At 40.8% G+C, this 141575-nt stretch overlaps 9 protein-coding genes and 1 long non-coding RNA gene across 18 annotated transcripts; 5 read left to right on the top strand and 5 right to left on the bottom strand.

The window, feature by feature from the left end:
* Positions 1-5940: 5940 nt before the first annotated feature.
* nkx3-2 (NK3 homeobox 2) lies at positions 5941-9309 on the bottom strand. The gene is made up of 2 exons (XM_084085731.1): positions 8654-9309; positions 5941-7258 (listed from the first exon to the last, which is right to left on the bottom strand). Exons 1-2 carry the CDS (start codon positions 9054-9056, stop codon positions 6816-6818), a joined length of 846 nt encoding a protein of 281 aa, XP_083941857.1. The 5' UTR covers positions 9057-9309; the 3' UTR covers positions 5941-6815.
* Positions 9310-19951: 10642 nt separating this feature from the next.
* On the bottom strand, positions 19952-36937 carry bod1l1 (biorientation of chromosomes in cell division 1-like 1). 6 transcript variants are annotated; one of them, XM_084042156.1, is made up of 26 exons: positions 36694-36937; positions 35467-35591; positions 35048-35238; positions 34384-34881; positions 33820-33969; positions 33393-33550; positions 32865-32961; positions 32597-32714; positions 32048-32111; positions 30066-31926; positions 29892-29962; positions 29468-29579; positions 29157-29261; positions 29024-29067; positions 28220-28307; positions 27881-27945; positions 27652-27733; positions 26965-27023; positions 25981-26044; positions 25763-25809; positions 25361-25589; positions 24228-24304; positions 23761-23869; positions 23342-23441; positions 21899-21961; positions 19952-21230 (listed from the first exon to the last, which is right to left on the bottom strand). In XM_084042156.1, the coding sequence occupies exons 1-26, from the start codon at positions 36808-36810 to the stop codon at positions 21107-21109; spliced, it is 4818 nt and encodes a 1605-aa protein (XP_083898282.1). In that variant the 5' UTR covers positions 36811-36937; the 3' UTR covers positions 19952-21106. The 6 variants fall into 6 exon arrangements, with proteins under 6 accessions (XP_083898282.1, XP_083898281.1, XP_083898283.1 ...); XM_084042155.1 differs by having other exon boundaries at positions 29157-29268; positions 29469-29579; XM_084042157.1 differs by having other exon boundaries at positions 25361-25571; positions 29157-29268; positions 29469-29579.
* Positions 36938-39599: 2662 nt separating this feature from the next.
* On the bottom strand, positions 39600-44517 carry LOC311033806 (aurora kinase B-like). The gene is made up of 9 exons (XM_084041474.1): positions 44396-44517; positions 43539-43583; positions 43022-43088; positions 42856-42901; positions 41392-41580; positions 40613-40751; positions 40378-40526; positions 40081-40255; positions 39600-39972 (listed from the first exon to the last, which is right to left on the bottom strand). Exons 1-9 carry the CDS (start codon positions 44402-44404, stop codon positions 39799-39801), a joined length of 993 nt encoding a protein of 330 aa, XP_083897600.1. The 5' UTR covers positions 44405-44517; the 3' UTR covers positions 39600-39798.
* An 871-nt stretch (positions 44518-45388) lies between these two features.
* On the bottom strand, positions 45389-55303 carry LOC311033807 (aurora kinase B-like). The gene is made up of 8 exons (XM_084041475.1): positions 55171-55303; positions 54167-54233; positions 54025-54064; positions 51067-51255; positions 50523-50661; positions 50074-50222; positions 49254-49428; positions 45389-46940 (listed from the first exon to the last, which is right to left on the bottom strand). The coding sequence occupies exons 1-8, from the start codon at positions 55177-55179 to the stop codon at positions 46767-46769; spliced, it is 942 nt and encodes a 313-aa protein (XP_083897601.1). The 5' UTR covers positions 55180-55303; the 3' UTR covers positions 45389-46766.
* Positions 55304-55659: 356 nt separating this feature from the next.
* Positions 55660-64470, top strand: dnajc4 (DnaJ (Hsp40) homolog, subfamily C, member 4). Of its 2 annotated transcripts, XM_084041143.1 has the most exons (9): positions 55660-55998; positions 57405-57494; positions 57705-57858; positions 59434-59524; positions 60361-60530; positions 62263-62445; positions 62557-62643; positions 62964-63079; positions 63242-64470. In XM_084041143.1, the coding sequence occupies exons 3-8, from the start codon at positions 57752-57754 to the stop codon at positions 63061-63063; spliced, it is 738 nt and encodes a 245-aa protein (XP_083897269.1). In that variant the 5' UTR covers positions 55660-55998; positions 57405-57494; positions 57705-57751; the 3' UTR covers positions 63064-63079; positions 63242-64470. The 2 variants fall into 2 exon arrangements, with proteins under 2 accessions (XP_083897269.1, XP_083897268.1); XM_084041142.1 differs by having other exon boundaries at positions 62964-64470.
* A 2949-nt stretch (positions 64471-67419) lies between these two features.
* vegfba (vascular endothelial growth factor Ba) lies at positions 67420-82197 on the top strand. The gene is made up of 8 exons (XM_084085580.1): positions 67420-68499; positions 73742-73793; positions 74369-74565; positions 75005-75078; positions 75264-75299; positions 78318-78401; positions 79923-80129; positions 81179-82197. Exons 1-8 carry the CDS (start codon positions 68422-68424, stop codon positions 81198-81200), a joined length of 750 nt encoding a protein of 249 aa, XP_083941706.1. The 5' UTR covers positions 67420-68421; the 3' UTR covers positions 81201-82197.
* Positions 82198-90735: 8538 nt separating this feature from the next.
* On the top strand, positions 90736-100889 carry stx5a (syntaxin 5A). Of its 3 annotated transcripts, none has more exons than XM_084041483.1 (12): positions 90736-90842; positions 94486-94709; positions 95071-95141; positions 95515-95570; positions 95685-95755; positions 95882-95998; positions 96665-96721; positions 96856-96937; positions 97322-97402; positions 97543-97646; positions 98662-98783; positions 99355-100889. In XM_084041483.1, exons 2-12 carry the CDS (start codon positions 94647-94649, stop codon positions 99512-99514), a joined length of 984 nt encoding a protein of 327 aa, XP_083897609.1. In that variant the 5' UTR covers positions 90736-90842; positions 94486-94646; the 3' UTR covers positions 99515-100889. The 3 variants fall into 3 exon arrangements, with proteins under 3 accessions (XP_083897609.1, XP_083897608.1, XP_083897610.1); XM_084041482.1 differs by having other exon boundaries at positions 90752-90836; XM_084041484.1 differs by lacking the exon at positions 97322-97402 and having other exon boundaries at positions 90752-90836.
* A 3479-nt stretch (positions 100890-104368) lies between these two features.
* On the top strand, positions 104369-105976 carry LOC311065541 (NEDD8-activating enzyme E1 regulatory subunit-like; the record flags this gene model as incomplete). Its single annotated transcript, XM_084085931.1, has 1 exon — positions 104369-105976. One exon carries the CDS (start codon positions 104369-104371, stop codon positions 105974-105976), a length of 1608 nt encoding a protein of 535 aa, XP_083942057.1.
* A 3753-nt stretch (positions 105977-109729) lies between these two features.
* Positions 109730-110789, top strand: LOC311033734. Its single transcript, XR_014599536.1, has 2 exons — positions 109730-110708; positions 110755-110789. It is a non-coding gene; the product is annotated as an uncharacterized lncRNA (long non-coding RNA).
* On the bottom strand, positions 110702-123665 carry pcdh12 (protocadherin 12). The gene is made up of 5 exons (XM_084041348.1): positions 123639-123665; positions 120161-123092; positions 118109-118200; positions 115530-115681; positions 110702-111377 (listed from the first exon to the last, which is right to left on the bottom strand). The coding sequence occupies exons 2-5, from the start codon at positions 123047-123049 to the stop codon at positions 110953-110955; spliced, it is 3558 nt and encodes a 1185-aa protein (XP_083897474.1). The 5' UTR covers positions 123050-123092; positions 123639-123665; the 3' UTR covers positions 110702-110952.
* Positions 123666-141575: the final 17910 nt, after the last annotated feature.

Here is a 141575-nt window from a genome sequence, read left to right as displayed (position 1 = left end):
TATATCCCTGTATTCAATGCTTGAAATTTTATTTGAGCTTGAATGTTTTCAAAGAAGTTCCATCACAGCCTTCATCTTTCACACTCCTTTTATTGCGAATGAAAGAGCACGTTGCTGAAGCTACATGGGGGATGAAGAAGAATTTGCACCTGGAGCACTTTGAAGCAGGTGGCAGTGACTGTCAGGTCAGTATAGTCCAACATACTCATGGGGGTGTGTGTGTGTGTGTGTGTGTGTGTGTGTGTGTGTGTGTGTGTGTGTGTGTGTGTGTGTGTGTGTGTGTGTGTGTGTGTGTGTGTGTGTGTGTGTGTGTGTGTGTGTGTGTGTGTGTGCGTGCGTGCGTGCGTGCGTGCGTGCGTGCGTGCGTGTGTGAGAGAGAGACAACTTCCCAAGGAGTTACTCCAAACGAATTTAAAGGCTTTACGGTAATTCTTAGAAGCTTACAAGCTCACAATCCCTTCTTGTTCGGAATATTTGATAATTTGACCTAATGATGGATATTGATGCCACAAAGCGGAGAAACCTTATAGGTAGGCCTACTGATATGTTTTTACGTCTTTCTGATTTTGAATGCCTTGATGCCTTGTCAAAATGTTTCTTAAAGGTTAGAAGAATCAAGCATTATTACGGATTAATCAATTATCACACAAAACGTTGTTTTTTTGTTTTTGTTTTTTACAATTGAATGGAAATGACTTAAACATTTCTCCACTATCTGTGAAATGACTTGCCCCTATACTTTAGTAGTATAGCCTATACAGTTCTAGTATACATAGTTCATGAATATCTATCCTTGGCCAATATAATAGCCTAACAAATGATGTATTGTATTGGCTTGTTGCTATTGAACCAATCGCCATCATATTTGCAATATAATCAATTAAACAACCTAAACCATTTTAATGAAAACCCAACCTGTGGTAGGGCTTTTGATTGATTTCACAATCAATGACATACAATCTTTTTTTTTTAAACAATATATTTATTTGGCTGACATACAATCTTTTGATTGATTTCACAATTAATGACGTACAATCATGGGCTCATTGATGTGCATTGGTCAAATAGCACCTAATTCTTAGTGAAAGCCAATTATATCATTTATTATTATATTATTATTATTATTATTATTATCATTATTATTTTATTGAGTATAAACCAATTAATTTAATAAGAGCAGCCTATTTGTTTTCATTTATCTCATATGGTCATTAGACCAATAGGTAGGATATTTAAATTGTCAATCGTCCAAACATTAAAAACAGACTGATTGAATAGCCCACGATGCAATTTCCAAGTTGTACTGTATGTAGATAGGCCAATATGGAGTATATTTATTTATTTGTGTGTAAGTGTGTAATGTGTATGGTAAATGTGTTCTTTTACTACTTTCTGTGGATGTGGTGCGTGTATTTGTGGTGGAATATAACTTAACATAACTTAACTAGCCTATATTTGAGATACTTTAACACATTATTAACCCATTCAATCCGGGAAAGCATCTGTGTCATTTTTTGATTTCTTTGGCCATTCAAAAACAGCATATATGCTGCTATTTTTGAAAAATGTTGAAAATGTGTAGGCCTACTATAAACATTTTGAGATGGGTGGGGGGGGGGGGGGTCCGTGGCCAAATACATATAATTTTGGGTGGTCCTTGGCATGAAAATGTTTTGAGAACCACTGATATTATAGCAACATGAGTTTAAAAAGAGTCTCCACTATCTAAATACACCTTTAAAAACGTATATAGGCCTATCCATCCTCCAACAAAATGTATATATTGTAGCCCGTGCGACAACACTTTTTGTTGTCGCATTGTTGTTTTTGTTGTGGCATAAAAGATAAAACAAAAGTTATTTTAATTCTGGCCAGCAAATGCAATTATCCATACAGGCCCATGCATTTTTCATAGCTAACAATATAAAAGGTCACATCCTACACATATATATTTTTTTACTTGCGCTCTAGTGGTGGTAGCCTACCACTACCTAGAGAGCGCAAGTCATTACAAATAAATAAATAAATAAAGCGCGAAGGTAGCCTATCATCACCCAAAAATAACTGCTCGTTTCAGGACCTATGAAGGTATACGCCACATTTCAGCCTTGTGAAACTGAATTAGTTATACTTTGACATTTCTAATTTCATTCACTTTTGCAGGTGATCTGAACATAGCCACTTTGTTTGAAAAAGCCATACAAATAATCAATATCAAGTTAGGTAGCTGTGGTTCTCAACCTTTTCAGGCCGTGACGTGACCACCCAAATTAATCACATTTTGGGTGGTCACCTTACCCCCCGCCCCCCCCAGCTCACAACGCCAGGAGTTGTGAGCTTGTAGATCGTCTATTCTCACAATTTTATTTGACAATTTGGCCAATAGGCCTATTTGACCAGTTTTATAGTATAGTTTGTTGATTACTTTTGATGCAGTAATGGACTTTTTTTTTTACTTTCCTCTTTTCTTTCTAACTTTTTTTTTTGTATTAAAAAGGTCTTAAAAGTCCTTATGCATTTTCACTCCACTGCTATCTGGGGATCTGGGGGTCCCGGCCCACAGGTTGAGAACCACTGAGTAACCGTCATGGTGCTAATAATTATTTCATAATTGTGCTATTGGGGCCAAAATGAACAACAATTAAATTAATACACTAGGCTACATCACGCGAGTCATACGGCCTATATATTGAGTCAAAAATGTATGATTAAATGCCAATTTTGTATCATATAATAGCCATAGTCTACTGCAACATGATCTACAAGAACAACTGGAACATGTCTCTTTGAGAAAGAAAGTAGGCTAATGTCCATGATTATGGCTCATTACAGGTGTCAAGTGCATTCGGTTAAATTGTCCCTGACTCACCAGATCGTAAAAAACAGGCACTGTTTGTAAAAAATAAAATAAAATCTAAATGAATTTAGAACGTGAAATCTGTCGTCTGTCAAATGATGATAATCGAAAAAATATATACAACTTAATTTTACTTTGATGTTCTTTTAAACATAATATCAGAAATACTCCAGCAAAGCTTAATCGTTCCACGCGCAAGTATAATGATTATAACAGTGGTTCTCAAACGTTTTCATGTCAAGGACCCCCAAAATGACATAGTTGGCTACGGACCCCCATCTCAAACCTATTTTGTGCCTGGGACGTCCAAAAGCAAAGAGTTGAGTTAAAAATGTAAAAAGCAAAAACAAATGATCAAAGCTTTGCACAAAATATCAAGATTTTTCTAAAATAGCAGATCTACAAGATTATATATGGCACAAAGTGACACTCTATGAGCTTATATATATGCTATTTTTTAATTGCCAAAGTATAAAATAATACGGTTAAAGTGATAAAATAATTGACTAACACATTTTGCTGGGAACCCCCTGGTACCGCCCCAAGGACCCCTGGGGGTCCCCGGACCCCACTTATAAGGCATTAATAGCATGAATGTTGGTCTGATGTAGGTCTCTGAATAGAACTTCTTGAAATAAGCTGCAATTTTTAGGAAGCTTACTCTTGATTTCACGTCATATTATATAGCTATAACTCAACAGATATCATAGGCCACTGTTTCCCAAACAGTGGGTCAGGACCCATTTGTGGGTAGCGGACACATTTTATGGGTCACGGGTAAATGTCAAAACATAGCCTATATTTTTAGAATAATAATCCCCCAAAAAAAAACATTTTTCATGAATGAAAAAGACATAAATTAGAAAACAAATGTCTAAGAAGTAGTGAATATAGACCATCTATGTGGCGTTGTGAGCTTGTAGATCTGCTATTTTCACTAGTTTGGGTACCGGGAAAACGTCTAATTTCTCTTTTGGGTCTTGAGCTAAAATGTTTGGGAACCACTGTCCATATTTCCCATATTTCCCACAAAATCCACGCAAGCGAACAAAAAAAGAATGGGTCGACAATGGAATGGGACTAATGCACACCTATGGGGGTGTTTGCATTTCAACGATCATAGGTTGAAAAGAAAAACACCCGGGATATCTATATATCAGATGTCTTCGTATACATGCAGGCATGGAGGAGAGGAGGAACAACATGATGCACGTGGTGGGACCGTCGTCTTCAATGTCCATCAGTGAAGCAGCGCATAAAGAGCATCATTGTCGCTGGAGGTGACTTTGGGGAAGGGATGGGGGGTTACGTGTGCTACCTGCATCTGGCAAGTCAGATTGAGATTCTAGGTAGGCCCATGGTCTCCGTTCAAAAGTAAGGGTAGGCCAATGTTTCCCATTGTGTTAACGAAGATTCATGCATTGGAAACAAGCCCTTAGGGCTTTTTGTGTTATCCCTTTAGCATCACTATATAGTCGTACCACTATACCATTTGCAAACTGTTAATAAAGTATTCAATCAAATGGGACAGCGTCGCGATCAGAGTAGCCACGTATGGCTAGCTATACTATAGGATGTTTCTTCTACAGCAAAGTGGCGCAATGCTCGCTTACGTTCGATGCCCATGTGTTGACCGAGGACACCGTTTGCTGACGGTCAGCTTTGAGCATCCACGTCAAACAAATCTCAGGCGAGTAAGCTCCTATTCCTCGCAGATCGCACCTGCAGGTTCGGAGCCTGTTTGGTTAATGCAACTTTTCCGTTATAACGTTTTCATTGCCATGTCAAGTCATGGCCTAAAAAGGCGACTTTACCATTACGTTTTTCTGTTGTGAAAATCAGGTGATTAAAAGTCGAATTTAACAACCGTAAATCAATCTGTATAAGCTAAGGCACAGTAGGCCTACTCTCAAGACAGTGTGTCTGCAAACGGAACTGAACTTTTTTCTCCATGACTTAGCCTCGGTGACACAAGGCCTTCTTAACCCTCGGATACTCCTGTCCTTGTGTTGACACACTCCACTAAGGTCCCTGTCAGTTCACCCTGCCCGGGAAATACACAGTCATTAATCATTGTCTGACAGGCCTGTTTGGGGAGGAAGCCATAGTAGCTACAAGACAGCTTAGCCTTCAATGTAAAGCGCTGACTGGACTGGCATAGTGGCAACTTTGTGGCAAAGATATAGCTTACTGTATAGGCGCATATATAGCACAATAGCAGCCTAATTCTGATTTTGAGAGAGAAAAATATAACGTAGGCTAACCTGGAAGTGCTGGAACAGTTTGCTACAGTGGTGTTTATATATAATCAGTTTATGTTGCTGTCTGATAGGTGGCGAATAGGCCAGGGTATCCTTTTTTCTTTTGTTTTTTATTTACAGAGCTGAGTGCTGACGTAAATCTAAATTTAGGGGCGTAATAGTCCTCTATGCAAAATTCTGAATAATTGTCGTTAACCCATAAAATACATGCCGCTCTTCCAGATGTTGTTATTGATTGCAAGAATGCTAAAGGGAAAACTGCGGAGATGATTGTTTTAATGCAGACTACATTATGCAGTCTGTACATTTGAGTTGAGACAAACCAGTCAGCCCATAGGCCCGTCTTTCAACACCTTCAGAGTTCAACCAAAGTAGGCAACTAAAAGTTAGAACATAAATTGTTGTTGCTGTTAGATATTGTTATATACTGATTCCACTATGTGTGTGTGTGTGTGTGTGTGTGTGTGTGTGTGTGTGTGTGTGTGTGTGTGTGTGTGTGTGTGTGTGTGTGTGTGTGTGTGTGTGTGTGTGTGTGTGTGTGTGTGTGTGTGCCCTCCTGCGCGCCTGCCCGTGCGTGCGTGCGTGTGTGTGTACTGTATGTCCTGTATGACATGTATGTGTGTATGTACTGTATGCTATTATGCTATGTATGCTGTGTTTCTATTTATGTATATAGCCTATGTATTATGTATGTAGGCTATACATATTCATGTATTTATGTATGTAGCCTATATGTATCTATGTATGCATGTATTAAACCTCGTAATAAAATCTCAAAACAAGAATGGCATCCACGTTATAGCAATGCCTGATATGTTTTAATATTTGGTTTCGATCTAAACAAACAATTTACACAATAGAAAATAGGTACATTTCAATATGAATGCGCTGGTCAGTCCGTTCCTGCCACATATTGTTTTCAGGTTGAGAATACAACAAACCTTCGGTTTCTCTTCTCAGATACTGTACAAGCCCACACTATGTGCTCAAAAGTGCTGAAAAACTCACCGTTACAAAGACAGCAAGAGGGGGGAAACGGTAACAGAGTCATTTGAAAAGTCAATGAAATATGCTTATTTCCAAATCATTGCAGAGGTAGGACGACGCATATAATAGAAGGCCTGAACATTCTGCAACAATGGCCTGATGATGTCAGCACTATTATACCAACAAAAGTGATATTTTCACTCTAGAAAACATAAGGCAGTTCATTTGGTGACATTGATTGAGCGGTAACAGGATAGGTGGGCACTAGGGACATCTGGGCACCTCGATGTAAAATTGGCTATTTTGTCCAAAATGTTAATAAATATATATATATATATTTAAGTATACATGGTTAGAACATGTTTAAATATTCGACAATTAAGGTCTAATATTTCTACAATTGCTACAAAACCATACAGTCATTTTGGGGCATAAACAAGAAGTTGAAAATTAAGGCTGATAATGATGTACTGTGCATGTTCACATCGTGTTTACTTTACATTAAGACCATTTTTCACACATATATATATATATATATATATTACATTTTTGACAAAATAGAACATTTTATATCGAGTTGCCCAGATGTCCCTAGTGCCCACATATCCTTTATCCGATTGAGCTGATGTCAGTTTACTCAGCCACTCCCTTCCCTTCATATTAGTCATTATTCGCGTTGATTTCCAGGGAATAAAAAAAATAAATAGTTCTCACTGATTCCCGGCACAAGCGGAGAGTGTCCAGGCGGGTAAGCAGTACGCGTAGGGGTAATAGTAGGACGGCTGCAGGGAGAGCAGCGGGGGGCGAAGCAGCTCTCCGGGGCTGTACTGTCTCTGGTCGTCCCGGACCAAAACCTTCACTGCCACTTTTTTGGCCGCCGGGGCGGACGCCATCAGATCGGCGGCCATCTGACGCCGTTTCGTCTTGTACCGGCGGTTCTGGAACCAGATCTTGACCTGGGTCTCCGTGAGCTTCAGCGAGGCGGCCAGGTCGGCCCGCTCCGGGCCAGAGAGGTACCGCTGATGGTTGAACCGCCGCTCCAGCTCGAACACCTGCGCGTGGGAGAAGGCGGCTCTGGAGCGCTTTTTCCTCTGTTTGGGTTGTTGATCGGAGCTTTTGTCACATGAACTGCCTTCGTCGAGGTTGTTGGGATCTGAAAGCAGTGGGTATAAGCATATACGAGGTGTTGAGACATGGGGTGTTTTCCTGTGGCAGATTTCAGCAGTGGTTCAACTTCTCAACCTTTTCAAGCTGTGACCCCACAAAATAATCATATTTGAACTTGGGACCCCCAAAAATAATCATATTTTAACTGGGGACCCCCATAAATAATCATATTTGAACTGCCATCCCAGTCCCCACCCTGATAAGCACTTGAGTTGAGGCATTACATTTAGTTTGACTCGGTTCCACAGATAAATATTGTGAAAAAGCCGATATACAAGCTCACAATGCCTCACAAGCCTTGTGGGCTAGTAGATCGGCTATTTTCACAATTTTCACAACTTTAATTTGGCCAATGTTTGACCAGTTTTTATATATGGTGTGATGATAACCTTTGATGCAGTATGGTCTTTTTTCTTTTCTTTCTTTTCAAAAAAATAATAAATTGTCACTTCACTGTCATCTGGGGACCCCCCCTCCCCAAATAATGTGGGGACCCCCTGGGGGTCCCGACCCACATCTTGAGAACCATTGGATTACAGTGAACAGCGGCAAGCTATGCAAATTATTACTTGAATTCGTTAAGAAATGGGGTCAATGCGAAATAAACCCGCATATATATACAATTAATTATATATGTCAACAATCTACGGTGGAAACAAACCCAACATGCTCCTGATTTGAATGAATAAAATGTTAAATAACTGTGGTTCTCAATCTCATTCAACAGAAAAGGCTGACGATGAACCATACTTTCGTGCGTAAAAATCCACAGTAAAATGCACCTTTGTCAGTCGAATGATCTCTAGCAAACCAGAAGCTGTCTCGTTCCAACAGCTATATGCAAACAGGCCTACAAATAATAAACAGTAATATACAATTACTGGCATTTACACTATAAACCAGTGGTTCTCAACCAGTGGTCCGGGGACCATCAGTGGTCCTTGAGGAGGTTCCAGGTGGTCCCCAGCTAAATGATGGAAGAGTTGAATGATAACCAAATGGACCCTTACATATCTTTAACTCTTGAGAGTGTAAAATGAAACCAAATGGACCCGTAACTTGCCGTAAGGGTTTAAATGATCTGCATTAGGCTACTTAATTTACAAATCTACACAATTAGATAATGTAGAAGAATTGTTATTTTGATCGATGTTGTGCCTGTTGTCTCTCCATACCACATCAATACAGCATGGAATTGTGTACAAAATCGTATCCAACGATTGCAAAATATTGTAAGTTTTGGGTCTGAGAGGCTAAATATCACCAAACAGTGAATCCGTGGCTCAAATGCCGAATACATAATTTGAACCTTGATATGAAAAGGGTTGAAAACCACTGCTATAGGCTATATTAGCTCATCGTTGCTGTGTGTTTCACTTACCCGAAACACTGGGCTCACAGTCACTGAGACCCTTCGGGTTGTCGACCGCTGTGGATTCGTGGTCCGTCTCTTCCAGGACGTCCAAGGCCGGGTCTCCTCCGTCTTTCTCTGACTTGCAGACGGCAATCGTCTTATTGCTGTCATTGTCGTCGCTCAGACCCGAGTCTGAGTCGTAACTCTTCTGGTCGCTGCATGGCTCACATGAAGCCCCTTCGTCGCTCCGACTACACGCAGCGGCAAGAAAGTCCTCCGGCGCGTTATTATTCATCTCCCCAAATATTTTCCAACAAGCGCTCTTGGAGAAGCACATCATATCCAAATCTGGCAAGTGTCGACTGTCCTCTTTTTTGTTCAAAATGGCCTGGATCGAAAAGGGCATCAATGAGTTGCTACGAACGGCCATTTTCAAAAGCAAAAAAAAGCTTGTTCGTATATGAATAAGTGTCAGTCGGAGCAACAGTCAATTCATCCACATGTTATTCCTCGCGCAGCGCTGCTTGTCTTCATCCACAGTTGGTCTCATCATCTCATTGCGCTCTCATTGCAGGAGAAGCGATGGAAGGTTTGTGCATATTTATCCCAAGGAAGGTCCGAATCCGATGCTTGTTCTCCGCATGCAGCGCTCTGCCATCAGCCTCGGATCACTGATCACTCCCGTTCCCTTCGCTTTTCACCCACTTCTTACCATCCAGCCTCACCTGGGACTGACAGGGACTCCTTTCTCCTTCCCATTGGATAAGAGCAGGGGAAAGCCGTGCAGTGATTGGTCACTATTAAACGACGTCCCACTATGGCATGTCAGAACAATAAATAAAGTCTTCTTTTAAAGTTTAACCCTTCATCGTCCAAACAATTCGGTCAAGTATCTAATGCGTATAATGCGTAAAGTGATGCATTCGCGTTGCTAACATGTTGGGCACAGAGCAGCCTGCCAGTGGCTAACAACAAATCACCCTATAGCCTATAGGCCCAAACCACTATTATAAGCTTCAATTTATTAAGCGATTGGCATGTTTGCGATCATATAGGCAAGTTGGTGAGCAAATCAAGGTTAAAAGGTAAGGGCACATGTTATTTATTTATTTTGCACGATGTTGTTGGTGTGCATAATACTATTGGACACGTATGGAAAATCAGTGGTGAAAAGTAACTAAGTATGCATTTATTAAAGTACTATACTTAAGTAAAATGTTGAGGTACTTTTACTTTACTGGAGTATTTCCAATTTTCAGTACTTTTACTTAAAGGCTACTCCACTACCAACACCACTACATCTCAGAGACAAATATTGTAGCTACTTTTACTCCACTACAATTATTTGAAAACTTTATTTACTAGTTACTTTGTAGATTTGGATTATTATTACAAAACCTACATTAACACTTAAGCTCTATTTAAACTTTGGCTATTTGAAAATAGCCGATACAAGCTCACAACCAGTCGTGATGCACCATGTTGTGAGCTTGTAGATCTGCTATTTTCAAAAGATTTTTATACATTTTAGACATTATGATAACTTGTGAAACGGCCGGGACATTCTGCATAATGAGTAGGCTACTTTCTACTTTTGGTAGGCTACGTTTTTAATACCAATACTTTTGTACTTTTACTCAAGTAGCCTACATTTTGAATCCCGGACTTTTACTTGTAACCGAATACTTCTACATTGTAGTATTGATACCTTTACTTAGTAAACAATTTGAGAACTTTTTCCACCACTGTGGAAAATAGAAAACCTGTCACTAAGGCCTATACTCTGGAAATCGGTGACGTCAGCAACATCTTAGCGTCTCATTCAGTGTTCATAGGGCGGATAATCCAGCTCATGACCTTTTAATGCATATTATCACCTTCTCTCTTTCATCTTTGCAGCGGCTACACTAAAAGAAATAAACATGCTTTGATAACACTCATCAACTGCCCGAAGTTGAAGGAGAACAACTTTAATCAACAGGTCAAGTGCATGTATTATTTAAGCAATATCTTCTGTAAATGTGCATGCCATGCATGCACACTATGTTAAAGGTCAACTAAAATTGAAGTTTTTCTCTTTACAGTTAAATATACCAACTATACGCAATGACTTGAATGCGCATGGATTAACCTTTTCCACAAATAAGCCTACTTCAAGCCGTTTATTATACAAGATATAATTGCGTTTGCGACTATAACTACAACTATCAAATTTGAGGATATATTGACTTCATCCATACTTGTGTAATTGATTATAAACAATCACCTACGAGCAACGTGTCGCGTATGAAAATATCAGATGCATCTATGTTGTTCTTATAATAATAATTATTGGCAAATATGCAAACCGTTATACATTATATTTTCAAGAAAATGTCATATTACAGTATGACTTGAATGTGAGCATTAATGTATAATATCTAACGTGATTATAGAGCTGTCATAAAATAATTTCAAGTACAACGATAAAGATAAGGGATTTGAACCTGTTGGCGTTGATCTCTGAAGCCGAACTTTAAAGACACACACATACATTTGCTATGTTGTTTAATGTTAAGTGAAATGACGCTACTGACCTAACATTAACCAGATTGTGTCCAGAGATTTGCCGACATAAACTTCTGTAGGATAAATAAAACAGCTTTCTCCCATTCTCAGAGGTTTTTATTTGTAAAAGTTGAATTTGCCTTTCTTCAAAAAAATGATGGCCAGCCAAATGGATTTTGTCTGGGCTGGGCTATTCATTTCAGATCTGAAGAGAACATTAGAATCACATTTAAGAGTCCCGACGTAAAATACTGTAGCACTTGGATTTCATTTATAGGCCTACATATTAAAGATATTAAAATGTCTTTGGATAGCTACTTTTAACTGGACGTCCTATTTTTGAGATAGGCAAAAAGCTTTAAAAAAAAAGGTCAAACATTTTCTCATATTTTCAAAAATATCAGATCTACAAGGTCACACAGTGTTGCAGAATGATATTGTGAACTTGTAGATTGGCTGTTTTGAATATGTTTGAAAATGTTTGAAAGTATAAAATAGGGCAGGTTTAATAGGCCTACGTTTTCTAAAGAAAATTATAATACATAATAACGTGAATGCACCTTAAAAACATAGTTTAAGTTTATGCCAATGATGGAATAACCTTTGACAAACATCAGGTAAACTGTTGCATGCATACATTATACCATCTAGTGGCCACTGGCCGCCGAACATATAACCTCCTATAGTTTATGATTGATTATTGACATTAGCTAATCTGTTTCAGTCCAGAGCACAACTTGACAACTTCCAGGTAATGTATCAATTCATTTTCAGTGCTTTAAAATAAAATAAAATGTATTGTGTTAATTCATATTCATAATTGTTTTATTTTATTATTGTGTGTGACATATTATGGTGCTTATGATTAATCAATATCAATATAAATGTTATATATATATATATATATATATATATATATATATATATATATATATATATATATATATATATATATATATATATATATATATATATATATATATATATATATATATATATATATATATATATATATATATATATATATATATATATATATATATATATATATATAAAGATACAGTAGCCTATATATAGTTTTAAACAGAAACACATACAGGAAAATAGGACACTTGACCACAAGCTGTGAAAGGGAGACAATCAAAAAACACTGACAATGTGTTGCTATATTCCTTCAGACACTCTTCTGAAAGCATGGTTTACAGTGTAAAGTGAGTGTGTAAAGTTTACACACTCAATTTAGGCAGGCACTTAGCTGGCGTTGTTATAGCGTTATAGAATGTTCATCAACAGCATAATATCGTTATGAGCGCAACGAAAGGTCATGCAATAATGGGCCTTTTTAGGCTTTAGGGCAGTGGTTCTAACTTCCTCATGTCGCAGACCCCCATCTCAAAGTATTTTGTATTTCAGGGGCCCCCAGAAGCAAAGATTTGAGTTACACATGTTCGCTTTAGAAATATATATATATTCAAAGATTTGCACAAGTTTTCACGATTTTTCAAAAATAGCAGATCTAGCTTGTATATCTGCTATGTTTGAATAGCCCAAAAACTATAAAATATGGTTAAAGTGGTTAAAATGATTGTGACACTATATTAACACATTTTGCTGGCGACCCCCTGGTACCCCTCCAAGGACCCCGGACCCCACTTTGAGATCCAATGCTTTAGGCCACCTAACAGTCTCACTGGCTCCCTTATAATGGTCATTTTGTGCACGTCACACGTGATCCATTTTTCATGAGGATTATTTCATTGGAATGTTTTATGGGGATGATCAATTTCACGGAAATTATTTTCTCCCACTTTTGACTCCACAATAATTGTGAAACTTTATATCTTAATTCGCTTAAAGGCATCTTAAAAATACCTCCTCTTTCATGATAGCCTATTGTTTCTCAGCATGGGGAAACCAACCTCAACTGACCTATATATGGCTATACTGTGTTTTATCAACGGACTTCATGTGAACTTGAAGTATAGGAAAATGAGTAAAATAGCAAAATGTTCTTGGCAGCCAGAGTCAGTCAACAGCGTGTCCATCACCGAGATGTCAACCAGAACTCCATGATTTATGTTAGCCTACACACTGTGTTTGATAACTCGCAGAGGTGTAAAGTAACTAAGTACATTTACTCAAGTAGCCTACTGTACTTAGACTTTTCAGGATTTTTTACTTTACTGGGGTGTTTCCAACTTCCAATACTTTTACTTCTACTCCAATATCTCAGAGGCAAATATTGTACTTTTTACTCCACTACAATTATTTGAAAACGTTAGTTATAGTTACTTTTTTGGATTATTATGACATCATATACATCAACCACTTCAGCCCTATTTAAACTTTGGCTATTTGAAAATAGCAGATCTACAAGCTCACAACCACATGCAGCAGTTGTGAGCTTGCCTTGTAAATCTGCTATTTTCAAAACATTTTTATACATTTTATAAATGTGTAACCTGTGAAATGGGACATTCTGCATAATGAGTGCTTTTACGGTTTTACCTTTGGTTCTTTATGTATATTTTGATGCCAATACTTTTGTAGTTTTACTTAAGTACATTTTTAATTCCGGACTTTTACTTGTAACAGAGTATTTCTACATTGCAGTATTGATACTTTTACTTAAGTAAAACATTTGAGAACTTCTTCCACCACTGCTTAACTGAGGCAACTGTGCATGGACAGAACACATAATCTAATGAATAACAATTACAATGAAATAACATCTGAAACATATTTCAGAAATGTAGGCTCTAAATTTATGATTGCTATGCAATCATAACACTCATATGTCATTGATAAATCAAAGTCTACATTAATTTCAGTTTAGTTCAAATTGTCATGATAGTAGGCTTTTACTAAGTCATGCCGTCATGCATGCAATGTAAAACATACTTGAATGAATTTACATCAATGAGACTGAACCGTTTATTTGAAAAAATACAAATAAAATGTCAATGCTCCAAAATATATTGTATAGACCTTGCTTTGTTGTCGTTTTTAATGCAGACGTATAAATGCGTTCACGAAACTTGACTGAAATATCACTAGACCTATTATAATACGCGACTGGTGAGAAGTTAAATGGAACATCACATCATAAGTAAAATAGGGAAAGTTGTTAGAGATTACACGAGGGCGACCCCTGCTGGTTGGGAAAGATTAATCACTATCATGGTAAAGTTGTCAGGGGCATTGATGGGGCCACATGTATGTGTGTGTGTGTGTGTGTGTGTGTGTGTGTGTGTGTGTGTGTGTGTGTGTGTGTGTGTGTGTGTGTGTGTGTGTGTGTGTGTGTGTGTGTGTGTGTGTGTGTGTGTATGTGTATATGTATATGTATATGTATATGTATATGAATATCACCCATTCTTGAGAATTGGGACAAATCATGTCTTACCAAAACATTTCAAATTATTATTTATTAACACACAAATAAATAAAAAAGTTTGGTGAAAATATATTCTTAAAGGATTACATGTTTTTATAAATTACATGTAGGCCTATACAATGTTTTGGTCTGGTTTCCTTTTTTTTCTAAACTTGCACCCTTGAGAAAACACCCTTGTCTAAGACAAGGATTCACAACTTCAAACATTTAAAAAAAAAAAATGTTAAAAGCATTAAAAAAATAACCATGTATGACACCGTGTATTGATAACATAGGTGTAAGAACACTATCAATATCAACTTTTTGTCCAAGATAGTTGTCAACTTAGTCAGTTTTCTACAAAAACATAATTTAATCAGTCATAAACAGGTTTAGCTATATACTAAGGTTCCCTGTCTCACTTCCTGGTTTAAAAAAAGGTGGGAATGTTACGGAAGTTAAATGTTTTTGATAAATGCACTAAATAATATGTCAACTCCGTCAGTCCCTCTAAATCTAAACTAAATAAAAAATATGTTTTAAAATGTGTAATTCTATTAGCATTAGTAGAACTCTGAGCAACTTAATTGGCTACTCACTAAGACTGTGCTGTGGAATGAAAAAATACATACATACACAAAAAGCATTTTGTCAACTCCGTCAGACTCGGTCAGATGTCAACTCTGATATGCCATCTTATGGAGTTAACATAAACAATAAAATAAAAACTGTGGGAGGTTGGCCCATTACATGGTTTAATAGTCAACACTTTGATATTTTAAAATATATTTTTCAAGCATAAAAAGCAAAAAAGGTTTTATCCCAATTCTCAAGAATGGGTGATGTATACATATATGTGTATCCAATCTTATTTGATGAAATTGGCAACTTTGGAAAATTGGAAAATATTTTGTTTAACAAAAAACTTTTGATTTAACCGTAAACATATCACTTACACTACCTTTAGTGTGTCAGATATGTGATGCAAGGATGAAAATCTTCCATCACACAAAAAAGGCTTACAGCATTACTCAGACAACGCTGGAATATGCGGCCTATCTGCCCTCACCCATTCCATTTTCCCAAATTATAACTTTAATCTTGTGTTTTAAGCAGAAATCGTGCTTGGTAACAGCACCATGGTAACATCTCTGTTTCCCCTCCTGACCAGGGTGTGTTTATGACAGGTCTTGAACCTTTGCGTGCTGGTATGAGGAAGGAGGCTCACTGCACGCCATTCTCCCCCTCTTACACGAGATTCGCTGCCAAATTGTGTTCAGATGGAGCAATACACGAGAGGGCACTACTGCCAAGAGTCATTTGCAATAAATGCTCCCAAAGCGTCCTATGCATTTCTCGCCACATATCTACTCCACTGTGATAGCAGCCTTAATCAACCTCAGCATTGAAAAGTGGAGTGGGATAGGGGGGTATCCTGCCAGCTTTAAGTATGCTTTTAGTCGCCTAAGTAACGATTGAACCGTCCGAATCTTTTTTTCCCCCTTTCCCAAAGAAAAATTATCCTTGCATGCGATGGACCACTAAATGGAAGCACCCTTGGGACAACACACTTAATACTTGTAAATGGAGCCAAGAGACAAGGGGAGAGCGGTCACTGCAAGGAGGGCCCTCCTGCCTCCTCTTCTTGGAAGCTCTACTGGCAACATTTCTGGGTCCACAGAAGCAGAACCACAGAAGCACTTTAGCAGGGCGGCTAGTCCACTGTAGATAGTGTAGACAAGATAAATAGTTGATTTTCGGGACTGCTGTGCTGACAAATGAGCTTTCATCTGCCTTTGGCACGCACACAACAGCCAATAAGTGTAGCTCAAGCACATCTTAAAAGGCTTTTCTCACTATTGAAGTGCGGTTGTCTGGCGTTGACTGTCTCATGTTCTCACGAGTCACGACTAAATAAATATGTCCTTCACTACAGACTACTACACTGCAAAATCCTGAGTGTTCATTTAACAAATGGAGTGTAGGGTAGCCTACTCTCAGAAACAGAGTTAAATTAACACTTGGGATTTAGAAGTGCCTATAGCTAGTCAAAAGTCAACTTTATTAATAGCCTAATCAGCACTCCACTTCGGTGTTGATGAACATGTGCAACAACACTGTTGGAACACAATCTTGTCATTGAAACATTCAGGGTAAGTAGGCTATGTTTTTCATAATCCTCATTAAACTATGCGAAGGCGTGCTCCAGGCTATCTGCTAAAATAGGAGATAATAGGCCTAATTTATGGACAGAGCTTGCAAGCTGAGCCTGTCAGTAAAAATCACACCCAGTGTGAATAAGCTGTGCCTACTCTGTTTTTACTGTGTGTGTGTGTGTGTGTGTGTGTGTGTGTGTGTTTGTTTGTGTGCGTGTGCGCGTGCGCGCGCGCGTGTGTGTGTGTGTGTGTGTGCTGGTATTCAGGCGGTACTACTGTATTTGTTGTGTGTGCGTTAGTATTCAGACGGTACTACTCTATTGGATGTGTGGATGCTGGTATTCTTGTGTTCTGTCCTGATGTTCCTGGTGTCCTGATGTTCCTACTGTTCTGATGTTCTGTCCTGATGTTCCTGCTGTCCTGATGTTCTGTCCTGATGTCCTGGTGTTCCGTCCTGATGTTCTTGCTGTCCTGATGTTTTGTGCTGATGTCCCTACTATCTTGATGTTCCTACTGTGCGGATGTTCTGTCCTGATGTTCCTGCTGTCCTGATGTTCTTTCCTGATGTTCCTGTTGTTCTGTCCTGATATCCTGGTGTTCCGTCCTGATGTTCTTGCTGTCCTGATGTTTTGTCCTGATATCCCTACTATCTTGATGTTCCTACTGTCCTGGTGTTCCTACTGTCCTGATGTTCTGTCCTGATGTTCCCACTGTCCTGATGTTCTGTCCTGATGTTCCCACTGTCCTGATGTAACTACTGTCCTGATGTTCCTGCTAGGCACGCACATGTGCTGTGTCGACCTGTTTTTGTTTAATTAGTGTAATTGGTTGCATATATGTATTGTAATCTGCTGCAGCTGTTTATGCCGTGCTCGGACGGACGGACAAACACACACCGTCAAATGTAGAGTGGCTGGCACCGCTAAAAATATTCAGTGTTATAATAGGAAAAATGGGCTGAAAAATGTAGACTATAGGCTACCGTCATGAAATGGTTGTCAAAAACAAAGCTTAGGGATATTCCAAAAATAATCATTTACAAAAGTATGGGCTAACTTGCATTTTTATCAAATAAAAATTTAATTCATCATTTATTACGACCTGGCTTATAAGCAACCACTTAGTTTGACCTCAAAAAGCTGGTCAGTGGACAAAAATGTACCCTATATTTTTCTCATGGAGCGGTCTGTCTGCACATTGGCGTGCATGTGTCAATCCGCAGTCAGGAGGCTTCAACTCTTACCATAATATAGCCAAAGGGAATTATTTCAATACTCCCAAAAAATATGGAGAAAGAAATCTGTATAGCCACCACCACCCCTCCCTATGCTGCCCGTCTCTATTTCTGTGACTCTCATATGAAACACTTGTGACGTTAAACACCTGTTAACTTTTATGTCTTATGAGAGGAGAGCGGCTGAATGGGCTGCCATTATATTCGCTGCCAGTCGCCTTGGCCAAATCCCCAGTACAGAGGAAAGACCGCTCCCAATACAGAGGGCTGTTCACTTTACCTCCTCTGTTCAGATCCAAATGGTCCTATTGTGTTTGACAGTTGTGTTAAACCACCAGTGGTGGAAAAAGTACTCACATTTTTTACTTAAGTATCAATGCAATGTAGAAAAACTCTGTTACATGTAAAAGTCCAGAATTCAAAATTTACTTGAGTAAAAGTACAAAAGTATTGGCATCAAAATGTAGGTCTACATGTATATAGGGTTGAAGTGGTTAATGTATGTTTTTTAATAATAATCAAAATCTACAAAGTAACTAGTAACTAAAATGTTCAAATAATTGCAGTGGAGTAAAAGTACAATATTTGCCAAAGTATTTGAAATTGGAAAGTAAAAAATACCTCAAAATTGTACTTAGGTACAGTACTTGAGTACATGTACTTAGTTACTTTCCACCACTGGCAATAACTGGGTCCATGGGCATATTTTGGGCTACAGGTTCTCTTGACCTGCTTTGGGTTCCTGCCAGTCTGATCAGACTGAAACTTATCTACACATCCTGCTTTTATTGTCCAGAACTGGAAACAGCATAAACATCAACGTTGCCTCTAAATTTCCAGAAATAAAATTTGGCCCATTCTGCTAATCTGTCTGAAAACATATACTGGCACAAGACATCAGTATATGCTATGATCACATCAGTTTACATGGACTATTGGACTAATAGCTTATAGCAGTAGCCTACTATAGTCTTTAAAATCAACTCTCAACACTCAGTTCAGAAGCGTTCCCAAATTTAAGGCAAATACATTGTTGTAGTTAAAACATAGGGTTAGGGTTAGGCAGGAAGGCCATCAAATAAAACAATGATTTTTAAGTCTATGGAAATAATTCATTTAACTTAAAGGTTTAACTTAAAAATACAATTTTAATATATTACTGATAGGACTCCTCCAGAGCACAAACTTAACTAATATAGCGATTAGCAACAGATTCCTGCATTGCAATGGCATCAATAATGAAAACAAGCGTTGCTAAATGCAAGTTGATCGATCCACAACTTTAAATAAGAGGTGTTAGCCCAATATTTTTAGGGCTTGGATTCCAGTGCCAAGAAATAGGCTACCTGCAGTGCACACCTTAAGGAATTACGCAGGAATGGACGGAAAACTGCATTTATTAGGCTCTCCAAAAAATAATTTCCAACCTTTCATAGCTTAAACGTTTCTCCACGGTTTTGGATTCAGGAGCAGTGATTTAAGTAGGCTACTCTTAACGTGTTAACGATAGTGGAATATTTCATTTTTAGTTTGTCAGTTTTATCCTCCATTAGTCGAAAGGAATGTACTCGCTTTTTTCTCCCTTGAAAGTGATTGGTTAATGTCTCCGCTATTTATACATACGGACAGCTCAGCGATCTAGAAATATGGGATAGCCTACTATGAGTATGAGATAACACTTAAGAGATATACGCTTAATAAGGGTGAATGACAATCTGTATATTTAGTACCAGACCGCTATTCAACGGTCTCAACATTTTTGTTCCCCCTACAACTTTCAAGCTTGTAAAATAAAGTCAACATGGTTTTGGAAATCACTGGCCAGATATGTAGTCTACAACCATAGGCCATATTAGACTATCATACTTCTCACGAAATCATTTGCTTTAAGTAAATGCTTGAAATTTGTGTGAGCCCTATCAATGGATTCAGTAATAAACCGTATAAACTGAGATTAAAATAGAACAGTAGGCTACAAGATCTAAGCCAACATTAAGAGAAGGATACTAAACTGATTAAGTAGGCCTATTGATCTGCAAGGCATTTATTTAGTTCAAACACTAACAGCACAATACAAGCTCAGTGACCTTGTTACAAAAATAGAAATATGGACCATATGGACCACAGATATTAAGAAGCACATAAATGTATGTTGGGAAACATTAAATGGATAAAAAAGAAAATCAAAATCTATACTGACAGGTAGAGATCTCATGCACGCTATTAGAAATCCAATCTAGCTCCAACACAATATCAATAACTAGACTAAATTGTATTCTACACCAGCCGTTTTCAGAAACATTTCAACAAGAATATGTAGCAGTTTGAGGAGATAAAAACAAGTATATTTTAATGACTTCACATTTTTCCTGTCAATGTCCAGTACAATTCTAGCATTCAAAAATTAAGGTAAAAATAAAATAAAACCATGTTATGAGCAATGAAGTATAAAAGCCAAATACTTAAAAAATATAGTGGGGAGGAAAACACTTTTTTACATTCACAGAATGCATATTCATATTCACAATGACAGCTTGATGCTTCACAGTGATTCTATGTACATGTATGTGGAGCTGTAAAGCAGAGGTGCAAACTAAGTGATCACTGATCGCACTAGAGATCAAAACAAATCCACTCACATTCAAACAGCAATTCAATGTGCAACAGCTTGCCTAAAAAAAGGTGAAGCAGTCGACTCTGCAGTTCATTTTTAACCCTCTCCTTACTAAATTCACCCCAACTACACATAAGGCCATGATTGGCCCTAAATGCTCTCACTAAGCATTACGGAAGAAGTGATGGAAGAAAGCCGTCAGATCCAAACCATATGGCTGTAGTGCAGTAGAAGGTATCAGTGGGATTCTTCCACAAATCCTTAAGATTAAGGATCTATAATCATTGGGTATAAGTATTATAATACTTCACAGAGCTTTTCAATGCTGCTAGCCAGTGATCCCTTACCGTACTGAATGCGGTAACCAAACTTCGAACAAAACACAGGAGTTCATACTGGACAGGAAGTAGCCATCATTTTTTTCTCCTGCAATGTGAATTTGATACGAAATTAAAAAGGTTTTTAAGAGCAGTAACAACACTATGCTGTGGGAGTGAAAAAAATATATATTTAAAATAATAATCGCTGTCTGGGGAAAGGATTCTACTTCAGGTGATCAACGATTGGCTCTCTTGGCGGGGGGTTCATCTGACTTCTGTCCTCCTCGGGTGCGTACCGCAGGGGGGCTGGGTTCTCGTTTACGGCCTCCCTTCGCAGCTGCTGTTTGCCCTCTTGCTCCACTGTGAAGGGAAAACAAGGAATAAGTATTGGTGGGTTTGACGAAGGTGTTACTTCGTCGCTAGTAAAAAGGCAACTTTTCACTAGCTATGAGCAACTTGGCAACAAATAACCGTAGTGCAAACTATATTGCAATAAGTGTAAAAGTACTATAATTACTATAGATGGGCCACTTGAAAACAAATCCAACTACAATGACTTAAGAATTCATATACTATCAGCTCTACAGATGCAGAGAGAAAGCAATCCATGTAGACCAGAAAGCGATGCATGCATTTTCTTATTTTTCTTTGTTTATGCCAGCTGTCACTCTGGCCAACTGTAAACTCATTGCATTCATCTTATGTGACACATATCAGAAGAGGCCCAGAGCCTGATTTAAAAAAAAGAATCCTTGCTTGGGCATCGTCATCCGTACTCTGTCAAGTTCAAGCCAATCAGCATATTAGGAGAAGAGATGTGGGGCGGCATCATTTTCCAGATGGAAACTGTATTTGGTCATTGAGGAGGCAACCATGGATGTATTAAAATAAGTAGAAAACCCATCGGTGCAGTGTGGGCTAATCTGTGCAGTGTGGGCTGTTTGAGGCAAGACAAGTGTCAAGTTTGTCTTGCCTCAAGGTGTACCAATTATGACCAATTATACCGTAATTTGATGAGTGAGACTTACCGTGTGCTCTCCTCTTTACTGCCCTGTTTACTGGCTCGTGTAGACGGCTTACTCGGCTTGTTTCTATAAAAAAAAATACCAAAAAAAGAATGAAGAATGAAACAGTCATTTTCAATTGTATACACATCTCAGCCATTATGGATTTTAAGCTACTGTGGCAGACTGGACTGGTGTCATACTGATGCACTGATGACACTTGCACCACTGCATGTTTACACACTCTCTTCCTAAGACAACTACTACTATTAGATATTGCGTTCAGTCCTGTGAGAGCTAATCTCGCAAACTACTAGCATACGCCGATTAGCATAATATTTTGCATACTACAATAATGCCAAGGACCTCAACTGCCGAATATTTTTCTAAAATCGGTCAATGACTACCATATCATTTTTCTGAATGAATAACCACAGAGCAATCATCCCTCCACACAATGGGATATGTGTCCTATGGGTATAGGCTATGGGTTAAGGGATCAACACTCTCAATGCTCTTGTGTCTTGTCCCTCCTAGTCAATCACAGGCATGCAGTACAGCCGATGCAAGCCAAGGCTCCAGATTGAAATGCAAACTCATCAAAGTTACACTGTAGTAAATATTCTATGCAAAATATATATTTTTCAGGAAATCTCTTATTTGCACAAACATTGTTCTTATGAAGTTAAGTAAAGTAAGTAGTATGTTTTGTGAAGTAGGTTTGTTCTTATTGGTCAACATTATAAAGATCACCATGTCCGTTTAAAGACTGTCAATGCACATCACTGGCACATGGCAGTTGTGATTAATCCCTGCATTTTAAAATATGTCTTTAGGCAAATCTCTACGTTATATCAACAGTATTATGGTCAAGTAGCCTAGTTCTATTCTTATTGGTGATGATTATGAAAATAAATATGCCCATTTAGAGACAAGTCGACCGTACACTGCCCCCTGCCTTACATTGTCTGATGTCCGCTTGTGGAGGTCTTGCCCAGCGAATGTGGGCCTGCAAAAACCCTACACTCACATTTCAAATCACAACCTTTGATTGTCTGGAGACAAAATGACATGCAGGATCTACTGACATTGGAGCTCCGAGGGTCAGGCACATATATTGCAATGTATATTAGGATATAACATTGTAACATCATGTTTGTCCTAGTGATGACCAGTGTTGGGCAAGCTACTTTAAATGAGTTACTGCTTTCAAAAAGTAACTTAGTTACATTACTAGTAAGTGCATTATAAAAGTAACTAGTTACGTGGGGTGGAGGGGGGAGGTCACAAACGGGACTAGAGTGTGAGAGTAGAAGTCGGATCATAATAAACCTTTAATCCTCTTACGTTGTTGTTGGCTATTTTCACATAAAGTGACGAGTAACGCGCCATTGAAATACCAGTAACTGTAACAGTGTTACCAAAATGAAAAAAAAATACTAGCTGAGTAGTAACAACAAAAAGTACCGTTCAGCCTCCAGACGAGCTGCAGACCGCGTTGTTCTGCTCTTGGTGTCATCATCCTCTTCCTCATCGTTCTGCTCCTTCTCTTTGTCCTTTGTATCGGCTGTAAAGAAAAACAAAGATCATATATTTTTTCTTTTTTTTTGGTTTTCAACGTGATATGATTTTACAAAGACAGGGAGTCAAATTTCACGTGAAGGCTCAAAGGCTAATAATTATTTTTTTGTCGGAAAGTCCCAGATGAGGAATAGATTGCATCACAACGCTTCAGAGTGAGTCCATGGTCATCTCACATTAATTATGTGCAAGGTAAAATTGCTATGATTTCAATCAGTTCAACATTTCTAATACAGCAAGTGTGTAAAGGTTGACCCAAATGGACCAGTAAAGGGATACTGTTAGGGAGCATAAATAGGCCCTACCAGGGTCCTCAGTGGCTACTCCTGCAGCTCCCTTGGAGGGTCTGCCCCTCCTTCCAGGCTTTTTTTGAGCAGTCTCCTGCTCCTCCTGTGGCTGTTCATCCCCCTCGACCTAGGGAGATTATTAAATCCTTAGCACTTACAATTTACAGGGACTCACACACATAATTATGTACAATATGTGGTTGTTATTACGGTGGTCTATATATATATGTGTGTGTGTGTGTGTGTGTGTGTGTGTGTGTGTGTGTGTGTGAAGGTGACTCAATCCATTAATGAATCATTCAACATAAATCTAAAACACCACTACCACTGAATAAATGTATGAATTTACTGTGTTTTGTCCTTTAGACAGATATGTACAAATATGTTTATACACATGCATATGCATTTTGTCCATAAAGATGTCAATCAGTCAATGTCAAGAAAGACACGTCATTTAATTGTGGGTTTTACTGGCATACACATACATGATCTGTTTTGTTTTCAGTAGACTGTTCCTCTTCGTCTCCTGGCTGGGGCTGGCTCACCAAAGGAGACTGCTGACCTAAGTACAGGGGGGGGGGGGGGTAGGGAAATCCCAGGTCAAGTCACACGTTCATTTGATTAAAGTACACAAACCTTTTAGTTAAACTAATTTAAATTATCTCAAGTTCACAGTAGTGCTCACCTAGATACACAAAGAGGAAAGCACTTCTTGAATAAGACAACATAAGCTAGCTAAGACTCAGCGGCAATATATTAAATATCTAATATATTTGAATATATTGGTTGAAAATCGGAAATCCACTCTGACGCCCTGCTGTGGAATCTGTGCACTCACATCAGAAGGTGACAGAACACAGATAAGAATTATGTTGGAATTTACGAATGAGAATAGCATTGGCAAGTGTGTCAAGTGTGCTCCGGTGTTCTCAAGAGTGAGTTTATGAACGCACCCATTGTAACACAATAGTTGTATAGTAGCTGTACAAGTTCCCCCTCATGTTGATAAATGCATTACTGTCTGTTGTATATGTTAGCATCATTGCCATCATTACCCAGTGGTGTAAAAAGTACTCAAATGATTTACTTAAGTAAAAGAATCAATACTGCAATGTAGAAATACTCTGTTACAAGTAAAAGTCCGGAATTCAAAATTTACTTGAGTAAAAGTACAAAAGTATTGGTATCAAAATATACTTAAAGTACAAAAGTAAAAGAACTCATTATGACTCAAATGTCTACAAATCTTTAGAAAATAGCAGATCTACAAGCTCAAAATACATCGCATCGCGACGCATTGTGAACTTCTAGATCGGTTATTTTCAAATGGCCGAAATGTATATACTGTAGGGCACAAGTGGGTAATGTATGTTTTGTAATAATAATCAAAATCTACAAACTAACTAGTAACTAATATTTGCCTCTGACATGTAGTGGAGTAGAAGTAAAAGTACTGACATTTTTAAATACTCCAGTAAAGTACAGTACTTGAGTGAATGTACTTAGTTACTTTCCACCACTGTCATTAGTAGTACTCGTTGTCAGTCATAGGTGGGGGCTCTTTTTCGGTCATATCGAATTACAATATTAAGAGCAATATCATGAATAAGCAGCTTACTGTCAGTGGTATCCTTTGCCTGGGCTCCGGATCGCCTGCCCCTGCGAGTGGGCATCTCTTCTGACATCTCTGTCTCTTTAGGTTGTACCTCTTCTTCGGTGGTGGGTTTGGATGATTGCCCTCCGAGTTGTTCCTCTTCATCGGTGGTGGTTTTGGATGACCGTCCTCTGCGTGGCGTTTTGGCTTCTGCAACTTTCTCCTGCTCAGTTTCCTGTGGAAACAAAGTTGTCTGAGCCAACACATGGAACCAAAGAAGTACAGTGGATTGCTATTGTTGGGCAAAGCCATGAATATACTAACTGTTTTTTTCACAAATTAATAAAATCACCACATAAATTCTCATTGATGCAAACCAAAACATAAAAATTACATATAATTTTTATTTTAATGGAATTCCCTCACCTCAGCAGACGGTTCCTCTTGGCTCTCCTTTTTATCTCCATCCTCCCCTGATCCATTTAAGAAAATAAAAAACAATTTTCATACAAATTCCTTTCCCTTAAACAAAGTATTAACAAAACATTACCTGTAAACTTTTGATTGAATGTATGTAAATCACCAAAAATGTACTTTTGTTAAAAGAGACTAAAAGTGTCAAACGTAAGACACAGCCACAATACCAGAGTTCTTTGACGTTGAAGGTAGTTTTCGTTTACGTGTCACCCTTCCTTCTGCTCTCCCCTCCTGAAAAACAGAAGTGGAAGGAGTTGAGGTTATATAATCACACGCCATTTAAAGCGTGGTTGAACTTTGATAGAACGGTGTGTTGTGTAGCTACCTGGGCATAATAAAGTACCAATATTGGCGATCATCTGAATCTGTTGCTTCTGCACTCTGTGAGCATGTAACCGGAAGTAGCAATTCCTTCCCATAAATGAACGTGAACAAAGCCGATTCCGTCTATACAATTATATATTTAAAAAAATGTATCCTTTTTTCTGCCTAGTCGGTCTACTGTGCAGACATTGTCACATGGATTTTTGTGGCACTAGTGTTATTGTAATATTACAAAAATATTTTTGCATTTTACTTAACCAAAACTAAGTACCAGGACTTATTTTTTAATATATTGACAGAATCTGCATTTTCGGGTTCATTTATGTACTAAGAATTAGGCCTGTCACAAATATTACTAATAGTCTAAAATCGCAATTATTTGACATAATCGCAATTATTTTGCATAATCGTCATAATTAATTCCATGTTGAATTTTCCAAAAACAGCTGAAATAGCTGATCTACAAGCTTACGTGTCGCAAAGTGACACGTTGTAAGCTTGTAGATGTAGATTTTTTTAACATATAAAATGATTAAATATGTCAGTCATTTCTTCATATATGTTATTTGTCATATCTGCCCTGTGCAATTTTACATTACGAAGCCTAAAAGGCCAAACAGAAATGTAATTTTCATTCATATGCTCCAACGTTCAATGCCAAAAACACAATTAAATCGTTAATCACAATTATTTGAGACAATTAAGCACCGAAGCAACAGAGATATGATTCATCTACCATATGTCATGGCCAGGTAGGTAGATATAATCCAGGGTTCTACCAAAGATCAACATCATTTTAAACATACAACAAGAACCCAAACAATTACCTTTTCTGACAAGTCTGATCCCTTTTCATCTTCTTGTCTGTCTGAATCGGAGGCACTACCTGAAAAATACAGTCTTAACAATCAGCAATACACCAGACCAGCAACACATCACCACTGAAGCCATACCACTTCATGGGGGCATACTGTCCATTGTAACCCTATGGTATTTGATGTAAATTAGCTTATATCAGTTGACAACACTATCCTTTTTTTAAATCAATATCATTATATTTCCGACAAGCTGGGAATATAGACAAGCACACAGAGAGAGAGAGAGAGAGAGAGAATAGATCGTTTAAATATAAAAGATTAAATAAATCCAGAGGAACAGATGTCAACAAGATGGGCAGACTTTGAAGACGTCAGCAAGTCGGAGCAGATATTCTGTAGTTAAACAAAGCTCTTTAACAAATATTCAGCGAAAAATGATCAACGTGTTATGAAAATGCTAAGATTTCCTGCTTGTTGTTGGATAGCGTTGTCAAATAATGTTAATGAGAGAAGCTAATTTAAGTCAAATAGCATAGTTTTACCATAGAGAGGATGCCTCTGAAAAGGGGCACCAAAATAAAGTAAATAAAAGGTGTGCTGTTTAAGTAAAAAGTGATATCCCCCCCCCCCCCTTTTTTGGGTGTGTTAACAGTAACATGTTACGAGAAATCAATTTCCAGAGCCCACAAGACTCACTGGTTTGTTTGATTAGTTTGGTTTGTCGTGAACGTCTTGTTTCTCTGACCTCCACAGAGTTGTCAGGAGCATCACACTCCACCTGAGAGAGAAATGGAGAAAGCAAAAGGCAAAGGGAGAGCAATATAGAAAAATGAGACCAATGAGGAAAGATAAGGACAATATAAGTAATTTATATACATTTCAATTTCTATTCACTTTCTGAACACAGCTAAAAGAAAAGTCTTACATTTTGTGGGTCTTTGTTTTCTTGTGCAACATTTTCTTCCAGTTGTGTTACATTATGATCCTTATCTAAAGGAGAGAGTGAAGAGAGAAAACGTTGACTGTATTTTATAGGTTTGGTAAATTGGTATGAGCTCAGGTGTACATTTGGTTGCACTTTTGCATTTAAGAAAAATATAGTACTTTAATAATAGATGTTAGGTGTTATAAATTACATATTTCAATATTTCTTAATGGCATTGTTTCCATTATTGATTGTATAAACTGTGAAACTGTAATAGGTAACTGCATTGGCTGTGCAGTCCTAAATATGAAGTAAAGTTACAGTAGATGAACCACTTACTAATATTATCTACATCAATCTTGGCCTGGTTGTCCTCATCTTCTGCGTCCTTCTTGGCTTGGTTGCTCTCATCTTCCATTTTCTCAACCTACAGTATTATTCAACAGACCACCCTGAACTTCAACATTGCTCACTGAATTATGACCATAATGCTTCGGGGAAAAGAAAAAAATGTCACACACTCATAGCCAAGGTTGCATCGAAGTTATGAATGTACGACAAGCCAGTGGCGGCGCCAGGAGTGGGCGACGTAGGCAAATGCCTTGCCTGCTTCGAGCACTGACCCAGTTAGTGAAACTGATCGATTCCATCAGTATGTTGTCTGTGTCACCCTTTGTGTAGCCAAGCAGGCCTATACGATGTTTGTATATTGGCCGATCTCACTGCTCGGAGCGCGTCTTTGTGATAGGTTGTGATGTGTTATGATCATTCGTATCTGTATGTAATACCTTTTGTGATCATATTATATAATCATGTGTAATAAAAACAAACATTTACATGTTCTATTGACTGAACTTTTTTGTACTGTTTTAATAGTTCTACCTCAATACACACATCGTCCACCTCTGGCAAGTTTTAGTTACCATAGGCAAAAAATAAATAAAAATGAAAGTGTGCCCGAACAACATATCGCTTTCGTGTTCCCACCTTAAAAGTAAATCCTGGCGCCACTACTTTCAACTACTTTTTCCACATTACTGCACTTTAATCGTGGTCAGTGCCTCCACAACATTGGTCTGCATTCCACTTTCAACTTTTCAGACCACAAATTGTTTATATCAGTATAAATTAATGATAACTCACCTTAGTAGCTGTCTTGACCGCTGCCACATTTGACTGGATTTCATCTAAAAACAAACAACAAGCAGATGAGGACACTGGAAAGCTAAAGGGAAAGCTGCTAATTGTTTGGAAGAAGCAAGATACAAGTCGTCACCATGTCTGCAGGAAGTGTCTGCTGTTTGTTCTACAGGAAGTGGATCAGAAACAATGGCTTCTATTTTTCTATCTTTGGTCTCCTCACTTTCGGATATAAGAGAATCTGCACCAGAAATGTTGCAGAATATAATGTAATAATTCTTCACTACTAGCACTTTCATTCTTTTCTGTATTTTTACAAGCAAGCCAGTTCAAATAACAATGAACTTGAATTTCCTTTCTGGATAACAACCAATTTTATTACAGAGCAATAATTGTCATAGTGAAATATAATAATAAAATAGCCATGAAAGCAGACATGTGAAATACCTTGTACATCAGCTAGTTCCTCAACAGGCTGTACCTCAGGAACAGTTTCACTTTCAACAACTTTTTCTTCAGCTAACTGAGCCTGTTGTTCATTTGAGGTGGTTTTATCATCCTACACATGTGAAAGAACAATGGTTTGATTTAAAGATGAAAGATGATAAATGATGAAAGGCAGCGGGATCTTGCTTTTTAGATCTAAAAAGGTCCTGCTGAACTTGACAGAGCATTTCCTAAATGGGATATTCACTGAAAGCTTATCAGAGCATCTGCATCAAAATATGTATTTAATATGAATTTTAATCTGGCAGAAATGAAAGCACGAAAAGCAACAGGTGCGTAGGAGAAGACCAAACGTCCCAAAACATAAGACGGTGTGCAGGAGTTTTTTTCTATTGGAACTGAAGGCACAAAAATGTGTTGTCACCTCAGGAGCGAATGAACCAGATGTTTGTACCTGTGGCACGTCCGTTTCTCTCTCCACAACATCAGGGGCATCTACAAAAGGGAACATATTTAGCTTATGAAAAACACAAACACATACTGTACTCACTTGAGTATGAATCTGATATTTACAACAGATTCACTTTTTTCAATTTACCTGTGCTGTCTGTTTTTTCAGTAACAGGCTTATCCACCTCCTGAGATAGAGCTGGTGGCAATGTAGTAGTCCTTTGATCGTTCTCAGCCACCGTTTGAACAATCTCAGTAACATTCGGCTCCTTTTCAAGTGTAGTGGTGCTATCCATTGGTGGAGGCGGATTCACCTCACCATCTTCTCTGGAGTCTGCTGCGATTAGACTGGGAGACAAAGTGCTATCGGGGTCCATAGAAAGCAGGGTCAAAGCTGCCTCTTTCATCTTCATGTCAACATCAATGAGTGTCAATTCAGGGGCCATGACCTCAGGGGCGGCAACCTCCTCCTGACAAACGTCATGCACAAGTCTTGCGTCTGCCGATGTACATATGTCCATCAGAGTCAGCAGAGCATCTGCCTCAGGTGGCATGGGACGCGTTTCCAGCTCGCCGAGTCGAAGCTCCGCCTCGCCGTCGTCTGGCTCGGGAGTGATGTCACTAAGTGCGTCGTAAGTGTCTTCGGACACAGAGGTAACAATGGTGGTAGCAGTAGGTTCGGAGTCTGTGCTTGTATCTTGGAGAAGAGCTCGTTTCTTAGGAGGCTCTTCCGACTCAGGACATGGCGAGGAAACAGAAGGCGTCAGAGACCTTTCAGACTTGTCGGTTTTGTCTGCCTTCTTCTCCTCTAAGCTCTCTTCTTTCTTTTCTGAAATTGTATCCTTCTTCTCCAACCTTTTTTTGGCACTTCTCTCCAATTTATCTTGTGGAGTGTCTTCCGGGGTCCTCCTCTGTTCCTTTGCACTTGCCTCTTTTTTCTTTTCTTTTGTTTGCTGTTCATGTTTGACCACAGTTGAAACTCCTTTACCTTTGCCCTCCAAACTCTGGATTTTTTTGTCAGTCTTGGCAGTTTTCACTTCCTCCTTAGACTTCAATTTGGATTTTTCCACAGCCTTTCCCTTTTCTGTGGGCTTCGATTTCCTTGGATCTTTCTCGGTTTCAGAGCTAGCTTTGCTCAATTTCTGGCTTTCTAGTTCCGCCTTAGTCTTCTCTCTCTCGCCGTCTTTGGTGTCAGATTTAGATTTGGGCTTCTCTACTTGCTTGTCATCAGTGTGGCCCTTTACTTTTTTCACGACTTCCTTGGGGTGCTTTTCTTTTTTCTTACTGCTGTCAGGACCTGGCTCCATGTCTGACCTGTCCTCAGAGGAACCTGCAGAATCTGGGCGTATTAACTGCTTAGCTTCACTTTTACCTAGAACTGTCTTCTCTCCTTTATTTTTTTCTTTTACTTTCTCTTTGTCCTTATCCCGAAGTTTGTCTTTGTCTTTGTCTTTCTCCTTATCCTTCTCTGCTTTAGCAGCATCCACAGCTGGGGTCTTTGACTTCTTGGAAGTGGCATCTCTCAAAGCCCCCTCGTCGGCCACACCTTCAGAGACTCTCGCTTCCCTAGTGGTTCCTAGCATTTTCTTTTCACTTTTGACCTTGGGTCTCTTCTCTCCTTTCTCATCAGAGGTCACTTTAACACTGATGCCCTCCTTCTGTTGGGTCTCGTCTGCTTGGGACTCAACTCTCTTCTCCATTTTCGGTTTAAGCTTAGTGCGGTCGTCGGACAGGCTGCGTTCTCTCTCTTTGCGCTCTTTAGAGTGCAGCTCCTTGCGGGGAAGCCGATCAAATTTTCCAAAGGACCGATGTTTCAGTGACTCCTGGGAGCCCTGCTCCAATTCCAGGATGAAGGAATGTGTACGGCTTTTGTCTGGCAACTTTTTTGGTTCGCTGGAATCCTCTGAGATGCTACCAGATTTCCTGTGTCTCTCATCTGATAATACAGATTCTGATGTTCGTCTGACCGGCTTAGCTTGTGATGCCTTTGAGGACGAAGGCTTCACTTCCTTTTGGAGCGACAAGAGGCAAAACACACAAAATACATTACGATACAATAACAACTCTGTGTCAAATTGTATACTACTTTAATACTCCTAAATGTATCCAGCCATGGTTACTTTGACTTACTCCTTTCTTAGAGCTTTCTCCACCTGCATCTCCTTTGCTCTTGCTTGACACAATGCCTTCTTTCCTGAGGAGCAAATATGATATCTAAGTATCTTATGCCAATTATCTAAACTAGACCATACCCGGTCGGCGCAGCCGTGGGGGGATATACGCACATGATCTGGCAACCCGGGAGGCAGTTTGTCCCATAGCTGGGCAGCCGCAGCTATGGGACGACATTCTTTGACACAAAAACGTTAATAAGAAGCTGAGATTTGATGAAATTGAAAAACGGGCTTCACAGTTAAGTTCAGATGGTAATGGTCAATGGCTGTGTGCAAAATCAGAGCAATTGGTCCAGCCAGTGGGGAGAACCGGGTAGCTTCACCACCACCACTACAAACGCACGCACAGAGGTTACTAGAATTATAGTAGGATATTGATGTTGGGATAATAACCACATTCACAGTATCAACAAAATTGCAATCATAAAATAAATCATAATATCATTTTTGCCGCAGGCTTCATGCAGCCATTGTTTGTATTCAGTATACGGTTTTGTAAATGCACCTTGAGTCAAGCTTCCTCTTGAGAGCCATTTTCTTTTCCAGAACCTTCCTTTCTTTACGAGCTTCTTTGGCCCTGGGGCCTTCCAGACTGGGGGAGTCTCTTAGCCGTCTTCTTGCATCTTTCAATGGAATTGTACAATTAGATACCAGTCTAATATCTCTTTAAAAGATTATACTCAATCTCACACTTATTTTTGAGACTGTGTATGAGAGAAATGAGATCATCAGCAGCAAGGGATAAAAGGTGTGACACATGTCATAAACAATACCTTGTTCTTCAGCCAGAGCTGCTTTTTGTCTTCGTTTCTCTTCCCAACGCTCCCTGTTCTGCTGTCTTTTAAGCAGTCTCTCTTCTTTGTCCTTGGCCTAATAGAACAGGAGCAGAAGAAGCGAGATGGCAAGAAAACAAGCTCACATCCAGGGTTTTCATCAGACATTAATATAGAAACACAACAGGTGTTTAATTCCCTGTGCTGGATGGGAGATTTCGCACAATTATAGAGACTAGACTACCAAGGTTCCAATGGGCAAAGCAGTAAACCGCAACAGCTGTTTAGTGTTCAACAGTAAGAATAAATGTAATTGTACTGGGCAGCTCACCGGTGTTAATATGATGGTGAAGCAGGGAATTATTGAGAAGGAGATGATAAATGATGGTCAGAAACCACAATAACTTTAAGCTATGAAAAATAAACAATAGCATAGTATGTATGGATGAAATTCAGGTAGAGCGAGTCTCATAATTACTTGTTGATTATTAACAACATAGTCAATAGATCAGCAAGACTATTACTCACTGCTGATCTTCGGCGCTCTTCCACAGTGACCTCATCATCTGAGTCACTATAGTAACGGGAGTAGAGGAAGGGCTTGTGGACGTATGCTTTTCGACGAGGTTTGCCTTCCTTGTCGTCTTCAGTGTCTGCACTGCCTTGTTTTCTTTCTCCTTCCTCAGCTTTAAATGTGGGGCAAAGACAGAGAACATGAATAGAGAAACACCCATAAAATAACACCCATATGGCCTAAATTCAATTTGTATGGTGTTCGCAGTTAACACCTTGTTAACTGCTTTGTCATCCAGCAGCCAAGACAACATTAGGAAAGGACACAAAGGTGGATTTTCACTAATTTCGGTAAATGTGGTGGGATGCTGTTTTTATGTCTTGGCTAAAAGGTTATTAGGAAATAATTAAAAACGTATAAACAGAGGTATGATCAACAGACCATCTGACAAAAGCTCTCCATCCTCTGAGGAATCGGATGGGGGCTGATCTTCGTCACTTTCCTCTTCAAATGATGACAGGTCACTGGTGTGGACAGAACTCACTGTGATGTCACTCAGGCCATCAAGATCGGAGTCCTCCAAGGAATATTCTAATTAAGAGAAGACAGAATAATCCAACATGAACATTACCGTTGTAATAACAAGGTTTGTTACTACAAACTTGTATTAAGAAAGTTTAAAAGGAAAAGCTTAATAATAATAATAATAACATTGACAATCAGCTCTGATAAAAGGGGAGACATGAACACCAATCTAAAGTATAATAGAAAGAATCAATGATTAGGTATGTCAATATCTGCAGTATAATAAACGACAATTTAGACAAAGGAAAGAAAGAAAAATACAATTTCTAACAGCAAATTATTATTTTTTGTGGTTTTGTAAGGTTGTTTTTCTAAGTTGCAATATGACTCTGAGCTCTTTTTACACATTTCTTTATTCCATTTATCCTGTACATACATTTCTTAGTTTTGACCATAAGAAAGAAAGAAAGAATTGCTCACCTTCCTTCAGCCTCTCTCTGGTTTTCTGCTTGATTTGACAGGAGGGTTTCAGTGGCTCATCCTCCAGTCTGTCCTCCGTGTGTTTGCCTGAGTTCTTGCTGCCAGCCTTGTCTTTAGCATCGTCCACCAGCTCCTGACCTCCTGATGTCTCCTCCTCCACCTTCACCACCTGCACCTCCTCCGTCAGTCCCTCTTTGGCAGAAACCATTTGCTCCTGAGCCTCCTCCACCTTGACGTCCAGTACTTGGAATTCTGATGCAAGATTTGCCTCTTCCGCCTCGTCTGGCATCTTCTCGTCGCTATCGACATCTGTGAGACTCATGTCCTGCTCACCCTCCTCCACAAACAGCCCTGTGAGCTCTTCTGAAGCCTGACCCTTCCGACCTCTGTCTCCACTGGGGATGGCCCTCGAGCTGGCCTCCTGGTTGAGAGAGGTTATCGTGTCCAGGATTGACATGGCGCTGCGGGACGAGGAGGTGGCTGGTGTGGATGATGAGGCTGGGAGCGGGTGAATTGTGATGTTTGATTAAATGTATGCATAATTATATTATGTTTGTCAAACCACAGAAAGTAAACAGATGTGTATATCAAAAATATATTTTATTTTTATGTTGAACAGCAACCCCCCCCTACTTAAGCCCCTAAATAGGTATTATATGTGTACCCTGCTCAAGAATGATGCCGTCCGGTTTCATCTCTGCTGGAGCAAGTGGAAGAGGGGGCTCCTCACTGCAGCTGCCAGGGGACAGGAATTCCTTGACCACCCTCTCCACTTGTGGCCTGAAAATGTGATTGATTTTGGGGTCTACCACCTGGGCTACTATCCTGTCCACCCCCTGCTCCAGCATTCCAGACCTGACAAGTACAAGAGAACAGCATCTTTAGCCTTGGTTTAGTGCATTCAACCCGTAAAGAGAGGGTAAGAAGTACACCAGATAAAGGAATGCAAAGCAACACAACACAACACAACACAACACAATGTAAACAAGTTTTTTCATGAGGCGTATGTAGCCTGAGTGAGCAAAGGTGCATGGAATATGAGATGTATGTATATAATGAAGTCAATGCTCCCTTCTCACTTACTGTAGCACCAGTTGTCTGATGTTGTTCCTGAGCTGGTTCTTGTTCAAATGAGGACTCCATGTGTGGTTAGAGAGGTGGTTGGACACAAAGTTGTCCACTCTTTGTTTCAGATTCAAGTAAGCAGGCTGTAAAGGACTATGGATGTTTAATCTATAATAGACAACACTGAAAAGAACAATACAAATAGTGCAGGAACTACATTCTGATCTAATATATCTAATATGCATTTTATTAGCCCTAGAATAGCTGATACATTGCATGTTTTCCATGTAGACAGCCATAGAACACTTGATGCATTTTTCATGGAGGGATTTGTCTCAGCAGCATTCTCTGCATGTTGTGTACGCACAATAAGTAATTGCTGCGACTTGGGAGTCAGTACTTGTCAACTAGTATCATTTCCACTTGACAGTAATTTCTGGCAGAAAATATATGTATTTAGCAAAACTTCACATTTTCCTATTTAAAAAAAAAAATCTGATTATATTAAACGACGTTAAACTCACCAACATTGCAGCTGTATTAACCTCTATCTGCAAAGTTTTTGTTACATAAAAATCCACCACGGAAGACATGTTATGAGCTGCTTTCAGTCAAGAAATTCCGTGTGTTCGAGTTTGGAAGCGCTCGTTGGAAATCACTCAACGGTCCTGCGTACCACCTGTTTCGAAATTGCACATTAAGCAGGAGGCAGCGGGACGTTGCGTTTTTGAAAACGAGCGCTTCCAAACTCGAACACTTAGAAAAATGATCACCTGCACGGAATTTCTTCACAGAAAAGTGGCTCATAACATGTCTATGGTGGATTTTTGCAGATAAGCTTTCCGTACAGCTGCCTGAAATGTTGGCGAGTTTAACGTCGTTTAATACAGATAGGACTTTTCTGTTTGGATGTATGTGCTGTCAACTAAGGGTTGGTATTACAACTCTAGATTCCAGATATTAAAAATAGAATCTAGAGAGTTGCTTGCGGGCTAGCTAGAATACATACAATGTATCTGGAATATCAGCCATATTCTATGGCTAACATCTAATGTATTGTGTGTATGGAATATCAGACATTCTAGGCAGGGCTACAGTTTATGTGATCGTAAACTAGCCACAGTTGCCAAGAAGAGGCTGCGCTTGAGCAGAAATATCTACATATCTTGTGTTCATTATATTTACGTTAGGACAAGGAAACACCCTGGCTAACGTTAGTTATGGTTAACTGGTCTGGTAACTGACCTTCGTATCCACGTCTGCCAGACAATCCCTCCTGAACTGATCGAAGAGTCCCTGTGTTTTCAGATGGTTCACGATCATAGACACAAGCTGTGGATCGCCGGGAGCTAACCCTGCCATGTTCACATGCAGTTAGATAGTACTTTTTATGGATAATAACGTATCGATATATCTATTTTTTAACTATGTGATCGATACGAACAGGTCGCTGGTAAATGTCCCACATTCATCCAACACCGGGGCTTTCTGCTTCTATTATGATTCTAAAAGTCAGTGTTGCCAGATTCTGCGAGGGATATAAGCAACCAGGTCTGCAAACAAGCCCAAAAGAAGCTACACGGGCATTTTAAACCCTAAGCTATTATGCGTCGGCTATTTGAAAATAGCCGATCGGATCTACACGCTCACAACGCGTCACGATGCGACGCTTTGTGAGCTTGTAGATCTGCTATTTATTAAATAATAGGGGGGGAAAGAAGGGAAATGTGGAATATTTTGGACTCAAACTCTTGTATGGGGCATAAAATATTTTCAGGTGGTCCTTGGCATGTTTAAACAACATAGGGAACGAGCCAAAATAAGAAACTACACTTTAGAAACAAGCCCAAAAACCCGCAATCCGCAACTGCCAACCTTCCAGAAAAAGCCAAAAGTTGCTTATAATAAGTGGACATGGCAACACTGCTAAAAGTTCGAAACGTTTTCACCCGGAAGAAAATAAGCAAAATACATCCATGGCAAAATGTTGTCGCTTCGCTTCGACTACGGAACACTATCAGCGACCTCTAGTGGCACATATTACACACATGATCCTGGATCCTTTTAAAGAGAACCTGCCTAGCTGGCGCCAAGATAGACAGACACAACGGACTGTCTAAAATACAATATGAGGTGGAAAATTACATTCTGAATAATTCGAAATGAGTTTGGGCTTAAAATGTGTTTTACATACAAGTGGAAAAAAACATTGGCAGCGGTGGGATTCGAACCCACGCCTCCGAAGAGACTGGAGCCTTAATCCAGCGCCTTAGACCGCTCGGCCACGCTACCGGTGAGACCACATTGTACTCCAATGCCTACAAAAAAGTATATCCAAATGAATGCTGTGTGTAGTGATTGAAACTAGACCGGTGCCCGTTGCGTAGGTACACATTCGGGAACCAATGATACACGGGTTGGGATTGGGAATGATGCAAATAGGGAATGCATTCCCCGTCCTGTTATGCAATACCCGTTGTAACCGTCTGTCTGTCTGTCTGTGTCCCTCCCTTTTGTGCCCATATGGAAAAGTCCTTGTACAGTGGTAAACGTTTGAAGAAAATGTCCGAAGAACAAACTGTGCAACGTGGACTGACTATCTAATCAAATGGCAGGTGTGGGGAATTTGCCAAATCAAGCTTAGCATGGGTTGCCATGGCAATCAATTGGCTCAACTAGTACAGAGATTCCGTGCATTTATTGTAAGGCCTGCAGTGTAGGCACTAGTAGCCATTTTCAGAACCCTGTATACATTGTTTTGTATTTGGGATGCCATCATCCCAAATACAAAAAAAGGTATACAGGGTTCCGAAAGGGGCTAGGGCCTACACACCAGGGAGGCCCCGAAGGCCATGGCCGTTGTTGCCCCTCAGATTCTGAATTCTTAACTCCCCATCTTTAAACCAATCCAGTGACTTTGATTGGTGCAGGGCTGAGCATGGATCAGAGTGTAAATACCATCATTTATTCTCTTCACTGCTGTTGGTCTACATATTAAATTTAAAATCATCCTTAACCCTTAAGTTCAATTAATTCTTTCAATGGACTAAAATCTTGATTTGATGGCCTTCCTGCCCTCAAAAAATGGACATCAAAGGCCAAGTGGCCGTGCCCCCAAAATGACAAAATTCCAGGCATGACGGGTGTGAAAAGGCACCTAAATGGGTGACTGTCATTTTTATATTAAAAACAAGTGTCTTGGCTCTGCATACCTGTAACAGCCATATAATACCTGTGTTTCCTACAAACAATGAGGCCCAACAGCCAGAATAGCAATTTAACAAATGTTACACAAATTAGGCCAAATCTAGCCTTTGATCGAGACGGTCATAATGACAGTCTGAATCAACGCTGGGCCAAATCTAGCAAATTATGTTTCCACAATGTGCAATATATTCAAAATTAATTATGGTAAGAACCTATCAAACCACGGCCAGGAGATGGAGCAAGTACCAGGGGAGCAATCTTTACCTTCACAGATCACATGGAATGTTTTTTTTTTTTTTAGCTGTCCTAGTTTGAACCCTGGAAAGTGTCAAAGCAAGACAAGCAGGCCAATGCTTAAGTCGGGGGGGAAAAAAAAAAAGACAGACAACACTTTCAGCTACTGCCCTCAGGGCAAATGTACCCCCTGGCAAAGAAAAGGGTCTCTGGAAATTTGTCCCAGTCACTTTTTGAAGCCAGCCTGCTACACCAACCAGCACAGCAGTTTATATACATTCAGCTAACCCTGATTCAGTTCTCAGCATCTGGTGACCTGGTGCTCGTTTTTAATGTTGCTTCTGTAGGTTTTTTTCTTTTTAAATCAAATAAAAAACTAGGGGGAAAAAATTGCTCCTCGGAGCACAAGTCTCCAACAGGCCAGGTATAAGCAGTCAATCGTAGCCAATCAGGATAAATATGAAAAATCGGACAGGTCCTTCTTGATGACATGACTATAGAGATAATGTGTACCAATTTGCCTGATGTTTGGACAAAATCTGTATGAGTAATATAAAAAAATATATATGTTAGGCAAAATTCCACATCCTGGTGGCGCTATAAAAAGCCTCTGTGAAAAATGCAGGCACACACAGACATGGGGCAAAACAGTCTCGGCCACACCTTCAGCCTGGTGGAGACAATAAAAATCCAGGCCCAAGACACCCAAGTTGAATATAAAAGAAAAGCATTTTATTACAGCAGATGAACTAGTACATCATTAAAATATACACACCAACACGTTTCGGCATAACTGACACCCTGAGTAACGGTATGCCTACAATATACATTGGCGTGTATTTATTTGGGATAGAAATATAAAAACAAATATAAAAAGTTACGATTTGTAAGACACAACACTGGTTGTCTTCATGGTTTCTCAGATGCACAGACAGGGGGCAAGACCCGTCTTGAGTTTGCCCGCACCCAGGGGTGGTCGATAACGTTCTGCATGGACATTCGGTTAGCTGGATTATAGCGGAGAAGCTTGGAAATCAGGTCTCGGGGTCCTTCCTTAACAAATGCTGGGAAATGCAAGTCCACCTGAAAATCAAGAACAACATAGTCTCTGTTCAGGTGGATCCAATTATACACACACATAGTGTCAGAACTAAACAAAAAAGAAGAGGGGAAGAAAAAAAAGATGTTAACCTTTGTAATTCTTTTGTAGGTTTCTGTGTGGCTGCTGGTTTCAAAAGGTGGGCTGCCAACCAAGCATTCATAGCAGAGCACTCCGATGCACCAGAAGTCCACCTTCTCATTGTGGATTCGCCCCTCAATCATCTCCGGCGGCAGGTAGTCCAGTGTTCCACACATGGTGCGTCGCCTAAGAAGGTTAAATGTACATTTTAGCCCTTTAGGAGATACTGTCGATTACTGTTCATTAATATATTTCACAGTTATTCAAATTCACTTTAAGTTGTCAAATCACATATGTGGATTCCTTACCGTAGAGATGGTGCATGGACAGACCAGCCAAAGTCTGCAATCTTAAGCTCCCCACGAAAGCCAAGGAGTAGATTCTCTGGCTTGATGTCACGATGAATGACTTTCTTCTCGTGGCAGTAATTCAATGCATCAGACACCTCCTCCATGAACTGATAATTTAAAATGTTAGAATTAGACCGCATCTTTTACCTTAGCAACATAATATTGACTGCCTTTTAAAACACTTGACTTGTACCGTTGCAGTGCGCTGCTCATCAAATCGTCCAACTTTCTGCAGCTCTTTGTACATCTCACCACGTGGGGCGTACTCCAGAACCAAAATTACTCGCGTGCGGTCATGAAAGTAGTTGTAGAAGCGAAGGATATTGGGATGTCTGAGGAGAGGGTAGAGTGATATTTCAGGAGCTAAAACTAAGACATCAAATGACAAACAATGTCACAAATGTGTGTACCTTAAAAGCAGAGAAATACAAGCAAATACTACAATGGCAACATTCAGTCAGGAAACAAGTTTAAAAGCTTAGTTTAATGCATAGGCACACAGTAAGTTCTGCCAAGAGGGCTGAAAATGCATAGTTTGACTGCGGCTTAGGCCATAAATTAAAATACACATTTAAACCTATTTTGCAAGTGTGGATGTTCCCCATTTTTTTTAAATTCCCCATGTTCAACAATTTGCACCCGCCCAACTCTTGTGAGTCGAGCGTGCCAATCCTTTGTACTACTACAATGGCAGCCAAACCAGATGTCGTTGGCTACGTACAGGACATGGCAAAACATGCACAGCACTTTTATATTCCAGGGAAAATGGCAGTCCATGTTCATCATTTGGAAACTTTCTTTCAAGAGATAAAATGTTAAATATCACTCAAAATAAATCGACAGGGTTGATTAAAACACTTTTTGAATGAGTGGACTCACTGCCTGAGCATGGAGCCAGATGCAACTTTAGTTATCATATGCTTGGTAAACAAGGTACTGAAATTGCATTTTGATGTAGGACATAATACTAACCTGAGATGGGACTGAATCTCGATCTCCCTTCTCAGTTGATGTTCCACACCCTCTTTTTCTATCTGCGACTTAAACAACACCTTCAGCGCCACAGTGGCCTTCTGTGACTTCTCCCTTGCAAGGTAGACATTCCCAAACTTGCCCTTTCCTAGTGGTCGTCCAATTTCAAAGTCATTGAGCGTGAATTTCCTGAGAAGAGAAGGATGCACAAATGATGGAGCTCCTGTTTGACAAACACCATTCGATTTTTAGCCACCTACTTTCCTGGGGGATGCAAGCAAACGTATTTTACATAGATTATCCGTGTTAACTCGGAAGCACAGCATTACAAAGGATGCAAATATCTGTTCTATACAGTCACTTTTATGGTTTCAGTAACGTTAAGTATTGTGTGATGGGACTCCATTTGGGTGTACAGGCCAGGCCCTGACACACCGCACTGACAGGCGGCTAATATGGTGCTAAAATAGAAATTATTAAGATAACTACTGCGCTAGTTATGGGGTGCTTAGGGCATGGGCACAAGGTTATCTGTATTTAGACCATGTTGGCGCATCATATGAGTGAGAGAATTCAGACAAAATAATTTTACAGCGAGCACCGCCTTTGTCCCTTATCTACAACCTTCTCCCGCTGGGAGGTTGCTTTGAAGCTGATAGCTCAGCAGAGGTTCCACTAGACTCAACTTAAGTAGAACATTTATAACTCCTGCAGGACAATAAAGCACATTATTGTAGCACCAATTATAATCCACAGTTTGGACAATCTCTGTATTGCATTTTAGAAAAGGTCCCCGCTACCCCTCCTAGCAGCCAATCAGAGAGCTCTACTTCCTCTCCGCCAGCCCAACGGTGGCTTTCGACGCTTCCCTACAACTTTCGACCAGTCGTGACAGTATAACCACCGCCCATTCAACAGCAGATTTCAGCAACATACGCTTTCCAACACTTAACGCCGCTGGCGTCAGGTTGGTGTGGGAACACCTTTGCAACTACTGGTAACCACTAAAATGTAGGGATGCACCGAATGGGAAATTATTGGCCGAAAACGAATAAGATAGAGATAGATATATCTCTCACTTTTTTGTACCATTGCTGTGCCCTTGTTGCAGAGCTACATGATTATGGCAGAACTTATAATCACTATGGGTCCATATTGAAATCAGTTATAAAATATATGCAGTCTGTGTTAAAATCTATTCGTCCGAATACCAATTATGCTTTTTTTGGGCCATATTCGGCCGAATATATTTGGTGGCCGAATATTCGGTGCATCCCTACTAAAATGCACACACACTACAAATAAAAATGCATATACAACAAATATTTGAGTGATATTAACACACTGTTGATTAACAGCACGGTCATAATGGTCTGAATCATGCATCTATTCATTCATGATAATAAAACAGTCAATAGAAAACTAGTAGTTTACAGTGCTGTATGTATTGTATACTTCACTCACTTTGCTAATGATGTGCAGGACGAACTAACAGGGGCTCTCCCAGGCCCTAAAAACAAACAATCATATTTCTCAGTCAGCATATATCAATTTCCAACACAATAAACAATCATCTTTCTCAGCATATATTAGCTTCCAAATAATGACTAAGGAGAAGAACAGAAGGTACCTGTGATCCCAGTTGTGCGGTTCACCTGAACACGCTGAGGGCCGGGTACTGTAGTTGGGGTGGCAAACTGAAATTTGGGACCAGACATAGACACATTAGACATAGAGAAATGTAAGTGCTTCCATTTGGTAAATGAAAATTCCCATCGAAAGGAGGTGCGATTCACTGCCAACGTTTTTCCATTTTTACATAATAGTTTCTATTATTGTGTACATTTTTTATACCATGTTGTTTAATTGAATACATAGGACCACAAGGGAAACGAGTCCTCAGGACTTTTTGTGTTATGCTTTTAGCCTTAATGTACCACGTGCCGTTTACATTTCTGATTAATAAAGTATGTAATCAACCAAGAGGGTGGTTGGGCTTAGTTACAATATCAGACCAATGATACTTGGGCCGTGGGACTAATGTCACGGCACTCCGAGTCCGCACAACACCATCATAGGCCCTACAAACTGTAGGCCCTGGTGTAGCAAACGATTAGACTATAAAATGGAAGAGATAGAAAACGTACTGGTCTGATTGTTTGGAGGGGTTTTGGCTCTTTGTTTTCTTTGTTCTGTGGAAGAAACGAAAAGACGGATTAGTTGCTCATTGTGCTCAATCCAAGGCACTGGGCATACAGACACAGCATATTATGCACACAGTGTTGCCAGGTTTTGCGAGAGAAACAAGCAACCAGGTCTATGAAAACAAGCAACCAGGCCACATGAGCACTTTAAACCTGACTATTTGAAAATAGCAGATCTAAAAGCTCCCATCTACTTGAAGATCTGCCATTTCCAAAAATAATTTTTTTGAAACATTTTACACATATCTTGTAGGGGTCCATGGCACAAATATTTACAGATGGGGAGTCTGCGGCCAAATACATATTAATCTGGGGGTCCTTGACATGAAAAAGTTTCGAAAACCACTGGTTTAAACAACATTAGGAAGCAAGTCCAAATAACCAACAACACTTCAGAAACAAGCCCAAAAAACGCAACTACCTATATTTTCAAGCAACTCAACATCTTATAATAAGCGCGGACATGGCAACACTGTATGCACAGTATACATTACACACGGATGCTAAGCTACTAGCAAACCTTACTTACTCCACCACAGTGACTGTCTGTTGTTACTAGCTGCCCATCCATGAAATGCGGGCGCCGAGTTCATCACATCACCTTCCATTGCATGCCATGCCAACGTTATTATATAAATAGTTCGATGTTACTTAAGGCGTTACATTCTTTGTGTACAATGCTAATGCTAACGCTAACTATAAACGTTACTCAGGTATGTTACATTGTGATCTTCCCAGTCTTATTATTACTGCTCAATAACACGGGGACACACATCACTGGAAATGAATAAAGACGTTACCTGCATCATATTGAAGAAGATCGTAAAAATGAGATGACGAGAATAAACACGGACGGAATAAATAAAAACTCCAAGCGAAGCCACTCTTTCTTTATTTCCTTCCTAGTTCCTACAGCCGCCAATCTTTTAAAGACGCGCTCGTCGTTCCTGATTGGTCCCAATGTTCTACCGAAAATGTCCCCATTGGTCGGAATGGAACGTTGTGATTGGTGTGTTGAGGTAGTCAGAAGTCACGTGACGGCCCTATGGGGCGTAGTCAAGTCACTGATCCGGTTCAGAATCAGATGAGTGAGGCTGGGAAGTGGGAACGAAGCTAGATCCGGTTTGGTTCAAGAGCGACCATCATACCTTGGAGCGGATACGGAAGCAGTAGGCGGGCTCTAGAACGGACCAGACTCGTTCATTTGGATATCGGAATAGAAACCTCCTGTTTTCGGTACGACACCGTCATACCACGGATCATAAAATAAACCTCACATTTTTTGCTTAAGTAAAAGTATCAATACTGCAAGGCAGAAATACTCTTACAAGTAATAGTACGAAATTCAATATTTACTTGAGTAAAAGTACAAAAGTATTGGTATCAAAAAAGTAAAAGTATGCATTATGCAGGTCACAAGTTTTCAAATGCATACAAATCTTTAGAAAATAGCAGATTTACAAGCTCACAATGTTTCGCATCGCAACTTATTTTGAACTTGTAGTTGTAATTTCCAAATGGCTGAAATGTATATAGGGCTGAAGTGGTTAATGTATATTTTGTAATAATAATCAAAATCTACAAAGTAACTAGTAACTCAAGTTTGTTTTCTTGGAGTACAAGTATAATATTTGCCTCTGAGTGATGTAGTGAAGAAGAAGTAAAAGTACAGCAAATTGGAAATACTCTTTAAATAAATTAAAGTAAAAATTCCTCAAAACTGTACTTAAACTTGAGTAAATGTACTTAGTTATTTTACACCACTGAAATAAACCCAGCCAGAGGAAAGCCAAGAGATTCAATAAGGTTTATTTGTCACACACCCATACAAGTACAAGCAGCCAAATGTGTGTGTGACATGCTCTGCGAATAATGGATATAAGAAAGTACAGGATTAAGAAAATACAGGGTAAACCTAGGAGGAATGTATGTATTTGCAAAATCGAGAGCTTGTAGTAGATTTGATTTGACTGAGCACACGTAAAATGCAATCTACACATGTGTACATACATTTGAACATGTAATAAACTGTAATCCAGCAATAGGGTAAGAACATTTCTGCGCCATCTTTAAATTGTCCATTTTGAGGCATTAGCACAAATGTTTGAGCTGGACATTGTGATTGAAGATTGTGATTCACATCCCTTAAAGGGGCTACACCATGAATTTCATTTTTTTTAAGGTTTTTAGTGTTTTTTGGGCTCCCCAGTGTCTCTTGTACCCCAAAAAATATTTTTTTTTAACATTCAGTCATTCATGCTCATTTCATGGATTTCCTGAATGGGCGTGTCTGAACAGGCCATTTCAGAATGGCTGTGCAAGTGATGTCACTTGCACTGATTTTGCATTGACGATGGCCAGACAGAATTGCTCAGTAGCTCCCCCTTGTCCAATAGGATGTTTTGGTATTGCAGCTGAAAAAGCTTGGAATGACAGACAGTCAGATTGTGAGAAAAAATATCTGGATGTTTTTTAGGCTTACAACCTGTTTAAAACGTATTAGGGGGCAATATTTATATATAATATATATTTTTTAAATTCATGGTGTAGCCCCTTTAAACATGCATGTCATAAATTAACACAATTTGCCTTCTGTGTTAAAGTTAGATTCAGAACCATTGACATAGATTTGAATATGCAGCAAATAATATATAGCTACATAGTGCAAGAAAAATATGTGCAAAGTGCAACATAGTTGTTTTCCTTTTTTTTAAACTAATAAAGATAATTTATATATAATTTATGTTATACTATACTCTGTTGTGAGACATCTCACGTGGGAGAACAACTAACGCTGCTGAGAGAACGAATGCCAGAGATTGTGGGCAAGTGATGCCATCAGATACTTGCCCACATACTTATAATATCTGTATCTAATACACTAAGCTGAAGTGAGCTCTGTGTCTGCAGCTGAAAGCATTAGCCAAAGGCCTAGACATGTGTTGATTATTCTGTAATAGCATACACATTGGGTGATTCGGCTGTGACAGCCTATGCCCAAAGTTGGGCTACAGGCCTAAGTAAAGTGAGTAATCCTTCCTTTTTGCAATTTTTTTTTTTTTACAGTTGACAAGCGGGAGAATACTATCAGTACACTGAGCAAAATAACATTTTAAATTGATATAACCTTATGTGGGATAGAAAACTACAGAGACAAAGACAACAGTGGTTTCATTGTCTGTCAGACGCACAGACAGGGGGCAAAAGCCGTCTTGAATTGGCATGCACCCAGGGGTGGTCAATGACGCTCTGCAGGGACAGCCGTTTCGCCGGATTATAGCGGAGCAGGTTGGTAATCAGGTCTCGAGCTCCCTCTGATACAATTGAGGGCAAACGCAAGTCCACCTGAAAATACCAATTAGTTACAATGTCAAAAAGTTAGTTGCTAGAAAAAACAACATTATTTTGAGATATAAGTAGCAATTGTGTGAAAAAAACATAATACCGAGACTCTGATTCACTAAGCTGTTTACCCCCATTTTCTATGTAAAGGAATTTTGCAAATTCTCACGTCATGAGTCTGATTCATCAATCTTTTTTTGTCCGTGAATTTTGACGGAGGTCCGCTCTTTCTCACATCTGCTCGGCGGCAGACTTATGTGGGACCAAAGCTTGCGTATAAGTCATTATTCTTCATGCAAAATCAATTACAATAGTGCCAGACCTCAAATAAAATATGTATGTGCCCAACAGTTGTCAACACATATAAAAAAGAAAATATGTAAAACGATCTATAGCTTGGATGCAAATTATAGACATGATACAAATTCAACCAATTTTTATTTATTTTCAGTTGACGCATTTAGAGCTGAATTATTAGTTCACTCAGCGTGTTTTTGCAAGTTGCTATCCAATGTTGCTCTATTAATTCATAATATTGATCACATCACATGAACGCAGTCTTATCATCTTGATGAGGATAGTATGGATGAAATCTAGCTGTGTCCATTACTCCATTTCCAATTCCTATGTAGGACAGTGGAGGGTTCTTCCAAAGGACAGATTCCCCTCAATAATCAATAAAGCTCTGATAAACATTATAGGATATTGGCGGATTCCAGCATCATCTTTTTACCGTGGCAAAGGTGAGTGAGCAATTGTTCAGTAGAAAGGGCTTATATAAAATAACGCCACAATTTCCCTTTGGGGATTAATAAAGTATTCCTCTCTCTCTTAATATTGTGACCCCTGGGCCCCCTGGGCCTTTGCTATAGACAAATCCACAGACGCGCTGCCTGTAGGCGGCCATTGCTGCGGTGTCGCGGTGCGGAGCGTTGACACCATAGATATAGAAACCTAGATACCTCATTGGCCTCTGCAGTTCATTGGAGCGACCTGTATCGCAATACCCTTGTATTGCTTCCGCCCCTGGTCCAAGGAAGTTTTTCCCTATTCGTGTGTGTCACAGAAGGGGGCGTTCAGTAGGCCTCTGATTGGCCTACCGAACGTCCCCTTCTGTGACGCACGCGACTGAGGGCGGAAGCTGGTGCGCGCCCGAGATACAGACGCCTCAGAGCCAGAGGAGGCGTCTACCTTTATATGTCTATGGTTGACACCGCAGCTATGGCTGCCTACAGGCAGCACGTCTGTGGATTCGTCTATAGGGTTGTGTGTGTGCCTTTATCAGCTTAACAGATTCCATTGCAGTGCTGGGTTGGAGGGTGGAGTCTGAGATGATCAGTGGAAGAGGAGACACCTGGCCATTGTCTCCTCACACTATAAAACACCTGCTCTCTATCTTTAGTCCTTCCAGGCCTCAGGTGTGGCCACACAGGAGAGCTTTTCTGTTTGGTTATGTTGATTTCTTAGGTTCAGTTTGGTTACATGTCGGCTTTCCGACGACTACTAACCAACCCTATACCTAACCCTAACCGCACGCGGAAGCCACGTAGTCGGAGTGGCGGGATGTCGGAATGGAAGGCAGTTCCCGTTCAGTTCCAGTGGGCAGCATGTTTCCCTGCCTGAGTGCCTGTATAATTTGGAAACTTAAACTTATTATTGTATTGACTTATTTCACTATTGGTTAAATAAACTTTACACTTATTTATGTATTCCTCCGTGTCGTCTCCCCTTTTTTGTTATGGTCTTGGAGCCAGACTGTAACAATATCCATTCCAAGTTTTATTAGCCTTTGGTCGTGAGGTTAAACTTTGTAAATCAACTTCTTATTCTCATTACACGTGAGAGTAGGCTATTTACTTTATTAATGTTCAGCGTGAGGGACTCGCTTGCGCTGATCTACAAGTTGTCAAGTGGGTGCGTACCGCCGCGTTGTAAGCTTGTAGATCTGTCCATTTTGAAGCGTGATGACGTTTATGGTCTGACGTTGTGTTAAATGGGCTGTGGATGATCTACTCGGGAGGGCGCTGTCAGGCATAAATGAGTTACACCTGCGACACACAAATCAAGGCTGTACACTCGCTTTCGTGAATCACACGTGAGATTGTGCTCATCGAAAATACACACCCCTTAAGTCAGTTTATTTAGGCTATTTACGAACAGCTTAGTGAATGAGGCCAACTGTATCTTTTCAGGTGGATCTAATTACTGTACAATCATTTGATTCCTTTTTTTTTTCATTTTGCAGAGGCTATTACAAATAAAAACTGTATCAACTTTCACAGCCCAGAGCAATTGAACAAAAAGATAAATGTTAACCTTTGTAATTCTTTTGTATGTTTCTGTGTGGCTGCTGGTTTCAAAAGGTGGGTTGCCAACCAAGCATTCATAGCAGAGCACCCCGATGCACCACATGTCCACCTTCTCATTGTGGCATCGCCCCTCAATCATCTCTGGGGGCAGGTAGTCCAGTGTCCCACACATGGTATCTCGCCTGAAAAGGTTAAATTATACAGAAAATAAATATACAGTATAGCAACATGATATTAGGGAAATACGTAGACGTTACCCTACGTAATTCAACTCCCCCTTTTACCTTAGTTTTGCTTAGTCTTTTTACCCTTTTAACTAGTTTCCTAATAATTTTATTTGTTTTGTAAAGCGACTTTGAGTATTTATAAAAGCACTATATAAATTGCATGTGTTATTATTATTATAATATGGTGTTATCATGGTAAAACGTTATTATGGTAAAGCATTATCATGGTAACTAATTAGGAACCTATAAGACCAAAGATCTCATCCCCAGAAAGGGTGCCCACCCCTGCTTAACACATTTGGAGTTATTAATTTATCTTTAAAATAGTTGGTTTGGCTCTGTAAGCCCAACAGGGCCAGCCAGTTTCCCTGCCTTTATATACATATAGGTGAAAACAATCATGTTGCCCAAGTCATTAGATTTTCATTAAATATTCAAAAGCTTTATTTCTAATATAAGGGGTCTATGGTTTCTTTATCTATGTGTATTTTGTCTTCAATTTGAATGGCATTACTTCAAAATGGTTTAAACCCTTGTACAATATATTGTAATAGCCGAAACATATCACAGTGTAGCTTGGATTACCAGTGGATACCTTACCTTAGAGATGGTGCATGGACAGACCAGCCAAAGTCGGCAATTTTAAGCTCCCCACGAAAGCCAAGGAGTAGATTCTCTGGCTTGATGTCACGATGAATTACTTTCTTCTCGTGGCAGTACATCAATGCATCAGACAGCTCCTCCATGTACTGACAAAAAATGTTTTGAATTAGACCACATCGCTATACTTTTAGAAGTAACGATAACTGTAACATGAGCCATTCAAGTTATTTACATTTACTTGTCATTAATGTTCCCCAGCCTAGACTTTAGAAGTTATCCCCCATGTCTAAAGTGTAGGGGAACATAATATTTGTTTGAACTGATACAATAGTATCAGTTCAAACTGATACTATTAGTTTTCTATTAGTAATTTCTGCCTATTAGACCAAAATAATTATATATATATTACATAATAAAGATTCACAGCACTCTTTCCATTGTCTTACTGTGGCAGTGCGCTGTTCATCAAATCGGCCGCATTTCTGCAGCTCCTTGTACATCTCACCACGTGGTGCATACTCAAGGATCAGATAGACTCGTGAGCGGTCCTGGAAGTAGTTGTAGAAGCGGAGGATATTGGGATGTCTGAGGAGAGGGAGAAATGTATAGTGATTTTTCTGCAAGACTGGACTTTTTACTATCAGTAGCCATATTTGCACACGGTGGGAAGTATTAGACAGGGTTAGCAAAATCAACAGGGAAAAAAATGATTTTCTGTCAGGGTTTTCTCTGTGGGAAAACGCAAGTAGTACAATTTTGAATAGGTTCTTTGTCACGTCACAGGTTTACAGAAATAAAAGGGTGAAATTCTTTATTGTAGAAGCTCCATAAAAAGGTTGAAATATAAATTACCTCAACCACAATTTTAGGTTCCTACAAGTTAGAAAGTTTATTCAGAATCAAACTGGTTGTGAATTTAATGTGGAAATGTCTCCAACTAAGCAATTACTTATAGGATTGCTAAATAACATTATATTAGATAATACAAACCTGAGATGGGACTGAATCTCAATCTCCCTTCTCAGCTGATGCTCCATGCCCTCTTTTTCTATCTGAGACTTGAATAACACCTTCAGCGCCACAGTGGCTTTCAGTGACTTCTCCCTCGCAAGGTAGACATTTCCATACTTGCCCTTCCCCAGCGGTCGACCAATGTCAAAGTCATTGAGGGTGAATGTCCTGGTGAGAAGACAAGGATGCTGTTACGTGTATGGTTATGGGGAGACTGTGTATGTTGTTTTTCTCCCTGCAACTCTTTGCCTGCTGCTCTCTGTCACTCACTCCCAGGTCCAGCCCATTCACTCAACTCAACTCCGCCTCTCACCACCAGTTGGTCCCTTATCAGTCCACCAATCACCTCCAGCCATCATCAGATATAAAGCACCTGTGACGGCAGCCATCTTTCTCTTTCCCCCACCAGCTCATTTGTTTGCTCAATGTCCAAACCAGGTCACCTTCAGTCTTATAAAGACTTATTGATTTTTGCCAAATGTTTATTACAGCGGCGGGTAGTTTATCTCTGGGGTACCCTGTACATCCTGCACGTAGGTAATTTACGTGTTTAATCCCTCTAGTCTAGAGGTGAGTGCCACCCATTGTAATTTCTGTTTATTGTTCGAGTAGAAAGGATTTTGTTTCTTTTTGAGTAGGTAAGATCTTTATTTTATTTAGACAGTGAGTTTTGGTTTTATTACATTCTTTCCTTTGGCACCACCAGACCCTCCCTGTATTGTTACTTGGCTTTCATTTATTTTTGTTGACCTTAGTTTGGTCAACAAAAACAACTTTTCAGTTCACCTTAACCTCTGTCTCAAGTATGTAATTTGGGTATATATTACCGTCCCTTCCTCCTAGACCAACAAATGGGACGTAACAGATGCACAAAGGACGGAATCACTAGCCTGGTTCCAGACCATAGACCCCGCTCACTCTCTGAGTGGGGCTCCTCTTGGTCTGGTGTCATAATGTTAGCCTATGGCTTTTCACGGTAGAAGAAATACCTGTCAAATCAGAGTCTGAGGTGAGGGTGGGTCTAACGACAAGCCAATCAGCGCCACGGGGCGTTCTTAAGTTGTGCGACACTAGCCTGCGACGTCACATGTAGGCGGATCCTTGGATCTCTTGTGATTGGTTTAGGGAAATGCTAATCCCCTCCCCCAAGTAATCGAATACAGTGCAGCCAATTTCAGACTGAAGCTCCACGCAGCTTCAGTCTGATAATCAGGCTACGGAATCACTGCTTAAGAAACAAAAAGGCATATCAGGCATTTGGATCACCCTGCTCTGTGTGCTCTCAGTGGAAAACAGTCATCTGGCTGCTCCAAACAAACAAATTACACTGCCTTTATAAGCCTGATTACTTATGTTCATACACATGCATATCCTCCAGACTTGGAAATGAACTAAATCAGATTCCATAAGTTTCCAGACAGCATAGGAACCCCAAACAGACCATGGCAAGGTCTGTAGTACAAGCTGTTTCAGGGAATACAAGAACGCTCGCCCCAAAACATGTTCACCCGTGTCAAATCCGGCGACCTCGGAACGAATTTCAGATAAATCTCAAGTGTACAGTTTTTCTTCACAGTGGTAAGAGCAGATTGTAAGCCACTTGTTGTTTATAATTGGTCAATATTAAGTTTCTTCATTTCCTGTTTATAAAAACTGATGTGTAATCAAATTCAGTTCTTAAAGTTAATCAAACGCTGCCTACTGCATTAGCCTCTAATACAGCACAGTTGGACCTACTATTCTAGTCTCTGAAGAAATGGTGGTGCACTACCCTTTCAGTTATATTGTGAAATGCAATGATTACTTTTTTCTCTTCCAGATCAGAATGCTTGTAAACAAACACGTAGAGTGGTATTTCCATGTAGAATGTCTAGTATCTATTCAATATAAATTAAAGTGTCCAGAACGTTAGTTATGTCTAGTTTGTCAATCTGTGGATATTTAGAACAAAAATAATGTCTAATAGTCAGTAACAAATGTCATAAGTGTCCCATTCTTCTAGAAATAAGCCTTATAAGGTTAATGAATGAATAATACTGTTCCACTGCAACGCTGCTGATGTCATCTACCTGGAAATATTTTTTAGTTTTTGATGATTTCATGATGATTTGGTCTATACTTTTTGAAATATTTAACTTTTAACTGTATAATGGAAGTCAAGGGGGCCCGCCCCAGACTGAAACCTTGCCCAAATTTGTCATACATCATACTGTAGATACATATATAGATGACTGACTTCACAGGCGCTGACCACATGAAGTCCATGTCATGTACATGTGTATATAGTGTAATCATGTACATACCACTATATACACTCAGTTAGTGGTAATGTGGGTGTTTCAGTTCTACTTAGAATTATACAGTGGTAAATATATCAGAGGAAGAAACAATAACATTCAAATGTTTTCAAAACAATGGTCAGAGTTCAATCCCCCGGTCAGGTCATACCAAACCAAAAACTATTAAAATGGGACCCAATGCCTCCCAGTCCCTGTGACATACAGTACTAGCATCATGTCCAGGGGGTGCTCTTGTACATCATGGCTGGGGGACAGAGGACAGAAACAGGAGACAGGCTCCTGCCCAATGGGCTACATGGCTCAGGAACTGTTGGCTATATCCTTTAAACTACTGGTACGTGGTACCACTCGGCAAACTTGACTTACTAGCTCCAATAAACTGATGATCAACAGTGCTGATGTAATGCATTTCTGAATCTTAAATGGCAAATGATGATAATAAAAAAATAATCATTAGTAAAGCACTTTTACAAACAGTTTACAGTGCTCTAACGTTATGTGCCATATAAGTTGAGTCAATTCAAGCACATTTTATACAAAGTAATAGTAAACTTCACATAAAGAACATACTGACAAAGCTAATGTACAGCGTGCGCACACACATGATAAAGTAAGTAAACGGTCATGTATCACTCACTTTGCTGCTGAGGTAGAAGATGAATCCATCATCATATGCCCTAAAATTAACAGTAAGGAAAATAATTGTAAGGAAAACATGCATTTTTATGAATGATTATATAGCTCAATGTGTTCTAAGGGGAGGAGCAGCTGTAGTCTACCTATGATTGCAGTTTTGTCTTTGGCGTCAGGAACCACTTGAACACGCTGTGTGCCAGTTACTGCATGCTATTTGGGAACACACACACACACACACACACACACACACACACACACACACACACACACACACACACACACACACACACACACACACACACACACACACACACACACACACACACACACACACACACACACACACACACACACACACACACACACACACACACACACACACACACACACACACACACACACACACACACACACACACACACACACGGTTATTAACAGGTAACAGCTTGCAATGGGCGAGGTAACTGTTGGCCCCAGTGGTGGAAGAAGTACTCAAATGCTTTACTTAAGTAAAAGTATCAATACCACAATGTAGAAACACTCTGTTAGTTACTTACTCACTCTGTAAGTAAAAGTCTGGTATAAAAAATGTACTTGAGTAAAAGAGCAAAAGTATCGGCATCAGAATATACTTACCAAACGTACCAAAATAAAAGTACTCATTCAAAATGTCAAGTTTAATATGTATAAAACATCTTTTGAAAATTGCCAAAGTAGGGCTGGTTTATGTACGTTTAAGTTAGTTACTTCAAAGAAACTAAAGTTTCAAAGAATTGTAGAAGAGTAAAAAGTACAACATTTGCCTCTGAGATGTCGTGGAGTAGAAGTAAAAGTACTGAAAATTGGAAATACTCCACTAAAATAAAAAATACCTCAAAATTGTACTTATAACTAAGTGCAGTACTTGAGTAAATCTGTACTTTACACCACTGGTCGGCCCTTCCGCTACTGACACCACCACAAGAACATGATTGAGTTTATAATGTCAAATCATTGACAACAGCACCTTTTTGATAATATATTTACATTACATTAAAGCTAGCTAATGAAAATAACTATGACATTTTAAGTCGCTGATCTAAAGCTCGATGACATGAATAATACAGCTATCATTTATCACTGGAAATATATTAAAAAAGAACGTTACCCGCATCATACTGAAGAGTGTCTGATCAGCGCGATCGTATATTCCTGTAAAACACACTTATTACACTTATTTCAAGCTAGTGTTGGTTTATACCCGCCACTGGCCGCCAGTGTTTTGAAGTCACTGGTTGTTCCTGATTGGTCTCTATGCAATGTTGCCATATTTTGTGAGAGAAATAAGCAACTAGGTCTATGAAAACAAGCCCAAAGTCGCTTATAAAAAGCAGACATTGTGCTCACATGCGACGCGTTGTGAGCTTGTAGGTAGGCTATTTTCAATAGCCGATGCATGGGTCTAAAGTGCCCATGTGGCCTAGTTGCTTGCTTCTTTTGGGCTTGTTTTCCTAGACCTAGTTGCTTATTTCTCCCACAAGATATGGCAACATTGCCAGTCTACCATTGGTCGGAATCGTTCCAAATCACCAGTGTGATTGGTGCACACTTGCTTAGCACCGCCTGCTGTGCTATGAAAAACAAACTGCAGTGAAAAGCATTGTTTTAAATAACAAATCACAAGAGTCATAGGTTATACTGGGAAATGGCTTATTATTATTCAATGTAGCTGCCATGCAGATACAAACATTCGCTCCATGTTTGACTGTCTCAGAGCCAGAGTACCTAAATCAAAAAAATATATAGGACTATCTGATTATTTATTTATTTATTTATTATATTTTATAACAACAAAGGTGCATTGAGGTGTGCACAAGATGCGTTCACTGTTCGGCTCCCACCACGAAACCAACACCTAGAGGAACAGAACCTATAGCCTACATACAGGACAGGGGACAGTTATGCAACAACAGTCCTTGAAGCCACAGAGCAGCTGGTATGTGCATTTATTATGCTTCTCTGTCTTGAAACATTGTTGTTGTGTGTTTTGGCCATGTGTCTGACAAGTTAGGTATTAGCTGAGCTCTCAATGTCACAGATCACGATGTCATTAATGTCACAGCTATCCATTGCATAGTAGTGTAAAGTCCTGCTAATGTTAGCCTGCCTGGCTAACCTGGATAGCATTAACTTGACTGCTAGCCTGGGCAGCATTCCATTTTCGGGTATATGATCCGGTGTAAAAAAAAGAAAAAGTGGCCGGATAGGCAGAACCGGAAAGACGTCTCACCCCAAAATAGGTCCGTGCTAATAAAATCCTTGATACGGCATTGTTTAGCTTATTTTTTAAATGTAAATGTGCGTGCACTATCCGGAGACTATTTAGCGTCGGTATTATCCCACGGGGAAATTCTATTCCATTTAAACCGCAAAACCGGATAGGCAGAACCGGAAAGAGGATTCTTTTTTCTTTTTTTTTTTCAGTAGGCGTGGTCTAGACCGGATCATATGTTGTCTTCTGGAACGCAGACCAGGCTTTCCTCCGAGGTGGAAAGACTGGTGATGCGAGGTTACTTGACTGCTCAGGAGTACGCTCGCCCCAAAACACGGTCGCCCCGGGGCGAATCCGGCGCCCTCGGAACGGTCGCCAGCTGGTATTCATAAAGGTAACCTCAGTAAACGGTGCCTAAACCTAACCTTATTCCTAAAATTAACCTCAGTAAAACTATGCATAACCCCAAACTTATTTCTAATCTAACCTTATCCTTAGTAAAACAAATTGCGAAGAAAGATTGGGGGTGAGCGTGTTTTGGGGCGAGTCTTCCGGTTACCCTCAGGACAGATAGCAGAACAGTTTGTTCTGATTGAAAATGAATGCAACTGCCTTGTTTATAACTTGATAATATGGCAGCTATTCATTGCATTCCGTGGACACAACTGTAGGAACCCATATAGCGTATACTTTGTTTGATGCTCCGAGGATATGGAAGTCCATAGGTCAAAAAATAAAAAAATAAATATGCAATGTAATAAAGAAAATCCACAATGAAATAAATAGAAAATGCAAGGAAATAAAAAAAAACATAATGCAATAAACAAATACATTTGTTTATTTATTTCATTGTATTTTTGTATTTATATCATTGTTTTTTTTATTTATTTCATTGTGGATTTTATTTATTTCATTATGCCTGTATATTATCACATGTAAAATGTTTAAAAGCATGGTGAGACAGGTTGACCAAATATTGTATTACAACTCAAACATGTGCATTGTCTGCATTTTTGCACCTTGTTCTAAAGCAGACAATACGACGAGAACTAGAACCAACTAGCAGCATGGGTCAAAGTCCATTCCAAAACATCTCATTCATACCTATGGCATCCTCTGTTGTGTTTCAGTGACGTAGCGTGTGGATGTTGCTGAAGGGACAGTGTGTCCCTCTTTTCGCAGCTGCTGACACACATGTTTCCCAGGGAGACACATTGAAGGTGGGGGTCAGAAAATCTCACTAAAATGTTGCCATCGAAACAAATTCCACGTTCCAAATATCTATAATCAGTTGTAGACCTAGTACAATCAGTGCTAAAAGGTGGTAAAGCTGCACAATCTTAGGTTGAGAACTGCACCCTGTACTGTACTATTTTGTTCCCTTATAACGCTCTGTATCTCTGCTTCTCCCACCATGGCCTGACCTATAGTTGTCGGTGTCATATCTCTTGGCACACGTCCTCTGTTTTGGGAAGCAATGCCATTTTCCATCATGCAGTTGGAGGCCCAGCTGCGTCTGTGCCAGAGTTGTCTGTGGTGCTACAGGAGTGGCTCACGGCTACTCTCCCAGAGTTCAGCACATAGGTAAAGTGTGTGTGCATGTGTATCTGTGTGTATGCATGCATGTCTGTGTGCATATCTATAGATGTTGTGTTGTCCTCATTCTTTGTTTAAAGGCAGTGTATGGAATTTTATTTTGGTTAAAACAAAAGTGTTTTTGTTAAAACATTAAAGCTCTATATTCTGATAGCAATCATTGCTATAGTGTTTGTTCAACAGGGGTCTCCCCAGTTCTTTAATAAACATCAGGTGGGTTGCCTATTTCAGCCAATCAGGAAAGAGTACCCATTTATCAGCTTACATTTGATCGTGTTCCAATTTTGTCTGCTCATTTCTGTGTGTCATCACTTCCAATTTCACTTGTTTATCCTGTTTGAGTTATCTCTCCTGACTGGATAAAATTGGTATCCTGACCTGAAAATGCATTTTCTGTTTACTAAACAGCTGCGGAGACACGGAGACACGTGGGTCGTTTCCCTACCCCATTGTAGTAACTTGGCTACGCCCCCTTATGTGACGCACGCAGAACTCCTTCGCCCCTAGTTACTGCATAAGTCATTCCAAGAGGATAGCACTGGCAGGCTTTCCTCTGTGGTCGGTGCTGGCACTGCCTGGGGGGGGGCGATAACTTACGATTCTGTCCCTATTGATACATAACTCTTCCTGCTCCTTTTCCCTCATTTGATAAAATGAAATTATTATCCTCTGATAGGAATTGTATGTACTGTAATACACTACCATGTGCGAAACAAAATAAAATGAAATGAAATCTTCAGCACGGTCCACTAGAGACGGCACGCCTCCGTCATTGAAACAGTTTTTTGCCTAACTACTTCTTAACTTGTGTTGTTGTTAGGTGCTGTAGTCTGTTCTCACCAAGTGGGCCGAGTGGTCCTCTTCGCTGGGGGGCGACAAAAACTATGCCTAAACCTAACAAAATCATTTGCAACACATTTTAGAATAGACAAATAAACATCAGTGGGAGAGGGATTTGTTCCCGAGCCGCTGGGATAGAAAGTCTAATGCTTAACGTTGCACACCATGCCACGGAACCATGTGGTATTGCAGGGGTTTGGGTGTTATTTAAAGCGTCCCACTCATGTGAGAGGCAGAAGTAAGAGAGACCACCAACTATTTGCCCTTCAAATTCAACCTTAAGAGATGGCTTAAAGCAAACCGAATTTGTAATCATGGGTAATTATCAGCTTCATACTTTACTGTAATTGTTCTGTCTCCTGTACTATGTCTACTTGTTTTATCACCACTTTTTAACAGCCTGCTCAGGGACTACAGTACAGATGAAAATTAGCTTCTGGCTAACTCTGGCTCATTTACGTGGACGTGAAAACTGACATGTTGATTAATGTGCACTGTCCCTGGTAAATAAATACATATCAATGATTGCTACCAGAATATAGAGCTATTTAACAGTTATCTAAACAAAATAACTGTTATCTGCACCTTTTAATGTCACTGCAATTTGTGGGAATCTTACACCAATTAATTTCACCCACTCCTGCTGTGAACTTGTGATGTTGAAGTTGTTCAGTACTATTATGTGTGACCTTTTCTTGTGCTGCATTTGTTTTCTCATTGCAGATCGAATTTGAACTACTACGAAATCTTGGGTGTCAGACCTAATGCCAACTTGGAGGAAATAAAAAATGCATTTTTTGATAAATCAAAAAAGGTAAGGTTCCAACTTCATCAGTGAACTACATGTGACACAATTTGCCTGCTAAAAAAAAAGAGGCATGACCATGCAGCTTCTCTATATGGCCACATGAGGGCGCCTTTGTTCAATTCATTTTCTTAATTGTCTATTTATGTTTGCCCTCATCATTTCCTTCAGTGGGCTTTTGGGAGCCTGGATATGGATGTCACATTTGTTTTGTTGTTATATTAACTGTTTGCACATTGTGGTTTTGGCTTAAAGGAGACCCCCAGCTTGCAAACATGTGCATCATACACAGTTCTGATAATAGTAATAATCTATGCATTTAATGTATTATCTCGTATTTACCTGCTTACTGCAAATCGCTCTGGATTAAGAGCGTCTGCTAAATGCCAAAACATTTTTATTGTAAATGTAATTAGCATAGAACCATTCATGCATAGAATGTAACTCAAAAGTGCCTTACAATATTGAGATGTACAATATACATTTGACAAATTATTAAATAATATGAGCAGGCGCTTTACATAATTACAGTGGCTTATACTTAACACCAGGAACGTCAGTTGGAGGGTACAGGATGAAAATGATTTTGTACGCACAAGTCGCACACGTGCATGCAATTGGATGATATTTGTCGATGATAGAGATCACAGCAAGTTGCATCTGTGTCTGTGTACATATCCTCATTCTTGATTTATAATTTTGGGTGTATTAGATGTTTCGATTAGATACAGTGTATGCATGTAGGGGTGCAACAGTTAATTGTCTAATATTTAATCCATATTTGCAGCCCTTTATACCTTTACTACTGACTCATGACACATCCACCCTTCCACATGTTGCTATAGCTACACCCAGACAGTGATCCATCTAATCCAAGCCTCCACGGCCAGTTTGTGGAGTTGAATGATGCATACCGGGTGCTGAGTAAGGAGCTGAGCAGGAAGGAGTATGACCTAAAGCTCAATCGGCACTACACTGGTAGCCAGGCATTTAGGTCCACCTCCAGCACTTCCAGGTGGGTACATGCACAATTATGTTGTACGTATGTTGTATTTTTGAGTGGTGCCAACCACTCCTATATCTGACTTTGTCCGTGTGTCCGTCCGTATGTATGTATGTATGTATGTCCATAAACAAACATTGATGACAACATCAATACGGAGCTCATCAAAGGCACCACTCTCTTCACACAGGGTGTGATTTTTTATTGTAGCCTCACATACAACTAGAACTGTCACAACTAAGGGGAATGTTAGACCTTTTTGGTGAGTAAGCTGGTTGTGGGAGTGTAAAGGTATGGTCAGAAAAACGGATCAGTGTGTCTCTGCCAGCAGAAGAAGACAAGTACTGTTAGTGCTCCATATAATATATCTAGGAACTTCTGTAAGTTTTCTGAAAAACCTACAAATATGTATTAAAAAATTACCAAAAAATTATGTTGCTATATACTGTACGTAGCAACAGGAACCCCAAAAGGGTTCCCGTCTTGAAAGGTATAGTTACAAATAGGGGTTCCCGCCCAAAATGGGTTAAAGGAACGTTGGGTGGGACATCAATGCAGTGTTGGGTTTGTACATAGATAATAGTGGGGTGGCTCTTGTGATACGTGCTGTTCGCAGCCAGTAGTCTACTTCCTTAGTCTGGACCAGAATGTTGTTTTGATAAACTGTTTATTTTTTCACCAATTCTATTCCTTCACCTTCCTAGTTCTTACATGGACCAATATCAAGCGGCTCAAATGTCACGTGATTCAATTATTGATCCAAGTCCAAATATCTACCTCTATTGCCTTCTACATCAGAAACCATTGAGTCCTGTCTGGTTATTTTGGTTCATGGTTGTGGTACATATTTTGAGCTTCAGCGTATATCAGAGAATCTTTTTTTACTACTAGAGGTTTTCCGCTATGCGGCCCTCACACCTATGTCGCACCGCCGATCAGACCAATATGCCCATATATGGAGATATCTGTATCTGTTAGTCCTTGTCCCTTTTAGGCCAATATATGGAGATTCCTGATGTCATCAATATATGCCCATATATGGACATATATGGGCATATACTCATGGCATGTTTGCTCCTGATGCCATGACACATTGAGGTTAGACAACAGACTCCATATTTGGTTGTAGCAACATTGGGTACTCCTTATATGGTTATGGCCGAGTCATAGTGACATGAGCGTGACAACGTGGTCGTCGCGCTCAAAAAAGATGCACTATATAGTGGTCTCCCACCTCATCTTTCCTAAATTGTGGTTATATATGAATATCTGAATTTAAATATGAAACACAATGTTTGTTTTTGTCAAAAAACCACAGACACTAGAATAGGCCACTTTTAATGTAGTATGGTTTGGATTATCTGCCAAAGTAAAAGAAAATGCAGATATAGTGAGAGGTAAGATATAGAGGGAAAAGAAGAAATTAAAGTTATTACCACAGTACCATTTGTATTTGGTCTACACAAGGGTTCAATTGGGACTTTTACAGCACCTAAGACAAACTGAACTAGTGGGGTAAATGCTGCAGACTTTGATTAAACCAGACTCAACAGGGCTGGTGTGATTGCACCCATCTCAACTTTACCCTTCAACAGTTTCTTACAGCCTTCTTCATTTAAGGGCCCCTACACACTGTACGATATAGGGCCCCTACACACTGTACGATATTTACTCTTTGTTCTTCTGTCCCACCGTTTCCCCCACTTCTGCTCTTTGCTCCGTCTACCTCACACACCTTCATCAGCAACTCGCCTCACAGCACCGATGCCTGGGAGAGCATACGTTACTGGGAGCAGTTCCGAAAATCCCAGCCCCAAGAGATGACGGCAGAGGACTGGCAGAAGCGAAGAAGAAAGAACTTTCGCATGGTGGGATATTGTGTTCTCACCATATTACTTAGCATTGGAGCCCATGCTGTCTTCTTCAGGTAACAAATAAATGAATGCCAGGGGAATATGGCACCTCTCTTCTTCAGTAGTAGTTGAGAATGTTCCTGTGTGCAGGTTGTCTAACTCTAGCGGTTGCCCTACCCTCACAGGAAACTAGAAGAAGTCCATACTAACTTTATGGACGAGAAAGACCGAGTCATCACAGAAATTTACAAGGACTCTAAAGAGAGGGCCAGGTGTGTAAAATAATTACTTTTCATGCATTTAATTAGATATGCTGTTAATAAAAGTAGTAAATGTTGGTCCTGCTTTGCCATGTCAAGGTTTATTTTTGATGAAAGACCACAAAATATTGATTTTTAAAAAGCAGAGCAGCAGTCTGGTACTGAGAACATTGGTCTGCTATCAGGAAATAATAGACCACAGAATGCCTTGGTTGACCTGTCAGAATCGAGTATTCAACAAAGCCATCATCTATTAATAATCATTTGTATATACATATGTACCACAGGTGGTAACAGTAGATTTGATTGGTTCTATGCTTGCTCTTTCCCAGAGTCAACGGTTTTAAGAAGCAGACAGAAATCCTGCGTCAGAAACATGCAGAGTTTCTGGAGAAATACAAAATCCAACCCAACGGAGGAGAAGACAAGTAGCAGCTCCCAAATCTTGGTGTGGAATAACTGGGACAATTGGGTTCAGTTGACCAAATTATATTTATATGCTAATCATATGAATGGACTTACTCACTGTGTTGAAATTGTTAGTACTTTAATGGAAATGTTTATGTGTGTGAGTGTGTTTTAATGCACTCGTGCTTGGGTCCTCGGGTAGGAGGCCAAGGCTTTCAAGATGCACAGAACCTTCCCATAATACAGGATACAGGGATACACAGTGTTGAACTCCTAACCAAGCTGAGCTGTACTGAACAGGACCGGGTCCCCTCACTTAGGACAGCCAGGACAATGTAAATGGAGTAATCTGCGCCAGGGACATACAGTAATGCAAACCGTTTGACCGTCATGTTGTGAAAAGGTGATGTATTTCATCCATGTTTGAACACATACCTCTCCAAAGTAACAAAGGGCCTTTCCATATTCAGTACACCAGCGCATCCAACAGTAGGTGTCAACAGCAACATAATACTACTACTGTAAGGCCTACATCCTTCATAGGAAAGAAACCAAGACATTAGCAATTTAATAAGCCTCACAGAGGGCACTCTACATTCAGTAGCTGCTTTGCTTCTGTGTCATTATTCTGAAGAAGAATCATGGGATCAGGGCACTAGTGTCACAAGAATCTTTTTTAAGCCAATTTCTTTTCCTCTTTAGCATTTCTGCTTTATTTCTGATAATGACCGTGCAAAGGTGGGAGAGAGAGGGAATGACGTGCATCTAAGAGACTTGGGTCAGATTCAAACCTGAGCCAGCTGCAGGAGGGAATATTCTATTAGGACTTATTCATGTGGTACACGTTCTTACCAAGTGGGCCACCTGTCACCCGTGTTACTAGGATCTTTGGATTATAACACATGCACAGTAGAAAATGTTCAGGAACCTGGTCTCTTCTTTCAGACAAAGTAGCTGAAACATGCTATCGTACATTTAGTGTCCTGCCAGTTCTCTGCTCTCTTGAACTCACTGATTGTCATCACCTATATTTTCATTTATGTGCCTCTGAGTTTTAGTGTGGAACTAATCAGCTATTTCCTCATGATAAAAGTGTTTTTTAATATAAGCTTTACCCCCTTTGCAGGGTCTAGACTAGAATCAAGTTAGGTAATTCAAAGGGTGTCTTTGAATACTTTTGTCTTTCAATTCAGCAGATATTTGGATAGATTCAAAGGTTCAAACTCAAAGACTGTATTTATCATATACTCATCATACATGTATGGGCAGTGAAATGTTGGTGCAGCCCACTCTGCCAGATTGCTTCAAGTAACGTCCAACAGTACATAATACGTATATGCTGGTTATTTGAGTATTCACTGCCAACAATTACCACAATGCCTTTTGATTGTTTATAAAATAACCTCCCTGGGAGGATGCAGGATGCAACAATATCATTAAACACTCATCTTGGGTCAACATTTATTTTATTTCTTTGCTTTTAAGTCTGTCATTCTCAGAAACACTTTGTGTATGGTTTGGCTGTTGGTTTTAGCAGGGTGTAGGGGAAACGCAGAACAGACTTACTGTCGTTGACATAGTCTGGAATGACCTAGTGGAGTCCCATTATGTATGTTGCTGGCCGAAAATAATTGATTTTTGGTGGCGATACAGTTGCACAAGAAAATACTGTATAAATTAGCCATAATGGTGAGGTCGTATAGGTTCAGTCCATGCTGCAGCCATGTATTCTGTTGATATGTCCTTCAGCATGATGCTGCTTACTCACTGTTATAAATAGTAGCTTAATTCTCTGGTTTTCTAGTTTTGGGAAAGATAAGCTAAAATCCACAACCGATTATACAGTCTGAGCTCATAAGAGTATCATGTGAATTCTGTTTCATGGCGGATTTTGGCATTGTTCTTGCAGTGAGCTTTTCTCTTGTCATCAGCAGCTGAGACCTCAGCAGGAGATAACATTTTCCCCGCATAGAACCCCACCACCTTCACCCTCATGACTGTGTGCTGTGTGAGTGCCCTCTTATAACCCAAACACACTTCACTGACAGAGACTGGTGGCGGCTTGCCTCCCCACACACACACAGACACACACACACACACAAGGTTAATGGAACACAAGGTTCGGTAACCGGAAGACTCGACCCAAAACACGCTCGCCCCCATTCTTTTTGCGGACCAGCGGTTCTTGTGTTCTTATATTTGTTTTACTGAGAATAAGGTTAGAAATAAGTTTAGGGTTATGCATAGTTTTACTCAGGTTAAGTTTAGGAATAAGGTTAGGTTTTGGTACAGTTTTACTGAGGTTACGTTTAGGAATAGGGTCAGGTTTAGGCATTGTTTACTGAGGTTACATGTAGGAATACCAGGTGAATACAGCTGGATTTGCCCAGGGGCGACTGTGTATTGGGGCGAGCGTTTTGGTATTCCAAGGTTTACTTTATACTCATGGGAATTGGAGCAGCATTACAATCTGACTGATTTTAAAACTTTAAATTTTTTTAATATGATTGCAGTTCAAGTTAAAACTAGAAAAAGTGCTCCTCGGAGCACAGGTTCTCCGCCAGGTCAGGTAGGTTATTGTGGGCCAGCAATGTTCGGAATTCGCCAAACAGGATGGAATATGAAAAATAGGACGGATCCGTCTTGATCACTTGACTATAGAGATGTGTGTACCGATTTGCGTGATGTTTGGACAAGATTTGTAGGAGTCCATAGGCTAAAAAAGCCCATAGGCTAAAACAAAATCACACCCAGTGTGAAGTGAGCGGTGATATTTATGAGTTATTAATTTCATCATGCATCTCGGTAGCCAATCACAGCACGTCCTGCGAAGTGACGCGCTTACATTTTTTACATTATTATTAATTTCATAATGCGTCTCGCTAGCCAATCAGCGCGTCTGCGAAGTTTGAAGTTAATTTCATCATGTGTCTCGCTAGCCAATCACACTGGGTGTGATTTTTTTTCAGCCTATGGGCGTGTTTTCCACAGCATGGCGTCACAGCGAAAGACAAATTTTCACAACGGAAAGAAAAACTTTCACCACGGATGGTCCTAAACCCTCTTATAGGAGCGGTTGCACCGCTCAAAAATAGGACGGATCCGTCTTGATCACTTGACTATAGAGATGTGTGTACCAATTTGCGTGATGTTTGGACAAGATTTGTAGGAGTCAAAAATTGGCCTCCTGGTGGCGCTATAATAGGGCGATGTTAAAATGGTGGCATTTGTTCCTCAACATAGTGCGAATGTGCGTGCAAAGTTTCACCGCACTCGGATGCTGTGTTCATGATGTTTGGCATTTTGTTCAAAACGGGCCACTCCTGCAAACTTTAGATGTCAATCTTAGCCAATCAGGATGGAATGTGAAAAGTCAAACAGATCCGTCTTGATCACATGACTATAGAGATCATGTGTACCGATTTGCGTGAAATTTGCATACAATCTGAAGGAGTAATATCAAAAATATTGTTTTACACAAGTCGGCCTCCTGGTGGTGCTATAAGTGGCAGATGTGAAAAATGCAGGTCAAAGGTTTTTCCTTGGCCTCTAGGGAGTGGGCCTACAAAGCTTTACACTAGATTGGTGCAGTTATAGGTAAAAACGCAAATCGGCCTGTTATAGCGCCACCATGAGGCTGATTTCGAGGTATTTCTTCCTCAGCCTAGTGGGAATGTGCTACAAGATTTCACTGAAATCGCAAGCTGTTTTCATGATTTGAGACATTTTGTTCAAAACAAAGCACTCCTGCAAACTTTGGAAGCCAATCTTAGCCAATCAGGATAGAATATGAAAAATCTGGAAGTCCTGTTTCGTTTAATGACTATAGAGATACTCTACCGATTTGCGTGATGTTTGGACAACATCTGTAGTAGTACTGTCATTTATTTTATTTTATTTTTTCACAAATCAGCCTCCTGGTGGCGCTATGACAGGTCAATTTGAAACATTTGGGGCAGAGGTTCTGCTCTGGCATCCAGGGAGTATGTGCACAGTTTCGTTGCGATCAAGCCAAAGGTGCCGGAGATTAGCTGTCCACAGATGGAATATACACACACGGACAGACGGACCGGACGGACAGGGTGCAAAACATAGTCTCGGCCGTGCCTTTCGGCCTGGCGGAGACAAGAGCTGTGCAAATAAAGTGTGACAAGTGATAACCTACTGGATGACATTGAGATAGGTATGGTCTAAATGAGCTCTGATGTAGTAGCCTACCTCATTAATATGTTTGATATTATCTACAATGTGCAGTTAGTTGCAGAGGTAAATCATTGACCTGCTGAATAATGAACTGAAAGGAGGTCCTATGACAGACTATATACACACAGTACACCTGTGCTGTGGCCGTCCCATTTTGAAAAAGTTGGCAGTGAAGCGGTTGCGCGGAATTGCGGAGAGTGTCTCATGATTTGTGTTCTGATCTGAAGGGCAAACGAAACGAGGAGACCGACCCACCACAACAACTAAAACGAGGACCCCTTTCTTTCTTTCTACACGCCCTCTGTATCCGCGGACACTCATTTCACGGGGGGCATGAATGATGACTGATGATGAGTAATGTGATGTCAACGGTGGATTACATTGTTACAGGATAATTCATGAAGGGGGATCATACCTACATCTGGGAAGATGCGCCTCGAGAGGAAACGTCATGCATTTTGCCGTGGCGTGACAACGTGCGACAGTGGCTGCCCCGGCTGGGATTCTAAGCGTTTTGGGTCTTTTTGGGAATGAACGTGTCATTTAGATGATTCCAAACAGCACCAGGATTTAATGATCGCACCACGCAGTGAGACTAGCCACGGACCTGTAGTCACGCCACCCGAATGAATCCCTGGATGCCTGGACCGTTGGACGGGATTCTGACCAATAAGACTGACTGGCGTTAGAAATAGTGACTAGAGGAAAGGGGGGGTCATTAGAAATAGAGACTAGAGGAGGGGGGTCCGGTCACTCAAAGTTGCTTTAAGTCTAACCAAAATGTCCACGGAATATTGATTTGCCATGTCCGCAACAAACAGGTGTTACAATTATAGGATTGCGTGCGTTATTAAAACTTCTCTTTGAGGTAAGCTGTCAAAACACTTACAATTATAGCTACAGCTATATTACAGCCTATTTAGATATTATCCTAATATTATCAGGAAACAGGCTGCTTCTTGGCCTTTAAAATAGGCTAAGATACCATATATGTTTTAGCCCAAATGAAACATTCAAGACATTGTAAAGTTTATGGGATTGAGAATGCCACTTATTAAGGTGTCCCACCAAGCCAGGGGCACCGTGGAATGACATTGGAATATCTGCGTGTTTGAAGGAGACAGACACAATAAATCACCTTTTTGGATCATTGGTCCACATCTTGGACTATACTGCACAATGGGGATTATGCTGCAAGTTATTCTTGGAATGTTTCAATTCCTGCTGCTCACCCGAATACCCTCGTCCCACGCCAAGGTATGTATGTAGCCTATGTGTATAGCTAAGGCTATTTAACCCCAACTGTCTGAATTATGTTCAAATCTCACACAGGATAGTTAAGTTAATCGTGTATGTTTTTCTTTTGCCATATTGTTGCAACGATGACACAGTACGTGAATGACACATGTGTCTGGCTATGTTTCCTCATGCCATTGTCATGCATTGCATGCTTGTGTAGATAATGTACACCGTTGTGGTCGTGGAACAGAACTTATCCCCTAGGTCATTGACGCCACTTTGCAGGCTGGTGGTGGAATGGTTCAGTCATTTCACTGTAGTCTCCTGTGATGCGTAGCGTCCTACATGGGCAGCAGGGTATGGCTGGCATACAGTAGGCCTAGCCTAGGGCACATTTTGTAACACTAAATACAGTAGTACTAGTGACATATGAGCTGTTTGATAATAATTTGCCAAGAGAACAGCCTCTTTCTTTTCTCTCTCTCTCTCTCTCTCTCTCTCCCTCTTTCCATTTCTCTCCCCCACCTCTCTCTCTCTCTCTCTCTTTCTCTCTCTCTCACACACACACACACACACACACACACACACACACACACACACACACACACACACACACACACACACACACACACACACACACACACACACACACACACACACACTCAGAGGTAGACCTATATATGTGCCTGATTTCTTATTTATGTATTGGGAGACTATCATGAAGTGATGCCCTAAGGAGGCAGCATGGGATCCAGTGGTGACGTTGTTGAGCTGCATGTTGTATCTGTTTCATCATCATACAGCACTCAGCAATGCATGTTTTCCTCCTGTTCTATGGGTCCTCCTTCTATAATGGTGAATGCATGATGCATATTGTATCATCACTACTATAATTATGGTCTCTCTCTCAGTCTGACACACACCCCCTGTCTCACATAGGGATCTTGATCCATCTGCGGTGTGTTTTCTGGGACTGGCTAAAGAGGGTGTCAGACAGATAGAAACACAACTGCAGATGGTTCGGGCCTGGCACTGTGATAGTGTGTGTGTGTGTGTGTGTGTGTGTGTGTGTGTGTGTGTGTGTGTGTGTGTGTGTGTGTGTGTGTGTGTGTGTGTGTGTGTGTGTGTGTGTGTGTGTGTGTGTGTGTGTGTGTGTGTGTGTGAGAGAGAGAGATACAGCTCCTAGCAGATGTCCCCTAGCGATCTGACAGAGAAATAAAAATACCCCTAGGGTTGATATTATATCGATATCGTGATATGAGACTAGATATCGTCTGGGATAGGCGTATCCTAATATTGTGAATGGCAAAAGTGTTCTTTTTCTGGTTTTAGTCACTTAAGCCTTATTTTACACAGAAATTGTCAAAAATAACAAAAATAGCGATGCACAAGCTCACACCGTGTATCGATGGGACGCGTTTTTTTTTGCTATTTTTGAAAAATAGAATTTATATTATCGTCACAATGCAATATTATCATCACAGTATATCAATATTAAGATATTTGGTCAAAAATATTATTGATATTTGATTTTGTCCTACACAGCTACTATCAGAGGATGACATTAGGAAAGAGGAATATAATGTTACCTGTTGTTAACTTCTCACATCTAATTATTTAATACCTCCAATCATGTCATTGCTACTACTCACAAAATGGCCACAGTCCTATAGCTGAACTACTATCAATGTGGGCCAAACAACTGTGTGTTGTGTGCTGGTGAAGGGGGTGGAGCGGGGATGTTGGGCAAAGTCTACATTCCCTTACAGGTGGCCTTGGTCCCCACAAACACTGGCTGTGTGTGTGTGTGTGTGTGTGTGTGTGTGTGTGTGTGTGTGTGTGTGTGTGTGTGTGTGTGTGTGTGTGAGTGTGAGTGTGAGTGAGAGAGAGAAAGAACTATACAATATAGTTTCTATTTTCCAAGCCATGATACCTTATGCATTTGTTATAAGAGTAACAGTTAAAGTACATTAAAGCCCTGACATATCAAAACATAATTAAAGAAATCATATTGGAAAGTAGGAATTTGATCAATGAGGGGAGCCAGACATTATATGGACATAATAATATACAGTACTATATTATACACCTATGCTGTATTCTTTACCAGGTTCTCCATCTTTTTTATTGTCAGTACCCTCTTTCCCTGATTTCCCTTTAACTAACTAAACATTTTGCTTAGAAAACCGAGAGAGAAATCAGTTGTTTGCATATGATAACCCAACCCACCTTTTGAAGAATATAACTTGAGAAATGGAGTGAAAGAGTTGCAATTAGTGCCTTCTGAGCAGATTTATTTTAAACGGTGGGCATAATGTTTCAGTAAGTCCAGTTGTTACATTACATTACATTACAGTCATTTAGCAGACGCTTTTATCCAAAGCGACTTACAATAAGTGCATTCAACATAGGTAGGGAACGAAACTACTAATCACCAGAAGTCTTAAGTGCATTTCCCGTAAAAACAAGCAACCAAGAGTATACCTAGCGTTGTGATGTCAATGTGTTCAAAATAAAACAGCAACAACAAGTATTGCTTTCAATTCAGTTGTGCTAGTCAAGGTTTTGATTTAATTTGGTTTACACGTCAGCAGATTAAACCTAACAGTAAAATAACAAGACTTGTTCCAATAACGGCGAATCTCGGACTTCATGCGGCCAATCTATGACACCTGTCGTCTATGACGTGCAGTATCTATGACGTATGACTTAGTCCGATTCAACCGTCATTCACTTCAAAATTTGGACCGTCCAAGCCCCTTTGACTTCCATTCTAAAAAGTGATTTAAAAACAAAAGTTAAAGTTAAATATTTCAAAAAGTATAGATTTGAACAAACGATTGTGGTACTCTATGTTAACCAATATGCCAATATGTACAAGACATGTGGCACTGAGTTTGCAGTTTGCAAGACTACTGAAGTCCCAACGTCTTTCCTACATTGAAAATCCCATAGGGAAATCTTAGAATCTTAGGAAATCGCGTCATATAAGAACTGTGTTCCAAACAGTGTTGGGCCCCTTACTCAAAATATATATTGCTCATTATTCGTTTCGAAAATAATATTATTACTTTACTCCCTGCCAAAAGTAACTTGTTACACTACTCATCATTACCTTACTTTTCCGTTACACCCACACAATTAGTAATTGCATCCTTTCAACTCAAAATTGGGACTTTTCATGTACAACAAGGGTTCCCAAACTTTTCAGGCGTGACCCCCCAAAATAATCATAATTTGAAATGGGGACCCCCCACCATAACAAGCACTTGGAATTGTAGGAGTTGAGGCTTTAAATTTAGTTTGACTCGATTCCACAGATCAGCTATTTTCACAACGCCTCTTTCTTAGGTCATATTTGTCAATTTGGCCAATGTTTGACCATTTTTATAGCATAATTTGTTGGTTACTTTTAGAGGTATTAAAACACTCTTAAAAGTCCTTAAATTGTCTCTTTAGAAATGTATACACTTATACTGTATGTTGGTTTGTTTACTGTTGAGTGAGAAAACAATGTTGCACATTAAGCTAATAATCTGGGGACCCCCCTGACCCTCGCAGTTTGAGAACCCTTGCTCTATAACACAAGGCATTAAGAAAGAGCTATAAGTGAGTGCAAAAGAAACATTAAAGGACATTTGAATACAATAAAAACAAGAAATAAAAATAAATGCAAATAAAACAGAACATTTTAGAATAAAATTACAAATTATTAAAAAAACATAGTAAATGTCAGCATTAAACAGAAAAGGCTCCAGCTTTGATTTAAAACAACTGAGAGTTGTAGCAGACCTGCAGGTTTATGTGAGTTTGTTTGAGATATGTGGTGACTGAATGCTGCTTCTCCATGTTTAGTTCATCTAGTTGCAAGATTAGCTCCAGACAGACAGACAGACCCACTTACAGTCCTGTTTTAGAGCCATGCATACCCTTAGGAATACATGTACCCCATTTTCGAAACACTATACTAGACCACTTAAATGAGGGCAAGTCAACACTGAGACTGGGGGGGTGGTGCAAGACAGAATCAAGACAGAGACCAGAAGAATTAGATTTTTGTGAATTTAAGTAAAGCACAAATGACAAGCTGAGATGATCTGAATAGATAAAAAAAATAGCACTACTCACTTTTGAAATGCTCATAATTGGGTATAATGGGAAGAGATACTGGTTACTATGACAAAATTAGACCTACTACATTTATCATGTTCTGTATTCTGTAAATAAATTACACCATTACTATGTAACTAATACTTACCGTAGATAGATTGTTCTCGCAAAAGTTTTTTGTCTGTATTTTTCAAATTACATTGATTGATTTATTGATTGAATACTTTATTTGCAGTTTGCAAAAAGTACACAGAGGTACAGTTATACAATAATGCTAAAGGATAATAACACAAAAAGCCCTGAGGGCTTGTTTCCATTGTGGTCCTACGTATTCAATTCATCAAGACATATAAAGATATACAATACTATACAATACTAAATCATCAATACTAGAGGCATTTAATGTATATTTACAGAAAAACAGTGGGGGGTCATTTCTTTTGGCAAGCTAGAAGACTTGTCTAGGTCCAGTTTCAAATTGCAGACACACAAAGTCAATGGGACAAAATACAAACAAACATGTATGTCACCCCTAAAAAGCATTTTCAATAAGCAAAACATGTTTACGCATACATTACATAATAGTAATGAACTATTCAATAATGACATAGTTAATTCAATAATACATCTGAGAATGCACTAAACCAAAATGACACCCCTATATTGATAATTAATCTCTTTCGCTGTAGTAGCCAACTTTGGAGAAATTAGAAGAAAAAGCATCCAGAGTCCAAATCAAGTAAAGTTGCAGCCGAGACCATCGAAATGTGGTCTTGAGACCAGACTTGACAGCTGTAGTAGCAGTATGGTAGAATTCAACTGTAGAATTTACAGGTATTTTTTTTCAGTCTCAGAGTTATTAAAGCTTAACATTCAATACAAGGTAAAAGAGTGTTAGTTAGATCCCAGTGTGGATGGGGCCCCACCAGGGGGACCTGCCCCCCAATGTGTGTGTGTGTGTGTGTGTGTGTGTGTGTGTGTGTGTGTGTGTGCGTGCGTGCGTGCGTGCGTGCGTGCGTGCGTGCGTGCGTGCGTGCGTGCGTGCGTGCGTGCGTGCGTGCGTGCGTGGAAAAAAAACGAGGAATTCTTGGTCTTGTCAGCAAAGTGCTTTGCAAATACATAATACCAGTCGTTACTTTTATCCCTTCAGCTTGCTCACTGGCGACCAGCAGACTCCCCAAAGTCCAGAGAGGGACGTGAAGGTACGGTTCCATCTCTTCTTCAAAGATCTCAGAGTTAAAGATGTGGTATCTTCATCTTCCTCTCCTTTGTTTTCCCCTTTCTTATCATCCTCACCTTGTCCAATGGCCCCCTTTCTCAATCAGCCTATTGCTCACTCTCCATGCTATCGACTTCTTTCTTTCTTTCTTTCTTTCTTTCTTCTTTCTTTCGTCATCCTTCTTTGTTTTTTGTTTTTTTGTTTTCCTTTTTTTTTAAATTCCATCCTTTCTCTCTCTTTCTTTATCCATGTCTCTGTCTAATCCTCTCTCTCTCCCCCTCTCTCTCCCCCTCTCTCTCTCTCTCTCTCTCTCTCTCTCTCTCTCTCTCTCTCTCTCTCTCTCTCTCTCTCTCTCTCTCTCTCTCTCTCTCTCTCTCTCTCTCTCTCTCTCTCTCTCCCCTCTCTCTCCCCCTCTCTCTCCCCCTCTCTCTCTCTCTCTCTCTCCCCCTCTCTCTCCCCCTCTCTCTCCCCCTCTCTCTCTCTCTCTCTCTCTCTCTCTCTCTCTCTCTCTCTCTCTCTCTCTCTCACTCTCTCTCTCTCTCTCTCTCTCTCTCTCAGTGCGTCGGTGGTTGGAGGTATACTCTCGGAGTGGCTGTGAGCCACGGGACACTCTGGTGGAGGTGTGGCAAGAGTTGCCGGGGGAAACACACCACCTTTTTGTTCCGGCCTGTGTGTCGGTGAGACGCTGCGGAGGCTGCTGTGCCGATGAGGCCCTGGAGTGTGTGCCCTCACTCACACACACACTCACCATGGAGGTGCGTACAGACAAAGAGATGGATGTTCATACATGCTCGCATACACACAAATATGGATGTTCATGCATATGACCTCACCTTTTATAGTGCATCGATATACTTATACATAATCCATTCCTGAGATATAACTTTCAACCTGAAAGTTAATCATCTCTAAGTAGCCTACTGATCATTCTCAACAAATTGCATGAGAATATGCCCATTGGCCGTTGACATTTTCAATTCGAAGTAAATCTCTTCGGGCAGCCTACTGATCATTTCCAAAACGTTTTATGAAAATCGAGTTATCTAGGAGTTCAAACACATTCATACCCTGTCGTGCACTGCAGTGGGCAGAGTAATAAAGCGAAGAACAGAAAAGCTAATGTATAAACACTGTAATAATGGTGAACGCTGAGAGGATGTTTGAATCTATGTAATTATTTCTGGCTTTCTACAGCTAATGAGGACCTCCTTCATGAAGCATGAACTCATTGAACTGCCCTTCATTGAGCATAGCCAGTGTGAGTGTAGGTGAGTACCCATTAAAGCGCATGCCCACACTGTATACTGTACATGTTGTTTGCCATCTACTATGTACTGTATGTGTGTACACAGTAAGAGTGTTAATTTAACTTTATGTAAAAATGGAACCTTACAGGTCCATTTTTAACACTGGACCTTACTGTGCATCCTGACACAGTTGTCTTTATGTGTAGAGTAAAAGAAGAGCTCCAGTCACCAACCACTACAAGGTAAAGCTTTACCCCTTAAACGCATCTCGATCAATGTGTGTGTGTGTGTGTGTGTGTGTGTGTGTGTGTGTGTGTGTGTGTGTGTGTGTGTGTGTGTGTGTGTGTGTGTGTGTGTGTGTGTGTGTGTGTGTGTGTGTGTGTGTGTGTGTGTGTGTGTGTGTGTGTGTGTGTGTGAGAGAGTGACATTGCATCCCTGTTGCAGTTGTTTGTAGTTATGTCAAATCACATTCAACCCCGTAGTGGGGATTCTGACACTGATGTTGATGATGACAGGGCGACCAGGGGAGTGTTCATTTTATAGGCATATGGCACTTGTGATTAGAGTCAACGACAAACTGAACAACACCACAGCTCTCATGTAGCTCAAGGGAACTCATGAACAATTAGTTACATGTGCCAGCAGCTGGCCATGGTATTCCACTGGTTCCCAAATTTGGTTCCAAGGATGCCAAGGGGTCCTTGAGACTGAGAGTTAATGGTTGTTATAAGCAACAGGATGAATAATGTAGTTTAATTCATGCAAGTTTGGCGAAAATATATAGACTTTGTTGACAAAAAAGGTTAGGCACTAGTCGTCGCAATTTATATATTTATGAATTAAGTTGCTTGTAGATATGTGGTTAGGCCAGTAGTATTGTTTATGTGTGAAATTACTTTTGTGATGTTATCAGCTATTATGATTTTAACGACAGCTAAGGTTTCATGTCAAATCTTTATTTTTGAGTACCCACAAACTGCTTGCCATGCCTTGGTGTATCATGTCGTAGATAGCCACAAGGAAATAAAAAAGATAAAAGCCAGATACCTGACCTGTCATGACAGAGGCTTTCTCTCCCTGGATGTTTGTGGGGATGATTTATCTTGTGTGCCTCAATGCACAACAGAGTTTTACACCTACAGTAGCTCTGAGTCCAACCTGTTTGACTCAGGCCAGGTGTGACTGCTTAAATCAGCTGTCCCCCATCTCACAGTGCTAAACAGTTTACATTATCACTATTTAATATCACATATACCGTCATAGTAATGCTGGTAGTGCAAGCTTTTCTTCACACTGTTGAGGTAAGCTCGGAGAGTACAAGCATTTCACTGCCTGCAGACAGTGTTACTACTGGCTGTATTATTTGCATGTGAAAAATAAATAAAGGACTTAAACTTGAACTCGAACTACCCTTACACCCTATCAACCCACAGCTTATGGGATGTAAGTAGACCTGCCCTGTCACTGAGGAAGTAGACATTAACGCTTAAGTGCAGAGTCTGGAGTGCAGAGTGTTCAATCAACCAAGGAATGGAAAGATCAGCAGACAGAAACCCAGGGTAAAATGGTCTAGGTCTAGGTCAACTGAAAAGAGGAAATGGGAATCTGACAACGCTTATTTGAAAATAGCATTAGATGGGCTGTTTTGTCTGTTGGCTGTCTATGTGCTTTGCACAGCTCACTGTGCAATAATGAAACAATGCATACATAATTATGTATGCAAGGAAGGTGTTATTATACACTGACCCATCAGCTAAAGTTTAGCAGCAAGGCTGGAAATCAAGCCCCCTGGAAGTAGATTATTGTGTTCTTGTAAATGTTTGACACATCCACCATCAGTTTATTCAGAGAGAGGGTTTGTCATCAAGGCTAATGTCAGGTCAGAGGTGAAGTGCCTCTGTCATGTTGTTGTTTCTAAGATAGGGGTTTGTTTGTGTATCATATGATGGCATAGATAAGGTAGAAGAGGTGGGTGGTCATGTTGAACTGCTAAGCAAGCCATTTCAACCCAAACAGGGTCAGTCATCATGTCAGCTTTTTGTGTTTTTGGTGTTTGGTGATGGTGACCAGTGGACGAGTGTTTGAGAACCCCTTGCAGAAGCCATCATGTGAAGGATAATGGTAAAGGAAGTCTACTGTCTTTAGAGATGGCCACACACTGTCCAGTGTCAGCTAGTGTTAGCTGAACAGTGCAAGACGGGCATCATTTTCAGGATCTCTAATGTTTGTTTGTGTGATACATTCTGGCAGGTCCAGCAAAACATCTGATTGCATCTTTAATGTTTATGTCCCCGGGCTTCCTGTTATGATGTGGACGTAAATGACTGAAATGTGTGTGCTTGTGCGTGTACATGCTTACAGTACGTGTGTGTGTGTGTGTGTGTGTGTGTGTGTGTGTGTGTGTGTGTGTGTGTGTGTGTGTGTGTGTGTGTGTGTGTGTGTGTGTGTGCGTGCGTGCGTGCGTGCGTGCGTGCGTGCGTGCGTGCGTGCGTGCGTGCGTGCGTGCGTGCGTGCGTGCGTGCGTGCGTGCGTGCGTGCGTGCGTGCGTGTGTGTGTACCTCTCAAAGAGTTGTCATCTGTGTGACTCCAACCCAGTATCCCCTGGGTCATCTCACATCCTGTTGTCGCCATAGAGACGGTATTATCTTCCCTGCCAGGTGCTCTCTACTGATTGATGACACAGACTCATGCACCCATGATAACACATTAGAAGTCCACGCAAATTAGTCCACAATACATGGTGAAAGACAAGACATGAGCAGAGTCGGACACTCTGTGTTCAAAGCCAGAAAGAGAGAGAGAGTGATACTTTTTTAACCTATTAAGACCTGAAAGACCTACAGAAGCTTTACTGGTTTTAATGGGTACAAGTATTGATATTGTACTGGAAATTGATATTCTACTGGAAAGGTTCAGCTGGTGTGTGTGTGTGTGTGTGTGTGTGTGTGTGTGTGTGTGTGTGTGTGTGTGTGTGTGTGTGTGTGTGTGTGTGTGTGTGTGTGTGTGTGTGTGTGTGTGTGTGTGTGTGTGTGTGTGTGTGTGTGTGTGTGTGTGTGTGTGTGTGTGTGTGCGTGCGTGCGTGGGTGGGTGGGTGGGTGCGTGCGTGCGTGTGTGTGTTATGATTGTTGATTGATTTGATCTTTCCGTTTTCAGATGTTCTGTACAGCATTTATTATTTAGATGTGCATGGCTTTGTAACCTTTTTGCATGTACAATCTTAATATTTTATTGTCTAACCTTCCTCTGTTTCTGACTTCCAGGCCCGATCCCAAGCCAACAACGAAAGGCAGGAAAAGGGAGAGGGGAAAATCCAAACGGAAGAAAACAAAAACCATCAGAAAGATGTAGGTTGAGACCCCTTACGTACCATGCAAAAATGTAGGCTTTTTGAGCCATTTGGAAGCTAACAATCAATGGGAGGGAACTTATTTAAGTGACTACTATTATACTTTGGAATTTCATGCCTGTAGTGTAGAGAATGGGAACACAGGCATTGAACACAGGCATTTAACTTTGATAGTTCAACCCGTTAGGGTCCATTTGGTTCCATTTGTACACTCTCTGAGTTAAAATTTACTATTTTACTGTGAATAATTGGGACTGCAAAGGGGGGGGCATAATATAATTATAATTGTGTGTTCTGACATTCCCATGACCAATGCAGAACATGGAGAATAACAGCTAATTTTTACTTGTCCTACGATAGTGTCGCTCGATGAAAAAGAGATGGATAAAATCGTTGCTTTCCCTTTCTCTTTTTCATCTGCTCCGGTCATAACTATTATGTCAGTTCATTTCCGGCCCCAGCAGTCAGACCTCACCCCGTTTGGAAGCAGCATCTCTCATAGCCCATCCATCACTCAGACCCGGCTCCATTCAGGCCCTGGCAGGTGTGAAATCTGCGGCTAATTTGCTGCGGTCACTGGGACCTGAACAAAGATGGCCTCTCTCTGCCTCATTAAGTAACTTTATTAAAGGCACTGGCCTCCCAGGCCTCCCAGAAGGACTGAGGCAGGACCAGGCCCGTTTAATGAACTCACTGACGCAGGCACCTTTCTCAGCCTCACAGAGAATTAAGGACTTCTAGGGGGCGGGGTCATAGGCCTCATGGGTATCTTTACAGTCTACACAGCCATAGCAACTGACAGAGGCTGCGTCTCAGGTCTAGGGATGGGACTATTAACCGGTTTCACTATTAACTGAGATTTAAAAGTCACAATGAATTAACTGTATGGCTCAGTATAATTGTGTAAAAAAAGAATAAACAACTACTAATTTCCAAAAGAAATGTATAGGAGCACCTGCAGCCTTCATGGATATTTAAACATGTAGCCTTTATTTACTTCTAAAGAGATGCATCCATGGAGGGACTGAGACTAAGACTAAGACGGAAAGAACACAAGTGAGGGAAACAAGGATGTTTTTTAAGGACCTGAGATGCAGCCAGATAGAGAGACGCACAGTGCTAGCTCTGTTACAGGTTACAAAAAGAGTTTGTCTACATTGAGGAAAGGAAAGGGAATATTTTCGGGTCCCCGGCGGAGGTGAAATTGCTTTTTTCTGCTTCACCCAGCAGATGGCTGCTCAGATGGCTCAGATAAGCACCCAGGAGGGGATCGCTGTTAGGGTTAAGTATGTTGCTCAGGGACACTTCGACACTTCCCCTTGGTGAGCCGAGGGTCGAACTGGAAACCTTCCAAATTCCCAGAAGCCTAATTTATACTCCATAGTTGCCTAAAATAACAGATTTCATCTGGTCACTTTATTCCAAAGCTGCATTACCAGGTTGCATTAATAAGCTGTTGAATTTCATATTTAATGAAAGTGCTCCACCGCTAACCAAACCTTTCTTAACCCCCAACCAGGACCCCTGCTCTTCTGAGCCCTCCTCCCCCAACCCTCCTCCCTCCAACACCACCTCCCCCCACCCCATCTCCGTCACAGGGGCCTCGCTGCCCACCTTGCCCGGGGAGGAAGTGGGTGCTAGAGGTGGGTTCATGTCGGTGCCGCTGTACCATCACCCCTGAGCATTGCAGCCAAAAAGGCAGGATGCTCAACCCTCACCGTTGCAGGTCTGTTCAAATCAAAAGTCACACTTTTTGTGTTTTGAGACATCTGGAAGAATGATTACAAGCTAACTTGTGATGTTGTAGTGCATTGGTACTCAAGGTGGGGTCCGGCGACCCCCAGGGGTCCTTGGAGGGTTACCAGGGGGTCCGCAGCATTTTCATTAAATATAGTTTCACAATCATTTCAACCACTGTAACCATATTTCATAGTTTGGCTATTCAAAGACAGCAGATATACAAGCTCATAGCGTGGCACTGAGTGTCGTGCTTGTAGTTCTGCTATTTTTGAAAACTTGTGAAAGTGCAAATCTTTGAATATATTTTTGAATCGAAACATTTGTAACTCAAATCTTAACTTCTGGGGGCCCCTGGAACAAAATATTTTGAGATGGGGGTCCACGGCCAAATACATATCATTTTGGGGGTCCTTGACATGAAAAGGTTTGAGAACCACTGTTCTAGTGGTTAAAAAGTCAATTGTCTATGGACCCACATCACCCCCTGTGTCGGATAAACCCTGCCAGAATGTTATTCTCTGTGTCTCACATCCAGCCTTCCTACTTCCTCATCATTTTGTTTTTCACTGAGGCCAGTGTAAAATAACGGGAAACAGAGCCTCTATTACCAATGAACAATGAACTAGCGGCCAAGTCTGGTATTGCAAGCTTAGTGCATAAAGGACATGCTTCTATGGCCTGAAACCTTTGTACGCATGCTCTATTGGCACCAGTGTTGGTGTCAACTCCGGAAGAGAGTGTACTCCGAGAGGAGCATGCGTTGGGTGAGCAACCTTCATTGAAATGAATGGCCGGGGATTTTACATCAGTCCTCTAGTTTTTATACATAGCTCTAATGTCCATTATACAGGGAGATTGAAAATGTTGACTTCAAAATTGGCCACGTGCTGTGCTGCACTGTATCAGCCAAAATCATCAAATGTTCAAAGAATGTTCATGGTATTTTACTCCTTTTTTGCCTTCATTTGTATAGGACATTGTGTTGACTGGTTCGGTCCCCGAAATGATCTAAACCTTTTCTTTTACTGGTTCCAGATGTGATGCCATGAGACGGTGATATATCAGTCCACTTCACCTCTTGCTGATTCATCATCCATCCTCTGCAGCAGTGTTATGGATCATATAGACTTTTGGACATTCAGAACCTCAAACTAAAGGACGTACTGGGGATGAGCCCTGAATAACCCATAATGCTACACCTGCAGCTTTACAAGCTGAATATAATTGTACATGTATAGTGTGTACACACAGTACACAGTGTTAATGGCCGTGTTTGTGTATGTGCAGTCAAAAACCGTATCGTCACATATAGCTTCTCTGCTGCTTCTGTCAATCCACACACACTGTATGCATGTAAAGTCACACTCGTATTCCAGAAGTGGAGTGACTGTTGGGCAGCATATTGATGACTTTGACAAATATATGGAAGTGGGTGGCATCTGTGAGCAAGGCAAGAGCTGGCCTCTGGACTAAAATATCCACAACACCGTCTGATGTTGCTTGGAGATATGCTAGGGAATATGTACGGAGCCATGGAATTTGTGAGAATTCAAAAATGGATACAATGATGACTATGCCATGCAAGAATAATGTGGATAATGATCACCTGGCTGGGTGACAATGAGGGAAGACGGCCATATGGAGGGATCCAGAATGTTTCATTCTTTAAAAGGAGCCTGTTGAGAAGTGTTTTTGGGGAAAAGAACTATGCTGAAGCGAGGGGGGACATAACAGTATATGGAGTGAACATGGATGGATTTGAAAGACTAGAGCTAACAGATCATGTGGCGATTGGACACACATACAGTATATGGATGTTCATATACAGACACAGACACACATGCACTCATAGGGCATGCGTGTTTAGCATGATGGGGGGTCAACTTGCATCCTTGTGTGTGTGGACCTATAGTTGAGCTGAATACAGGACTGGGGTATATCTGTGTGGTCCCCAATTCACTGAAAGGCCCACATGGGTTATCCCGGCCGCCAGTCTCCTCAGTTTCATTCAGCACATATGGCCATAGGCTGGCTCTCCGATCCGCTTTCTGTCGTTTGTTTTACTTGGGCCTTTTGTCTCCATCTTCTCCTCAGCTCCCCGATTGAAAAGCAGCCGTTTGCCTCGTCAGGGCAGTGAGGGGAATGACAATAATGAGGCCTGGCGCCTGTCCACTGCTTCTCACGCACACACACACACACACACACACACACACACACACACACACACAAACCTTCACACTTACAAAGACACACAGCCAATATTGCAAGTGTGACTGTGAACATACGCAAAGACACAATCTCTCACTTTCTCTTCGAGAGCAGGCACAGGCACATACATATTTACCCAGTACATACAATCACTCGTAATGTGAATTGAATGCAAGTAAACATAAGCTTTTCTTTTCCATACCACATCACGTGTGCAAATATGCCAGGTGTTTGTATTCTGTTTTTCTTTGTGACGTTGTAAAGCAATAGCTATTGTACACTTGGTTTTCTATTTTGTATTTCATTATAATTATGTCCTGTTGATTGAAAGATGTTTTATAATGCAGAATGTTTCTTTGTTTTGTTTTTGTTTATCTCTAATCCATTCGCATAAAGAGTCACACTGGGTGGCCGACTATGTACACACTGGCCGTCTAAACCTATACCCAAATGAATTGGATTTAAACAGAGACGGCTCTCATAAGCTACAGAATGGGAGACTATATACATTTTAATGTGTAATTCAAATAATCAGCCGAGCAGTGTTGTCTGTGGTGCACGGAATCTAAGCAAATACCCGTTCCCAGTGAAGCTGAAGGAAAACATGGCTGTTTTTGCTGTTGGTAGGGCCGGGATGGAAAGAGCGTTGTTCATTTGGAACATGACTTGTTTATATTCTGACTGGATCTCTTTTTTTTTACTCCATGTCAGTTCATGACTGGAGGGCTGCTGGGTGGGAGGTGGGGATTTGAACCATGAGGTGAGGGCTTGGAACTGATTGCCGGTCAGCAGAATTAGCTACATCCAGAGGTTAATTGATGTGAACACATCATAATGACAGATTGAGGAGGTGAAATCCTGTTGTGACACTCATTTAGTTTAGGTATCTCAGCATTAAGAGTCCTGCACCAAGGCAAACAAAGGGCCATGCTTCATTTTAGGGCTCCGAACACTTCAGGGAATCTCGAGTGCAGTCCATAGTCTGAAAAGCAGTATCTCAGTCATAAATATTTCTTTCGGTGACCTGTATGTTAAACTCAGTTCCTAAACTCTATCGTGATTAGTTTATTTTTTTTCCCGCGCTGAAGTTCATTGATGTCAAGAGAATCGAGGGGGATTTATTTTTGTCACTTACTCATACAGGTACAAGCAGCGAAATGTTGGTGGGACACAGAGACAAACAATACAAAATAGAAAATAAATAATTCTGGATGTAATGAAGTAAAAAATGTATAGATAAGATAGAAACTAAGTTAAAGTAAAGGTAGAGCAGCAGGTAATGATAAACCTCTTAAGACAGGCATAGATATAGCTTTAGCAGCAGTGTAAAATGTGCCAGATCCAGGAAGGAATGCAAGAAGCCTTGATCATTCCTGGTGGGGCATTGAACATATTGGTAAATATTTGGCATTACTTTTTTTGGACCTGATTAAAATCTCCCATTACCATCAATGCAGCATTTGAATGCTTGATTTGTATTCTGTTTATTTCGTCATGCAGTAGGGACAGAGCTGTATCTGTGTTTGCCTGCGGGTGAATGTAAACAGCGATGCAGATTACTGTTGTGAATTCTCGCAGGGGGTAATGGGGCGACATAGGATGGGGAGGTATTCCAGGTCTGCTTTGCATGATCGCGAGAAATGTTTAATTCCCCCAGGATTACACAAATTATTATTTGTCATATAGACTCCACCACCTCTCTCTACCGGATTCTTCTTGTCGTAAAACAGAGAAGTGATGATTGGTGTTTGATATTTGATGTTTGATGTAACTTTGTCAATCAATTCTTCAATCACTACCTCTTTCTTACACATTAATACCCAAGTATTAGAGCACTGTTGTTACGTTCCTTTGTTGATTTCAGACCTCTCTATGATTATAGCAGTTTTTTATTGACATTTGGCAATAAGCACAGGCCCTGGCATATAGAGGTGAGTCTACTCTAGTTGAGCAGCAGCAGACTTGTGGTCAGGTATCATCAGTTGGACTATTAAGATTACACAGAAGCCCTGTAAATATATTTTCTCAACAATCTGAAGGAAAACGTTTATTCTTTTTGGTGAATTGAATTTGTCCTCTGACCAGACACTGTGTGTGAGCCTGGAACAGGAGTTGGTTTCCCAAAGCCTTTGTAGCCTTAAACCTGAAGATTAAGACAATTTGATGTTTGGGGTATGTTCCTCTTGCTGATTCATAAACACCTGTCCTTGTACAAACTGTTTCATTTATAGAATCATCTATATTTACATAACCTCTTAAACCCCTTAAACCCTACATTCTTAGTCGACCGAGGTCCCCCAGGGTCTTCTGCTCCTATTTTACTTTAAACCAAACACCTTCGCCGAAAATAGCCAATCTACAAGCTCTCAATGCATTGTGAGCTTGTAGATCTGCAATTTTCATTGAACGTTTTCCCCAGAATAGGGACACTGGGTTTCAAGTGATTAAAAATCTCAATTAACATGCCTTTTACCACAGTATATAGTTTTCATTAGGTAAAGACGTACTTTGGTTGGAAATGTTTTGGGAGACCACAGTCCCTGAAATTCAAGTTGAGATTGCACTGTTTGAGATTGCAAAGCACATATTGGTCCATGGGAGAACCTTTAGTTGAATACAGACTCAAAGGAGCAAATAAACTGCAATTGCGAAGCTCTATTTATTCAGTACACTGTACATGACATATCAACAACATTCCATCTAAAGGAATTGTGACATTGAGCAGTCTGGAACCTTTTTCAACCCCCTGGGAAACCAGCCATTACTTCCTGGAACACATTTTGTATTACTAAATAATGTTTGCCAAAAAACACTGCTCCTTGGTTGTTCCCAACAATATTAACCACATCAGATTATTCAACATTCGGTCAGGAAGCCTTAGGAGCTAATGAGGCCACCAGATTGATTTGAGATTCTCAAAGTCACAACTCTTTGAGATACATGGCTCTGGAGATATTAATCTATCTTCATATACCGTTTGAGTATCTATTATCGATGTGCTTTGTTTCTACATACACAGTAAAATCCCAGTTTTCATTTAACTCTGAAGAGTGTACAAATGGAACCAACTGGACCTTTAAGGGTCTTTCATTCCGTTTGTACACTCTTCAGAGTTAGATTAATATGAAGGATTTTACTGTGTACACATTGTACTGTAATGGTAGTGCTATGCTAGCCTCCAGTGTCTTAGTAGATTTTAGACACCCCCTATTAAAGTGTATAGCATTTTATAATATATAATAACCATCTTGTATATAAAAGTGTATTTGTAACTTCATTTCAAATGTACATTCTAAACAAATATTTTTTTCTACAAATACACTGTACTACTGTAACCCATGTATAAAGAGACAGACTACACTCTTTTTTGCTGCTATACCATTTGTGCCCAATATGACATGTATACGTGTACAACCATGCAGTTTTATGTTATATTGTAATCATGGTAATTAATCAGTTCATTGCCCATGTAAACCTGTTTCCTGCACCGTCAAAGATTTCAAGAATGATAACAAGGCACAATCGTGATGTCACAAATGATAATAAAGGAAATTACTTATTTTTCATAGAAACTTCTTGTTTGCTCATTACGGCTGCTCGTGCATCATCCATGAAAAACATTGTGCCCTACCAGAGGCATAATTTCATAAAAAACTAGGGGACAGCAAAAAAGTGACAACTTAAGCCTGATTTCGAAAATAGCACAAATTGCTGATCTACAAGCTCACATACATCGCGGTGTGATGCGCTGTCAGCTTGTAGATCTGCAATTTCTTTCTATTTTTGAAAAAAGAAAAAGAACATTTTTAAAACCTTTGCCTGTAACAACATGCCCAAAATAGGAAAGCCAATTTTAAAGTGGTTAATGAATGTATGGTTGCAGAAAGAAACTGTCTATACAGTAAGTGTCAATCTAAAATCTGATTAATCTGCAAAAGAACATTCAGAGGTGGAGGAAATAAGACCTGCATTTTTAGGTTAAATACTAAAACCAGGGGGTGGTAATTACCATCACCTAGAACCCCTGGAACCTGGAACCCCTGTGCCCTATGCAGTAAAATTGTGTTAACATAACTAACTAACACTCAGCATTTTATGCTTAGGATGTTTCTGTGTATCGTTCTAGGCCGATGTCTTGCTAACCCCCCCTGCCCAGACCCATCTATCTCTCTTTTTTTAATTTCCCATTTGACGGTAATGAAAGATAAACAGGCGTTCTGATTAGAGTGCCACCCTGGGAGTTTGGGGACAGTGAGTGCGTGCGTGACTGACGTGGTGTTATGAGACATAATATTGTTTCTCCTCCTCTGCTCGATTCTGCTGAGTCATGAGCGTCAAGTACAGACCATGTTACCAATGTGTGTGAAAGCGAGGAAATAAGAGAGAACATATTGTCTCAGTGCCTACCTGTCTGTGTTAGTTTTGCTAACTGCTGCACCTTTTCTCATTCCAGGTGGCGCACTGAGGTCTGCTGCTGCTGATGACATACATTATGTTATGCTGGCAGTCATATAGTATTCTGTCCCCAGGTTACCTTTTGAGATCAGAGCAGACCATATATTACAGCAGGGCTGTTCCCTACTTGTGATGATTAAGGCCTGGCCTATATCACACAGCTAGAGATTAAATGATGATAACTGTGTCTCGTAACAATTAACGCATAGTGATGGCATGCATTTTATCATTGCAATTATCCCCCTTTATTGCACCTTGCAGGGTGTTTGGGAGAGGAGAGGAGAGGAGAGGAGAGGAGAGGAGAGGAGAGGAGAGGAGAGGAGAGGAGAGGGCCAATGCCAATCTGGGGAGGGGAGGGCTGTCTGCGTGGTACTAAATATAGCTGCAAGATTTAGGAGACATGCAGCCAGCAAGGGATGTAATGGAGAGAGACAAAGTGAGTGAGTCATCCATTAGCAGACAGAAGGTGTATATCTGTGTTCCTAGAGCCCTACCCTCATTAAAAGGCTACATGGTATTAGAGAAGTATTAGAGAATAATGCTAGGATGAAAGAACTATGTTAAGACCCTGATAGGGCTCCCTTGTTTGCCATTATCTTTTGTTCTGGCTCTCTGTGTTGTCTGTCTGGCTCTCTGTGTTGTCTGTCTGTCTGTCTGTCTGTCTGTCTGTCTGTCTGTCTGTCTGTCCATGGTACTGTTCACATGTGTTTAGTTGTATATTTCAGTCAACTGGTCTATGTGTTGAATTTATAGTTTTCCTGTAAGGTTTTGGATGACTCAGTTCATTCACACCTCTGTCTCTCACTAGCTCTCTAATCTGTCTATCTGTCTCTAGCTCTCTTGCCCCTTCACTCCATCACTGTCACTCTCTCTCTTTCATTCTTTACTCTTATATCAGTGTCCAGGGCTTCCTGTATTTTTCCACCTTGCTTTCTCTGTGTATGGAGTTGTGTTTTTCTAACGATAAAAAAACTCCAGCCATGTTTTCCTCCCTGCTTTGTAGCAGCAGCTGTGTTGAAGCAGGTACTGGACGCTATCTGGACTGCAAGCGTGTGTTGTTAGATGGTATCTGTGTGTGTGTGTGTGTGTGTGTGTGTGTGTGTGTGTGTGTGTGTGTGTGTGTGTGTGTGTGCGTGCGTGCGTGCGTGCGTGCGTGCGTGCGTGCGTGCGTGCGTGCGTGCGTGCGTGCGTGCGTGTGTGCTTTGCATGTATACATGCAATATGTGTGCGTGCGTGCGTGCGTGCGTGCGTGCGTGCGTGCGTGCGTGCGTGCGTGCGTGCGTGCGTGTGTGCGTGTGTGTGTGTGTGTGTGTGTGTGAGTGAGTTAAAGACAGAGAGACAAGAATGAGAGAGAGAGAGAGAGAGAGAGAGAGAGAGAGAGAGAGAGAGAGAGAGAGAATACAGTTTGTACACTATGATCATGTGTGTTGACAATGGCTATTAAACTGGAAAAACAAAGTTGTTCAAAATTCCCTGTGGTTCTAAAGAACAAATTATAAAAGCAAATAGCGTTATCTCTGACTGAAACATGCATCCCTGGGCCTCGGCAGTCTCAGTCCATTGAAGGACATGACCCCACATGAAAGATGATTACCTACGGTACATGAGAAGCTGTCCACAAAATCAACAACTAACATGTGATGAGAATGAAACACCCATATTCCCTGTTCTGTTCTACTCTGCTTTTCCCAAGCAATGCAGAGGGAGGCGGATTTGGTTGTTTCAAAAGCAAGGGACACAGAGGTGAGGAGGGGAGCAGGGGAGCAGGGGAGCAGGGGAGAGGTGAGGGGTAGGGGGTAAGTAGGCTAGCAGATAAAGGTGAGGGCATATTTGTGGTCTGGGCATGTTAGGTCTTGTTAGACAGAGGATGTGGGTACCAGTAGGTGTATGAGGAGATCAGAGTGCCTTCTGGATGTTATCTGTCTCCATACCATATCTGTAAGCCCATTCACATGAAGCATGAGCCTATCACCTTCTCTTTCTGCCTGTTACACTCTCCCGTCTCTCAATGCCAATTGTCTTTTCTCCATTCTCACAAACATATGAACTTCTATTTTTCGTCCCCCATAAACATAATTTTAAAGCATTATTTTTGTGTAGCAAACTAATCAGCTTCTAGACATGTCTTCCATGTAAATATTGTTAGTATAGACCACAACCTTTCCATTTTGATTGGTAGAATTATTAAAGGTTATGTCACAAAAATTCACACATTTCCATTACCCCCATGCACATTTCCTCTGTGACCTTGAAACTGGCGGTTGTGCCAAATGATGCTTATGCCACCATCAGGGGGCTTCTATCTTCTGCCAAGTCTCCTTCATTGGTGGGTACAATGAATCCTCTGCAGGAAGTGAATTACATCAGCATATCTCAATAAAAAAGTACATTTATCAGATACAAGATCATTGCACGACAAAAAAGAGAGAAATACAGTGATGGATCACATGCAGACATTAAGCTTTATTGTAGACATCAGGAAATAAATTACATAATAGGTAGACTTTTTGACAACACTGAGTTTGCTGTTACTTTTGTATATGTTTGAAAATGGTGGGTTGACAACTACAATAGCTATTGAAATATCAGGGCTCTAAGCTGTATCTCGTATCTTGTGTCCTAATACATATTGACCAAAAACATCCTCTCAGTGAACATCTGTTGATATCAGTGTAAAAGCATTAGTTGTGAACAAAGGACCAGTGGTGGTAAAAGAACTCAACTTTTTTACTTAAATAAAAGTATCAATACTGCAATGTAGAAATACTCTGTTACAAGTAAAAGTCCAGAATTCAGCATTTACTTGAGTAAAAGTACAAAAGTATTTGCATTGAAATATACTGAAGTACTTCATTGTGCAGAATGTCCCATTTCACACATTTGCAAATGTAAAAAAATGACAAAATAGCAGATCTACAAGCTCACAACTGTCGCCAGGCGACGCGTTGTGAGCTTGTAGATCTGCTATTTTCAAACAGCCTAAGTATACATAGGGCTGAAGTGGTTAATGTATGTTTTGTAATAATAATCAAATTCTACAAAGTAACTAACTAAAGTTTTCAAATAATTGTAGTGGAGTAAAAGTACAACATTTGCCTCTGAGGTGTAGTGGAGTAGAAGTAGCCTACAAGTATTGAAAATTGGAAATACTCCAGTAAAGTAAAAAAAATCCTGAAAAGTGTACTTAAGTACAATTCTTGAGTAAATGTACTTACTTACTTTCCAGGAGGCAGGTGGTAGCAAAGACAACTTTGCAAACAGTTTCCCATAAACAAAGCATATGGTGACACCTGCTGGCGATGCCTCGTGCTTGCAGGCAGCAGCAGTAGGGTAGACGTGGCAATGACGTCAACTTCCGGAAACGGACCCGGATTGGAACTTTAACTCCAGCAGTGTTGCCATGTCCACTTATTATAAGCGACTTTGGGCTTCTTTTTCTGTAAAGTTGCTTGTAAATATTGTTATTTTTTTAATTGATTGATTGATTGAATACTTTATTAACAGTTTTCAAAAAAGCACAGAAAGTACAGTTTAATACAAATACAATGCTAAAAGGATTGAACCCAAGAAAGCACAATGGCTTGACCCCATTATTTGTTTTATTATTATTTAAACCAGTGGTTATCAAATATTTTTTATTTTTCCATAATCCCCATCTGAAAATGTTCTGTAGCAGGGAGCCCCTGCTGCCATACAAGATTTGTGTTGTTAGAATGTTTCAAAAATCCTCCAAATATTCCACATTTTATTTCAATGTTTTGGGGGGGAAACAGCAGATCTACAAGCTCACAACGCGTCGCGATGCGATGCGTTGTGAGCTTGTAGATTGGCTAATTTCAAATAGCCACTGCATATAGATTTCAAGTGCTGATGTGGCCTAGTGGCTTCTTTTGGGCTTGTTTTCATAGACCTGGCTGCTTGTTTCTCTCACACAATCTGGCAACACTGACTTCAACTCAAGAAGAGGATTTGGGCTGATGGTTGTTCACTAGAAACACGTCGAAGGTTCGTGGAATACTCGATAATACCGGTCCAGGTGAGTTGGAACGGCCTTTATCTCTCTGGATAATATATTGTGTCAGAATGTCAGCGGTTTAGTTTGGATGAAAGTTGTGCTACGATACGGTTTATCCAGAGGAGACGGACGGAGAGGTTAGCTTTCACTTAGCTTAGCATCGTCGTGAGCAGGGTTGCCAAGTCCGCTTATTATAAGCGAATTTGGGCTTCTTTTTCTGTAAGGTCGCTTGTAAATATTGGTGAGTTCCGGGTTTTTTTGGGGCTTGTTTCTAAAGTGCAGTTGCTTGGGCTTGTTTCCAATTTTTCTAAATCATTTAAACTAGTGGTTCTCACATACTTTTATGTCATGGACCCCTAAAATAATTATGTATTTCTCCCTAACACCCATCAGATTTGTGTTAGAATGTTTAAAAAAAATCTGTCTAAACATTCCACATTTTAATTTCCAAGATTTAAAAAAATAACTAGATCTACAAGCTCACAACTCAACGTGTTGTGAGGGTGTAAGACAGATGTACTAGTATGCAGGTTTAAAGTGCTCGTGTCGCTTCTTTTGGGGGCTTGTTTTCCTGCACCTGGTTGCTTATATCTCTATCAGAACTTGGCAACACTGGTCGGTGTAGCTGATCAGGCCTGATCAGCTGTGATCGGCCTCTTCTCCTCAACCAGGCTGTCTGCTAGTTACTGTCACTTCGGTTTGTTTTCACACTGCTTGTGTTGTTATGAGTTTGTCCTATAATGTATGACTATTATATGACGTTTATTTACTGGTTGTTGACGAGATTTTGGTGTAGTTATTTTTTACGATGATGTGTGTTACCGGCCGGCTTGTTGCTGACGTTCCTACACACACTCAGTGGTGGTAAAATACTCGATGTTTTACTTGAATGTACCAATACTGTAATGTAGAAATACTCTGTTCAAAGTGAAAGTCCAGAATTCAAAATTTACTAAAAGTACACAAGTATTAGCGTCAAAATATACTTAAGTACTAAAAGTAAAAGTACTCATTATGTAAAATATCCCATTTCACATGTTACCACATGTATACAATCCTTTGAAAATCCTGTTTTCAAATAGCCATGCCTGAAGTGGTTAATGTATGTTTTACAAAGTAACTAAAGTTTTCAAATAATTGTAGTGGAGTAAAAGTATAATAATTGTCTCTGAGATGAAGCGGAGTAGAAGTAAAATTATTGAATATTGGAGATACTCCAGTAAAGAATACATCACATTGGTATATAAGTACAGTACTTGTGTATGTGTACTTAGTTACTTTCCACTAGAGCCCGACCGATGCCAGATTTTTGGGTCCGATGCCGATGCCGATTTTGAGAATCCTGGACCACCGATTGCCGATGTTTTTGACCGATATTTTGTAATTAAATAAAATAATAAAAAATAATTTTCAAAAACGTATAAACTTAGTTTTTTCATTAAAGTTAAGAATACAAGATTGAGAACATTTAAATAAAATGCAATCACATTATTACAAATAAACATGAATACAATTATTTGAAAACTTTAGTTACTAGTCACTTTGTAGTTGAATTATTAATATTATTACTAAACATACATTAACCACAAGTCTTCAGCCCTTTTTAAACTTTGGCTATTTGCAGTGGTGGAAAGTAACTATAGTACATTTACTAAATTACTGTACTTAGTACAATTTTGAGGTATTTGTACTTCACTTGAGTATTTCCAATGTCCAATACTTTTACTTCTACTCCACTACATCTCAGAGGCAAATATTATACTTTTACTCCACTACAATTATTTGAAAACATTAGTTACTAAGTTACTTTGAATATTTTGATTATTATTACAAAACATACATTGATCACTTCAGCCCTGTATAGGGCCATTTGAAAATAGCCGATCTACAAGCTTGTAGATCTGCTATTTTCAAAATATTTTTATACATTTGAGAACTTGAAATTGATTGAAATTTGATGCCAATACTTTTGTACTTTTACTCAAGTACATTTTGAATTCCAGACTTTTACTCGTTACAGAGTATTTCTATATTGCAGAATTGATACTTTTACATAAGTAAAACATTTTAGTACTTTTTCCACCACTGGCTATTTGAAAATAGCAGATCTACAAGCTCACAACATGTTGCTATTCAGTGCGTTGTGAGCTTGTAGATCTGCTATGTTCAAGACATTTTCATACATAATGATAAGGGGTGTAGTCCACTTCTAAATTTAGGATTTAGGTTTTGGTCAATTGATTTAATTTGTTTTCATATTACATACACCGCATGCCCGACGTGCCCACGCAGAGCCCGTCCATCGATTGGTTGTGAAATCGCCCTGACAACCAACAACAACCAATAAAACCCACAACTGTCCCTTCGGACTATAGGATCTATTCTAAACTATGGGATTCTAAAACTTGAGCGTCGAGTCACTCAAGCTTTGAGCACAACAAAACTGTGTCCTTGTATTTTAGTTATGAACAAAGTCTTGCTGAGAGCAAAATGAACGGCCCAAGGTAAGGGTAATGCTTTACAAAGTTGTAAGAGGAATCCCTTCATCTGACTGACCACCTTGTCCGCGTCTGATGAAAAGTGAAAGTTAATGAAACTCGCCCCAAATCACGCTCACCCCCATTCTTTTTCGCGGACCCACGGTTCTTGCATTTGTTTGATGATAAGGTTAGAACATAGTTTTAATGAGGTTACGTTTAGAAATAAGGTTAAGTAGGTTTAGGCATAGTTTACTGAAGTTACGTTTGTGAATACCGCCGGATTTGCTCCGGGGCGACTGTGTTTTAGTGCGACTGTGTTTTGGGGCGAGAGTTTTGGTATTCTCCATGCGACTGACAGGCAGCACTCCTCCGCTCAGAAACAGCGTGGAGATGTTAAATTAACGTCTCAGACAGACGTTCATATATATTTATTTAGCGATATACAAGTAGCTTAGAAGATTGTAGTAGCCTTTGCCCAATTGCCCATAAAAATATATACCTAACCGTTACATCATGATCCATAAATTAACAACGAGCCTCGCGTCGAGTCATTCATATCATTAATTAATTAATTGAGCTTATAGGTCTCTCTGGAAGGCATTGTAGGGGTAGATAACTTTAATCTCACTCAGTATTATTTTTGAGAAAAACAAGCAATCTTTGTGGATTTCTCATAAATAAATATAAACACCTTTACCGCAGCTGCGCAGCAGTTGCACAATCAGTGAAAATATTAATGACAAAAACATCGGAACATCGGGGGGAAAAATGACCGATGTCCGATATTGACATTTTGGTCCAAAATGACCGATACATCGGGCTCACCGATGTATCGGTCGGGCTCTACTTTCCACCACTACACACACTACACAGTAAAATTGCCAGCAAGTTAACTCTGTAAGTGGCAGTGACAACAGATGGCACCAATTTGGACCATTTGGTTCCATTTGTTACAGTCAGAGTTATACTGTACATGGGTTAGGGGTCCATTTGGTTCCGTTTCTTTCTACACACGCAGGGTTAAATTAACACTGAGGATTTTATTGTGTACTATCTTTTGATGTGTTTATATGATCAACCAGGCTCATTGTCTGTTTAAACGTGTTGACATTAGGTTGTCTCGGTTAGCAGATAAGTTGTGATAGCAATCCTGACCTGACCTCTGATGTCTTCTTCTATTACAGAAAATGTACATGAACATGTTGATGCACAACTCACCAGCTTGGATGTGAGAGCCGTCCACACCTGGGGACAGGTCTTCTTGGTAGTTGATAACAATACACTGGAAATACAGAGACCCACATCCACCCAAATCTAGCATCTGGTGACACCCCCCGGTGACAACATGACCTGTCGTGACCGGACCCTTGAGTTCCAGTCGGCCTGTAAATCTCTTCAGGGCAGACAGGTATGTTTATATGAGGCTTGTATTATCCTAGCCCTAGACTGGCTATGATATTTCGTAGATTTCATGCCTAACTTTGAATGCTGGTGCTACTACCAGACAGTAAGGCCATGGCGGTGATCTATAGCTGTGTACATGGAATACATGAAATGTATGTAATATTACAGTCATTCTAAGGCTTGTATGATCCCATCACCAACAATATTTTGCGACTAGGATTGTACACATTATGCATCTTATTGTATGCGTCTATCGATAACTGCCCACAGTCTGAACTCTGCACCTCAATGTGTACTTACTTACTTTCGCTTTCACTCTATTACTCAATGACTTCATATCATTTATCTTGTTTCTTTCATGTCAGAATGGAGTCCAACCCAGTAAACCAGCGCTCAGCGCCCTCAAGCAACGCAGTGACTTTACAGTCATGGCTAAGTGAGTTCCTGAAAACCTGCCTTCTATACACTAATCAGACATGCAAACGTGTTTCAGCTACAATAGCCGTTTTGAATCCAAATAGGGCAATTGTGTGACACCTGACCCGAAAAAAAAACATGATGTCACCTTTTTCACCTCGGGGCTGTTTGCATGCCTGCTAATAGCTGACAAATATTTAAACAATTTCTGTCCTGTTTGCTTTAGCATAATGTTACACTTGTAATGGGTGATATTCTGTATGCAGACATACTTATTATGTAATTCTTCTGTTTCTTTATGGGGGGAAAGCCTCCCTGACATCAACTGGAGTGGTGTGTTTTTCATGTTATGTGGGTGATGAAGGAAACTAAAAATGATTTGTTGGTTGCAGGAGAATTGGGAAAGACTTAAGCAATACATTTGCCAAGTTGGAGAAGCTGACTATTTGTAAGTTATCCTCCTCATTTGGTACAGTTAAATTGGAAACGTTATATACATTTGGGGTGATATTTGTGACATTCTAATTTGTTCAAATGAAATACTGTTGCATTGGTATTGCAGTGGCAAAAAGAAAATCTCTATTTGACGACAAGGGAGTGGAGATTGAGGAGCTTACATACATCATCAAACAAGTGAGTCTGCCCCCCCCCGCCCCCAAGTTTTGTGCAAAGGTCTCTTTTTAAATATACATGTTTACAAAGGCAGATTTGGACAATATGAAGAACATGTTAAGTGAAAATGAAACTGTGTGTTTGTAGGACATCAACAGTCTAAACAAACAGATAGCCCAGCTGCAGGACTTGATGAGGTCTCGTGGCACCCCGGGAGGCCGACACATCCAGACCCACTCCAGCACCATAGTGGTCTCATTACAGGTAGGTCTACTCTAAACCCTTTCTAAATGCACAGATTAACCACCAGTCAATTCATTTTTGCTACCGTGTCTTTTCTTACTGTTATTTTGGCAGTTAACAGGCTTTGTAAATTGTTCATTGTTAGCGAATAAATTAGTACTAGCTAATGGTATTAATGGTCTCTTGAACCTTTTAGGTTATTGTTGCAAAAAAAAGGAATATAATAACCAATATTGCTCACATCCCAATTTATTTCCCCTGTCTGCCAAAACAAGCATTTCAATAGCAAAAAAAAGAATCTCACAATATGTTATATTTGAACATGATCCTAAACCAATATTTGTCTGTGGCAATTGCTCTGTCGTGGAATTTGATGATCGGAAATGGGCTGAATCTCCAACTTTGTTGTGAATTATTTTGTCCAATATATTTGGTCTCCCTGCTCTTCTATTGAGACATTTAGATCCTGTGTCTAAGTTAGACCCAACCTTTGACACGATCCTGTTTCTGCTTTGACACAAATTTTGACCTGAAGGTCAAAATTCTGTTTTCCCTTGAGCAAGCAGACAGGCTCCCATTAGCTCAGTGATAAAAAAAAACTGCAGCTCTTGCGCAGCAGACCCGGGTTCAAATCCGGGGTAGAACAGGGAAGACTGTTTGACTAAATGATGTCTTCTCTTTTAACAGTCTAAACTCGCTTCAATGTCCAATGATTTCAAGTCGGTCCTGGAAGTCAGAACAGAGGTAAGGTGTGCCTTTTGTATCCTGCCATCAATTCCTGCCTACCACAGATGGAAAATTAAGAAAGGTTTTGCTATAAGAATGTGTTGCTTTATGTCAACTTAGTTTCCAACCACTCTTGTCTTTCCCCCTTTTAGAACTTGAAACAGCAGCGGAGCAGGAGAGAGCAGTTCTCTCAGCCTCCTGTTTCCACCTCTCCTCTCATGGCCAACAACTTCAGTAAGTATTTTCACACTCAGCTTCCTGACTTCCAGAACTGCTCATTCTGTTTTTCTTACGGATCTCAGAATCTTAACATATATGGTGTGACACCAACACACCAATCAGGCTGTCATAGCTTTCCTTTCTTTGCTGCTGCTTTATCACAATTTTGGAAAACAATGGCTCCCGCTAGAACAACTTTTAGCTAAGCATACAAGTATGATGGCTATTTACAAGACACCCTGTAAATGTACCAGTAGCAAGGAACCGATGCGCTTCCTTTACAGGGCTAAAATTTTCAAAACGCTAGCTATTGCCATACATAACGAACTGCTGAAAGGTAATGTAAATGATTCACATTGTATTTGGTCACCTATAATATAAAACATGAAAATATTTTAGGGAGCCGCAAAAAAGGGGCCCAGGAGCCGCATGCAGTTCGCGACCCGCGCTATGAGTACCAGGGCTATACAACCTCAAAAGGTATTTCCCTGGAATGTTCGACTCTCCCAGCGGGTATTACTCGCTAGTGTTTGTGTACCCGCTGTTGTGTCTGCTTTTTCCCGTTACCTTTGGGGATTTCTGTCTCACTTCAGCTGCCTGTGTGTTTTTCTCTCTTTCAGAGAGCTCAGTGTTGATGCAGGATGAGAGCAGAAGTATGGGCGAGGTGGCCATCGACATGGATTCCCAAGCCAACCCGATGCAGCTCCAGCTTATTGACGAGCAGGTAAGCGTGCATGTTAGTATGAGTAAGTGAGATGGAGGGTGATGGTGAGTCCACAGTGCATTTGCACATACAATAAGTTAATGTTGTCTGCATTAACCCATTTTAAAGGGATATTTCACTTTCGAACATGTTTTGGGTCATTTTAACGTCTACCAGGCTTTTGTGAGCACCCCAGACAGTTTTTAAGTTACTTGATTCAGTATTTAGATATTTTATATTAATTCTACCAGACATTTTATCTTATGCAAACCCACTGTAACTTCAAACTCCATTTTAACTATGATAGATTCATTGAAAACACCGTCCTTGGTTCTGGCGAGTGGCGAGTGATATTGTCCTTCTAATACGTGAGGTGGCCGTGTTTTTCAATTGCTTTTTTAATTATTGTTTCCCCCCCCCAAAAATCTAAATAAATGAAAATGGTAATCGAAAAAACACGGCCCCTCATGCATTAGAAGGCCAATGTCAGTCACCCGAACAAAGGAGAGGTGTTTTCAATTAATCTATCATGGTTAAAATAGTTACAATGGGTTTGTATAGGATGGAAGGGGGCGTGTCTGATAAAATTAATATCAAATATCTAAATACTGAATCAAGTAACTTAAAACCTGTCTGGGGTGCCCACAAAAGCCAGAGTAGATGTTAAAATGACTCCAAATATGTTTGAAAGTGAAGTATCCCTTTAACTATTTGGAGCAGCGTCTGCTATTATTAAGCCGCCCCGGGAGAAGTTGGTTGTTAAGTGTCTTGCTCAGGGACACAGACTGGGTGGACTGGGGGCAAACTGGCGACTTTCCGATTCCCAGATGGCCTCTCTACCCACTCAGCTATAGCTGCCCCTGCACATTTACTGGAACCGTACTGTACACAATCAGTTTTTTGTTAAGGAAAGTGATGTCAAACAGAAGTAATCACCCCAGACTTCATAAAAAAACGTAGTCTTTTTTTTAAATAAATTGCAAATGCTAGTAAGCGGCATACATGGTTGATGGTTCTCCTCTCTGTGCCGTTGCAGGACTCGTACATTCAGAGCCGTTCAGACACCATGCAGAACATTGAGACTACCATCGTGGAGCTAGGATCTATATTCCAGCAGCTGGCCCATATGGTCAAGGAGCAAGAGGAGACCATCCAAAGGTGAGAGGGAGCAAGATGGAGAAAAGTTTACTTGTGGAACTAATCCACAACTAATCTACCTGCCTGGCTTACTTCTGTTGAAAGAAAAAAAACAAAGGACAGAAGGGAGAGAGGTGTATTCTCGAAACAGAATATGAATTAAAGAATGTTATAGAAATGACAGTAAGGGAGATGGGTAGTAAGGGGATTTAATGAATGAAATGATAAATAATACTATTAGTGTTTTTGTGAATTTTAAAGTAAACTTGTCCTAAATTTAAATGATTGAAAGACTTTCAACCTGGTGTCCATATCTTGGGCATGTCATTGTAGGCGTGTTCCAATTTCTTTGTAAATAACAGATCTACAAGCTCTACAAATCTACAATGTGTTGTAGATCAGCTATTTTCTCCACATGACACCATCATTTGACACATTTGGAAGTATAAACTAGGGCTTAAGTAGTTAAAGGAGATTGACAATAACCTGGCTCTGATAAAGACTTTATGTCAGATACAGTACTCTCTAGTGATTTCTTTCTTCTTGTTTTTTTGTTGCTCCTCCTGTATTGAAAACACCTCTTGACCTGCAGGATTGATGCTAATGTGGAGGACACCCAGCTGAACGTGGATATGGCACACAGCGAGATCCTCAAATACTTCCAGTCAGTCTCGTCCAACCGCTGGCTGATGGTTAAGATTTTCCTGGTCCTCATTGTGTTCTTCATCGTCTTTGTTGTCTTCTTTGCCTAAAGGCAAAGCGAACAAGTGGACGGAACGCAGGAAGGAAGAGGGAAGCTAAAGCTGGACTTGAAGCAAAGGGTTGTAGAAAACAACCAGTTTAGAGGACGGTATTATCTATGGAGGCGACAGTTTGTTGGACGCACGGGATCCTCGGAGGGGGGTGGGAGGGCTAAAAAGTAATTTTCTGTTATTCCTACAAACGGACCTTCTCAGTCTCACTTTGACTAAGTTTTCTCCACCTGTAGGGAATGATGTTGAAAAGGATAAGTTATTGAAGAATGCCCACTTTATATAGTGCAAGCAGAACACTGCTCTGTTTTGTTACTTTTGACCAATTAATCATAAAGATTTAATCCCTTTAATGGTTTGATTCTGCAAACTAGTTTTATTTTTTGTCTTTGGTTTATTTTTCTCCTTTCCAACCATGATTGGCTGACTGGAGTTTGTTCTCAAATCGGTCCCCCCTATATTCTGTCATGCATTCTTTTAATTGAAGAGTGGGATTTATGATGGCACAATTCTGTCTCCCATACATCAATCATTTTCCATCATCCTTTTTTTTTTTACTTGACTTCGGTCTTTGTTTTGAGATTTATTTGCCAAATGGGTACTTTTAGAGAACTGTGACATGATACAAAGACACTTTCTGTGGTCCAGATCCTTGCATTATGAAGGCACAAGGTCAAAGACGGTATTACAGTCAACTGAAGGGGACTTAACTTGCATAACCCAGTCAAAGAACGTAACATGTATTAGATCAAACAGATCACCATAAATTGACGTATTGTCAATTAGGCTTACGGATTGTTTATGATGACCTAATTAATGTTGTCGACAAGTCATTTGGCTACCCTGGTTGCCAGCCAGCCAACTGACCCCTCTGTGGGGGGCCTGAGTGAGGTTCATATCGTTTGACTTTATTTCTCTGTGGTCGTTGGAGCTTGCAGTATGAGGCCAGTTGAATCGCTGCATTGGTGGATTAGATGCTGAGGTTGAAGAAAGTGAAAACAATGCAGGCTTCATATAATGCTTAATAGCAGATCTACAACCTCATACAAATTAAACAAGGGGTTATGCCAGTTATGAAAGCCCCCTAATGAAGTGACTAATGATCAGCCAGATGACCCAGAAGATTCTGGTTGGTCTTCACTACAGTAGTAACTTCCCCTCATATTGTGAGCAGTCTATCCCTTTCTCAGAGGGCAGGCAATTAATGTACAGGCAGTTATTTAAAATTTAAATGACCACAACTTTTTAAGATAAAAGAAAACACTTATTCCTATTTTCCCTGTCTTTTTTAGCCAAATGCCTTCACTTCAGTGTATAAAGTGCAAATAGTGATGTATTGAAAAGAAAAGTGCATATTAATAAAAGAATAATAGGGTGCTGTTGTTAATTGTTGTTTTTTCTTATGACAAGAGGATTGTCTAGTAATTAACATGCAGAGCTAGCCATTATGGGAACACCAGTCAAAAGGCTTAAACTAGGTTGTGCTGTATTTATGTTTTGTCCACTGCAGACACAGATGAGGTGTATGTGTGTTTGCCCACTGCAGACACAGATGAGGGATGTTTGTGCACATCCCTTATTGACGAGCAGGTAAGCGTGCATGTTAGTATGAGTAAGTGAGATGGAGGGTGATTCCTGTGCTATCTAACTATATAAATGGCGACCGACTTCCGCACCCTCGGTGGGGACACCCCACAGCTCTGTTATCGAATAAACAACGCACCGCCAGACCACATGTCGCCAACTGACTCGCCACGGCGGCCGTGCTGAATTTACGCCTCGCGTAGGGGACATCTCATTGCTCACTACACCTTTTCCACCGCGCAACATAATTAATTCTACTCACCAAATGTCGGACAAAACGGAAGGTGCAACAGTTTCGTACCGTTTACCGTGCACACCACCGTCACCGAACGGCGACGGATTTCGCCCAAACAACACCAGCGGCCGCCATTGCACTCTGCCCATCTCCTCCACACCAGCACACACGCAGCTCCTTTGCTTCAACCCCCCCCCTTCTTACGTACGTCCTTTGTTCCACCCAGGCCGTTACTTTCACTTCACTCATGTGTCGATCACAATATGTCCGTCCTTCACGTGCCATGTTCATCCCAAACACAAAAACAAACGCTGACGGCCACAGCACTGCACGTTGCCCTGGTAAATGTGGTAAACAAACCAGCTTTTACGTTCATGACACCAAAGGACTCGACAGTGATGTCATCATTATGCAACCCGGAAGTACAAATACCAAGGATACGTCAGTGATGTCAGTCGGGTTGCCAAGTCCTGCCAGGTTTTCAAAAACAAGCGACAGAAACAAGCAAACCGTGCATGAAAAAAAAAAAAAACAGCCGAAGGGGTCCGCGATGTTCCAGGGGGGTCCCCGGGGGTCCCAACACTCACAGGGGGTCGGCGGACCACCAGGGGGTCCGCGGACCACCAAGGTAACAATCAATATTAACATTTTTTCCAAATTAAATTTTTTTTTTTCTTTTGGACAGTTTTACTCCGGCGACTTGGGTACCACAATATACACACGCACACGCTGGGCCCCGTGCGCGGCTGGGGTTGAGGGGGGCGTAGCCCCCCGAAACTCTAGTATATATATATGCGCACAGTGCATATGTGTGTACATACTAGTGTTTAGACTAGTGTCTAAATGTTTAACATCTTTAAAATTATTGTTTTATTCACAATAGAAAAACATGTCTGTTAACTAAGGTGCACTTGCATTTGTACAAGAGCCTTTGTAAGAGAGATTTTTTTCTACTACGCATTAATCTGATGAGGTAATGAGGGTTTATGTGGTAATGTGCTGAATATACAGATGGGTGACTTGAGCTGAACTCTGCCCCCCGCTGTTGCATAACATGCAGAGATATTTCTGTTCTTAAGACGTCTTATCTGATTTGATATGTACCCAAGCTCTTAGGATTTCATTGAATTGGCACCTTGGTTATCATTTGACTTGTTTGAGTTATCAAGAACAGAATTTGTTATAATTCATTTGCCACTAACTATGACCTTGTTTCATGATATAGTTCAGAAGGACGTAAACATTATTTTTATTACATTTTTATCACTTCCACTAGCATTGTAAAATGCCTACAACTTTCCCCTGTGGTAACTCAAAACCTAAACTCATTTGATCATAAATCAGATTTTCAATATACTTTTAAATGTATATATTTAAATTTACTATTACTATTGTGGCTTGTTTTCTGGGAAAAAAGTAAACTTTTTTCTTTTTCTTTTTGTTAAAAGGGAACTCGGGTTTGGCTCCTCCCCCTTCCAGTACGCTACATCCGGGTACTTGTGTTTATTCCTACTAACAACATTATGTTTATGGCAGTAGAACAGAATCTATCTTGAGAGATTATGGTTCATGTGGTTTGTAGCTTGCTTCTCTAACTCTTATACCGCAGTCACATGTAGCCTACTCCTAGGCAAGCTCTCTTTAAACAAAAGCTACTTTGAAAATGGTCTCCTATTGGACAGATAATCTTTTAATGTGTGAGTAAAGGACCCTGGTCGTCTGAACACCTGTAATTACCAGATTGTTATGACCAAGCATTACAGTCAGATGATTACATAACATGCCACTAAGAGCCTATCAACCCTCTGTCGTTCTCACATAGCACATGTCTAAAGTAGCCTACCACACGTCTGTGGTACTTTATGGTAAAACTGTAGATTGTGGGTTTCTGCATAACTCAGCACTGAGCCACCAAATCCCAGCTTCTATTCAAATCCAGAATGTTCCTGAGAGATACTATCTGACAGTTTTTGGACTCTTATCATCTAAATACAACTGCATGCATTGAACGCCTTTGTTGCTGCTCTTGTTAAAGGGTAAAGGTTGTTTCTCATTGTATGTCTAAACCAGTCCTGCCTGTCAAAAACGTGCTCACTCAGTTAGGAAAACATCTTGCTGCATAGTAACATTGAAAGATAACGAGCAAATAAGGGAAATGGTCAAAGTTGAAAAACTGTGTTTGGCTCTTTTTTAAAGTGCAGACAGTGAGTCCCAAATGTTTCCAATCAGGTACAGTTAAAAAAAAGATACAAAATGTCTTTGTGCTTGTGTGATTACAAAGGAATGTTTGTAAATACCTACTATGGTATCATCAGGCCTGTGTGTTTATAACTGGAGTAGAAGGCCTATAACTGAGTCGAAGGCCTGTGAACCACAGCTGTGAAAATTCTGCTGTACATTGTGCATCATGCTCTTGAAAAGTTATATATTTTCTGTGGGATTAATAATTCTATTTTTTTTTTATCTATGAACAATATATACACACTCAATGGTGTTTCAAGAAGGACAACCTGAAATAAAATACAAATCTGTTAAACACAAACAGATAAATGTTGCCCTTCTAATTAACCATAATTGTCAATGAAGATTATTTATTATAAATGTTTCTTATTTTTAGCGGCGCTAGCCGCTCTATACCTTTAGGTATAGAGCGGATCCTGCTCTATACCTGACTTTGTCCGTGTTCACCGTCAACGCTCTGATTGGTCAGACCCGTCAACGCTCTGATTGGTCAGACCCGTCAACGCTCTGATTGGTCAGACCCGTCAACAAAGTGATTGGTCAAGCTTCACGTGACACATGGCTATAAACACATTATAAACACATATCAATGACAAAATGTATCAAAGGCGCCGCTACCTTCACACAGGGTGTGATTTTTTTATATTTTAGTCAGAAAGTGCTTTCACTTTGTGTCATGAATACCATAATAGGGCGTGGCATTCATGACGCTACACTGATGCTCTAGTGACGTATGGTGGTGCAGCCTATATATAGCAGGAGTGTTAAAGTTTTAGTCTTCCTGCAGAGCGACCATGGCAGCCTCTAAAGCATCAAAAGAACAGAAGTACGACAGGCAACTCAGACTGTGGGGTGACCACGGTCAAGAGGCCCTTGAGAATGCACATGTGTGTCTCATCAATGCAACAGCATCTGGAACAGAGATACTGAAAAACCTTATTCTTCCAGGTATTGGAGCGTTCACCATCGTCGATGGACACATAGTCTCCGGGGAAGATATCGGGAACAACTTTTTTCTCAGCTACAGCTGTATAGGAAAAAACAGGGCACAGGCTGCCACTGAGCTGTTACAAGAGCTGAACAGTGACGTGTCAGGAAACTTTGTAGAGGAGACTCCAGAGAAGCTCCTGGACAATGACCCAGGCTTTTTCAAAAAGTTCACCCTGGTTATTGGTGTTCAGTTGCCAGAGAGCCTGTGCCTGAGGCTAGGCTCAGTTCTGTGGAGCCCGTGTGTACCTTTCCTAGTTTGTAGAACGTACGGCCTAGTCGGCCACATGAGACTAGTGGTGCAAGAGCATACAGTGATTGAGTCTCACCCGGACAATGCCTTAGAAGATCTGCGGTTAGAAAAGCCATTTGCCGAGTTAATTAAACACATTCAATCCTATGACTTGGACAGCTTCGAGAAGATGGAACATAGTCACACACCGTGGATTGTTATTGTTGCCAAATACTTGGAGAAGTGGCTCACTGAGCACGATAATCATCCACCCAAAACGTACGCAGAAAAGGGGGCCTTGAAAGAGCTGATTAAGGAAGGGATTTTGAAAAATGAGAACGGTGTCCCTGAAAATGAAGAAAACTTTGCTGAGGCTGTTAAAAACGTCAACACCGTTTTAAACCCCACCAAGATTCCTGAACGAGTGGATGACCTCTTCAATAGTGAACAGTGCAATGACATCACATCACGGACCCCATCCTTCTGGGTGATACTGCGAGCTGTCAAACAGTTCGTTCAGAATGAAGGCACTGGTAACCTGCCTGTGCGAGGCACCATCCCAGATATGTTTGCAAACTCCAAAATGTTCATCAACCTTCAGAATGTTTACAGGGAAAAGGCTCTGCAGGATGCTACTGCTGTGTCTAAGCATGTAGAATGTATCTTGCAGGCTGTGGGTAAGCCAGCGGAGAGCATCTCTGAAAAGGATGTGAAACTGTTTTGTAAAAATGCAGCCTTCCTGAGGGTGGTGCGTTGTAGGTCTCTAGCAGAGGAATACAGCGTGGATTCATTCAATAAAGATACAATCACCTCATCTATGGATGATCCTCCAAAGAGGGATATCATGGTCCTCTACCTCATGCTGCGCGCTGTCGATCGCTTCTTTCAGCAGAATTGCCGTTACCCAGGGGTTTGCAATCACCAGGTGGAAGAGGACATCAGCAAGCTGAAGCTGTGTGTGAACAGTCTGCTGCAGGAATACAATCTGGAGGTAAACATCAAAGATGATTACGTCCACGAGTTTTGTCGTTTTGGTGCAGCAGAGCCACACACAGTCGCTTCGTTTTTAGGAGGTTCAGCTGCTCAAGAAGCAATCAAGATCATCACACACCAGTTTGTACCCTTCAACAACACTTTCATTTACAATGCAATGGCTCAGACATCCGCTACCTTCTCGCTGTAGAAGAATGAAATTAGGTCTAATAATGGCGTGGCTTCATGTGTTTTCGTTTGTTTTGGTTTCAAACCTGCAAAGTTACATTTCTGGCTTGCAAAAAACATATAAATTATATATTCAATAACGGAAAGTTGAAGTTGTGGTCTGTCTGTGCCCAAATATGGACAGGGCCGACTGGCCTGATGTCACAGTACTGACATGATAAACATACAGACAGACACGAATAGTTCTGATGTCATAGTAGGCCTACTGATGTCATAGACTGGCCTCCAAGTACTTTGTGCTTTCTTTTTTTCTTTAAAGACTTTCTTTTTGCCTTTTTTTGATAGAATACAAAGTAGACTGACAGGAAATGGGAGAGAGATGGGGGTGACACCATAGGGAGACACGCAGCAAAGGTCGTTGGGATCGGGATTCGAACCCACGACACAGTCAGGCTAGGTGCCCGGACCGCCATGCCGTCCCTGCTTATTTTGCCCACGCAATGCTGAAGAATGTGTATACCAATATAGGCAGACACATAGTGCTGACAACATAGGCTGGCCTACAATTACTCTGAAATACCCAAGTATAGTAGAGTGAGTACTCAACTTGTGAATGACCTGGCATTCGAAGGTCCTATAAAGGGATTGGAAGATGTTAAGCAGCTTCTGGGGGTATGACATAGTGTCGGAGGATCTTCCAAAGTGTAGGGTGATGCAGGCTATCAAAAGCCTTCTCAAAGTCAACAAACACCATATGAAGCAGGCTGCTTCGTTCGTGGGGGTGCAGTGCTCGGATCTGGCTGAGTAAAGATAGGGTCTATATCACTGTTTCCCAAACAGTGGATCGGGACCCATCATTGGGTCGCGGACCAATTTTTATGGGTCGCAAGTAAATATCTCCTTTTTTCAGTTTCCTACATATAAAACAAACCAAAAAAATCTGAAGTATTTGATACATTAAAAAAAATAAAAAAATGAATTTCCAAAAATGAATGTAAAAAAAAAGCTTAAGAAGTAGTGAAAATGTCCGATCTTGTTCTATCCTCAGCATCTCTGGACAGACACAAATGGAGCTGTCCGAGTACACTCACTGTGACACACTCCACTGTAAACGGTCTGTCTGTCTGTCTGTCTGTCTGTCTGTCTGTCTGTCTGTCTGTCTGTCTGTCTGTCTGTCTGTCTCTCTCTCTGTCTCTCTGTTTCTGTCTCTCTCTCTCTCTCTCTCTCTCTCTCTCTCTCTCTCTCTCTCTCTCTCTGTGTGTGTGTGTGTGTGTGTGTGTGTGTGTGTGTGTGTGTGTGTGTGTGTGTGTGTGTGTGTGTGTGTGTGTGTGTGTGTGTGTGTGTGTGTGTGTGTGTGTGTGTGTGTGTGGGTGGGTGCGTGTGGGTGCGTGCGTGCGCGCGCGCGCGAGTGAGAGAGAGAGCACTTATTTGTACACCAGAGGGTGCTGCAGCTCAGCTATGCACACCTTAATGCAGCAGGGGTCTTCAACTTTTTTCAGGCCAAGGACCCCTTAGCTGAGAGAGAGATGAAGCAGGGACCCCCTCTATATTGTCTACATTTGTGTTTCAGACTTTTTTTTTCACTTGGTCTGCTCTTTTTTCCCCTCTACACCTCTTTGCCAAAAATAGCCAATCTGCAAGTTGTGAGCTTTTAGATGTGCCATTTTGGCCTAAAGTTCTCCAGTCCTCAGAAAAGGGATGTTAGGGTTCAAGTGGTTAATGTAAAAAAGAAAATCCTATCTTACAAAGATTTGGCTGCCCACCTGTAAAAAAAAATCCCACTCCCACTAATGCTGTCATAAAAAATGATTGCCTAATTACATTATCTGTCATTTTACTGTTACAGTGAATAAAACTTGTATAACCCAAAAACGTATAAAACTGATTATTAGATGGTTGATTTCAGTGAGTTGCTCTGTAAAGGATTATACCATTCATTAGCTTTCCAGATATTTCTTTCTTCATTAAAACAGTTTTACAAATCCTGAATAATGGCATAGCTGTCCTCAGCCAAAATGGACCCATATCATATCTTTCAGTTGTGTCATTCTAAATACTGTTATTTAGGGAATAAATATGATTATTAACCAATTTAAGTTGTTATCATTTACATCAATCATGAAAGCATACATACATTTTATAAATAAGCAGTATTTTAAAACTCATGTTTTCTCCATGTTTTCAATCATGCCTATAAAACACTATATGAACAGTGTACTATATGCCTTTAAGAATGTGAGTTTCAGGAAGTGACATAATTTGACCAAGGTGATACCAATTACCAGGACACAAAATGCTAAAGGTGACTTTTCTAATGAAATTATATGATGTCATGGTTGTTTTTGCATATTTTTTGAGGAGGACAGACAAGCTAAAGAGCCAGGCCCTGTCACACTAAAATATGCTAGAGAGACCAGAAAATATCCCAGAAACAAATGAAATTGTTGTAAATCCAGAACATTTCTAAAAATGTTACTGAATTTCCTTGCTAGCATGCTAACAGTTTTAGCCATGTGTTCAACGTGGTTATGGAGTGGCGAGATGTCGGAATGGAAGCAAGCCCCCGTTCAACGTTCAACCAGGCCTGACAGTGCCTGACATCCCTGTGACAACTGACAATGCCATAACAAATGAATGGCATTGTTCCTTTTTATTACCTTTATTGGGTATAATATGTATTTAACACATGCCATGTATTATTTGAATTCAGAGACATTACACTAATTTGGAGGTTGAGGTTGTACTAATTAATTTAAATTCTTACAGATTGCAGTAATGGCTCCAGTTAGTGCAGCTGTGTTGGGCATCCTGACAGAAGAGAGCAACTTTAAAAAGAAAGGGAGAGATGGGAGCTGAAACTTCAAGGAGGAAAAGGGTTCAGGAGTTGAATGACCTACTACAGGTAGGTAGGCATCATAGTCTGAAGCATGTCTTTCCAACTAAAATGTTCTCTTCTACGTGTCAAAGGTGAAGATAGCAACATAGAATACCAGTGTTCTGGAGCTCATCAATTGCTTTTTTTTATGGACATAAAGGCCTACAATACCATGTATGCTTAAGTGAAGAATATATGCATAGAAGAGAAAAAATATATCGTCTGCCAATTAATTTTTCTCTTGTAGGCAAATATCCTTCACCTGTCTGAGACAGGAGACCAAATCAGGAGACAGACACCACCATCATTGCTGCTATTAGTGATATTTTTTTTCTTGTTCCCTCAGTCAGACAGAGGATGGCGCTAGTTGTCCGTAGTGTAGGCCTACAATCGATGGTCATTGCAACTGTGTGCACGCAATTGGTTTTCTGTTTCATGTTATGTTATTTATCTGACTTATCGAGCTCAAATTCCTACAAGTAGCCTGCAGTACAAGGGTCAAAGCCACAGCTTCCTAGCAACAGATAGAAGAAAAGTATGTGTATGTAGGTAGGCATATGAGAGCTAGAGAGGAGTATGGAAAATCGTTTTTAATTTTCTTCTATTTTCTCACTCTAATAGTAAGACTTTCCCAACTTTATTGGACATTCATACGATGACAAGTCTGCTGCCACCACATTTGAATTTGTTTATAATTAGGTTTATACTTTATTTTCTTGTCGTGACATCATGAGATATATATATTTTTTCTTCTATTTTCTCACTCTAATAGTAAGACTTTCCCAACTTTATTGGACATTCATACTATGACAAGTCTGCTGCCACCACATTACATACATTGATAATAATGAAACCATGACATTGATTGATCATAAAGAGACTATACAATAACCATGACAATGTTTAATGCAAGAAGTTGTACAAAATGTATATACAAGGTGCTGTTCATTTGATATGTAGCAAAAGGACAAAACACAACAGCTTTCCATAATTAAAAGTTATAAACCAATAATCTTTCACAATTTCACAGGCAAAATATTTGAATTCAAATGCTGAGTGACATTGACACATTTCCAAAAACACACATTTTTGATATTTTTAAATATTATAAATGAAGTAGAGCTATGATGTTTACTTGTGTACAAGTTATGAACAACAATAGAGACATATTTCAAAGGGCCCTAATGGAAGTGTAGGCAGACATCCTATTGTGAATGGAATGTCACATTCTAGAACTCAGGATGAACAGAACTTAGTATTGTTATTGTTTTGTCTTAAGGAAACACAAAGAGACATTTCCTTTTGGCTTGGTCACTTGCTGTTGAACTGCAATCCAAGCAACTCCACTCCAAAAGTCATCCGGAGAAAAGGACAGCACGTTATTACGCACTCAAAAGGCAATCTCCTGAACCTGAATGAAATACTGTATCTCTTATGCAACGGCGACGGACTAATTATGACACATTAACCAAAGGACAAATGTAAGGAATGTACTGAAACAGTTTAAAAGCTGAAATCAAGTTAACTCCTGGTTTGTCTGAACCTGGACTGTGCCAGATGTTGAGTGTTGAGGGCAAGAGAAATTACACCAGGAAGAAGTATTGTGACCCCCATCATTTCTATTCAATCTGCACACATTACTTATTCTACACATCATTACTTAGCATTTCCCATTCGGTACACACTTTTCTCCCAAAATAACTTACATAACCATATACAAATGTTTTGTGTGGGTGGTGGCTTTGGTCTAGTGGAATTGAAACACGTAATCAGCCCTTGCAGTGATCATGTCATTCATTACCTATTCAAGCAAAACAGGACATCATTTTCACTCTAGAAATCTTTTAAAGACATGTATATTACTGTAGAAACAAAGTTGGTATGACCAATATTTACAGTTGCAGTCATTAAAATCTTAGGTACAGGTATTTTTTTTACATATCATTTGTGTTTCATTTAATGCCTGAAGATGCTGAAAAAAGTACAGAAACCTAACATCAGTTCTCCAACTTGCTCATCTGCATCACAGTCAATCCCACTGATGGTTCTGACGCCATTGGTACATACTTGATTGTACATATGGCCATTGTTCCATGAACGGAGATAGACAATTACCTGCACATTTATTGGCAATGTCCAGAGGACTGAGCTAGAGGGAACCTCTTTTCTGGGTTCCCACAGTTCCTTGGGGCGTTGGCCCCCCCAGGGCTAGCCCCATCAAGGCCTAGTGACCGCCGGTAGGCTGCAGAGAGTCTGTAGAGCACCTCAGGGGAGGGTCTTGGCTGGGCGTCAGCCTTCTGCGTCATCAGCATCTCAAACAGAGTGCTGACCTCAGAGAGCAAAGCCCCGCCCAGTGGGCCTTCCTTCTCTGGCGTTTTGCCAAAAGTGGAGAAGGAGCTGGAGTCGTGGGGGACATCGTGATGAGGGCTGAGGTCATCCGGGGATGGCGGCCCGTTGGGGACAAACACGTTGTCGTGGTAGTCTCCAGTGAGGGGGAGTGAGAGCCGAGCCATCCACGCTGGGTCATGGAAGTCTGCAAAAACGTCATCTGCGGGAAAGGGGACAGACAGAGAATGTAAGATGAAAATAAGTTGATGCTAATTTTACAGATGGACACAAGTAATAGACAGCCATGTTGGGCATTCCTGCCACGTGCACCTCGTTTATTCCTCTGACCCTCTCTCTACAAGACTCCGAAAACGTTTCTTAACAACATTAGACACTGAGCAGTTTCAATAGACAAAATTATCCTTGAACTGTCAAAACATTTAATTCCCTATGTCAATAATGGAAGGAGCCACTGTGGGAAATGGGGCTCAAGGTTCAGTCCTACCGTACATTTCCCTCAGATTAAAGTGCTGGATGTTGCGTTAAAAACAGGATAAGGGACATCAGAGGAGTATATTTATCTGGCTGTTGTGAACAGGCATTTCCTGCCATCCTCTTGAGGAGCAGTCCTGTCAGATTGGTTAGCGTGGTCGCACACAAATGAGCACGTACACACTCCAATGTGCTGAAAGGCCACTTAAAGCCGAGCCATTTTCTGAAGTCAAGCATTCCAGGCATTTTCTGAGATGCAAAATCAGGGTGTGTCTGAATGTCTCTGTGACCGACATAAAACCTAGACACTGAATCACTGTCTTTTCCTTTTGTTTTCTTCCATTTACCAAATGTGGAAAACAACGTTGATTTCATGAGCTTGAAAAACTCATCAGTGTCTTGTTTGAAATATTCATATAAAAGCATGTCTAATTACACAAGTGCTGCCTAGAAGGCTAGCACTCAGTGTAGCTATACAATGCCTTAAAGCAAGAAAAAAGGTTAACTCGCAATGAATTGACTTCCTCTTGTTTTTTGGTGGAACCCCTCTTCCTCTAATGTCATTCTCCACTGTTGAATCTAATTAGGTTCATGGCCTGGAAAAATCTTTACTACTGGCCCTGTGGTCTCTTTCATCTAATCGCAACCAGACGCAAGGCATGTGCTTGTACTCACATTCTCTCTCTCTCACTCTCTCGCGCATGCACGCACGCATGCACGCACGCATGCACACACGCACGCACCCGTCTGGCTCTGTCAACTCAATGTGATGTTATTATTGATGATTTAGCTTTGAGCTAAGTAGTGACAGTGACAACGAGAGGGAGAGAGGGCTGCCTCGAAGCATCTGAACCATGGAGGTCATCAAAAGCAGCACTGAAACACATGGCTGGCGGCCCCTTCTGAAGTCTTCCTCACAACACCGGGACAACTCAGGAGTAGCCTAGTAGCATCGCTATGCTGATAAACCATGTAAAGCAGCATTCAAACATGCTCAAGAGAGAGACCAGGGCTGAGGCATGCTGGGCCCTGTTCAAGGTCTCTTGTGTGCGACTGACACGGAGCGTGGCGAGTCAGCGATCAAAGAACACTGCCCACATGACAGTGAGAGGTTGAGCGCCTTCAGTTGAAGCACATCAGCCCTGTAAATAGTGGCCTTTTTCATGACAGCCATATCTTTTGTTTAATCGTTTCTCTTTTAGTACGTAGGCCTACAGTGTGTTTGCTGAAAAACACCAATGTAATTTGGGATAACCTGCTGCTAAAACATTCTCCAACCTTGCCACTAAACTGGCCATCTCTGACCTATACTGAGGCATTAAGTAGAAGAAGCTGAGCTGTGGTCAAAGCCATACACACCCACACATGCTTGCACAACCACAGCATAACACAAAGCTTTACTCCTGCCTGTGACACACATACGCCTCCTGTTGACTTTATTACAGCTGGTCTGCCTGCAGAGAGCCTCACAATAGTTCACAAATAGTAGCCTATTACATTATTGGAACCAGAAGAAACCTTCCAATATATAGCACACCCAAAATCCTAGAGGAAACACATGCACTCAAGACCAAAGCCATACATTAACATACACCTTGGGAGGTCGTTTGGTGTGGTGAAACACAAAGCTATGGTTAGGCTGAAAGTAACCTCAGAAAAGTAATTAGCCACAGATAGGGCCCATTAAAACCTAACCAACATGTTGTTAATTAGGGCAAAGCTGAACTAATGATGATTGTTTGATAATATAGGCATAGAATGATCCGTCCGTCCGTCCGTCTATCTATCTCATACAGCTATCTCAGACAAAAACTCCTAATCGTGTGTGTGTGTGTGTTGCCAGAGATCTGTAAAAATCAATCAGCATCTGTAAAGACAGACAGACTCACACCTCTGTAATCTTCTCCCATACTGGCCTGTGTCACTCTACTCTAGGGTGAGTTACACTAGGAATGGTGCCTGCAGGGTAGAGGTGACTCAACTATCACACACACACACACACACACACACACACACACACACACACACACACACACACACACACACACACACACACACACACACACACACACACACACACACACACACACACACCTACCTGACCTTCCCCACATACACAGGATACCTCTCTCTCTTTCTCACTGACACACTCACCCCGCCACGGTCCTTTGTTTCCTCTCTGTTATACTAGCTGCACTGACTTAAAATGAATCTCTCAATCTTCAGAAGGATGAAAAATCCCCTTACTGAGCCCCAAGGCTCCCTGAGTAAAAAAAGGAAACATCAGTGTACTAGGCCTTTTATCAGCATGAACAAAGGTGGGCCCCCTGGTTAGAATGTACCTCTGTTAAGAACAATATCAGGAAGAAGTTCTGTATGTAGACCTATGTTTACCATAGTACCCTATGGCGTCCCTATTTTGGGTAAATAAGTCATTTTTTCTAACCTTTTTCAGAAATTAAAAATATATTTGTAAATTGTCTTTTTTAAATAGTCGCTCCATGGTGTGATGCGTTGTGAGCTTTAGGGCTATTTTTTACTATTTGTCATTATGACTAAGTATATATTGTAAATGGGTAACCTGCTAATGATACCAGTCTGTTTCTGCTTGTTGGCATGATGAGCTTTATTGTCTCCGCCAGGCCGAAGGCAGTATGTTTTACCCTCCGTCCGTCCGTGTGTCCGTGTGTCCGTGTGTGTGTCCTGTCTGTGTGTTAGCAGCTAATCTCTGGCACCGTTGGCCCTTTCACTGCGAAACTGTGCACACACACTCCCTGGATGCCAATTCAGAACCTCTGCCTCAAATTTTTCACATGGGCCTGTTATAGCGCCACCTGGAGGCCGATTTGTGCAAAACCCATTTTTTTACATTACTCCTACAGATTTTATCCAAACGTCATGCAAATCGGTACACAGTATCTCTACAGTCATGTGATCAACACGGATCTGTCCGATTTCCCATATTCCATCCTCATTGGCTAAGGTTCGCTTCCAAAATTTGCAGGATTGGTCCGTTTTGAACAAAATGCCTCAAATCCTGAACGCAGCTTGCGATTTCCATGAAATTTCACAAACACATTCCCACTAGGCCAAGGAAGAAATGCCACCCTTTTTCACATTGGCCTGTTATAGCGCCACCAGCAGGTCTAATTTAGCAAAACACATTTTTGGAACAAAATGCCTCAAATCATGAATGCAGTGTCCGATTGAAGAATAAATGGCACCCTTTTCACATTGGCCTATTATCGCGCCACCAGGAGGCCACAATATCGTACCTGATCTGGCGGAGACCTGTGCTCCGAGGAGCACTTTCTCTAGTTTGAACTTTTTTTTCCTTCTTTTTTACAAAGGCACCTCTCTCACTATATCCAATTGCTCTCTTAACATTACTCTCAACCCAACCTCAACTGGCACACACAGTCAGACACGCAAGCTTTCTCTCCACCGGTGTTCACTCTCCATTCCGACATCTCACCACTCCGACTAGTGGCTTCCGCGTGCGGTTAGGGTTAGGGTTAGGTATAGGGTTCGTCAACGTCGGAAAGGCGACATGTCGGAAAGGAGAAATGCACCCCTCTCCACCAGTAGCCAAGCAAGAGCTTTTTCCAGCAAACCTCTTACACCAACATTGTTGTAATGAAGCATTTTGCTGAGCAACAGTTTTTTCATAGAACTAACGAAAGACATCTCTTACTTAAGCACCACCATGACGCACTGTCACGATTGTACCGGGAAAGTTATGCTTTTCATTCACTCTTGTGACAGGATAACAATACAGATTCTGACAAGGTAGGGTGACGTGATATTGACTGTATGAAATATACCAGCATTCAGTAAATTGCAGGCATTTCAAGCGAATGGGAACAGGGTTTTATCGTACCAGTGTTGTTGAGCAGGTTGGCAATGCCCTCCTCCAGCTGGGGGTCTATAGGAGAGTCTCTGCCTGCCTCCCAGTCTACGTCTCCAGCCTCGCTCTCCCCATGGCCACTATCCTTGGTACTCTGCCAATCCTGACAGTCCTGTCCTCCAGACCTGGAAGAGACGGAGAACATTTAGGCATTTGAGCCAACAGGAGTATCACCACTCCCAAATAAAATAAAATAAATGTTGAAGTCATCATATTTCACCCACATTTGTTACAGTAGATATGGAGAAAACTGAAGAAGACAGAAAAGTAGCACCACCGTGTGTGTGTGTGTGTGTGTGTGTGTGTGTGTGTGTGTGTGTGTGTGTGTGTGTGTGTGTGTGTGTGTGTGTGTGTGTGTGTGTGTGTGTGTGTGTGTGTGTGTGTGTGTGTGTGTGTGTGTGTGTGTGTGTGTGTGTGTATACAGAACTGGCTAAACATGGTTAAGAGAGTATCACAAGCGTGGGCACAATGATTGATTCTAGTTTGTTATGGACTTACAACTGATGCCATCTACAGTAAAGGTCAGCAGACTGAGACACAGTATATGGTGCATAAAGGTTTAATGGTTCTTTTGTGAATTCAATTGATTTTTTTGTTGCCGTTTCCAGCAAGATAGCTGGGGTACAACGTAGGACGTCAATGTACGAGACCCGGGTACTTAAAAAGGTGATAGCTATAATCACTAGTGATGCAACTATTCCATCAATATCACCGTATGCCATCAGGACGATGGTATACAGTACCCAGGTTAACAAACTTAGGCTCAGAGATAATTTGTCCTGTCAAGTATTATAGCACAAATACCACAGTTTTGCATGAAATATTGTCCCTGCTCATCTATAAAAACATAGTCCTTTGGATAAATGCTGTGTATCAAAAAAAAAAAATGCACTTGACGACTTGTATGAAAGTCAACTAGCCTACATCTTGTACAAACTACAGCTTGTACGAAAAAAGAAAAAAGCCTCTTCTTTACACCTGTAAACCTGTAACAATAACGCTGATTCTTGTTGTGTTAAATGTATATCCTGAGACAGGAAGTCACTCTGCCAGTCAGTGATGTAGATATGATGTAGACAATAAACGTGTGGTAGGACTGGCGAGAGTAGTCATCATCAGACCGTCCAGCCCACTCCCCCAGTTACAGATAATAGAGTACCTTTCATGGTTCTTTCAGCTCATTTACAGCTATGTTAAGGGCTTCTTATAGGGCTACTTGGTTGCACACTGGTGTCATGCACCGGAAATAGTAGATGTAAAAGCTCATCGTGTTCTTCATTTGGAAGAAAAATCACTGGGAAATCACTTATTGAACTTTTTTTTATCTTTATCTAGTTGAGTCCTTGGAGATGCTATCTTTGAATTCAAGTACATGGACCTATACGGATTTTGTGTGTGTGTGTGTGTGTGTGTGTGTGTGTGTGTGTGTGTGTGTGTGTGTGTGTGTGTGTGTGTGTGTGTGTGTGTGTGTGTGTGTGTGTGTGTGTGTGTGTGTGTGTGTGTGTGTGTGTGTGTGTGTGTGCACGCATCACTCATGCGTACCTGCGCAACACGCATGCATGTTGTGCATGTGTGCACGGAAATTCCTAAAGATGATTAAGCCCACCTGATTTGTCGTCTCTGTGGTATCAAAAGCTGTTTAAGTGATGTCAATTCTTATCTCATCTCTAAGACAACATTGTGGTTGGTGAAGGTGCTGCTTCCTGGCACAGAGTTCTGAGTCACACCACTACAGTAAACACTGGATCTTGCTATAGCCTGTCCGGCTGAACACCTCTCTCTCTCACACTCACTCACTCACTGACACACACGCACGCACACTCTCTCTCTCCAACACACAGACAAACGTGCACATGTACAGCCCCAGACATAAAGATACAAACACATATACCCACACAACAGGCACCCTTGGGCTTATGAGGCATGCTTCCTGGCTGTCATGAGGTTAAGACCACTTCCTCTTTGAGAGATCGCAATCTTCTCTCCTTTGTTTTGTTCTGTTTACGCTCATTGACTTATTTATTTTTTATGTTTGGACCAACAATCAAGCATGAGCAAATTGTGATTCAGACGGCAGCTATATAGATGTTTCACACTCTGTGATAAAATTAGGAGAGGTACTGTTTCTTTAATTCATGGTCCAGAATAAAGTTAGCGGCATGTGACCTCTGCTGTCAAAAGCACATTGGTTTGATCATAAAGCATAATGTGAAATTGACTATGCAGGCCTGTAAGGGTTAGTGGGAGGACATAGCCTGGTTTCTAGCAGCCACCTGGCTCTTAAACAAAGAAGTGATAGTCTGAAAAAAGACAGGGGGAGGAGAACAAAGGGAAAAGAAGAGGGAAGAGTATTACAGTGTTTTTATATTTCCTCTGGAGCAGCATGAATTTAGGCATAATGTTAAAGAATACTACAGAAACACCTCTGAAATCTGCAAATCTTTTGTTTTTTCCACCCAACACGTGCTGAGTTTCTATGTTTTGTTGCTTATTTAGTCCCTGCAAGTCTTGTAGCTGTTTTTTACATGAAGAGCAGTGGTAAATGAGCTAACCTGCCGGCACGATGAGAGTACTTGTTGCCACGGAAGTTTGGCCTGGGTTGCAGCTGGCCTTGGCGGAGCAGGGACAGGAGCTGAGAGATTTGCTGCAAGGAGGAAGAGAGGAGAGGAGAGTTAGACTTGGAGTGAGGCTATGCCACAGTGATACAAATACAGTCAAGTCACATGCCTTTGAAGAAAAAAATACTTTCTGTTGACTGATTGACTGATTTATTCATTTTTTGTGCTTCAATCTTTGCTCTCAGTTAGTTTAGCTGGCTACCTAATGAGAGTACCAGGCACTGAAGCACTGTCAGGTGTGAAATGGATAAATATTATTTCTGTATGATAACTATGATGTGCTGTCTCTCTCAATGTGGGATTCTAACAATGGCCAGGCCCTCACCGCTTTATGCTGACAGCTTTGTTATATTAGCGGATATGTTGCTGAGAGAGGAAACGTAGACTTTGGGAGGTAGAAAGACGTGTACTGTGGCCGTGGGTGTCTGTGTGTGCATGCCAGTGTGTGCATGTGCACGCTGTTGTGTGTTCGTGTAGTATTTGTGTGTTTATGCACGTGTGCTTTTTGCAGGGACAGGAAAGGGCCTCTGCGTAAAAGACTATTCTTCTCTGACCCGTTTCCTTCCAGGATAGACCTCAGAAATATGGACCTGTGGGAGGGGGGTGATGGAGGGGTGTGGGGGCAGCAGAAAGTCCCTCCCTTATTCAGTCCACCAGGCCTCTTCCTTAGAGTACTCTTGGGAGAGACCTCAGAGGCCTAAGTGCCAACTAGGGCGGGTAGCGGGGACGTTGAGGAAAAGCTGGGTTAAGAATCAGCCTTCGGCTTCCTGGTTTTACTAATGGAATTCACGTGAGGCCGTCAGAACGGGCCAGACTCTTTGTTCTCTGTCTGCAGGGCGTTGTTGTCATGGACTATATTCTATGTCTCCTCCTGATGGTCGGAAGGTCCTGTTTGACTACCACAGTACATGTACATCTACAATTGAAAACCTGAAATGGTATTGAAGTACGAAAGGACCAAACAGTGATTTAATAAAGATCACACTTAATACCAAACACAAATACAGACATGGCTGTAGCTGATGATGTCTTATCAAATGTAGTTTATAGTGTGTTTGGAAGCTTTAAATATATTGCTTGGATTGGATCTCTGCCTTTTAATGAAATAAATAAATAATTACATAAATCATATATATATGTACATGCATGCACACACACACACACACACACACACACACACACACACACACACACACACACACACACACACACACACACACACACACACACACACACACACACACACACACACACACACACACACACACACACACGTATTCTTCTGACCTATAATAATTTTTCTCAACCAACTGAGTCTATAATAATAACCATCATTTCTATGTACAGTAACTGAACCGTAGATTGTTCTTTAAAGGCAATTGTGACCTGTACGTTATTGTGGAATTTCTCAGCTGCCCCATTGCTGTTTGTCTTTCCTCACAGCAGGCTCAGTAAGAGTGATTTGGGCCATTTGTTACTGACAGTCTGCAGCCCTTACATGTCAAAGCGGTGTTACCTTACACCATACATACACTGCAGTTTACTTTGGCTGGCTTCACCCCCATAAAGGATCACAGCAGTTCACTGATTCTTCCTGGCACCCCCACTCTCATTCTTTCAATACAAATCTGATATGTGATATTGAGTAGAAAGGATCGGTCCGATTTCTCAGGGGGGTAGGGGAGTCGTCGGCTTGACTGTCTCTGACATATGAGCACCTGAATAAACGCTATGCTTTAGCTCTAAAATCATCTGTCAGCTGTCCCTTTAGGCTGTCTGGTTAAGTCATGCAACGGGCTAAAATAGCAGAGAGGCCACTGGGAAAATTAAAGGGAAGGAGGGGCTCTCCCTCACCATGCTCAGTAATGGATTTCCCGTTAAACCTTGAGGTAAACAATTTCTGCAATAACTTGGCTTTGGTCATAAACAGGTACAAAATCAATTAAGGACCAGTGTGCTAGAATTAAATAAATGTGTTTGTCAAACCTGTACTTCTGGTGAAGCTGAGGACAGCTCAATGGAGTTCTCTCCAAAGGCGGCCATGGACAGACGGACCAGGTTCCTCAGCATCTGCCTGTGTTCAGCATCCTGCCTCCCTCTGCCCTCAGAGGTCTTAGGCCTACGGAGTGTTGCCTGCGATGATGAACCCGGCGTCTCTTCCTCCTCTCCTTCAGGTCTGTTTTGGGAGTTAGGGTTGGTACTGCGCTTAATAGTGTTGGTGTGTGACCCAGAAGAAGACGAGGAAGGGTTTCTAGACTTGCGGAGGGTCCGGTACGGCGCTGCCGGGGTCCGAGGCAGAGTACCGTCTAGTTCTATGCTTCCAGGCTTCCTGAGTGTTCTGTTGTGGGAGATGGGTAGAGTGGCGCCCCCCTCTGGATACCCCTGGGGATGCCCACAGGAAGTCATGGATGTTGCCGCTATGCTGTATTGGCTTTCAGAACGCTGCTCCCCAGTCATCAGGGGCTGCAGTGGAGTCAGGGGCTGTGCCTCACTGTCATTCTCTTGAGGCTCTTCCTTTCGTCCTCTAAGGACAGGAACGAGCTGAATGTCTGACTTCCTGATGTTTTTCTGCGGGCGCCGTGGATGACGGGTATATGTTGACTCCGCCTGTCTGCAGTTGTAGGCCCGGTTGTCCCGTTTGTCAGGGCGGCAGAACGTGGTCACCAAGGCGATGGCTAATAGTAACAGGAGGCACGTGGCACCAAGGCAGATAGCTATCATCATGGTGAAGCTCAGCTGGCGATGGTTGCCAGGGGACGAGTTCTTGAGATGGTCCTTCAAATTAATAAAGGTCATTTCCAAGGTGGCTTTCGTTAACAAGCTGGGAGTACCCATGTCAGATACAGCAATGTCCACCTTGAATGTTTTCCCAATGAGTTCGGTGGCATTGGTGGTGTTGACAAACAGCTGCCCCGTTATGTGATTCAGCCAGAACAGCCCAGTGGGATTACCGTCAGTGATCAGGAAGCTGAGCTGTCCATTCAAGCCAGAATCTGGGTCTTCTGCTTTTATGGTTGTAGCCAGGAATCCCACAAGTCCATCATGTGCTGGGTGATTGATGGGTGAATTGGTGGATCCCTCATCCACACCATTCCCCAGTTCGGTCACAATCTCCCCCCTGTCTGCATTGACAGGAACACTTAGAGATGCCACTCCTTTCATGGGCTTTGGCTCAGTGATGATTGGGTAATTGTCATTGACATCTTGGATATCAATATGGACTGTGCTGGTACTGGTGAGAGGGGGATGACCCTGGTCAATGGCCTCCACAATGAATGAGTAGGTACGGGACGCCTCGTAATCCAGAGACTGCTGGACACTGACCACACCACTGGTTGGGTGGATAGCAAACGATGCTGTGAGTGATCCGAGTTCATTGGACTCCCGTATGGAGTAGGACACCCTTCCACTAAGCTCCAGGTCTACATCATGAGCAGCTACTTTGATAGCATGGTAGCCGGCAATGTTGTTTTCCTTAAAAGAAGCCCTGTAGTCGGATGTGGAGAAGACCGGGGCATTGTCATTCTCATCCAGCACATGAACAGTTACGTGTCTAACACAGGACAGTGGAGGGTCTCCATAATCCTGGGCGAGCAGTGTGATATTATACTCCATAACCTTCTCTCGGTCAAGGCTGCCATTGGTTACAATCATGTAATTGTCCCCATGGATTCTTTTGAGGCGAAATGGGCCAGATCCTTGCTGGATGTGGGCATTCATTTTGCCATTGTCCCCTGAATCTGCATCGGAGACCATCACCAATGCCAGGAATGTGTCCTCTGGTGCCCCCTCCAACACGGTGGCTACAGGCGAGTCAGGCGGCGTCCAGGTGATATGGATCCTCGGTGCATTATCGTTTACATCCTTTAGCTTGACATGAACTTTACAGTGAGAGGGGATTGAGTTGGGTCCATGGTCGCGGGCTTGAATGTCCACTTCATATGAGTGTTTAGCCTCGTAGTCCAACAGGCCTTTCAGAGTCACGTCCCCAGTTTGGGGATGCACACTGAAGAGTTTCTGTACCTCTGGAGGTGCGTGCTTGCTGAGGGAATACTCCACTTCGCCATTAGCTCCTTGGTCAGGGTCAGTGGCCTTGAGGTTGATGACTAGAGTTCCTTGGGCTGTGTCTTCAGCCAGCTCCACAATGGGTGTACTGTCCTCAAATGTGGGGCTGTTATCATTAGAGTCCAGAATGTTTACACGGACTAATGTGCTCCCTGACCTAGGGGGGTTCCCCTTATCCCAGGCCAGCAGGGTGAGGTCGAAGGAGGCCTGAACTTCTCTGTCCAGCTCTTTAATCACCACCAGCTCTGACTGCTTGGTCCCACCTGGGGCCACCCTCACATCCAGTGCAAAGTGTTGGTTGACGGACAATGAGTAGGTCTGGAGACCATTGGGCCCGGCATCAGGGTCCACTGCTCTGTCCAGTGGGATTCTCATCCTCAGGGTGGCCGTCTCCGAGATCTCCACCTCCTGCAGAGGGCTGGGGAAGCTAGGGCTGTGGTCATTAAGGTCCATCACTTCCACACGCGCCCGCAGGAATTGCACCGCACCACCTTTCCTGTACAGGACACTGAAGGCCAGCTCACATAGGTCTGCACCTCGGCACAGCTCCTCCCTGTCCAGCTGGCCAAGGGTGGAGATGACGCCATCTCGGGCACTGACGGAGAAGGGTAGGGCCTGGCCATGCTCTACAACCTGGAAGTCCTCTAGAGACCCGGTTTCATCCCTCTGACGCAGGTCGTCGACCAGGCGGCCGACCCGTGTCCCGGCTGGCTGCTCCTCCCAGACGCGGTACATGATGGTTAACGGGGACGACTCAGAGGACTGGGCCTCACAACTAAGACTCAGAACCAGCAGTAGAACCAGCAGCATGGTGATGTCAGATAGCAGCTGTCTAATACCTAAATGGACATTTCTATCGTTCAGAATGACAAAGAGATAAGGCCACTAAAACTTTATTGTACAATTATGTACGTAACTTATACTGTAAAAGTTGATTTTGTTTAATTAGAAGTAATATATGGATGTATTTCAACAACCATTAAAAAATCTAAGGATGGTGTGTAACACGATCTCCAATAGATTAACAATAATCTTGTTGAAGGCTATAATAAAATAGATAAAATAAAAAGGAAATATTTAATAATAATATTCTAAACTACGTAAATACGTTGATTCTAAGAAAATATGAAACTGACAAAAACTGCAGTCTAGACAGGACATAATTACAGAAGTATGTAATTAGAATAACAGCCTCTATCCTCCGCTCACACAATCCTGCTTTCTGCACAACACACAATCTGACAAATACACAATCTATCCTACCGGATAACACACAGTTCTACCAAGAGCTCCATTCAAAACCATCTTATTCCAAAACACACTATCCAGACAATGGTACAATACACTATTCTACCCACACTGCTCAATATACAACAGCCCTGCCTACTGCATTACTCACTCACAATGCTGCTGGCTCCCAGCCTCTCGGCTCATACGGTATTCCTGCTCTCAGTAAAGTTTGGATCTGACTGAGGAAGTTTGGATACAGGACTCCACATGCTGGGAAGGTCACAGCCAATCAAAATGGAGGGGGCTGTGCAAATGCAAATCCAGGCTCTAGTCTACGCACCATTGCATGAAAAAGTTAAACTCTGAGGACGCTGGGCAGAAGTTGAGAGAAATCTGGAGTGCTTTTAAAGAAATGTGATGCCTCCTCCCCAGCACTTTAAGCACTCCCTGTCACCCCCCCACCCCTAAGTCTGGATAAATTTATCACAGGCTGGATGCTGGCCTCTTAAATCATTGCAAAATTTGACATTTTACCCCAGAGGGATCCAACACACTACAAGAGTGCATGTATCTGAACTCCGTCTCAGTGACGAACATTCTGGGCTCGTGACAACAACAAAAAAAGATACGATAAGTCTCCCTCATAAATATGGAGAATGTGGATCAACTGTCATGAGCTCTATTCAGTATGCTTTAAAGTTATCTCGTGGAGACACTGAGGCTTTCTGTTAAGCACCACGGCTGTAAATTCATTCGCTTGTTTGGTTTTAAGTCTTGTGCCTGATCTTTACAGTCAAGGACATCCTAGACAATGTCAGCCATTGTCAGGTCTTCTTTTCCCAAGGACCTATAAAACGACACAATGCAGAAGTCATCACCATTGGGAAACCAATCCTTGAAAATACCAAATGACAATGAAAGAATGCTTTAAAAAAAGGAAAATCAGAAGCATGTTTGTAATAAGGAAAAACGCCAAATGGGTTGTTTCCACGTGTTAAAAATGAGTTATAGGACCAGTTTTGACAAACCACAGCTGTGGTTAATGTTTTTCCAGCTTGCCCAACGCTTATTTTTCATTCAATGCTGACAAAATCCTGCATCTGACAAAGAATCACACAGAAAGACGTTTCAAGCATATCACTTTCCTTTCAGTTTGGAGGTGGGGTGGGGGGGTCATGAAACCTAAACAAAGCCATCGACGCTGTCAGCCAATGAAAGCTTTTCACGGAGTGATAATGCAGGCCAGGGGGTGATAACTCTGGGAAAAGATGATTGCGGAGATAGAAGAACCACTCTGCCTGCAGTACGTTTTCAGGGTCACAGTTAAAGTAGTCTGGTCTCCACATAAGATACCAGTTGAGGGTATACCACCCCCACACCAACCTCTTCTATCCAAGTGAGACATCCTGTGTGGTACGCAGAGGGCAGGGGTCAGCCAATACGATTAGGATATCTCTAAAACAAACACAGCATCTCTCTCACACATTCAGCCCCCACTCTGAAGCTGTGTGTGTGTGTGTGTGTGTGTGTGTGTGTGTGTGTGTGTGTGTGTGTGTGTGTGTGTGTGTGTGTGTGTGTGTGTGTGTGTGTGTGTGTGTGTGTGTGTGTGTGTGTGTGTGTGTGTGTGTGTGTGTGTGTGAGACTGTATCCTCACTCTGTGTATGTGCATGTATCCACAGTTGCTTAACCAGTGCTAAAAACACATTTGCACATGCAGACATACTCCCACACAGACAAATACACGTGTCCTTAGAATACATGGCCCTAACAGCACGCACGCACGCACGCATGCACGCAAGGCACATCCACACGTGCAGCGTGCATTCTGCAGTCTAATTAATTTAACATGTGTAAATCTTCACATCTGTACGCGTGGTAATGAATACGTTCTAGTTAGAAAGTTAACAACGAAGTGTCTTTTAAAATAAGCACACAATCCATAAGTTGTGACCAGCTCTTTTTTGCATTTGTTGCAAAGTTTTGGACAGACAGACAGACAGACAGACAGACAGACAGACAGACAGACAGAGTTCTATCTCCTGTGGCCAAGGGGGATTCCCCTTTGAATGAGCAGTAGATGTTTGGTTTCTCACCGGGGGACCTGGGTTTGAATCCTGGTTGTTACATGTGGTCGGAGCAAAAAAAAAAACAACCTAGGTCAAGAAGTAAGGAAAAAATACAACAAGGAAGTGTGTGCGTGCACGCGTGCGTGCGTGCGTGCGTGTGCACTGATTGATATTTTTGTATCATCTCCGGTGGAGCATTCGCTGGCTAAACCACACCTAAACACATGCCTGCCATGCCATTAACACACACATGCACATAAACACACACAATGAACCATGAACACACAAATGAACCATGAAACCTAAACATGCCCAAACCTCAAACACACGCAAACATGCACACACCGTGAACACACACAAACATGCACACGCCGTGAACACACACAAACATGCACACGCCATGAACACGGACACGGATGATTTTGTTTAGATTTTGTGCATGCATGATTTTCTTTATTATTTCATTTTGGGTTGCAGTGCCTTGGAAGCCAGTCTATATTGTCAGTGAGAAGAGCGTTCAGCATTAACGACTTCCAATTGAGCAAATGTATTTAGCAGGGCATGAGGTAACAACTCTAGTTGCAGGCTGCCATTGGTGCTGCGGCTTGAAGTCTCTCCTTATTTAAAGGCCACTGGGGGAGAAGCAGTTTTCCCCCCTGACGCAGAGACCTCCAGCAAGGAAAACAATTGACTTTGGATTTCCTGCCTCTGTGTTGGTTTCTGTGGGGTGTCTCCCGTGGTCACTTACTTGAACTGAAGCCGTAGGCTTATTTGGGTACTCACAACTACTTTGTAACATAGTTTCTTGACCAAGCATCTCAACGTTAGCTGATTCTGTGGATTATCTAAGCATTCTATCTTCCTCCTACAGCAGTCTTTAGACATGCTGTAGACATTTACGATTACAGTTTGTATGCTGTGCTTGCTCAACTAAATGCATACTTTGTTGAAGCTTTTGTCAAATTTCCAACATATTTTATATTCCAAATGATCCAAAAAAAAGAGAACCCCCAATTGTTGTCAGTGGCTAGTCCAAACAGAATTCTTCAGCCAATTAGTTTTTCTTGATTGCCAAGTCAAATTGAATAAAACTGTGGTCCATTTAATCTAATACATAGCAATTTGGGGTTCTGTAACCATGAGAATGTTTGAGAACCCCTGCATTATTAATGCATGGTCACCTCTGAGTTGGTGTTTGCTAGAATGGAGCAAGTAAGGGTTAATTCAGACGGCCACACTTTATCTAATGCTTTCATTATTTTCTAGCATTCTAATGTGTTATGCTCCGTACAACGGTGATGCAGCTGTTGGCTATTTGGCTATTTTCAGTGTGCGACACCATCCTACAACTAAGTATAAACCGAGCGAATCTTTGGTCTGAACTAGACTTAAGAGAAGTGCGAAGGAGAGGAAGAGGGGCCCGGATGTTCGGTGGTAGAGTAGCGCAAAGGAGAAGACAAAGATCCAGTGTTTCAGATGAAATCCGTGCCACAGTTATTATTCATGTCATCAAATAATCACAGCCTTTCAGTGAGCGAGGCTGAGCAACGGGTCCAGCCCAATCTCAGTAGTTGTAAAAAATATTTACAGTATGCTATCTTCGATGCATTACACGATGTGCAACCAAGTATAAATCAGGCATTAGGCCTAAAATGTCTCATCTTGTCATCGTATTGTTCAATGTTCCATTCCACTCAGGTGAAGATCAGGTCACTGAATGGTTTGAAACCCACCCACGTGTGATCATGTCACCCCTTTTTGCCTCAGTGCATTGCGACGGAAAATATCCAATGTCATGTCGATGAGGACCAAAATATGGCACACACACAAAAAAGGGTAGGCTAGCCATATTAGGGTACCGGTATATTGATAGTTGTAGCATCTATTGGGCCGTTGTGTAATAATTGGTAGACATAACTTTCTGGGAGATGACAAGTTATTCTGTTTTGCAATAGACTTGATTTTGTGACATGTATTCTATGTTTTGGGTGTCTTAGGGCCTTTTGCAAATGAAATGCGATTCAGATGTGGGGACAGTGTTTTGTGAACCCATTTAGACCTGAGGCCGATTCTAAAAACGCCTTCTAAATCCTGACCTAAGTTTTCTGAAAAACAAACATTTATTCAAAGATTACAACAAATGTATGTTGCTCTATACTGTACATAGCAACAAGAACCCCAAAAGGGGTTCCTGACCTGAGAGGTATAGTTACAAATAGGGGTTCCTGCCCAAAGGAACTTCTGTTTGGAGAAATGTGATGAATCTTTACGGGTCCATTTGGGTCCATTTGAAGGAAAGGCAAGGCGATTTTATTTGTATTGCACATTTCAACAACAAGGCAATTCAATGTGCTTTAAACAGAACATCAAGCAAAGGAAAGACACATACTGTATACAATGACATTAGGATGCATAAAACAAAAGAAGTAAAAATAACATACAATTACAGTGCAGAGAAGAGAAAGAAAAAAAAAGTTATCAAAAGTAAAAGTAGTCTATCAAAGGCAGTGGCAAACAGAAAGGTCTTTAGTTAAAGAAATAAGAGTGGCAGCATACTTGCAGTTTTGAGGAGTTTGTTCCAGATATGTAGATATGTACGTTTATTTTTGGTTTTAGGGACAGAACGCAGACCTTTCCCAGATGACCTGAGAGATCTGGGTGGTTCATGATATCGCACAAAATATCCTTAAATCATTCAAAGCTTTATAGACCAACAGCAGTATTTTGAAATCAATTATTTGATACACAGGGAGCCAGTGTAAGGATTTGAGAACCGGATTGATATGCTCCACTTTCTTGGTATTAGTAGTACCACTCTAATGGATTTGAAATATCACTGAGGATTTTACTGTGCAGCCACAGCCAAAATTGACCAATTGTTGACTTGGTAGCTGGTGGTAACTTCAGACACCATCTTTTGTAAATCTATGAGCCAATGTTTTCCTCCCAAGGGCAGTGGTCTGGACTGAGTCAGACATCTGTAGCCTGAGGTCTGAAACACAGTAGGATCAGAGTCACACAGGAATACCTTGCTCTACCTTTTGTTAGGTCTCTCTCTCTCTCTCTCTCTCTCTCTCTCTCTCTCTCTCTCTCTCTCTCTCTCTCTCTCTAAATCTCTCCCATCTTCCAGGCTTTCATTCTGTTTCTCTTTATCTCATTCCACCTCTCTTCTATGTGTCGTACTTTCCCTCTCTCTCTGTCATGGCTGGGAAATAACCTGCAGACCACTGATGGCAACACAGAGATACAGATGGGGCTGATTCCAACTTATCTGTCTCTTGCCCCTCACAAACACATACATACACACACACACACACACACACACACACACACACACACACACACACACACACACACACACACACACACACACACACACACACACACACACACACACTCACACTCACACTCACATGTGCAAACAGTTCACTTGGCTGGCTCCAACCACAGCTTTGATGTGGCTGAGTCGTGATGCTTACAGTAATGCCTGCAAGTCTGATTGCCACATTTTAGTGTGTGTGTGTGTGTGTGTGTGTGTGTGTGTGTGTGTGTGTGTGTGTGTGTGTGTGTGTGTGTGTGTGTGTGTGTGTGTGTGTGTGTGTGTGTGTGTGTGTGTGTGTGTGCGTGCGTGCGTGCGTGCGTGCGTGCGTGCGTGCGCGCGCGAGAGAGAGAGAGAGAGAGATTGGTGTGGGTCGTGTGAGTGTAAGATTTCAACATAAACACAACCTTCAATGTACACAATCCCCCCACCGCTACTCACTCCAAACAACAAAAAAATGTCCTTTCTCCTTTGGTTTTTCCTGGGGTTTGGGTGCCTAAACATCATTGTGCTTTGAAAACAATAGCTGGTGGAGGTCATGGAAAACAGGAAGGTGAGAGGAACCAAGCCACCTCAGCTCTGAGGAGAAAGCTGCTATTTCTGATGGTTTCCTGACAGATAGGGGATATGTTACGGACACTGGTAAACAAGGCAGAGCAGCCAAGCGAAGTGACGTGTGTGTTTGTCAGTGTGTGTGTTTGTGTGCGTGATCACAGTGATTATAAATGTGGTAAAATACAGTTGCAGACAAAGACACCGAGGTATACAGGGACAGAGCAAACACACGCAGGCTGCAGTGATAGCTAGGCAAAACATTTGTATTTGGACAGATAAGCAAATAGACTGAACAAAGAAAAGGACGTTCGTGTTTGTCATGGCACCACTGAACGGAAGTCAGCGCCACTCTTAGATATACAATAAACATAAGAATACAAGATGAGTGTTGTTTTCTCTTCTCATGAAATAGACTGATTGGGTGAATCCTGTTGCTTTTTAGATGAAGGCGAGGGGAGGAAGGCAGGTTAAGGAAAGCGCAAACTAATAAGTCAGTGGAGACATCGCTTGTGAGAGAGGGGGTAGTGATGTTTTTTGGTACATTGGCTACCGCCACTAAACAGTGCAACGTTTGTGAGTAGGTGTAGTGGTAGAGGGAAGCGACAAATGTGGGAAAAGGATGCCATATTTCCTGCAGCTGTTGGTGAACCTTCACACATGCACACGTACATGCATTCATGCCCATCCACACAGAGAGGAAGAGAGGGAGACCGACAGACAGATACACAGGCAGACAGACAAAGAAAGAGAGAGAACAGAGATACAGAGAAAGAGTGTATTCTTCCGAGTTTGTATAGTGGTTGGTGGCGTAGGCCATGGTAAGTGGTGAGGTACTATTTTATGCAGAATAAACATGGTTTCCTTGGCAACAATCACATAGACAGATTCCAGCCATACTGTGTGTTTAGTGGTCAGAGACTGAAATGGTTTGTATCTACTTCTACTGTGTCTGGTTAGATTGATATGTTCACTTAAAATGTCCCTTAAACCAAGGCTATTATAGTTTTGCAATTGTCATTAGTTTTTATCTTTATTTCATTTCGAGTTTTTGTTTTCAATTTCAGTTTAGTTTTGATACGATTTTAAAGTGGGATTGCTAGATTCGTTTTTCATCGTTTTTTTTTTTTTTTCAAAAGGCTTAGGTTTAGTTTAGTTTTAATTCGTTTTAGTGTTAGTTTTAGTTTCTTATTGTAATATGGATTAGTCAGGGGCAAGATTCAACAAGGTCAACAAAACTAGCTAAAATAGCAGATCTACAAGCTTGTAGATTTTAGTTAGTTTTAACACACAATACAGTTTGGCCTCTCAGGAGTATGAAAACATAGTCTCCTGGCCAGGCAGAGATGATAGATAATCACAAATGAATGAGAGACATACAGTGAGAGACAAAAAAGGATGAAAGAGAGGAACATTTAGAGTTTATATTTCAAGCTCATGGACACAATGTCATTGGGGAGCCAGGTGTCAATCAACTGTATCAACCTACCAGGTTCTGAAAGGGGGTGGGACAAAAAAAAGAGGAAGAGAGACAGTCTGAGAGACAGGTGAAAACAGTGATTTGTAAGTACTACTTACAAATCCATACTACTTACAAAGTAGTATGGTTATAAATTCAATAATCTGGTTAATGGTGTCACCAAATTAAGAGCCAGGGTGGGTTTAACCCTGTTTAAAACAATAAGATTAGTGTGTTTATGTTTTTCTAGCTGACATTAATAACTACAAGGTGGGCTGTTGCTGGTCAACTAACATGCTAGCCTGGAGGAGAAGAGAGTGTGAGACATTTCAACAAGTTTCTGAGTGAACTACAGTATGGATGCTATCTGAGAACTGTAATGACATGGTCAGTTATAGTTGATAGGATGTTTAAATGAATAATGTTGTGGTGTTTTGGTTAGTGTGCTTCAGGCCTGCTACCAAAGCTGTTCCAGTAGAGTTGCTCAGAACCTGTCACTGCGTACCACCAGACGATCCAGGTGCACACAGACAGACAGGTGGGATCTTGGGTCCTTTAACACACAGACATACTGTACAGGTAGGGTCCAGCACCCAAACAGACAGGTGGGGTACTGAGTTCTCTAGCACACTGACAGACAGGTGGGGTGCTGGGTTCTCTAGCACAGTGGTTTTCAACCCTTTTCATATCACAGTCCATTATTTATTCGGCATTTGAACCACAGATTCACCATTTGATGAGGTTTAGCCTCTCATCAAATTAACAATTCTTTATTTAAGTAATGCAGATGTTTAACAATAATTTCACTTTACGCTCTCAAGAGTTAAAGATCTATAAGGGTCCATTTGGTTACAAACTCTCCATCATTTAGCTTGGGACCACCTGGAACCTCCTCAAGCACCACTGGTGTTCCCCGGACCACTGGTTGAGAACCACTGCTCTGGCACACAGACATACAGTACAGGTAGGGTACTGGGTTCTCTAGCACACAGACAGACAAGTGGGGTGCTGGGTTCTCTAGCACACACACAGACAGACAGGTGGGATGCTGGGGTTATCTAGCACATAGACAGACAGGTGGGGTGCTGGGTTATCTAGCACATAGACAGACAGGTGGGGTGCTGGGTTATCTAGCACATAGACAGACAGGTGGGGTGCTGGGTTATCTAGCACATAGACAGACAGGTGGGGTGCTGGGTTCTCTAGCACACAGACAGACAGGTGGGGTGCTGGGTACTCTAGCACACAGACAGACAGGTGGGGTGCTGGGTTCTCTAGCACACAGACAGACAGGTGGGGTGCTGGGTTCTCTAGTGCACAGACAGACAGGTGGGGTGCTGGGTTCTCTAGTGCACAGACAGACAGGTGGGGTGCTGGGTTCTCTAGTGCACAGACAGACAGGTGGGGTGCTGGGTTCTCTAGTGCACAGACAGACAGGTGGGGTGCTGGGTACTCCAGCACTCCACTCATCTTGTTGGGAAACTGGTTGCAGCTGCTTTCTAAAGTTTTCAAAAGAACTGTGAATACAGACAATACTTTCCTTGATGATTTCAAATGAACTCCATCAAGCATGCCAGCAAAATTGGTACCATACTGTTCCAATAGTTTCAAAACCCTGGCTATTTAATTTATTTTATTTTATTTGGGCCAGCATGACAAATTTCATGAATGATTCACGTGATTGTGGAATGATTACCTTTCTGTTATTACATTCAATCTTTGTCGGGATATTCATGTTTGACAGTCATGTGGTTAAAAAAAGGTTGTTTAAATATGATTCCAGGGGATTTTAAGCTCACAACTATACTGTACAACTATACACTAAGCTAACCAGGCCTTTCTGTAGAATTGATTGATTGATTTTATTAGAATTCAAACAATCCTGAGGATAGCACGTAATACACTTATTTCCAAAGTGGTCCTCGGTGTAAAACAGACAAACATTACAAACACATGGAAGTAAATAAATCAAATAAATATATAAACAAAGGTGAAAAGAAAAAAAACCTCTTGTATCACTTAAATTGACACCAATTCACCTAAAACCCAATTAAACAGAACTAAAGCAATAAAACGGCACTAATTTACAGTCTACATGTTTACCCACATGTACATGCACTTATTATTTAAAGTTCATCATTAGTTCTGCCCTCAAAGCCTGTCCTTCGATTGGTTTTGTTTGGTGCTAGATTGTTCCATAATGAAATCCTTGTATACAAAACTCATTTTAGCCACTTTACTCTGCACTACAGCGACTAACCCTTACATAATGCTTGCTCTTGAATTTCAATTATGAGTGTTCTTAACCATCTATTAAATAGAGTCAAGGAGTCAAGGAGAGGCCCAGTCAAGGAAAACCTTTCTTACAGTAGTGTGTAAGTGACAGCTCATGCTCATTGTCTGATGTGACTTTACTGTTGACATATAAATCAGTGTGAATGTTAATGTTCAAGGTTGTACTTTATTGTTACATCTTGTGTACAGGTACATACGAGTAAAACTTATTTTGGTTTGGCTCCCTTCAGACAATGCAGCAGCATAGCTAATAACAACAATAGAATAATGATAGAAAACGTAAAAAGATTTAAAGAAAAGAGAGTGCAAAAAGAGAAAAAGGAGAATAAAAAGAGCATCATCAAATCAAAAGTTTGTGCACAAACTGTATTTGTTACCACCGCGCTCTGACTCTTCTGGTGTTGTAAGCAACAGTGAAATGAATGGATTATAGATATCACTGTGCATCGGTTTGTGACCTATGACCTTTGTGTTTGACCTCAGTGTGGATCCATTTTGAGGGAGTCGATCAGGATCCTGATGCAGAGAACTCCACCATCTATAGACCATGCACACCCTGCCAGAATGTTACCAGAGGGTAAGAATTGAACACTAACACAACACGCTGCCTGAGTGTTATCAAAGGACAAGGCACCACAAAACGACACTATTTGAGATTAAAAACAGGTTCTATACACCCATATTGTTAATGTTATTTTAGTTGTATGGTTAATTGGAAATTGTTTTTTTGATTTTGTTTTTCTGTAATAATTATATCTGCTCTCTTCCCAACAGACACACACGCGCACACACACACACACACACACACACACACACACACACACACACACACACACACACACACACACACACACACACACACACACACACACACACACACACACACACACACACACCACAAAAAGGGACCACAATGGATATCCTTTTGACAGTTGTTTATTCATATGCATTTGTGTCAATAAAGATGTCTTGAAATCAAAACCCATCTTTTCATGTTTTTTGACCACATAGGGTTTGTTGTGTTCATGTTTTTTGACAGTATTATAATACAGTATGTTATGTTGTCATGGGATACTATGTAGTGTCCTATGACATGAGGTTTTTACTATATTGAACATAGTAACAACAATACAATACAACACAGACATTGAATGTGACGTGGTTGGGATCAATTCAATGTAAATTTCAAGTCAAACAGGCAGAATGCTGTCTAAAATCAGTTCAAAAACTGAATGCAGTTTGGCTCAACTTATAATTTTTCATTACTGTGATATGTTGCATGCCATGAGTGATATATATTTTTTTCCAGATAATCAGAGAGAAGTTTACGTAAGGGTGTAATACCACACTGTCTGACAACCTTATAGCCACTATTTTATGTAAAGACTTAAATTAATGTAAAAACCCAACACCTAATAATCAAATTACTTAAATATGATGGAAAAAACAAAACACAGCATTAATAAATCTAATATTAATATGGTAATATTTAAACATTTGCATATTTGTATCTTTTGACCTGCCAGCTCTTCCTTCAACATCAAGTATCACCTAAAATGTATACTTATTGTGAAAGGCCTGGTGGCGTGAAGGTAAAGCACAGGATTCATAAGCAGAAGGTTGGGGGTTTGAATCCTGGCTATAGCTGTTTTCGTTTTTTTTGTTCATATGAAGACGAGGATGGATTTAGCCCGCCTTCCTCAGGTTGTAGAGGGAGGGGCTTAAAAAAAATATTTTAAGAAATTATTTTTCCCACTCATCTCTGCCTCCTTTCATCTCTGCCACCTTGCACCGTTGTTTCATCCCTGCCACCTTGCACCGCTGCTTTGGGAATCTCGTTCGTAGCGACGCGTTGCTGAGTGTCACCATGGTCCGAACTGTCACTTTTACCATCTTTCGAGATTATCTTCTTACCATCTTTCGGAGTTTTCTTTTACCATCTTTCAGAGTTTTCTTTTATCATCTTCCGGGGTTGCCCTTTTCCATCTTTCGGAGTTGCCCTTCACCATCTTTCGGAGTTTCTCTTTTATCATCTTTCGGGATTTCTCTTTTATCATCTTTCGGGATTTCTCTTTTACCATCTTTCGGAGTTTCTCTTTTACCATCTTTCTCTTTCATCATCTGTGAGGTTCGAACTCACAGTCTTTGCACTCCGAGGCGTTTATCTTAACCACTGCACCACGGTGGTTCATACTTAAGCTGTTCTCTTGCATGCAGTTAAGTGAAAGGTTAGATAAAGGTGCAAGAGTCAGGTAAAAGTTGAAAAGATACCTTTGCTGGATTTGAACTAGGAACATTCTGGTTGCAAGCCCTGTATCTTAACCACTGTACCACCGTGGTTCATACGCAATTGGTTCTCTTACGAGGCCTTCAGTGAAAGGTAAGATAAACGTAAAAGAGCCAAGTAAAAGTCGGAAAGATTTCTTTGCTGGATTTGAACTAGGAACCTTCTGGTTGCAAGCCCTGTATCTTAACCACTGTACCACCGTGGTTCACACTTGATTGGTTCTCTTGCGCGCTTTTCCGTGAAGGATTAGATAAAGGTGCAAGAGTCAGGTAAAAGTTGGAAAGATTTACTTGTTGGATTTGAACTATGAACCTTTTGGTTGCAAGTCCTGTAGCTTCACCACTGCACCACTGTGGTTTATACTTATTCTGTTCAATTACGAGGTCTTCAGTGAAAGGTAAGATAAACGTAAAAGAACCAAGTAAAAATTGGAAAGATTTCCTTGCTGGATTTGAACTAGGAACCTTCTGGTTGCAAGTCCTGTATCTTAACCACTGCACCACTGTGGTTTATACCTATTCTGTTCAATTGCGAGGTGTTCACTGAAAGGTAAGATAAACGTAAAAGAACCAAGTAAAATTTGAAAAGATTTCCATGCTGGTTTTGAACCCATAACCTTCTGTGTGCCACTGCTCTACTGTGATTAATCTGTTCCATTATGCGGCTTTCAGTCAAACATTAGGTTACAAGAGCCCGGTAAAATTTGGAAAGATGTTTTAAAAAATTATGAAAAGCAACAACTAATGTTTCTGCTTGTGGTAATGTAGGTACAAACTTGGAAAAATGTAATTATTGGACTTGAACTAAGAACGTTGGGTTTGTTAATCCTGTATCTTAACCACTGTACCACCGTGGTTCATATGCAATTGGTTCTCTTACGAGGCCTTCAGTGAAAGGTAAGATAAACGTAAAAGAGCCAAGTAAAAGTCGGAAAGATTTCTTTGCTGGATTTGAACTAGGAACCTTCTGGTTGCAAGCCCTGTATCTTAACCACTGTACCACCGTGGTTCACACTTGATTGGTTCTCTTGCGCGCTTTTCCGTGAAGGATTAGATAAAGGTGCAAGAGTCAGGTAAAAGTTGGAAAGATTTACTTGTTGGATTTGAACTATGAACCTTTTGGTTGCAAGTCCTGTAGCTTCACCACTGCACCACTGTGGTTTATACTTATTCTGTTCAATTACGAGGTCTTCAGTGAAAGGTAAGATAAACGTAAAAGAACCAAGTAAAAATTGGAAAGATTTCCTTGCTGGATTTGAACTAGGAACCTTCTGGTTGCAAGTCCTGCATCTTAACCACTGCACCACTGTGGTTTATACCTATTCTGTTCAATTGCGAGGTGTTCACTGAAAGGTAAGATAAACGTAAAAGAACCAAGTAAAATTTGAAAAGATTTCCATGCTGGTTTTGAACCCATAACCTTCTGTGTGCCACTGCTCTACTGTGATTAATCTGTTCCATTATGCGGCTTTCAGTCAAACATTAGGTTACAAGAGCCCGGTAAAATTTGGAAAGATGTTTTAAAAAATTATGAAAAGCAACAACAAATGTTTCTGCTTGTGGTAATGTAGGTACAAACTTGGAAAAATGTAATTATTGGACTTGAACTAAGAACGTTGGGTTTGTTAGTCCTGTATCTTAACCACTGTACCACCGTGGTTCATATGCAATTGGTTCTCTTACGAGGCCTTCAGTGAAAGGTAAGATAAACGTAAAAGAGCCAAGTAAAAGTCGGAAAGATTTCTTTGCTGGATTTGAACTAGGAACCTTCTGGTTGCAAGCCCTGTCATTTTATCAGCCAAGCTAACATTGCTCAAGTGACATGTGACAATATGTAATATAAATATGTAAGACAGGATTAATCAGGAACAGTACTGGCGGAGAGCTGTGCTCTGAGGAGCACATTTTCTAGTTGATCTTATTTTTGTTTGTTTTTTCCCACGCTTTGTTTCGATGTCCCCCGTCCTAATTGATTGATTAGCTCCTGCTGTGTCTCCCCTCATCACCTTTAGTTTATGTCAGGTGAGGTGTGTGTTTGGGCAGCCTGGCATTCAGTGAGAGAATGGGGGTGAGCTAAGCTCAATATTTTGATGGTGGGCAACTCTGATAATGGAGAGGGCCACTATATTTCCACACTCACTATGCCATTCTATGTCACACAAAAGTTGCGACGCGTTTTCAGCTTGTAGATCGGCTATTTTTGCTATTTTTTAATTGGAATCCTGGAATCCTGGAATCCTGGTTTAAAATAAAGTAATATTTTTAGGCACACTTTCATTCTCCATCTAAATTCTACTAGATAAGTATTTCGTTCTCACATGCATTTTCTGTGCCAGCGTGGCACAAGACATAATGTCAGGGGTTTATAAACCGAAGGTTCTAGGTTCAAAGCTCAAACTCAACAAACAACTAAAACAACTGTTAAATCTAACTGGTGTGATTAAAAAAGCTGGTTCAAATGCCTCAATAATAAACTAAAACTACCATGAAATCAAACCATGAAAAAAACACATTGACAGCTGTCAAATTAATAAACAATGGGGAAAAGGCACTAAAGGGGGAAAAAAACACCAAATAATAGTCTAAAAAAAAGACATACTAAAGAATTGTTCATGGTTATGTTTGACCATTTGAAAATAGATCTACAAGCTCACAAATCACGACGCATTGTGGGTTAGTAGATCTGCTATTTTCAAAAGATTTTGATACATTTTGAAAACTTGAAATGGGACTTCTGCACTTTAATTACATTTTGATGCCAATACTTTTGAATTTCTGACTTTTACTTTAGGGTAGTGATACTTTTACTTAAGTAAAAAATGTGAGTACTTTTTCCACCACTGTTTCTTAGTTGTCTACTGTCTTGCATGCTCTTCAGCAGTGGTGGAAGAAGTAAACCCCAGCATCCCTATTCTCGGGGCGAACATTCGTCAAAATTAACAGAGTTGCAAGCTCACAACGTGTCGACGTTGTTGTGAGCTTGTAGATGAACTATTTTTAGTGAAGAGATTTGGTGTAGACGGGAAAAAGGTAAGCGGTCCAAGTAAAGTTGCAACTTTACTAAGAATAGAGGGTTTAAGTGAAAATATCAATACCACAATGTAGAAATATACTGTGCATCTAAATTCTAAAAGGATAAGTATTTCCTTCCCATCTGAATGTTTGATGTCTCTGTGGCTCAAGAGATGTGTCACTGTTTATGAACCAAAGATTTTAAGGTTCAAAGCTCCTAAAGAACATTTTCACTGTCCATCCAAATTCTAAAAGGTGGGTTAAGTATTACGTCCTCCAATGCATTTTCCATGCCAGCGTAGCTCAAGAGATTATTCCAGAGTTTTTAAACGTAAGATTTAGGATTCAAAGCTCCCATAGAACATCTTCATTGTCCATCTAAATCCTGAAAAGGTGGGTTAAGTATTACATTCTCAGTTGCATCTTTCATGCCACCACGGCTTAAGAGAAAGCTCTTAGGTTTTAAACCCGAAGGTCTAGAGTTCGAAACTCCTGTAGCACATTTTCACTGTCCATCTAAATTCTAAGAGGTGGTTAAAGTATTACGTTCTCATTTGGATTGTCCATACCTGTGTGGCTCAAGACATAAGTACAGGGTCTGAAAGCAGAAGGTTTGAGGTTCAAAGCTCCTGAAGAACATTTTCACTGTCCATCTAAATTCTAAAAGGTGGTTTAAGTATTACGTTCTCATTTGTATTGTCCATACCTGTGTGGCTTAAGAGATAAGCACAGGGTCTGAAAGCAGAAGGTTTGGGGTTCAAAGCTCCTGAAGAACATTTTCAGTGTCCTAAATTCTAATTCTAATTCTATCTAAATTCTAAAAGGTGGGGTAAGTATGACGCTCCCAATTGTAATTTCCATGCCAGCGTGGCTTAAAAGATAAATACGTGGTTCATAAACTCAAGGTTGCTGGTTCAAATCTCACTCAAAACAACTCAAACAACTACTAAATAAAAACTGAAATAAAACTAAAATGAAACTGTGGTCAATACAAACTGGTGACGGGAAAAAACAATAAAAAAACAATAAACAATACAAAAAATATACCTCAATCAAATTAACGTGAAAAAAAGTCCATAAAATCACAAAACAAAAAGAAATAAAACTTTGCATAATATGTAAATTTCTTAAGCTCCTCCCCCTGGGGGTGGGCTCCCTCCATGCTCCTCCCTCTCCTACCGGATTCTTAAGCTCCTCCCCCTGGAGGTGGGCTCCCTCCATGCTCCTCCCTCTCCTACCGGAGCTAAAAGAGGGCGTGAGGAGGGAGGCGTGCTTCATCCATGCTTCTCGCCTTAAAAAGACCGAAAATTGAGATCTTCCCTGACCAAGATTCAAACCCACAACCATCCGCTTGTGAAGCCTATGCTTTTGTCTTGCACCACCAGGCCTTTCACAATAATTAGGATTTTGATGTTATATTTAAAGTTAAAGTGAGAGGTGACAGGTCAAAAGATGAAAATCCACAGCAAACACCTCTACCCCTGACAAAATGACTGAATCTACTAGATACACCCTCTGATGATCAGGGAAAGGGTTCATTATGACACAACTGAGATTTAGGTTGTTTAAAACCATCTGTTAGAAAACGTTTACTCTGACTGAGTCTGAACCCAGATTTACACCTTCATTGAAAGCAAACAGAGAGATGTTTCGTAATGTCATAAAAATTCATACCCTTTTTGTCATTTATAAATTCCTTAGTTTCAGATGATCAAAACTATAGCAGTTTGTGTTAAATCAAGTAGGCTACATTGTTCTAACTTTGGACTGGACATTAAAAAATATGTCTGTAAAGTGTTCAACTATAGTTCCTCAAACAGTGCTGTATTATGACCACAGATCCTCTTTGATTAGCTGAATTAAGTTTAAGAAAATACCACTTTGCACTCATGGCATGCAGCATATCAATCATAGGCTGAGCTCCACACTTCGTTTTGAGGTATTCTAGTGACTCAGGGATAACGAAATACGTAAATTGAATCCAACCACTTAAATGTTATATATTTATTGCAACAACCAACCAAGAGTGTTGCAAACGGCTGAGTTTGTAACAAAATGAGGCAACTCACATAAACAAAGAAGGTTTAAATGATTTTATTAAAACTAACTTAACCCCATATGGGTAACCGGTGAGCCTCAGGGCTCAATACTAGTGTATTTTCTGTTTTGTGTTATTATGAGGAAAGCTTTGACTGAAAATAGCTTATCGACAAGCTCACAATGTGTCGCAGTGAGCTTGTCGCTTGGCTATTTTCTGCTAAAGCTATACCCACGGATACTGGGGTAGTTAACAGTGCTTAAAGGGCAAGACCACCCAGTAGACGTTTGGGTTGTGTGGTTACCTTGCCATGATGCATCTCCAAAGGTGGGCAAGACATCTAAAATAATTGCTCCATTGATAATTAAAAATATGCTCCTCATTGAATTACATTGTATGCTGAAACCGCTCTCAAAGTCACTTTTAGCACAAACAAACGCAAATAAAGTTGATTCAGACAATCTAGAACATCACCAAATCCAGTACCGTTTGTTTTTGAAATAAGGCTAACATAATAATAAGGTTGATTTTGCCATTTTTATTCAAAAGAAAACCAGGACTGGATCCACGGATCTGGATCTTCAAATAGTAAAATCAGCAGGAAGTTGACATTTTTATTAAAAAAACAAACGGTACTGGGTTTGGTGATGTTCTATATTGACTGAATCAGCTTTGTTTGTGTTCGTCTATGTGCTAAATACCTTGTAATGTACTTGGGAATGTCTCACCATATAATACATGTGGAACCATTATGATACATGTCGACCTGGCTAGTAGCTGGGTTGAAGACATACCATTTTGTATATTGTACAAGTAAGACGCGCGAACGCTGGAAGCGAACGCAGCTCGAAAATATTGTGTATTTACGGACTGTGTGTGTGTGTGTGTGTGTGTGTGTGTGTGTGTGTGTGTGTGTGTGTGTGTGTGTGTGTGTGTGTGTGTGTGTGTGTGTGTGTATGTGTGTGTGTGTGTGTGTGTGTGTGTTTTGACTGCACTCTGGCGCCACTCTGTTGGTTGCACACAGGCAGTGCAGTGCACACATACTGCACACAGACAGAGACACAAGCCGAGCAGAGTTT

The sequence above is a fragment of the Gymnoscopelus microlampas genome, assembly GCF_963454915.1.
Source record: "Gymnoscopelus microlampas genome assembly, chromosome: 18".
Lineage (NCBI taxonomy): Eukaryota > Metazoa > Chordata > Actinopteri > Myctophiformes > Myctophidae > Gymnoscopelus > Gymnoscopelus microlampas.
Note: the sequence above shows the minus strand (reverse complement) of the source record. Positions and strands in the feature narration are given on the sequence as shown.

Bases quoted from the DNA above. Each gene is read 5' to 3' on its own strand.
- LOC311033807 (XM_084041475.1), bottom strand. The intron at 51,256-54,024 runs GTGAGTGATACA...TCTTCTCACCAG, and splicing joins TCTTCTACCTCAGCAGCAAA to GACATTCACCCTCAATGACT. The intron at 50,662-51,066 runs GTTTGTATTATC...CCCTCTCCTCAG, and splicing joins GAGATTCAGTCCCATCTCAG to ACATCCCAATATCCTCCGCT.
- nkx3-2 (XM_084085731.1), bottom strand. From the start codon at position 9,056: ATGGCCGTTCGTAGCAACTCATTGATGCCCTTTTCGATCCAGGCCATT. The intron at 7,259-8,653 runs GTAAGTGAAACA...CACTGCTTTCAG, and splicing joins CTGTGAGCCCAGTGTTTCGG to ATCCCAACAACCTCGACGAA.
- pcdh12 (XM_084041348.1), bottom strand. From the start codon at position 123,049: ATGCTGCTGGTTCTACTGCTGGTTCTGAGTCTTAGTTGTGAGGCCCAG. The intron at 118,201-120,160 runs GTTTGACAAACA...TCCTCCTTGCAG, and splicing joins CAGCTTCACCAGAAGTACAG to CAAATCTCTCAGCTCCTGTC. The intron at 115,682-118,108 runs GTTAGCTCATTT...CGTCTCTTCCAG, and splicing joins TACTCTCATCGTGCCGGCAG to GTCTGGAGGACAGGACTGTC.
- vegfba (XM_084085580.1), top strand. From the start codon at position 68,422: ATGGGGATTATGCTGCAAGTTATTCTTGGAATGTTTCAATTCCTGCTG. The intron at 75,300-78,317 runs GTAAAGCTTTAC...TCTGACTTCCAG, and splicing joins CAGTCACCAACCACTACAAG to GCCCGATCCCAAGCCAACAA. The intron at 80,130-81,178 runs GTCTGTTCAAAT...TACTGGTTCCAG, and splicing joins CTCAACCCTCACCGTTGCAG to ATGTGATGCCATGAGACGGT.
- LOC311033806 (XM_084041474.1), bottom strand. The intron at 42,902-43,021 runs GTACCTTCTGTT...GTTTGTTTTTAG, and splicing joins CCGCACAACTGGGATCACAG to GGCCTGGGAGAGCCCCTGTT. The intron at 41,581-42,855 runs GTGAGTGAAGTA...TTCTCTTCTCAG, and splicing joins TCCTGCACATCATTAGCAAA to GAAATTCACGCTCAATGACT.
- stx5a (XM_084041483.1), top strand. From the start codon at position 94,647: ATGACCTGTCGTGACCGGACCCTTGAGTTCCAGTCGGCCTGTAAATCT. The intron at 94,710-95,070 runs GTATGTTTATAT...CTTTCATGTCAG, and splicing joins AATCTCTTCAGGGCAGACAG to AATGGAGTCCAACCCAGTAA. The intron at 95,999-96,664 runs GTAGGTCTACTC...CTCTTTTAACAG, and splicing joins CCATAGTGGTCTCATTACAG to TCTAAACTCGCTTCAATGTC.
- dnajc4 (XM_084041143.1), top strand. From the start codon at position 57,752: ATGCCATTTTCCATCATGCAGTTGGAGGCCCAGCTGCGTCTGTGCCAG. The intron at 57,859-59,433 runs GTAAAGTGTGTG...TTCTCATTGCAG, and splicing joins TCCCAGAGTTCAGCACATAG to ATCGAATTTGAACTACTACG. The intron at 60,531-62,262 runs GTGGGTACATGC...CACCTTCATCAG, and splicing joins TCCACCTCCAGCACTTCCAG to CAACTCGCCTCACAGCACCG.
- bod1l1 (XM_084042155.1), bottom strand. From the start codon at position 36,810: ATGGCAGGGTTAGCTCCCGGCGATCCACAGCTTGTGTCTATGATCGTG. The intron at 33,970-34,383 runs GTGAGCAATTCT...TCTCTTAATTAG, and splicing joins CAGAGAGAGGCTGAAGGAAG to AATATTCCTTGGAGGACTCC. The intron at 27,946-28,219 runs GTAAGTGGTTCA...TCTCTCCTTTAG, and splicing joins GATTGATGTAGATAATATTA to ATAAGGATCATAATGTAACA.